General features: G+C 46.1%; 2 protein-coding genes across 2 annotated transcripts; both read left to right on the plus strand.

Annotated features, from left to right (window-relative positions):
• The first annotated feature begins 327 nt into the window (after nucleotides 1-327).
• LOC146172211 (uncharacterized) lies at nucleotides 328-23,047 on the plus strand. The gene is made up of 3 exons (XM_084586049.1): nucleotides 328-454; nucleotides 3,271-3,420; nucleotides 22,452-23,047. Exons 1-3 carry the CDS (start codon nucleotides 341-343, stop codon nucleotides 22,839-22,841), a joined length of 654 nt encoding a protein of 217 aa, XP_084442175.1. The 5' UTR covers nucleotides 328-340; the 3' UTR covers nucleotides 22,842-23,047.
• Nucleotides 23,048-38,357: 15,310 nt separating this feature from the next.
• Nucleotides 38,358-66,189, plus strand: LOC146172212 (uncharacterized). The gene is made up of 3 exons (XM_084586001.1): nucleotides 38,358-38,553; nucleotides 55,725-55,902; nucleotides 66,120-66,189. The coding sequence occupies exons 1-3, from the start codon at nucleotides 38,406-38,408 to the stop codon at nucleotides 66,187-66,189; spliced, it is 396 nt and encodes a 131-aa protein (XP_084442127.1). The 5' UTR covers nucleotides 38,358-38,405.
• Nucleotides 66,190-144,179: the final 77,990 nt, after the last annotated feature.

The following is a 144,179-nucleotide window of genomic DNA, read 5'->3' on the forward strand; positions in this document are numbered from 1 at the left end:
AGCGCGCGCCCAGCCCAGGCGGCTGCGCCGGCCGCGCGTCTCCCTATCAAACTGTTCCGGCGCTCACTCGTGGCACTGCCTGTTCACCGCGAGTGCTGCCCTCTGGGTTTTTGCACGGTGCCTATAGATGCAAACATATGTTTGCGTTGTAAGAATAAGAAAAATATTTTCCCAACGTGAGCCTGACACCTTTGTATCCATCACACTGCATGCAAATCGACAACACACAACACATCCTGAGCACAACACATGTATTCTGGGTTGACATAACACCCTTTCATCGTGTTCAGTTTAATATTTGATGCTTCTGAATTCCATATTGTTGCCTAATGCTTTCTCCATGTCTTGCAGTGGTACCATGCCCGACTACTGTTCCCGGGTTCGATCACGGTGGAGGCGAAATAAAGTGGAGTCCGTTTGCTGTTATATGTCAGCGCACGTTAAAGATCCCCAGGTGGTCGAAATTACTCTGTAGCCCTCCACTACTGGCTCCCCTTTCTCCCTTCCCTTACGGCATGGTTCAGGTGTCCACAGAGCAAGTGTGACAGATACTGCACATTTCCCTTCCTTTGAACCAATAATTATTATTCAATTATATTTCTCCACGTCTGCATGCAGTAGACGGATAAACGAGTGTTCTCCTGGCTCGCTGCTCTTTGCTTAATTTCTTGCATGTAGTGTTGTGTGCGCTGTTGAAGAGGAAATTTTCTTCACTGAAAAACAATGTGAATTTCCTTTAAGAACCTCTGTACATAAAAGGGGACACAAATAAGTCTTCTGCATGAAAGCACTTAGAAGCCCAATGCTTCTTTTTTAAGTGCAGAAATGCAGGTTAGAGCATGGTTGGAGAATTAAAATGTTTTGTAACATTAGTGCAATAGCAACTGTGTTAAGGCAACCTGATGCAAATAATGCACAGGAGCAATAGTTCTGAAAGCATAAACTTGGAATTCTTAAAATTTTTTCACATTTGTGCCTTCTTGAATCAAGGAGGTGAATCGAAGAGTGGCTACAAAAACAGGTATCAAAAATCAGCAGAGGTGCCTTTAAGAAGGCATAGATACTCGAGTTCTGTTGTCAAGCCTTCCTTTGCAAGGATGCAACAAGAATGGTAGCTGTGCTTCATTTCTTCAGGAAGCAAGACCTGCAACTGATGCAGGCCGACAAGGAGGGAAAATTTGTCGTGCTTGCACTCATCCTGTACCTTGTCTTGTGTGTGTTTTTTTGCACAAATACCATGTCTGAAGTCAACCTCGCTGTATATACGAATGCCACATACGGGCATCTTAAGAAAAGTATTGAAGTTGCAAGGACTGCAGCTAAACACCTTATCCTTTTCTTCGTTTTCAAAATCGAAACAGTTGAGATGTGAATGCAGAGTTGCTTAAGACTGATCTTCTGCAGAACCATTCTGTTGAGGTGTGCTTAAAGTTAAAATGTAGCTGTTTTTCCAGGGCAGTGTAACGTGCGTAGAGCTGTTTTTCAGGTGAGGAGGAGATTTAAGGTTTTTTCCTCTGTATGTCTGAGGTTCTTATCCTTGAAAATTGCCTGTAGCTTCTGTTCATATAAAAACACCCTTGCAAGGCTCTACAAAAGAAGCAGTTTTGCCTTTGGAACAAGCAGACATTGTTCTTTCCATTGTTTTTCTGCACACCAGTAAAATCAAATACTGTAAGATGTGTCTGTAAGCCTTGGCTCGTAATTCTTGATGTGACGTGCTCCGTTGCCTCATTTTCATTTTAGGTGCAATCCTACTTCTTGAAATGTGGGAGGAATAATTACCTCAGTTGCTGTAATAGATGCGAAAGAGCACATGAGAGATTTTTAGTTTTTCTACATTTTGTTTGCTGGTTACCTTAACGAGGACTTTATCATAGGTTGTGTAAGAGAGTTATTACAAGGTCCCATTCCCACTAGATAACCTTCTATGTGACAATCACAGTAACACATAACGTTCCATGTCAGCTGCTGCGGATATGCATGGCACAAATTGAATTCCAAGGGATGGAATGCGTAGCAAGGGGCGGCAGAAAGATAGGTGGGTGGATGGGGCTGAGAAGTTTGGGGGGCGGTCAAGTGGACAGAGGCAGCACAGGACCGGGTCAATTGGAGGAATATGGGAGAGACCTTCGCCCTGCCTCAGTATATTCCGACTGAGGATGAGGACCTTATTCAAGGTATGCTTAGAGGAAATGAGAGAGGAGGAGAGTTTGGGCCTGACTTTGTGTGAGCTGTCATGTTTTTAGGGCTTTTCATATACAGTATATAGGCTTATGTGTAATCCGCTGTGTACAATACACGAGCAATTCAGTTGCATTCCATGTGGTGCTGTTAATGATGCATGCCTTATAGCAGCTCTTGTACCGGTGCTCATTTTCCAAACTGATCCAGCTTTCACTGTCATTGTTCTGCCAAGCACTGGCAAATATATTTAATGTCTGCGACCATGTCAAATGCATATCAGTTTATGCGATAATGGCACTTTTAAAAAATATTTGTGCTGCTCATGGTTGTGGTGGGCTTTCTGCACGATAGCTAGGCGGGTGAGTTGGTGATATATTTAAAAAAATAACAGCACGAACAACGGGGATGCTTGTCCTGTGTTTCTCTAGCCTTCATCCCCGTCGTTCGTGCTGTTATTTTTTTAAAGAGCTTTCTGCTTTTACACAGTGGACTAAGGGCATCAAGGCTCTTGTTATAGTATCAGTTAATAAATTGGCACTCCGGGCAATTTCACCAAATTTGTTTTGTGCTCATGGCAAAATAAAAAAAAGAAGAAATTGGTGATATAGAGTTTTGTGTAACCTAAATTAGCTCAACATTTGAACACTTCCTTTTTTCTTTTCTGCCATGCAATCCAAATTATGATCCCTGTCATGATTTGGAAATGATGCAGGAACCTTGTGTCACAGATCTGGAATGAAAAAACTGCAGTGATGTGATTGTAGTTTCCTTGCAAAAGGTGGTCGTGGCAGGTGATGCCTCTGTTTCTCTTTTTTCACATTACCTAGCTTAAGTAACCACCGCTTTCTATGGCAGCAGCCTGTTTGTCAGCTGCAGCTTCAGTCTTTCTTTGGTGTCCCTAGAAAGGCTGACAGTTTGGCTAACTGGTTTGACGTTGCTCCTCACTCAATTTTGTGCTATGTGATTTCTTGTTGCTTGTGCAAAATGCCGTCACAGCTGAAGCTCCAGCTGTCGTGGCTCGTCTCGGATAAAGAGGAGAGTCACGACTGGCGTCTTACGGCCTACCGGGTATTCTTTGTGCTGCAGGCACCCCTACGGGATGTTGGAACAACATTTGGGCTCAGCGATGTGTACAGGAAGGCGGTGAAGAACCTCTACGAAGAGCCCATATACCAGATGGACTGCATAATTCAGTGGTCAGCTATGATGTTCAACCAGTCTTACAAATACCAGCAGGTAGGGGTTTAGTTTTGAACTGGTCTGCATGGGGCTTAGTTCATTTTTACCTTAACTGCTAACCTGATGCACGTGAGATAGTTTGGGAGGGGTATTCAAAAGAAAAGTATGAAAGGTGAATGTGAAGAGAATACTACTCGTGCAAGAAGAGCGAAGAGGAGAAAAGTAGCTAATCAAACATTGCTTGGGTAGTACATACCAAGGTGTAAAATATGAAAAAGGAAGTGGATTACGAAGGTTCGAAGTTGAACATAGAAAAAAATTAATCTTTGAAAATTCAAAAATTAGTATCATGGAACTGAAAAAGTGATCAGAGGAGCACATAGAAGTATTGCGTGTGGTACTGTAAAATTCAAAGTAGGCTACATATTTATGATTGTGGGGATTTCAGTTTCACTGAGAGCTGATGCTTTTCGAAATGCTGTTTCAGTCGTCACATTTAGTAATAGCCCTTATAAGTTCGTAAGTTAAAGCGCACTTGTGGGGAGTGTCACTCACGAAAAGTGCACTCTGCCTCTTTTAAACGATGTAGCATAAGTGCACTCGAGTGAGAGTACGTTCACAGAATAAACTTTGAGGGCTGTCTGTAGCCTTGCAGGCAGCAATTTCTTCGTCACAGAATGTATGTGCATACAAGTTGACATACGTGTTTTGTATGTATTTTATTTTGTTTTATGATAGTAATTGTTTTATGATAACGACAAGCAAGACATCACATAACAAAAACGTGATATAAATATGTATGCAACTTCCAAATTAAGTTTTGTTCTGGCACTGTGGCGAAGCCATTTTCAGTTTATTTGTGATATTTACTGGCATGCAGTATCCGATTAATGGCACGATATCAAGTTTTAGTAATTTTTTGGCGTTGTGCTATATTAGAAAGCAGTATTCTGAACTTTAGACATGGAGGTGCATATATTTCTTTTGTAATATTTTATAGTTGCCAATTTCTCACCTGCAAGGGCACTATGCTTTCTTATTTAGCACTGTGTAGTTTGAAGTGTCTTTTGAGATGTAAAGTGCACTACACTGCCCGTAATAACTTGCGTGCTTCACGAGGGTATAACCCTGAGTATTTGTCGGAGTGGTGCCTCATGCACAAACATGCGTCCACGTGTCACAAGCATTCTGCTTCATTGCACACGTTCCCTCATTTGTCTATGTTAGGCGTCACTTTACTGTGTTGGGATGAATCAGTATGCACCTGCTTTCTCCCCTTCTCACTTACACCAACATCAATGTCACATAAACAAGCAATGTGGCCTTCCAGCCCTTGCTGTTAAAGAGGGTCCTGCCAATCTTATCTCCCTTTTGGACCAAAGAAGTGAAAGCAGTGTCAATAGCCCTGTTACAGGAGGGCCCACAGCCTTCATCACAGAAGGTTTTAATGTACCACAATATGTTGTCATCATCTGCCACCTCGCGTTCCACTGCAATGCCCAGATCCCCTTGACTCCTATAGATGGCGCACATGCTGGACGTCAGTATATAGACCTGCTGCATCGGGACGCACGGTAGTGGGCCATGGCAGAGTCCTTCAATACTCCAACGGTCATGAAACTGCCGCTGATGTCTGGTTCATGGACAAGAGTGGCCGCCAGGGGCGCGATCGTCGATTGAGGTGTTAGGAGACCGCGCGGCGGCGTACGGTACGGTTGCACCCGGGACACTTTCATTCACACCCATGCAGTTATTTCCTCTTCTCATTACATTAAGTGAAATTGATCACAATTTTTCAGTATCCGCTGCAGGCCCAAAATAGTAGTCCGCCTGACGCTTATAGGAAAAGCTCTGCCGGCAGAACCACAGCCCAATCTTCACCCTTGATCGTTTGGCTGTGGTGTGGGGACTTTTCATGCTTATAATGCGACACTGAAACTGTGCCGATAGGTGTGGTGTGTTCTTTAACCTGAGACATAAGTGTTACTCCTGCATAGTGCGCGGTAAGGCAGTGGCTGCATTAGCATATGGTGCTCGCTAGATTCGCTCCGTGCTTGGGTTGTTCGCACAGCTTGTGTACCTGCCTGTCCTAGCCATAGCTTTAACGATGTTTTAAACTTCGGAGTGCTCGGCTGTAACCGTCGTGTGATTTCAATGGAAGGTTGAATGTATAACTAAGTTTTGAGGCAGTGCACTGTGAATGCGCAAATTTTATATTGGTTATTGTCCAAACCAAGAAAGAGCACTGTTTGCACATACTGCACAGCTTTTGCAGACTTTGTACTAGCCTTCATCAAGCATTGGTCGAATATTATTTTTTCACACTGCAAATGCTTTTGAAAACTGTCAACTAGATTTCTCAGCTTTTTTCGCACGTGCTGTTGCTTAGCAAGCTTTAGCTGGCACTCTTCTTGCGGAGCACCAATTTAAGTTTGCGCATCTTGGTTTGTGCAACATCTTGATGGTTTGGGAGGCTTTATTACCACCCTTACCTGTATGGACTCTGGCTGCAGTACCAGAATCGTTGTTTGTCAGACTACTCGTGCATGAGGTATTGGGAGCATAAACTGCAATGCTGGCATCTGATGCAATATGGCGGCGCTTTGGAGATGCTCGATAACATGGTTTAGTGTTGGTCAAATACCACGGAAGCTCTTGAGATATTCTTAAAACAGCATCAGGCTTCAGCTTCGGCTGGTCTCGTTGCAGAGACCCAACCTCCCTGTTCACTGCAGACTCGTCATACCGGATGATGTCTATGGTGTTGAAATGCTTCTCGCGAACACATACATTTGGGGGATCAGATAAGATGCCAGCAACTTATTTTCTGGAAATGGCGTGCCGCCACTTCTGTTGCAGCTAGGCATCCGATGGGAAACGAAAAAAAGACATCTTTTTGTCGTTGCTCCTGTAGCTGGAGTGGCAGCCTCTCGCAAGATGACGGCATCGTTCTCACAACATACGCATTCACATATTTCAGCACTATGCCTTTTAATACACCACATTAAGAAAATACTTGCTCATGCCACAAAGCAACGGCTGCCTTCTCCACCGGCAGTAAAGCATGCGCCTCAATCGATGCCACCATCACTGTGCGGCCGCTTTTGGCAGCGTACCAAGCTCTCCCATAGAGTGAATGAGAAGTTTCATGACCATAAATGGTATTGAAGGACTTTGATCACGGTGACGAATCACGGATCACACTATACTATAAACCTGTTTGCTGGTGGAGGGTGACCGTTGTGGCCTACAAAATTTCACTGGCACGCATCTTGCAGTGATATGCCCTCCACAATGTCCCCCTTGCATGCCTGTTCCTGTGTAATCATAGCAATAAACTTGGTCAGCAAAGCTTTGAGCCCTTTTCCTTATGTGTGCTTGTTTGTCGCCATTTTTCGCGACTGTCATCGCATCAGGGTGACTTCCATTATATCATGAAAATGAAAAGCTATCTTGAACAGCTGTCTTGATCAAAGAGAGCATGCTGGAGAGTGCATTGTCAAAAAAAAGGAAAAGCCTGACAGTGAGCAGTTTTGCATGGGAGGAGTGCGCACTCTGAAGTTACATAAATAAGTTTAGGAAGGAAAGCTGGGAGGAGTTAACACATTCACAGATTGAAATTTATAATTGTCCCAAGGTTTCCACAGAAATAATTGTGAGCACCCAACCTGTACAGAGGATGCTCATGTGATTGGTGTGTTCATGACATGACCATGAGATTCGTGGGAGTAAAAGTTTCTTGTGATTTCGAGACTTGCAGATGGTCCAGGGCTTTGCCAACATCACACTGTGGAGTTGTCACCCAGCTGAGCCAACTGGAGCTAGAAGTTAAATACCTCTACTAAGCAGCTTTTCTGATTTTGCAGTGCTCCTTGGATGCTGTCCCTTTGTGAAGAGTAGTCGTGAACATCCTGGAACTAAGTTGTGAAAGGACAAAATATAATTTCAAACTCGACTATATTTAAAACCCCGCGAGGTCGAGCCCACTTATAACGACCCCACTTAAGACGAACGCTCGCTTATAACAAACAAGTCCAGTGCGACCGTCAAAATATACATTAGGGCTATGGCACTCTGTCTCGGCTACAACAAACATATGTGCGACTAGCCGATCGGCTACAGCGAACGCCTTGGCACCGTGGACCACTTTCCGCATGCTGAGATCCATCGATCCTGTACTTGCTCTGCAAGCCACGACAATCGCATTTCCGATTCCCCCGCGGCATTTCGCCCGAAGCATGAGGGGTGGTGCAGATGCAGCAAGCTGCTTCCCGGTTTATCTCTCGCGGCATCTCGCCGGAGGAATGAGGAGCGGCCCAAACGCGGCAAGCGACTTCTCGGGTTTTCTTTCGCGGCATCGGCGGAGGCGCGGAAGAGCGGCGACACGGCAACTAAAGTGCCAAGACGGAGAAAAAAAACAAAAAAACTTGCCAAGCCTGCATTGAACGCGTGTCGCATCTTGAGGCATCGTGAGTGACCACGCAATGTTTACACGTTGCTCGAAACCATTCAGAGGAATAGAACGCACGATTCACGAAGTACAAAGACAGCTGAGCCAACGACAGCAAAGAGCCGGAGACGACACGGGGAGGTAGCCGGCGGAGACCGACGCGTCAGCGGGCGCAGCAGCCGATAGCGATCGTTCGATCCCCCGCATTCTAGCGGAGCGCACGCTTTGCCTAATCGCAGCCTTGAATTCGAGCGCGGGAAACTTTAAAGCCTCTGCGAGGCTTCCAATCTGAAGCAAGCCACGCCTCGACCGCGGCGCCATCGCCGTCGCCAAGGTTGGCAGAAGTACAGTGTAATAGAAGGCTTTGTAGTGGCAAAAGCGGCGCCCTCCGGGTGAGGCTTTTTAGGCGGTTGCCGTGACGTGGCTCTGGTGTCGACTTCTGGAGCTGATGTCGTCCCGCCGCCGGTACGCGCGGCTACGAGGGCCGATCAGACAATCGCAGCGTTCGTTGTGGCGTTATATCATAAACATCCAGCTTTTTACACAATAAAGTAAGGGCCCCGTGTCACAGAAAATCCGGTGTTAGCATTGCCCTGGGTTTAACGCTCAAAATCAGTGGGAAGCAAAAAATAAAAGCAAAATAGCCTTGCAGACCCATTTAATCGAACTCGGTTACATAGCTGTGATGATTTAACATATAAGAACTGTGCCGCAATCTTTTTTTTTTTTTTTTTTTTGCACAATGTTCAGGGTGGTGTCATACCATTTTGTTTCCCACTTAGTATCCATTTGCTAGACAAGTTGAAGGCTAGTCTGCGATATGGATTATAATCCTGACGACATATACGTACGTACCTCCGACTGCATGCTGGTGATTGTAAGTGTAGGCGTCCACCGAGAACTGTGACAGATACTGCACCCTTCCTTTCCCCAAAACCCAACATTAACAAAAAGTAAAAACTTGCGGATGGAAGGTTGTTTAGAAGGCGCTACCATGCCAAAAAAAAAAAAAAAAAAGTCAAAAATAACACTTGAGCAAGCGTCTCCTAAGCTTTCTCTCTTGCTTTTTTCTCGCCTGGCTGGCATAGGAGACATGGTAGAAGAACAAATGGTAGCGTAACTCCCATAGAAGCCTGCGTGTCGACTCTGAGCGAGGCTTTAGTTTCCCAGTGCCCCCTGCGAACTGTGAGGCACAACAAACACGTGACGTTGCTTGTGACGTCACAGTAACATACTTTTGGCGGGGAATTTGATTGTCTTTTTACTTATGAACGAAAAACAAGGCCAACAACGACGGAGGCAGAACGATGCTCGGATAAGGCAGAAAAATGGACACCGTAACTGTTCAGCCAACTTTACTTGACATGTATTTCTACTGTCAAGTTTTACGTTAACTGAAATGTTACGGCATCTTTAACCACCTTATCATAGCATCGTTCTGCCTCCGTCGTCGTTAGCCTAGTCTTTCGTCCCGCGTCATGTAAACGCATTCTGGGGCTTATTTCTTCGGGCACGTTTGTGAACAAAGGCCTTCAAGTGAATTCGGCAAGCACATGGATAGAACCACATGGCTTGAGGCATTTCACTAAGGGCATAAATGAGTGAAGCTGTGCTGCATAGAAAGCCAGGCTTTATTAATTCACGATTACTTACATAGACGCTTCACGACAATGAAATCTAAGTGTAGGAGAGCGACCACCGCTCATTCGTCACGGTCTTCATGAAATCCTAGTGATAACAAAATTTCCTGAGCGTAGGTCTCCAAACGAGACGCGGTGAGATTATAAAAGGGTGAAAGATCTTGCTAACAAAGTACACATATCAGCGTCAAAGAACAACAAAAACAAACGAACGGAATAACTAACGCTAGCGCTAGAACGCCAACCTGTAAGAGCTTAGGTAAGCAATTCAAATTGGGATTGCTAGTATTTAGAAGTTAATGCGTCTGAGAAGTGAAAATATCTACGATATAGCTTCGCTCCAATTAATCTCGCCCTGTTCATGATTCCCATATTTTGCTCGCGCTTTATTTGCCACTGAAAGGACTCAATGTGAGGTTACAAATTTACATCTTAAGCATTTAACATGTTCATGAGAAAGATCCCATTGACAATAGGAACATCACTGTAATAACAGCTAAAGCACATTCAGCGAACGTTGGTGCGGTAATACGACGCAGTAAGCAAAACACGCAGCAAAGGGAGCGGAACGGAAGGCTCTGAGCAATGCGACACGCGTCTTGGGGGCAATAAAATCTCACCTTCACCACTCAATTAAAACTGCAGCGATACGCCGCTCATGCAGACGTGTATCCGTAAAACAAGCCACCACTTTTGCGACGTGCCTGGGAGGCCGAGCCGAGTTGCCGAGCTGTGACGCAGCATTGTCCAATCGTCCGGAAATGCGCACATGCAGCGGCAATCAGTTTCTCATCGAGCACAGACAGTCTTCGCCTTGCTGTAAAGCTCTACCACAACCAGCAGAATGAAATACTGACTGTTTGTTACAGATAACCCACTCTGTACGCAGCAAGCAACGATGAACGTTGAACCGGGGCCGACGACGCACCCATCTCGCGGATGAAAAAAGCTTTGGTCTGAGCCATATCTGAGCTTTGGGCAACTACGCAGCGGATAATAAGTGGCCGAGAGAGGCCGTTAGAAACAAGTTGAAATATTATTAAAAATGTGACACGTTTTTTCTTGCGCAAGAAACAAAAACTGCATTCATTCCTGAGCGCGAATATTATGTTTACTTTCTAGTTCTTTGGAGTTCTGGCAGATCTTATTTTCTGTGCGCTAGTAATTTGCCTCACAGTTCGCAGGAGTCCTCATCATCGAGTTGATGCCGCTGGCAGTAGGCAGCTACACGCGTTTTCTTCAAAGTTGCGCGACCAGTTGTACATTGACCTTGTAGGAGATGCATAAAGCAGAATGGGTCCTTGCTTCCTACACTTCTTTAAGTAAATCAGTTGGCTGCAGTAGGTATAGTTTTATTTTATTTAATTTCTTTCCAGATCGGTGGCGATGTGAAATATATACAACTTCCCGACACTCGTTACAATAAACAATACAGGCCATCACAATTATTACTGCCCATATTTAATTGGTATAATTATTTTGTGCGCAACATAAATCTACAAGCGTACCGAAACTCTGACTGCGGCGTAATAAGTAGAACAAATCAATATATAAGGTTACATATTGCAACTACACAAACAGCTATCGCTGCTTTGAGACACGGCAATGAAGTAAAACTGCAGAACAAAGGACAGAGAGAGAGAGAGAGGAATAAACTTTATTTCTCAAACAGAAAGACCAGTTTTGTCCATACCGAAGCTTGATCTGGGTGTGTTTGGTCAGCTTAGGTGCAAGCCTGAAGCTCGTTCTGTAATACGATCAACGATGTTTCTGATCTATTCATTGGTTGAAGGGCCGATTTCCGTGCAATGGAAAGAAGTGCAAACGCACAGCTACGAATCAATTCTGACCTAATGGCACTTTTCTCAATTTTCAGGGCTTACACGGGGAAATATGAAAATTGAGAAACCACTGAAAATATATTTTTGCGGACATTTATTGCTGCAACAATGATTATATAACCAAAATCTTGTTCCTTATACGCCATAAAAATGCACGCATGTAAAATAGAAAGACACAGGTAAATTTTTATCTTGACAGTGCGCACGAGTGAGAACATACCTGACAACCTTAAGTAAACATCGCACATTTTGAAAACAGTTAGCACTGGTGCAGCTCCTTCGGAGGGAGTCACTAGTAATTCAAGCTTAGATGGGGAGGGAATAAAGAGGGCAATTGAGAGAGAAAGTGGGTGGCGTATAAATTGTTTTAAGGGGGAAAAATTTAAATGTGGCTTTTTGCTCAGTTCATGACACATACTCGATTAAAGGAAGTGATACATACGCTCTGCCAGTGATACATACGCTCTTCTTGAGCTGTATCCGACCGTAGCAACGAACCAATTAAAGCAAAATAAGAAATGAAAGCGGGCATAAAAAAACAAAAACAAACACACTGTTGCGCAATTTCATTGCTCCAGGTGTTTTTCACTCTCTATACGTGTCAGCGACGCACCCTAACCTTCGGCGATAGCAATGCTTCCGCGCAGTGTCCAGTTCAGGCTGCTTGTTCGCGGCTCCCTTTTTGTTTAGTGGTGCCACATGTGAGGGAATCCCCCTGTGTTCTCGCCCCCATGAATATTCCTGACAATTTTTTTTTCGTTTTGCACCTCAACACAACCACCAGCCGAATTCGTCGCTTTTCTCCAACGGCAGCGCTTGAACTCACTGCGATGCGCCTCCTCGCTCCTTTGCCCAGCGCGAAGCAGACGGCCAACTTTTCTCCTCCAGTGTTCGACGGCAACACCGCGCGCGGCCAACCGCTTTTTTTGCCTCAGCACCTCCCAGCGAAACGTGCCCTGCTCTTGCCACTACAAAGCCTTCTAGAACACTGTAGCAGAAGGCAGCGCAAGAATTAACAAACAAAACAAAACCAAGATGGTGGCGCTCAGTTCGGCGGGAGAGGAATGGCGCGCGCGAAGTTTGGGAATTTTCGGCGCTTGCTTGCTGCTCCGCAGCTGCCACTGCTTGTTGTATAATTAATTTCGAGTATTTCTACGGGGAGTTGGGCATTGATAATTACAGAAAGGGTAGTTTATAGACCATTTTACAACCCTTGGAGAAACTGGTTTGACTGGGCTGTTAAGGGGAGAAGTCATCAAAACTTTCCTGTGCTACGATAGCAGCGCAGCTCCCCAATATGGCAGCACCCTTCACCCCTTTGTAAACTCGTGTATAAGACATACTACCGGAATATATTTTCCAAAAATCGACTGTTTCGCAATTTTTGGTTTTCAAAGGTCCCGTCCCCCCTTACGAGGCAGGCAAAGATCACAGACTTTTTTTTTGAATAAATTTTTTTTTCATTGATGTCGACTATTTTTGTGAGTGGCCCACATATCACGAACTTCTGGATACAACGAACGAATTCCCCGTAACGCTCAGGTTCGTTGTAAGTGGGCTCGACTGGGAGTTTACTGCATGTTTTTAATATTATCGTAAAATTTACTGATACATTTTTTTTGCTTTGCATGGCATCGATGGAGGCACTATTGGTCATTAACATTTGGCGAGTGCATTGAAGAAGATTGCGAAACAGCTTGCTATGTTTCGAAGGTAGTCTATATTTAAAACACCTGGATAAATATGTGCTCTAAGGCTAGATGTACCGCTAAAGGGCTCACTGTCTGCTCTGCACTCCTCCAAATCGTGCAAACTGCTCGTGTAGTCTGCATGCATGACGCATTTTCAGTAATACAAATGTTCACACCATAGCAATGAAAACTGTCTTGAGAAGGCACGATAAGCAGGAACCAGCCATTTATAGTAGCAGATAACCGTTTCCAGAAACTGGTTGCACTTTTTTACGCTGAAGGCAGCCGTGATTGTCTATTCCATCAACTGCTAGTGTGCAATCCTCTTTCATTCCATTGTCATAGCGTTTGAGCACTGTTTTTGGTTGCTGTGCGGTCTGGGCTTTATAGCTGAACAATATTAGTAAGCAAATTTAGTGCATGGGGGGGCAGCATGTTAAACTATACGAGAAGCTCACGCAATTCGGAGGCACCCAGTGCAATGCGTGAACCTTACAGGAGTATGTCCAGCTTCACTATTCGCATTTATGGAGGTATATAAAATGTAAATGATGTAGCATACTTTGTCAAACTCTTCTTTAAAGCACTCGGCAACTTTTAGCGACTGCCATCTTCATTTATGCTTTGTGAAACGAGAAAAACATTGTCAAGTTTTGCATCATGTATTTCTGTGGGTCGCACTCCCAACTTACACATCCATATGTTGCGGTGTTTTTAAAAATGCTCTTCTTTTGACTCCGGTTACTCACTGGTTGCTCTTCTTCGAAGGACAGCATCGAAGGCACACCGAAGTTGCACCACTTGTTGAAATCTTTCTTTTCCATTCGTTCCAATAAGCTGTAAGCCTACAGTCATCCCCTTATTTTCTGCAGTACCTGCAAGCACCCCTTTTGTTTGTAAACATGGTGTTGGTCTATACGAGATTACTCATTTAGTCTTGGCAAGTTGCCAGGCTATGCTGTGTAATGCCCCTACCTCGCTGTAGTGGTGCAGTGGCAGCTCGACTGCTGTGCCCAAGGATGCGGTATCGAATCCAGACCGTGCCAGCTGTTTTTGGAGGTTGATGAAACGGAGAAGAGTCTGTATGCTGTGTGATGTCGGTGGACCTTAAAGAACAAGTGGCTAAAATTGCTGCAGTCCTCCACCACAGTATCTCTTATAGCCTGAGTTGCACTGGGACGTTAAACTCTTTAAGTGTGACCAAACCAAGCCTCGACATCACTGGAGATCATTCCCTTAGTGTGGTAGTATATAGACATTATGCAACTTGCTGCTTCTTACCATAGAGTAGGCCGGTAATAGCCACACATTGCATTACTGCAAGTTAATCAAAATTGTAACCAATAATTAGCACTACCATTTATCTCTATGGCTTCGTACTACATATGGTTGTTCATTCTTCTACTTTCTAATCAATTATCTCCCTGATTATATTATTTCATTCATCAGTACAAAAAGATCTAATAAGCTTAGTGGACAACTGGCTATTGGCTCTGTATACTTGTATGCATCTCAGAACGAGCAGCCATTTTCCCTACATTTGTTTGCTGATTAGCGCAAGTAAACAGCGTTAGCACGTGTTACAGTTAAACCTCGATATAACGAAGTAATAATGTTTTCACAAATTTGTGTCCATAGAACACCATGTATTTTTATCCTTGGTATAACTAAGTAAATTTCATTGCAGATTCAATGTAGCAAAGTTTCGTTGCTGCGTCAAAACAAACCAGCTGAGAAATTGTGCCGCAAGCGCGAATGGTTGAGTGGAGCACGAGGCCAAACACACATCAGAGCACGTGAGTGAAGATTTTCTGCCCAGAAAACAGAGGAAGAGTGCGTGATGGCAGAGCGCATCACCTGCTCTGCCATCTAGGGCAGTACTGGTTAGGCAAACGTAGTGTTGGGGGGAACAACTAAGCGGCATGAACACCTGCGCAACGCGTAGCCAGTAGAACCGAATGCAGCTCTGGCATAATGTCTCAATCTGACATAATCCTGCCCAACCTGGGCACTGAATCCACTGCTGCAGGGCCAGTACTCAAAAGGAGCTATGCTGCAATTATCGCATTTATTCATAGCACTCACAAAAAACTAGAAGGGTAGGCACACCCATCTGCCTGACAACCTCACTTTCCACTCATGCTGTGTGCGCACATGAACAAAGATGTGCATGTTCTCGCTTGCGGTGTAAAGCGACGATCACCCTGGAATGGGTTTCAAGCTCCCATCGACAGCCCACTATCGATGGTTTCACAATTCGAATTTTTTACGCTTTCGAAGCGCTCCTTGACAAATGGCACCATCCAATGGGAATTAGAGGAACCCCTCTTTCAAGTTTGCTTTTGAATAAATTTTTCCGCCATGCCGCGTATGTCCAGATCGTCTTTGGAGTCAGGTGATCGACGCTCCTGGTTTACATCACGACATCGACATCATGCACTCCTGTTGCGCAGAAATGGTCATTTCTGCGGAAGTTGACACATCAGAGAGCTTGGTTTTGGATGCGAAAAGCAGCAGTGATGACTCGGAAGACGAATTCAGCTCTTCAGACTTTAGCACTGACAGCGAAACTACGTCAGACTGACCCGGAACATCGACAGCCATGCCCCGATAAGTATCGCCCGCTATTGATGGTTGATTTTTCCGGGTCGGTTTGATGTATCGCTGTCAGTGCTAAAGTTTCAAAAGCTGAATACGTCTTCCGAGTCATCACTGCCTCTATTCGCATCCAAAAACGAGCTCTCCAATGCGTCAACTACTGCGGAGACTCCCGTTTCCGCGCAGCAGGAGTGCGCGACGTCGACGCCATGATGTAAGCAAGAGCGCCGATCACGTGACTCTGGAGACCACCTGGATGGGCGTGGCACAGCAGAAAAAATAACACCAACCCCAGGTGGTCGAAATTTCCGGAGGCCTCCACTACGGCGTCTCTCATAGCCTGAGTTGCTTTGGGACGTTAAACCCCACAAACCAAACCAAACCAAAAAATAAAACCAAAAGCAAAACTGAAAGAAGGGTTCTTCTATTTCCCTTTGAATGACATCACTCGTTAAGGAGCACTTAGAAAGCAGGAAAATTCGAATCGTGAAACTATTGATAGCGGGCTATCGATGGGAATAGGCATGGACAGGAAAGTGTTAATTATGCAACAGCATAGTTCTAGCGCATATCACAGAAGCGAAAAATGCATATCCTCCCTATATGAGCTGACGTGTTATCTCTGTAAACGCCGATTTAAAAGAGCATGAGATACTTGAAACCTTCCATATACACGTGGAGAGGCAGTTGTGCGTGAGCAAGCCAAATGTTGTTTTGACAAAAAAGGAAGGGAAGTTTTTAGAGAGGAGTGCCATCACGCATGCGGTTTAACTGTTGACACTTTGAAGCACGAGTGTGTTTGCATACATATGTGATTATTGGTCAATAAATTCAGTCAATATCTAGTGTTTGTGGTGTCTGTGTTCTCCCTTCGTCCCTGTGATACACGCTAGAACTATGTCTGTTTAATCTAAACACCAACTCGGTGAACTTTCGGCGTTAAATTATATATGCAAAACAGCGAAGCAGTAGCTCTCAATTTAGGTGTGACAAAACTGAAGCCATAGCTGTTAAAAATGCGGCACTAATCTTTGCTATGGTTTGGTTTGGTTCATGTCGTCCCAAAGCGACTCTGGCTATGCTAGACGGCGTAGTGGAGGACTCTGGAAATTTTGGCCACCTTGGCTTCTTTAACGTGCACTGATATTGCACAGCACACGGGCGCTTCACTTTTCAGCTCCACCAAAAATAGGAAAAGTGGTTTTCTGTGTTGGTAGGTCTAGGCTTAGGGCGCTAATGCATATCAGGTGTAAGCATCGCTTTGTGGTGCCACGGCTCAGAGGTGCCATCGTTTCATTGGTTTGTGGTGAAATTGGGGTCGGGCATTCCAGCAAAGCACCGAAAACTTTTGAATTTTCAGGGCGAGTGCAGGCCACTGTTTGAATGGCGTGGTTAAATTTGCATAAAAATTATGGGACCTCAGAAATTATTCGAATTATCCAGTAATTTGGATTTCAGCGAGTTAGAGTTAAGGTTTTACTGTACTTCAGTGGGCTTTATTTAGAACCTTTGTGATTGCTTGAGGTTGGATACTTTATGGATATTTTTGAGGATAAGAAGTGGCTGGTGGGGATTGTAGTAGACTCATGGCCGCACTTCGTTGTGCAAAAGCGATGCGAGTTCATCCAGAAGATTCTATCGTTCTCGTGTGCCTATGCCTTGAAGGCACTCCTCCAAATCACCTTTGACGTCCTGGACCAGATGGTGCTCATGTCGGAGATGGCGTTTGGCATACTCGTGCGGAAGATCGAGCTGCAGTCGAGGAAAGAGCCATCGACAGTGGAGCGAGCACTCAGCCACATTATGTCCAGCATTGAAGCAGGAAGTGTCGTGCTGTTCAAGTGAGCATTTGAAGCATGCTGTACCCTCTTCCGTGACGAGAAGCCCCAACAGCTTGCCCGTGGCACCCGAAGCTCTTTCTAGCTTCTGCGAGCGCACAGCAGCGATCCCCCAGGCTATCCAAGACGAGCCACTGCAAGTGGCTATAGTAGCTACTGTCTACTACATCTCCTCTGACAGAGAAGCAGTCTCTTGGGCGGAATGACGCAACGTCCACACTTTGTGTGCTGGGGGGAGGCGTCCGCGCAAGCTGTGTGTGAATCTCTTGGGGAAACAAATCTCCGGCAGCCTTACATCCGTGCCGTCACCTTCATGTGTGTCCATGTAGAGAAGCCTCATAGATGCCTTGGTTCTCTCGTTTCTCTTCCGCAGGCTTGAGAAAAGGGACAAGATGGGTTCAATTTTGCCGCACAGTACCGTCTCCAGTGTCAACCATAAACGATCTAGGCTCGCCCGAGGGTGCCACCATGGTTTCTTTTCGCTTAAAGTCCATCACTCATACTTCATCCCCTTCCAGAAGGTTGGGAAGTTGCCGCACGCCATGTCGTTAGTTTCTTCGCTGCTGCTCGTGGTATTGGGTTTCAAAATTCCAGAGTTTAGTGACCTCTGGCAAATGGCAAACAAGCATTCTGGGAATAAGAGGAAGCTTTGCCCTTAACCGCCTCCCTATCAATAGTTCAGAGGGGCTGTAGCCATTTTTCAATGGAGTCTCCCTGTAGGATAAGAGGGTCAGGTAAGGGTCTTGAGTCTTCTTCATTGAAGTTTTAATGATTTTCACAGCAGCCCCGGCGAGTCCGTTGCTCTGAGGGTAGTGTGGACTTGATGTGATGTGTTTGAATCTGTATTCTTGAGCAAACTTGAAGTCAGAGGACTAGAACTGCGGACTATTGTCGGAGACCACCACCTCTGGAATGCCATGTCGGGCAAAAATTGATTTACAGTGATTGATCACTGCACTCGATGATAGCTTCTCTAGACGAGTCAGTTCCGGGTATCTGGAGTAGTAATCAGTCACAATCAACCACCAGTGGCTATTGAACAAGAAAAGGTCCATTACAACTCTCTGCCATGATCTTGACTGAAATTACTCCGAAGCGGCATTTTGCAGTTGCTGGACGTCTTGACACATTCTTGACAATGTTTTACGATGGTTTCGATATCTTTGGCCACTGTAGGCCACCAAACGGAGTCCTTTGCGTGGGCCTGTGTCTTCGTGATGCTGAAGTGACCTTCGGGCAAAAGGCACAAGATTTCTTTTATGCATGTGAGTGGCACCACCACACGAGTTGCGTAGAGTAGCAAATCGTCTTCTACGGTGAGCTGTTGACGATGCTCGTAGAAAGCTCTTACGTCCAGGGGCAAACCTTGTCAGGAAGGCCAGTCTTTTGTGCAGTGTTCTCGGAGATATATGCACACGCGATTGGATTTCTGGGCTTCTTTTAGCCACTCAAGGCAGTGCTGCTTGATGGGGAGAGTTGTCCTCATGCAGCGGACGAAAGCTTTGACATTGCTCTCTAGCTCTATGTCGCCAGTCTCCTGCACAGGTGCTCTAGAAAGTCTGTCGGCTGCGAGGCCTTTCCCGGGTACGTATGTCACTTCATCCTGATACCTCATCATTCGCACCTTAAGCATGGTACGCATGGTGGTCTGCCTTGCCAATGCACTGCTTGCTGCCATTGTGCAATGCATGCAGTTGTCGTGGGTCTGGTTGTGGTGGTGGTGCCTGTGGACTGCTGGCTAGTGTAGCACTTCGAGGCATTTCCAAGAAAGTGTCTGCACCTTTCGGTGAAGACGAGACGAGGGTATTCCTGGCCTACAGCTATACAAGTATATGATGTCAGACACTTGTTACAGTAGAATCTCGGTGATACGAAATTCAAAGGGAGACTAAAATTTTCGTATCACCCGAAATTTCGTATCACCAAAAAACGAGCAAAATCCGTTTTCAAGCCTTCCAACAGGTACGAAATATTTATTTTCTTTGAAAGAAATCGCGTATATCCTTCTGCACCTTCTTTTCCGCGAGATCTGATAACAGAGTTTTGAAAACTGAAAAATTGGGCCGCTGTCTTCTCCCGCACAGACTCGGAGGTCACGGCGCGCCGTAGAACATCGATGGCGTGCATAGTTTCTGCTGCCGTTGGCGGTGGGTGATCAACGCTTTGGTCATCGTCATCTTCGTCACTGCATGGAATGCCAGGCTGTGATGACGCTTCCTCCACAATATCTTCAACCGTGCGGAGACCACAGGTGGCGAGGTCGTCGTTCGCGGTGACGAAATCGTCAACGGAACAGTCGACGTCAAGTTGATTCCAGACATCGATGGGAATCGGGTCTGGCACTTGCGAGGCAGTAGCCACAGCGGATTTGAAAACCCCACACTTCGCGAAACAATTAACGATGGTCACAAGAGTGATACAATCCCAGGCAATTGCAAGAAAATGCACAGCGTCCAGAAGAGTGATCTGGAGATTCGCGTCCTTCCTTTCTTTCTTCGCGAGGAGGCGGCGCACCAACAAAGCTTTGAAATGGTACTTAACATTCCTTATAATCCCAGCATCCAGTGGTTGCAAATGACTTGTTGCGTTCGGGGGCAGGAACACCACTTAACACTCTGTAGTGTCATTTGTTTTGGATGGGCGGTGCACTGGTCCAGCAGCAAAACTATTTTTCTGTTGTGGCTAGACATCTTGCGGTCGAGGTACGTGACGAATTCCATAAACAAAGAAGACGTCATCCATGCTTTTTTGTTCGCCTTGTAGACGCAGGGCAATCGACCGGCTGCCTTAAAGCATCGGGGCTTTTGATATTTGCCAATGACTGTCAGCGGCATCTTTTCCGATCCATCGGCGTTGCAACAAAACAAAACTGTGATACGTTGTTTGCTCTTTTGTCCGCCCCGGCAGGCATTGCCTTTAAAGCACAAACTTTTTTCGGGCTGGAGATAGTAAAACAGCCCTGCTTCATCTACATTGAAAACATCACGTGCCTCATATCCCGCTATGTAAGACGGCAGTGTGGTTGTCATCCAGTCTTCCACGGCGCAGGCGTCGACTTTTTTTCCTTCGCCACAAACGGTCTTGTAGGGAAGATTATGACGCACCTTGAACCGGTGAATCCATCTACCGGAGGCCTGAAAGTCACCAATTCCAAGTGTGAGTGCGATGTCCGCTGCCTTCTCACGAAGCACTTTTCCGTCGATGTTGACGCCGGCCGCCGTGACCTCTCTGAACCACGTTAGAAGAACATCTTCCAACTTCACATGGTGGGCGGTTTTGGCTTCTTTAGAATTCATCGCGAAGTACTGCACATTCTGCATAATTTGGTCGTGCTGACCAACGATCGTTGACAACATTGACAGCTGCAGGCCTAGCTCCTTGGCCATGTCAGTGCGCCTTTTCTTGGGCTCTTTGTCCACCTTATTTAAAATTTCCAATTTGTCTTTAAAGGTCAACGCCTTTCTCTTCCGTGACATTGCAGCATGATGTACCTTTTCGCGTTGCCGAGATGATCACAAAACGACGCGCTATCAATGCGGTGTCAGCCTCAACAAACGAGAAAACAAAGCAACGTGTAGCAACGTGTTGCCGCTGCAGCGGAGACTCCGGAAAGCGGAAGGGCCTGGCCTGCGGGGTGGCGGAGAAATGTGGAGAGGGCCGCAAGGCTGTGCGCACAACTAAAAAAAAAAAATGCGGGGGGGAGGGGAGAGAGAGAGAGAGCGGGGGGGGGGGGGGGGCAAGATATCGCCACCTTCCTTCGCCAACTTCGCTGCTGCCGCGGGTTGCCAAGCCGGTTTTTTCCCGCTGTAATTTTTTTTCTTCTTTCGCGCGCGTGTGCGTGATCCGTGCTATCAGTGCTGTGCCGCTGCGCACGCTTTTCTCGCTGTGCGTGTGTGCGTGGGCCTCGACCGGTCGTGATACCGAAGTTCGTATCACCCGTAGCGAAAAGAAAAAGTGTTCGGAACATCTGATTTTTCGCCCACTGAATGCAATGCAATTCGGCCGGGGAATTTTATGAATTCGTATCACACCAAATTTCGTATCAGCAGAGTTCGTATCACCGAGATTCTACTGTAATTCGTGCGTGGGCCGGCTTGCATCAGTTAATTCAGAGGGCGATCACGTCGAAGTACAACCCGCTAGGCTATCGCTTGTTCAAATTGACCTCCCCATACCTGAATTTCATAGAGCCGCGGTTCCCGTGCACCTCAGGCGTGCATGCTAAGGCAGGTTTAAGGAAGGTCGGGGAGTCACCTCTATCCTGTAGTTGCCATCGGGGCACTCTCATCACCTGGTCACACCGTTTCAGATATCTCAACTTGTGCCACTGGTTTATTAGTTCGGTGTTGGGACGGTGCCATGCAGTTATTTTCATATTTTTCATATTTAATGCAAAGGGGCCATTAGTGAAAACGCTTCACAGCATGGATCACCGTCCATATGGTGAAGCATCCTCAAAAATGCAAGGGGAAAAAGCTGACAGTGTACTAAACAAAGCAGTTGATGAAGCCAAGAGAAATTGTTGTCATTTAGCTTTCATTTTAAATGTATATACGGCTATATTCCAAGTGTTCATTAAATAAAATTGCTTTGATGCAAATGGTTTTTGGCAGTTTTTTCTGCCCATTCGATAATTCAAACTTTGGGATAATTAAATCGAACAATTTTCCGGTCCCTCCTTGAAGGGTGAATTAGCGAGATTTTAGTTGTGAGGATACATTAGGAACTTGCATCAGTTTCCGGTCACTTGGCTTTTTTCTGAAAATTAACTGTTATAAAGGCCAAGTGCTACTTCATCTTCATTTTTCCGGATCTGCTTGAGCCCAGCCATCTCACATTTTGGTCGGTGCAAGAAACGTTCTGTGCAGTATCAACACTGAAGACCAGAGAGAAAGCTTTTATTTAGTTCAGTTCCTAAGGATGAAAGGCAGAATTGTGCTGCTGCAGTGGTGTCCATGAAAACTGTCTTGTCCACTACTACTCCGCTGTCACCAGTATGTTGAGTCTGCTGTGTGGCTTGCATCCTGCAGGTGTACAAGGCGATAAAACTGAAGGACTGCATATCAGCAATGCAGATTCGCTATGCGGGCGCCAAGGGCATGCTCTGTGTCAACCCCAAGCTGCCCAATAAGCGGCTGTGCTTGCAGTCAAGCATGCGGAAGGTTCCCTGCACCAGCTGGGAGTATCTGGAAGTGATCAAGGTTTCTGTACCACGTAAGTACTGTTGGCTTCTCTGGCTGCCATTTTGCAAAGGGACTTCAGGAATTGGTAAATGCGATAAGCACAGCATTCGAGTGCAGGCTGTGCATGGTCATCATCAGCCGGACTATACCCATTGCAGGGCGAGGGCCTCTCCCATATTCCTCCAAGTACCCCAATCTTGTGCTAGCTGCACCCACTTAACTCTTGCAAACTTCTAACTTCATCTGTCCACCTTTCTGCCACCCCCTGCGACACTTTCCATTCCTTGGTACAGTAGAATCTCGGTGATATGAAACTCAATGGGAAGTGAAAATTTGTGTATGACCCGAAATTTCGTATCATCAAAAAATGAGCAAAATCAGTTTCCAAACCTTTCAACATGTATGAACCATTCATTTTCATTGAAAGAAGTCGCATATATCCTGCGCCTTCTTTTCCGTGAAATCTGACAGCAGAGAGCTATGAAAGCTGAAAAATTGGACCGCTGGGTTCTGCCACACAGACTCAAAGGTCACGGCGCGCCGCAGAATATCGAGGGCGTGCATCGTTTCTGCTGCCGTCGGCTGTGAGTCATGACTGCTTTGGCCATCATCTTCGTCACTGCATGGAATGCCAGGCTGTTGTGACGCTTCCTCTGCAATATCTTCATCAGTGCGGAGACTACGGGTAGCAAGGTCGTTGTCCGCAGTGACGAAATCGTCGCCGCAACAGTCGACGCCAAGTTTGTTCCAGACATCGATCAGAATCGGGTCTGGGATTTGAAAATCCCATACTTCGTGAAACAATTAACGATGGTCGCAAGAGTGATACAATCCCAGGTCATTGCGAGAAAATGCATAGCGTCCAGAAGACTGATCTGAAAATTCATGTCCTTTCGTTCACCTTCGTGAGGAGGCAGCGCACCAGCAAAGCTTTGAAATAGTGCTTAACATTTCTTATAAATCCAGCATCCAGTGGTTGCAAATGACGCTGTGTTCGGGGGCAGGAATAGCCCCTTAGCACTCTGTAGTGTCATTTGTTTCGGGTGGGTGGTACGCTTGTTCAACAGCTAAACAATTTTTATATTTTGGCAAGAAATTTTGCGATCAAGGTACCTGACAAATTTTACGCCTTTTTATTTGCCATGTAGATGCACGGCAATCCACCGGCTGCCATAAAGCATCAAGGCGTTTGATACTTGCCAATGACAGTCAGTGGCATCTTTTCTGTCCTGGCAGGTATCGCCTTTGAAGCAAAAACTTTTTTCGGGCTGGAGATTGTAGAACAGCCCTACAGCCCTGTTTAGTCTACAATAAAGACATCACCTGCCTCATATCCTACTACAGTCGAACCTCGATATATCGAACAGCGCGGTGATTGCAAAATAGTTCGATATTGCCGGAATTCGATATACAAAATCACGTAGAAAACGCGTCAAAAACTAGTACAAATCATGGCACAGTGGCGCAATAAATACTCACTTGAAGTTTCAAACAAAGTATTTATTCCTTTGGCTTAAAGTACTGTAGCAGCGTAGCTTGCTTCAAATTGGCAACCGCGTGCTTAACCACGGCGTCCTCAACGTAGTCTAAACGGTCCACAAGCGATAGTCCAGCGCCTTCTATTGCGCCGCAGTAGCGGCGTACAAGGCCCAAAGCAGCTACAGCCTCAGTTGCAGTCGGGAGCGGGGCAGCGCTTACGGGATCAATCTCGGCAGCGTCTTCGTTTGGCCGCTCAGCAGTAACTTCCGCCGCAATCTCTACATCTGTCAACTCCGCTACTGTTCCGGGTTCCGGTGCTGTCATCACCGCCAACGAAGTCATCAATGCACATGCTGTGTGGCTCAGCACCGACAAAGCGCTCCAACTGGCTCCAGGTTTCTTTGAGCTGGCATTCTTCCTCTGTGCTGTCGTCCAACGCTGATTCTTCAGTTGCTTGCTCGGAAGCTTCTTCAATGCGGCTTACAAATCCCGCATGCCGAAAGCAGTGAACTACTGTCGACTGCTTGACGCTGTCCCACGAGGCTTTCAGCATTTGAATGGCACCCAAAAGGTCTATCTTTAGCTCTTGGCCCATCCGCAGCTTGAGAAGCAAAATGTCAATCAGCCGACGTTTATAAATGGATTTGAAAGCGCGAATAATGCCCTGGTCCAATCGTTGCAGCTTCGACGTCGTGTTCGGCGGCAAAAACTTAATTTCAATGTTGCTCAGCTGGACATCAGTGTGGTGTGCTGTGCAATTGTCAACGATGAGGCAAACTGTCCGGCCTTGACGCGCCAGCTCCGAGTCCCATGCCTTCAACCATTTTTGGAATATCTCCCGAGTCATCCACGATTTCTTGTTCCATGCGTATGTCACCGGAACACTGGGGCAGTTGCGCATGCATCTCGGGGTTTGGAACTTGCCTATGACAAGTGGCCGCAGCTTCGTGCTGCCGTCCATATTCCAGCCAACAGAACTGTAATACGAGCCTTGCCTTGCTTGCCGCCGTGGCACTTGTCTCCGCACGTGTCGAGCGTTTGTCGCGGAAGCATTTGCCAGAACAGGCCCGTCTCGTCAGCATTGAATATCTGATTGGGCTCATACTTGACGAGAATCTTAGGCCACTCTTCTTCAAGCCACTTCTTGATCTCGCCTTCATTGGCGTCCTCACTTTCCCCCGAGACTGTCTTCCCGACAATGTTAAAGCGGGCCTTAAAACGTTGCAGCCAACCGCTGCTGGCATTGAAGTTCTCGGCACCGAGAATGAACGCAAAGTTCTTGGCCTTCTGTTGTATCATCGGTCCCGATACAGGAATATTCCGGGCCCTTGCGTCGATGAACCATTTGTGCAGCGCCTTCTCAACGTCTTCAAAGGCAGCTTTGCGTACCTGCCGCGCCTGAGTGCTGGTTTTGTTCCGCCTTGGCCTTTATGTCACTCTTGTTTTTCAGCAGAGTGCTCAAAGGGCTCCTCGGTATGCTGAAAGCTTCGGCAATGCTTGACTTTTTTTCACCATTTTCAACGCGGCGGATCACTTCCAATTTCGCAGCAAATGTCAGGGTCGTCCGCTTCTTCGCGTTTGCAGCCATCACAACACTGACCACGCCGTGACAGGCCTAGGCCACCTAGGCTGCCTAGGCCACACACGATAACGACTGGCGCAGCACAAGTGGCGGCGCCGAGACGCGGTTAGTCGTTGACAAACTAAATCAGGCTAGCTACCCTAGCCCGGCCAAGCCGCCGCGTGCATACGCCGCTACGTTCAAATGACGCCCTCGGCGCGACCGATGTATGCAGCGATCGTGCGCAGCAGTCGGGAACGCCCATCGCACCGCCGCTATCTTCGAGGGCGTTGAGGGAAAGCTCGCCTCCTGTCAACAGAGTGCACATGGTTTGGGGTGGCGGAGTTCGATTTATCCATTTGGCAACCGACGCCGTTCAAAATAAAAAATTAAAAATGCATGCGATTTTCCGCGTGATATAGAAAGTGTTCGATATAATCAATAATTCGATATATCTGTGTTCGATATATCGAGGTTCGACTGTATATAGGAGGGCAGCGCTGTTGCCATCCGGTCTTCCACGGCGTAGGCGTCAACTTTTTTTCTTTCGCCACGCAATGGCCTTGTACGAAAGGTTATGCTGTACCTTGAACCGGTGAATCCACCTACTAGAGGCCTGAAGGTTAATTCCCAATGTGAGTGCAATGTCTGCTGCCTTCTTGCGAAGCACTTTTCTGTCGATGTTGATACGGGCTGCCGGGACCTCTCTGAGCCACATTAGGAGAGCCTCTTACAACTTCAGATGGTGGGCAGTTTTCGCTTCTTTTGAATTTATCATGAAGCATTGTACATTTTGTATAATTTGGTCACGCTGACCAACGATTGTTGACAACGTTGACAGCGGCAGGCCTAGGCCATGTCAGTGCACTTTTTCTTGGGCTCTCTGTCCACCTTATTTGAAATTTCCAATTTGTTCTTAAAGGTCATTGCCTTCCGCTTTCGTGACATTGCAGTATTCTGCAGGGGAGACTGAGGGGTGGTGGAGAAATGTGGAGGGGGCAGCAAGGCACAACTCCGCCGGGCTGGTTGGTTCGTTTGCAGTGAGCAACAACGAAATAAAAGAGATCTCTGCCGTCAACTGAGGGAGAAACGCTTCTTCACCAACTTCGCTGTTGCCGCAGGTTCCCAAGATGGTTTTTCCGGCTTTCTTTTTTGGCATGTGTGCGTGATTCGTGCTGTGCTGCTTTTCTTGCTGTACATATGCGCGAGCCTCAAAGGTCGTAATACCGAAGTCCATATCGCCCGTCGTGAAGAGAACAAGGGTTCGTAACAACCAAATTTTTTGCCCATTGAATGCAATGCAATTTGTCCGGGGAATTTTATGAATTCGTATTACAGTTGAACCCGGATATTCCGAATTTTGGTTATACCATACTCGTACGCATGGAATATCCCCTTGAAAATCTCATGTAAAAGTATAGGAAAGCTGCGTCATATATCGAACTCAATTTCACCGGTCATTCGATATATCAAACTCCACAGCACGCATTGGACGGTGCAACTTCCCCAAAGACGATCGCATCATTGGCCGTTTGCTGCATGACGTTTTCAAGCTACACGCGGACGGAATGAGAGGGCGCAGATTGGCGACGGCGGGTCTAGGGCAGCGCCGCGCCCTTTCCCCAAAGGCACCCGCATCTGTGGTGATCGCTGCTGCACGCCATAATGTGACATTTGCAAGCTATGTGCGGGAAGGAACGAAAGAGCCAATGCAGCAGTGGTGTTCAGGAGAGAAGAAAAACACGATAGAGCGAAGCGCAAGGATGTGCCCACTCATCTCTCCGCTTTCTCTCTCTTACCCGGTCTCCGTTCGCAGCAGCACGCACTATGCATGCGCAGACAAGCCAGCACAGCCTGTGGCAGACACTTTCTCCAGTGTGTGTTGGGAACGGTCTGCGTGCGGCGGCTGACGCGCGATGCGCGTCCATGAAGGCGTCTCATGTCGTCGTGCTGCACATGCGTGGTTTCGGACACAGAAGCGGCAGTTTCTTTTTCCCTTTTTTTGGGGGGGGATTGGGGTCGTTTATCCTTGCCGTAGACAGGCCGAAGATGGGCAGAAACACGCAAACAAACAAGCTCTTGTTTGTTTGCATTTTTTTTCATCCTCGTTTTTCGCCCTGTACATAATGTTACTTGTCGTGCTGAACGTGCCGCGCAGCGTAAGCCATGGCTGCTGCGAACGTCTTTTTTTTTGCAAGTCGTTCATTCTTTCATCTATGATTTAACGAAAGCACGCAGTCAGCTGCGATTACGACACCGACTTTTAGCATTGTTTTTTTCAAATGGCATCTGCAGCTATCGCACTTCCAATGATTTTGTGGCAGTGGACTACGCCCGCCCCAAGCGGGACGTGATAAATCAAACCAGGCTTGTGCAATCAAGCCGTCACGGGCACTCTGCCATGTTCGCTCCCTGCCACCACTGGATCTATCAAACACATAGTCAAAAGATAAACATGTCCTGATGTTATCGCTGCGTAGCATCTTGATGCGCTGCCTATAAATGAACGGTGGATGCGACGGTTGAAACGAAGAGACTCTCCTCCGAACATTTTTTTTTTTTTTTTCAGATTCTCGGGGGCAAAAGTTGGGGGTGGGTTAATTATGCTACTGGGTTGACTACGCGACAAATACCCTATCATTTTTCACGATCCCAGGTGGCGTCTCAAGACAATTTTTGTATCAATATATCGAACTATTTTGCTATCCCCGTCGAGCTCCATATACAGTCGAACCTCGTTATAACGAACACGGATACAGCAAATTATTGGATATAACGAAGTAAAAGCAAAGTTTGGTTGGCTGTGCTTTATTTGTATGGGAGTTCTATCTGTATAATAAAATGAAAAACTGAAAATTTGACACTAATTCGGTTATAACGAAGCATATTTTGTATTCCCCCGCAGGGGGCATCTGTTAAAGCAGATGTTTGCGTGTACTGTGCGACACCACGGACCCCGAGCACCCACGCTTAGCCGTGCGTGGCATCGCCGTGTCTGGGGAAAAGGGGATCCTGGTGGTTGAGCCGATGCCGAGTGTTTGGACCTTTAAGGCCCCTCGGCGGAGGCAACACACCACTTTGGCCCACGCTTCCCACAGACGGCACCTCCGGGCTGACCCACCCGGGGGAAATCGGCAGTCGCCTTTTCCTGTCCTCCCCTCCATCTTTCACTTTCCTATCCTCTCTCTTACAACTGTCCTGTCTTCCCTTACCTTCTTCGTTTCTTCCTACTTCCAGGCGGCGAGGGTTAACCTTGTGTGGCTAACCACCCTGCGTTATGCCATATTTGGTTATAGTCGGGGTGTACGGCTGGCGCGGGCAGGTCTGCTTTGCGAGTTCCTGTCCCGTCCCCTCGTTGGGCTCCATGGTGGGTGGCCGCCACCCCGGCTGAACAAAAACTTACTGCATGGCTTCTTCTTTGCTCTCCAATGATCGTTCCCGAAAAAGGGGACGGACCGATGAAACTGCAAACTTCTTTCTAAAGAATGCAAACAGATTCCCACGCTTCCACGTGGTGCACAGTGAAGACCCTCAAAAAACAGCTAGGCAAATATCTCCTTTTGTCGCGACCAAGACATTGACTGAAGCAATAGGCCAAGGATACAATGTCAAAAAACTTCCAAATGGCGACCTACTCTTGGAAATTATGTACCATCATCAAAATGAAAAACTTCCTACAGTAACCAGCTTTGGGGAATGCCCAGTTAATGTCACCAAACACCGCTCTCTAAACATGGTGAGGGGAGTCATTTCAGATGACGACCTAAAGTACCTAAGTGAAGAAGAACTCCTTGAAGGACTAAGAGAACAAAATGTCATCAATGTGTTCAGAATTAAAATCAGACGGGATAACAAAGAGATACCGACCAGGCACTTAGTCCTTACCTTCGAATCGAGCACACTGCCCGAGGCTGTGGAGGTAGGGTACACGAAGATAAAACTGAAACCGTACATACCTAACCCGCGTCGCTGTTTCAAATGCCAAAGGTATGGCCACGGCTCACAGACTTGCCGAGGCCAACTTACATGTGCGAAGTGTGCCTCCCACGAGCATCCCACTGAGAACTGTGAATCCGAAACGCATCTTTGCATCAACTGTGAGGGCAGCCACGCTGCTTACTCACGAACCTGTCCAACATGGAAACAAGAGAAAGATATCATCACACTAAAAGTCAAAGAAAACCTCACTTACAGGGAAGCACGTAAGAAACTCACGTCCACTCACACCCCAACTTATTCTGTTGTGACGCAAAAGGGGGCGGCGTCACAACAGTCTTTGGAACCTGCCCAGGTGACACACGGTGCACCTAAGGCAGGGACCTCTACGTCCCCGGTGGAAGTAGCTGGGGCTGCTCCACCACCCCCAAAGCAGGCTGCGCGGGCCTCTAGGTCAGCTGGCCCCAAGGTCTCTCCAGTAACGGCGAGATCTACCACAAATGTGTCTGTGCAGTCTGCACAATCGTCCAGCACGTCCGAGGACGCAATGGACACAACAAACGACGACCGTCCGGGGCCGTCAACATCTGACAGGCGACGGAGCTCCTTGGAGCGAACTAGAAAAGAAAAGGCCCGAATCACCGGGCCAGAAAAAACTTAGTCTCTCTACCTTCCTCATATAAAATGGCGTTCTTAGTTCATTGGAACTGTAGAGGACTTTTAAGAAACTACAGCGATATAAAAGACATTCTTGCTTCATTCTTACCCGCAGCGCTGTGCGTTCAGGAAACCAATCTCGGTGCGCAGCATAAAAACATACTAAAAAAATATAAAGTTTTTCGCCGCGACCGAGAGCACGTTAGCAGGCTCTCGGGTGGTGTTGCTATCATTGTAAGGAATGATATTGCAGCTAGTGAATACAAACTTGACACTCAGCTTGAAGCAGTGGCAGCCACCTTGCTTACATTTAAAAGAATCACGGTGTGCTGCGTGTATGTTGAGCCACATCGAAAAATAGCTCTCAATGACTTAGAAAACCTTATAAATCAACTACCGGAACCTTATGTGGTAGTTGGTGATTTTAATGCACATTCTCCTTTCTGGGGAAGCGAAAAAATTGATGCGCGAGGCCTAATTATTGAAGATTTTATTCTATCTAACAACATTTGCTTACTAAACGCGGGTAAACCGACCTACTGCTCTCCGAGCACGGGAAAGATGAGTGTTTTAGACCTGTCATTTTGTTCACCTTCTCTCTTTAATGATTTTAAATGGGAAGTTTTAGAGAATCCATATGGGAGTGATCACTTACCAGTACTAATCCGCATGTCATCATCACCAAAAGTCACCCCAAGCAAACCGCGACGATGGAAGCTCCATTTAGCCGACTGGCCACTTTTCGAGTCCAAAGCCAATCTGGAAGAAGTTTTCTCAGAGGAGCTCACTGTAGATGAATTGAATGAAAGGTTTACTAATTGCATAATACGTGCAGCAAAACTAGCTATTCCACAGTCTTCGGGAGTTGTGCATAGCAGTAACAAAGCCTGGTACACGCAAGAATGCCGGGAGGCAAAAAAGAAACAAAATAAGGCCTGGGGAACTTTCCGCAGGTACCCAACCCAAGGAAACCTTATAGCATTTAAAAAGGCAAGAGCAGAAGCACGATTTATTCGTCGAAAGGCTGAAAAAGAATCGTGGCAGAGGTATGTAACGTCAATAAATAGCTCAATGACGTCTAAGAAAATGTGGGAACAAGTTCGTAAACTCTGTGGAAACTTTTCCCCGTTTACAATTCCCATCCTCACAGCCCCTGGTGTTCAGACTAGCATAGAAGAACAGGCCAATATACTAGGCGAACATTTCGCACACGTTTCAAGTTCGTCACACTACACAGAAACATTCCTAAAATACAAAAACATAGCTGAGAAACAAAAACTCACAACAAGTGGTGGCAGAAATGAATCATATAATAGTTTTATTACACTCCAAGAAGTAAAGAACGTCCTTGCTGCTGGAAAACAGACTGCGCCTGGTCCTGACGAAATTCATTACGAAATGCTGGCTCATTTATCCGAATCCTCTGTAGAGGCACTTGTGAAATTCTTTAACAAAATTTGGACTCTGGGTAAACTCCCGGAGGCTTGGAAACAAGCCGTTATTGTTCCGTTTCTGAAACCAGGAAAGCCGCCGACCTCAGCGGGCAGTTACAGACCCATAGCTCTGACCAGCTGTTTAGCAAAATGTTTTGAAAGTGTTTTAAACATCCGACTAACTTTCATCTTAGAATCTCATAAACTTCTTAATGTTCATCAGTGTGGTTTTAAAAAAGGGTGTGCAACGACCGACCACTTAGTGCGTCTTGAAAATACTGTCAGGGAAGCGTTCATACATAAACAAAATTGCCTTGCCGTTTTCTTTGACATGGAAAAGGCATACGATACGACTTGGAGGTTCGGGATCCTACGCGATATAGCAGATTTGGGCATCCGAGGCCGGATGCTAAATGTTCTGAAGGACTTTCTATCAGGTCGTTCATTTCAAGTACGTCTCGGTACCACCTTCTCGCGGAACTTTATTCAAGAGAATGGGGTACCTCAGGGGTGCATTTTAAGTACAACTTTGTTTATTGTAAAAATGAATTCTATTAGCAAGGTAATCCCAAAATCCATTATGTTCTCGCTGTATGTCGACGACCTTCAAATAGCCTGCACATCCTCAAACATATCAATTTGTGAAAGACAAGTACAATTAACACTAAATAAACTAGACTCATGGGCTTTTAAAAATGGGTTCAAATTTTCCCCACAGAAAACCGTGGCAGTAATGTTCTCGCTGAAACGAGGTATACAGATCAATCCCAAGTTACACTTAAATGGGATTGAGTTGCCAGTAAAGAGCGAACATAAATTTTTGGGTGTAACGTTCGACAGAAAACTAACATTCCTGCCTCACATAAACATCCTAAAGAGGAAAGCCATAAAATCTCTAAACATACTGAAGGTTCTCTCTCGGAAACACTGGGGGTCTGATAGGGCGTGTCTTCTACATATATATCGATCTGTTGTGCGGTCTAGCTTGGACTACGGGTCCATAGTCTACGGGTCAGCTAGACCATCATACCTAAGGAAATTGGACCCGGTACATAACTTAGGTTTACGCCTTTCTTGTGGCGCTTACAGAACATCCCCTGTTGATAGTCTGTATGCAGAGACGAATGAGCCTCCGCTGAAAGATAGAAGGGCTTCACTTACATGTGCTTATGTCCTTAGAATAAGGTCACAGAAAAAACACCTCTGCTATCCAATAGTCTCAACATGCCGCTCACGAGTAATTTTCACAAATAAACCACAAGCGACGAGGCCACTGATAATGCGTTTCGAAAACATTTGCAGTGAGTTAGAAATTCTGGACACCTTGCCCGACACTGCACCAAAAAACAGCCCCCTACCCCCATGGTACAAACTTCCAAATGTCTGTGATCTCACTCTAACACACTTCAACAAAAGCCAAACTCCTAAAGAGCATATAATACAAGAATTTCGCACAATAAAAGAAAAGTACAGTAATTATACAGAGTTTTATACAGATGGATCAAAAACTTCTACTTATGTTGGCTGTGCCGTAGTTGAAGAGAACTGGGAACAAATAATTAGGCTTCCTCAGTGCGCATCAATCTTTACAGCTGAATCCTATGCTATCCTGACAGCTGTAGAAAAAATAGTGAATGAAGGCATTGGGAACAGTGTCATCTACACCGATTCGTTGAGTGTACTGATGGCTTTAAATCACAGAAATGCTGCCATGCCTCTAATCGGTAACATAATACATAATGTAAAAATGATCACGACACAAGGACATAACATAGTGTTCTGTTGGGTCCCTAGTCACGTAGGCATTGACGGCAATGAAAGAGCAGACAAATGTGCTGCACTTGCCCACAACAAATTGATTCAGAAAGTAAACATACCACATAGTGATTGCTTGAAATTAATAAAACATAAACAGATGAATAAATGGCAGTCCAGATGGAACAACCAAGAAAATAATAAGTTGCGTCTCATAAAGCCTGTACTAGGAGAATGGCAATCGAGCACACATCAACAACGTTTTATGGAAGTGATAGTATGCCGTCTTCGTATTGGACATACACATCTAACACATAACTTTCTGCTAATGAAACATAACAAACCGACCTGTGAAGAATGCGATGAGATACTCACTGTAAACCACATTCTAATTACATGCTCAAAACTTGAGGCACTACGGAGAAAACATTTTACTATATTTTACAATCATACCATCCCATTCCATCCCACCTTGCTTTTAGGAGAAAGAGCACTTGTAAACCTAGCATCTGTTCTCAGTTTCCTAGAAGAAGGAAGCTTTTTAAATAAACTATAGATTAAACATATCCATTTCCTCTTTTGCAACCAGAACATACATTAACCTCGCTCTTGGCGCATGATAGCCTTAGTTGCTTATGCGCCATAAAACACAACACAACACAACACAACGCATATTTTGTATTCACATGACACAAAATCCGCAAAGAAGCAAAAAAAAACATTTTCAAAACGCTAAATTTCGGTTTTATCAATCGCCTCCACCTAAAATGTGTTTAAATCACCCGCGCTTTCGCACGCCACGCCATCTAGGGACCGCGAGTGAATCTAGCATCGTCTGCCTGGCATGTGACCTGCACGTGATCGAACCACCGCCCGCGTGCCCCTGCCCCTACTTTTTGCCGACCCGCGCGTGTGCTCACTTTCCTCGAGGTCGTGCCGTCGTTTTGCAGCATGGCGGCGCCGAAACACAAAGCAGTTTTTCTTGAAACAAAGATAAAAATATTCAGGGCGGTTGACAGCGGGCGCAAAAAAAAAGAGATTGCCGCACACTTCGGCATTGCGCCTAGCACTCTGTCAACCATATTGAGCGCAAGGCAGAAGATAGAAAACGTGCACTCTGCAGGCGCCGTGAAGAACCCATCCACCAGCGAGACTGAGCCCAACGACGCCCACGATTCTGAAGGTGAAGCGGACAATTTCGACGAGACGACTTGGCGTCAACTGGTGGTTCCGAATGTTACGTTCGAGGACTTTATTGCTGCCGATGACAACTTGGCTGTGGCGCCCGAATTGGCCGACCAAGAAATAGTCGATCAGGTGCTTCCTACAGATGATGCTGCGAGCAGCGATGAGAGTGAAGAAGAAGGCGAAGAGCGAGCTCTCAGCAGCACCGAGGCTGCCGATATGGCGAGGAAATTGAGAAGGTACCTTGAGAACCTACCTGTGGCCAAATCAGTTGACATTGGGAAAGCGCTGCACATTGTCGATTTCGTTGAGAAATTTATTCTATTGAATAGTGTTAAGTGCCGCCAAATGAAGATTACGTCGTTTTTTAAATAAATCAGTTCTGCGTGGCCTAAATCCCGATTTGTGTGCTCATTTTTGCTTGGCAGTGCAAAATGAAAGGTAATGTTTCGCGTGCTTATACCACGCTTTAAAGAAAAAAAAATGCTTTTTTTTTTCAGCTCTGTGCTTTCCATTTTAGGGTAGCCTTTACTTGGGTTTATGAACAGAATTTTTTTTTGTAGGAATTTGTGTGTACTTTTACAGCGAATATCTGATATAACGAACGAATTTCCGCACAAAATGAGACTTCGTTATAACGAGGTTTGACTGTATCCGGGTTCGACTGTATACTGAAATTTGTATGAGCCGAGTTCGTATCATCAGAATTCTACTGTATTCAATTTGGTACCTTTTCAACCATCGGTTCTCTCTTCGCACTACATTTCCCACCTATGCCCTGTTCTTGGTTTCCACTGTAAAGCAATTCGAGGTATTTCTCTGATCTACTGTGCATGCTTCCTATCTCTTGACAATACACCTGCCTTTTTCTATTTCATAGCTCTCTGCATTGTCCTCAACTTAAGTGGAATCCTTTTTGTTAGCCTCCATTTTTCAGCCCCATAGGTGAGTACAGGTAAGATGCAACAGTTGTATACTTTCCTCTTGTGTACCGGTAAGCTGCTAGGCATAATCTGCGGAATACTTGCCAAATGTGCTCCATCCCAATCTTATTCTCCTAGTTATTTCCCTTTCATGGTCTGGATCTGTGGTCACTACCTGTTCTAAGTAGATATATTCTCGTACCACTTCCAGTGCTTCGCTCATCATCATCATCATAGGCCTGATTATACCCGCTGCAGGGCGAATGCCTCTCCCATATTTCTCCAATTAACACGGTCCTGTGCTAGCTGCATCCACTTGACCCCTGTGAAATTATTAACCTCATCCGCCCACCTAACTTTCTGCCACCCCCTGCTACGCTTTCCTTCCCTTGGAATCAAGTTCGTTACCCCTAAGCGACCATCGGTTATCCTTTCTTTCCACTACATGTCTGCCCACGCCCATTTCTTCTTGATTTCCACTAGAATGTCAGCAACTTGAATTATTTCTCTGACCCACTCTGCACGTTTCCTACCTCTTAATTTTACCCCTATCATTTTTTGCTCCATTGCCCTCTGCATTGCCCCGCTTATACCTATTGCTTCGCTGCCTATTGTAAACAGTTGTTTCTTCCGAGTCTGTTGAACATTACCTTAGTCTTCTGCATACAGTATTGATTTCTAGGCCTACCTTTCTGCTTTTCCTATGTGGTCATCAATCATTCTTTGCATTTCATCCCCCGAGTTTACAGTCGAAGACTGATTTTTCGGACTCTCAACGGACCGCGAAAATGTCCAAAAAATCGGGCAGTCCGAAAAAACAAATGTGCACCAAAAAAGCTCAATTTATTGACCTTGAGGCCGGAAAAAGTCATGAATGCTTTTCTGCACCACGCTCCGCTTCTGTAATAACAGGCCCGCCTGAATTTCGGCGAGACTCTTAGTGTTGCTGTAAACCGAAGAAAGGGTTGCGACCGCTCAGCTTGCGTAGGCTGCGCTGCTGTTGGTGAGTCGTCGTCGTCATCTTCCTCCGACTCTGTGAGCACTTGACGAATTATTTTGCCATCTGTGAGCCCAGCGCACAGTTCCAACTCGTGGTCCATGTCTGTGAACTTTGAAAACGAGGCGGTCGATGGAATTCCGACAGTGCGAAGGTCGTCAATGAGCTGCTCACTGTGCGACAGCTGCTCGACGACGCTCTCCTCGTCCAAGGCAGCCAACTCTTCTTTCAGCACAAATCCCGCGTGGCGGAAGCAATTGCGCAATGTTGAGGGTGCCACCGACTTCCATGCATCGGCGAGCATACGAAGTGCTAGAGTAGGTTTTCCCACTGTCGAGGCATGTTGCTTTTCATGTTGCTTTTCATGTTGCTAGGTTGGCAGGTATGCATTGCCGTCACACGTTTTTCTAGCATCAGATCCTGTCCTGGTGAGAAGTGCGTTTCCAGAAGTGCTCACAAGCATCGTGTCTCACCCCAAATCTGTTATGCGATTCGATTTGTACATGGATTTAAAAAAAAAAATTTGTAATCCGGTGGAGAATTGCGCAGCACCAGTACAGTAAAAGCTCGTTAATTCGACTCTCGTTAATTTGGAAAATCTGATAATTCAACCTTTGCGCCTGGTCCCCAGAATTATGTATAGGAGTCTATGGGACGAAACTCTTGTTAATTCGGATGGATTTGACGGCACGACGGATAATTCGGACAACTTCGGGCAGCTACCGAGGCTCGAAAACGAAAATAAGACGAACGCGGCACAATAGCGATACCCAAAAGCAGCATCGCCATGGACATCAATGAATCAACTTGGCTCGACTTGTGGCTGGATGGGCGCATTTTCTTGTTTTTTCACGAGTCACGTTACTGGCGGTGCCATTTTGTCGTTTTGCTGCTGTCGGTGCGCTACGCTGTTGTATTGAAGACTGCTCGCTTTAGTCCAGCTCATTGCTTCTTTGTTGTGCGCTGGTATCACCGCACTCGCCCCCGATGGCAACACCGGCGAAACGGCCGAAGAGCTACGAGGCCAAGGACTTGGCTACCAAAGTGGAAATTTTGCGGGCCCTTAAGAACGGGCTCTCCCGACAAGGAGCAATGAAAAAATATGATGTTAAAAGGAGTACTTTAAGCACATATGTAAAAAATGAAGAACAGATTCTTCAGGCGTTCGAAAGCGAGAAGTTCCAAGCGTCAAGAAAGCGTCTGCGAGCAGCAGCTCATCCGGAGTTGGAAGAAGCCTTGCTTCGGTGGGTGGTCAACTCGCGTGATGCAAACCTCCCATTGAGTGGACCCCTCATCATGGCGCAGGCCGAGAGGTTTGCACTGATGATGCATATCGATGGATTCAAAGCGTCGGAAGGGTGGTGTGCGTGCTTTAGAGACAGACATGGTCTCGTTTTCAAGACTGTGTGCGGCGAAAGAGGTGCCGTCAACGAAGATGTTGCCAACAACTGGAAGAACGCTCGGCTGCTGGAACATATCGCAGCATATGATCCAAATGACATTTTTAATGCTGATGAAACCACTTTTCTTTAAGGCATTGCCTAACAAGAATGTGACAATGAAAGGAGATCCCTGCATCGGCGGAAAAAGGAGTAAAAGAACGGAGAAAAGTGCGGCTAAAAGAACGAGTCACCGTTCTTTTAGCCGCAAACATGACAGGGACAGAGCGCTTGCCGCTTGTCGTCATTGGAAACTGGACAAGTGTGTGCAGGTTCATTAAAATTGATCTGTAAATAAAAACAATGTCTCTAAGATCCATATCCCCCCTTAAGTATACTGGGAATTTGTCAAGGTTGGAGAATGTTTCATTTCTTTTACTTTCCAAGGGCAGTGACCTTAAACAGACCTCTGATCACCATCCTGGAGCAGCTTGGCATGCCTATAGACACATTCCTCCGGCTGCAGCAGGATATGATACTCGAATTCACTCGTGCACTAGCCCAGGAGTCCAGTGCGGGGTTCCAGTTGATGCTGGACCCCTTCTTCCGGTCACTTTTCCTCGCTGTCTACCGAAATGCCGTGGGTGAGTTCACTGGCTTTGTCACAGCAGTGCGTCAATGTGACAGTCGAGTGACAGTGCAAACATTGGTACTGGTTCGTGGTATAAGAACCACACTGCTTCAGATCACAAGACTGTGCACTCATGAATGGGGGGGGGGGGGGGCAACTGCAATGCTTTGCAAATAAGCCCTAGTGAACATGAAAGTTTGAAACTTGCATATGCAGAAGGTTTGGACACTTGAAACAATAAAAGTGTGACGTGAATTGAGTGTTATAGCAACTGTGGTCTACAAATTACTCGAGATTTTACATATTACATGTCCCTACCTTGAAACCATGGGCACTGTTGAAAATGACAGGCCAAAGGAGTTAGACAAAAAAAAAGAAATGTTATGTGGGGTTTTGATGTCCCAGATGCAGCAGAAAAAAAAGAGGCCTTGCTACTACCAAGTTTTACTAGTTAGAGCACAATCTTTGTCATGATACATGGCTGATCTTGAGTATTGTGCACATAAGTGAAATTCCATGGTCAAACTGCACTGTATACTATGTGCTACGGAGGATGTATGAATATTAAATTTTTGGTTGCAAAGTGAATATGAGTAATTAACATTGGTTGCAAATTAAATTGATAAGCCAAGTACCAGGCCATGGGAAGCTTGTACTCATTGAATCGGAGCACTGGGGATCGAACCCAGCACCTTCAGCATGCCTATAGTACAACTAGGCCACCGCTGCAACCTCACATTTCCACAAGAGACTCTCTGAAGAGTACAAGATATTGTAAATTTTCTTTTCACCCATTGTTAGTGTACGTAGTATGCCAGATTTGTAATGTTTACTAGAAATCATATGCGAGGGGGGGGAATCATAGTATTTAGAGTAATATAAATTGTTTTGTAGATGATATAGCCTTCTTGCAATGTAATTACTTTTATTTACTGTCCTTTGGATTGCAACTGCGCTCAGTGGAAGCAAAATCCACATCACTGTTTAACTTCGTTCTCTCGGGACAAAGAAATCTAGTGCTTTTGTGATGCATTGCAAAGGCAGCCAGGCACCTTTTACTGGAAACATTGTCAGCAGTTATTTAGGTGCCACACACAGCTGCCAAAACACAAGATGACATGCAAGGCAGATTCAAGACAACCTGAGCTGCGGCAATACGGTGCCAGTTGTGGAATGCCACCTCGAATGCACCTTTCTAAACAATACGTAGCCTGGGGCCGTATCCAAGGGAGGTTCCTTTTGGGAACCGTTTTCTTTCATGATGACGTCAGTTTGATGTCACCGAGACCGCGGGTTCCACTTTGGGAGGAGGCTGGGAAAGGCGACGACCAATCAGCGTGAGCACCAAATCTCGGGCGTGTATGCGACGAGTATGTGGCTTTTTCTTACACCGAATATGCCTATCGGGTTGGTGTCAAACAAGAAATAAATCTCATAATTACGTAGTAAATCAAATTAGATAATAGAGAGATTTAGCACACCGTGATCCGCGATCCGCTACCGTGGACCGCCACCGCGCGTTCCATTGCGCATGCCCAGATCACTTTGATGCCGATAGATGGCGCCACATACTTGATGTCGGCAAATTGACCTGGCGCATCGCAACCAATAAGCTTGTACGCCCCGCCCACGAGCGGTAGGGTGTCACGGTGGCGGATCGCGGATCACGGTATGCTAAATCTCTCTAATAGTAGACTGAAATATTGGTGCAAAACTTCCTGTTAACAACTGCCACAGCGTTTTCTTGGTGCACAAGTACCTTTTTTCGCAGCTAGATGGTGTTGCACGCACATTTGTCTTCTTTCTCGTGCACAGTGAAAATTTTGCTTGCGTACCTTTTTTCGCAGCTAGATGGTGTTGCACGCACATTTGTCTTCTTTCTCGTGCACAGTGAAAATTTTGCTTGAATTGAATAAGTTCTCTGTTTTCACAAAGTGGAAGCTATTCGAACAGCACGGTCTACAACACCCATAGTGATGCGTAGCCTCCAAATCACGCTAGCTCTATGACTGAGGAGATGCTGTCACCATTGCGGCGCACAAGTGACGTCATACGGGGGGCACCACGCCAGCACAACCGCCTACCTGTCTTGGGGGGCTGCGTCCTCAGCTTTGCCAGCCACTCAAGCATTGTCAGTGCATGTGAAAATTTCGTGAATGGCTGTTAGTATGATGAGAATGCAGTCGATGACACTGGGAATTTGGCCACATTCCAGACATTGGTCAGTCTTCTCTGTGGTGGCTACAAGGGGGAGGGGACGCCAACAACGGATGGAAGCTGCTCCTCCATTTCAAGCCGGGCGTGTGTGGCGCTGTTGGCCGTGGTGCAATGCATGGTACACGCCACTCGTCTTGAACCACGGTACTTGAGCATACGCATGCCTGCCGCTCATGCAGCACGCGGCCTTTCAGTGATGTCGCAGGTAATGGTTTAGCTCATTAAACGCTAGTCGAATTTGAATTCGACTGTTGTGCCCAAGGATGAGGGATCGCAACCCGACCGCGGCGGCCGCTTTTCGATGGAGGCGAAATGCAAGGCGCCCATGTGCTGTGCGATGTTAGTACAAGTTAAAGAACTCCAGGTGGTCGAAATTCCGATGTCCTGCACTGCGGTGTCTCTCATAGCCCGAGTAATTTTGGCACGTGAAACCCGACAAGCAAAACCATTAAAATCGATTTATTGGTACTCCAATACTTCTGGTGCCGCGAGCATCAGCGTATCTATATAAAGCTTTATTCGCGAATCTTTTCACTTTCAGGAATTGAAGGGTCTGAATGATTCTCGTCTGGTCAAGATAGTGCATGTCGAAAGCAGGAGACAGACCAAACGAATAAGGATGGAAAGAAGTTTCTGCTCCGTGCGGTCGCATTTTCTTTTTCAACGATGTTGTTTATTGCCCCAGGGCATAAAAGAGTATGTAAGAAGAAAATTAAAAAGGAGTATTAAACGAAAGAAAAAAGGTTGGCTGTTCTTTGGTCGATGTTTTCCACCTCCTTCAGTTTCAAAAATAGGAAGCATCAGCATTACTCCTAAAATTTGTGATTGGGGTTCCAAACAAGAAAACAAAGCATATCAAAAATTTATTGTACATCGTAGTAATAGCAATGTACTGCACATCATACCATTCAGGGTAATTCAGAATTAAAGATACATTTACACAGGCTTCTGTGTAATTAGAAAGAAAAAAAGGCGCAAAAGCTACGGTGCTTTAAGAACGTGCCTGCTCTTCCGGTTGAGTACCGGGCTAATAAAAAGGCCTGGATGACATTGGAAATTTTTCGCGGCTGGATACAAAAACTAGACCGACAGTTTTCTGCGAAGAACCGCAAGGTGTTAATTGTCCTTGACAACTGTAGTGCACATAACAGTGCCACCGGACTGAACAACATTGAAGTTATTTTTTTGCCGCCCAACACTACATCGGCCCTCCAACCGATGGACCAAGGTATAATTCAGTATGGGAAGAATAAATACCGCAGGCGCGTGCTGGAATGCATGCTACTGTGCAATGAAGTCTGTAAGCAGTACGACGTGGATCTTGTGAGCGCGGTCAACATTCTTGCCTACGTTTGGAAGAACACGCCTGCGCACGTCATCGCTAACTGTTTTCAACACAGTGGCTCGTTTTGCCTGAGCCGTGCAATGACACAGTGGCAGAAGTGTCGCCAGACGACAATGCAGATGACTGCCCGGACTTCGGAGGTGTGCTGCCGGATGCGGTGACACTCGCCGATTACATCAGCATTGATGATGGCGTTGCTACAGCCGGCTCGTTGAGGAAGAAATTGTCCGGGACGTACTGCACGGCGAAGATTCGGAGGAGGAAGAGGGGCTACGAGAGGAGCAGCCTCGGCCCCCTCGCACTGTGAAGGAAGCAGCAGAGGCCCTCGTTGTGTTAGAGGAATTTTGTTGGGGCACTGCAGATGGCATGCGTGCTGCTGAGCACCTGGAAGGACTGAGGAAAATAGTATCCGCGCGGGTTTCTGCGGGAAAGCAGACAAGCATCCGTGATTACTTTAAGTAATAAAGGTATGTTTAGATAAAATCGTGCATGTTTTTTTTTTTTTGTTCTCGATAATTCTGACATTCGGTTAATTCGGACATATCTTACGGTCCCTAGACGTCCGATTTAACGAGCTTTTACTGTATTTTAACCACTGCCCTCTTGTACGCAAGGCAGATGATGTTCTACCTCTACGCCGTTGCTGCTTCTCCACGGTATTCAGCCCCAATTTCGGGCCAAGTAGTGAGCCACGGGCTGACCTTGCTGGATAGGCAGACACTCGTGTCAGCATTGCCCATGCTAGACAAAGATAGCCCAGCTGTCATTATGCATGTAATTTAACAAGGTTGTTTGCTGAGCTAGTTGGAATGGCATCATAACCTTTGTAAGTGCAGAGGCAGATATACACTAGAGGAGTGGGCGGGACAAATGCTACTTGCAACTGTGCTTATTTGAACCTTCCTGTTCGGAGACCAGTCTTCCTGCGCAGATGCAATAGCATCGACCAGCGCTACGTAATCATCAAAGATAAGACAATCATCATCTAATCAAAGGGTAGATGCCACGTGTGCGTGCCGCTAAATAGACAATGGGGAGCGTGTCCGAACCGCTAACTTCCTTTGCACTTAAGGGGGAACCCTGGTCTTAAGACAATATTTTTTATTTACTGGTAGATTTTGATGAAAGTTGTACCATTTATGCAGCTTTTTGTGCTGATTTCAAATATGCACATTAATTTTATGTAAGCAATTTAATTCTGAAGATATTGAGCACTTTATTTTCTTTGTTTGGAGGTGAGCCGTCAATAAAACTACAGGAGTTATAATAAAAACTGACATATCAAATCAATTTAGAACACATAGAGAATGCAAAAATCAAGATTCAATGTCCTGTTTCCATTTTAACCAAAGTTACAGCTTGTCAAAGTTCGTTCAGAGACCAAAAAGCCACCTTGACACTCCAGAAAACATGAAATTTTTAAAAACTTTCCTCATTAAATACCACAAATTCATTTATATTTTTGCACTGTACATGAGTCTACCTTTCTGGTGCAAAAGCAATTACAGCAATATCATAAGTAGAACCAGAGTTATCGCACCCCCAAACATGTACTGTCCTCAATATTTTGATTTTGAGAAATTGAGGAAAAACGTGTTGATAAATTTCCGAAGCACTAAAGCTAACAGTAACTTATTAAAGTGGGTTCTGACCAGCTTCTGATGCCAATGCATCATTTACCATCGATATAATTCGCCCTCAAAGAATGAAATTTCCGGCGAACGGAACGCATGGTGCGGAGGCCGCCACCAAGACGAGTGCGTTTGCATCGTGACCTCCGTAAAAGTTGGTGCCAAGTTCTGGCGCGCGATCGCCATTCTCACGTTCATGCAGTAAACGCAGTCGGCCTGCAACTAGTGATAAGCGACCGTTGCTCGTCTTGCACTGCGTAGCATTCAGAAGAAAGTTTATTTCGACAAGATTTGGGACTCCGCACAATCTTCTCTATGTTCCGCGTGTCGCGGGACGCTGCTTCGCGACTGCTGCTGCGGCTGGTCGCGGCACTGCCTCACAGGGCGATCTATCCCGGCGTTGAAAGCTGCACTTGCTCATCTGCACCCTCACGGTTCCGTACGCGGCAGATCGTGCCGCTCCTGGCTGTCGCACTGAGCACGATCGGCTATGCTACGCCGTTACCAGGCCATCGCAGATAACCAGATGCGGCGATGCAGCGCCCCCGGCGCGTTTATCTCCTCTCGCGACTTTTTTTTTAGGCTAATAACGAAGCGTGAATCTCAATATTGTGCGCTAGGCAGACTAGGCCTAAAGGAGAGACCTTTTGAAAATGGCGGCGGACCGCTAGCAGTTGACGCCGCCAGCCAACCAAAGCTCGCCTTTTGCTCACGTGCGGTGGGCGGTGGACTCGCCTATGGTCACTAACCGAGATATAGGAATGGCCTGAATCGCGATCTTTCGAACGACACCAAGATTATGCCCGCGGATAGCGTATTTCTTGAACTGCGGGAGATCGAAATTCGGCGCAGTTTGACCTCAGTGGCTACCCTCAGAATCTGAGGGTGGCCACACCCTCAGATTCTCATCTTTGGAACGCTGTAACACGCAAATTAGGCGATATTTTTCAACAAAACTTCGGAGATAGCTGCGAAAAGATTCCAGAATCGCGAAAATGATAAGATTGAAAATCCGATTTTCTGACCGATTTTCGGCTGCAAAGACCCAGGTCCCCCCTTAAACAGCAACTTTTTCTGCAGCACTGTCAGTGACGTATCACTGATGCACTTTTCGCCCAAGCCTTGAACAAGCGAGGCTTCCAATATTCCTCATTCAAGCTCTTTTTTTTTGCCTCGTCCCACGATAGTAGTTTTGTGCAGTGCAGGGGAGCAGCCTGAGCACTTTTCACAGTGGAGCTTCCAGTCCTCGCTTTATCACTGTGGAGTTTTGCGAATGGAACGGCAAGTGACTCTGGACCTCGGCATGTATCCCCGGCATACATGATCGCACGAGCGCAAGCTGTGTCCAGTTCCTGCAACAGCAGATCGTCAAAATGAGTTAAGAATATCTCTCATAAAACTGGGGCGACACACAAGCCAATGCAGACACCCTTGCGTTATCTGCATTTGCTCGTGTGTCGCCTCAGTTTCATGTGAGATATACTTGGGTCATTTTTACCGTCTGCTGTTGCAGGAGATTGACGCAGCTCATTCGAGTGTAGTTAGTCTGCTGCTACGTTGACGACTTTAAGGTAGACTTTCATTTATCATACACTTCTCAGCTAAGAGCTACAGCAGACAAGATCTTACAGTCCTTTAGCAATTGTTCTGAGCAGTTGTGCTTTACTGTGGAAATTCCAAAAGGCAAAGCCCTTTCAATTTTAGACCTACAGATTACTTTTAGGCGCGACAGTCATGGGAATACAGTTAAACCTCTATGTAATGAACCTCCATGTAGCGAATTCCTCGATATTACGAAGTTTTTCAATTCCCCAACGCTGCCCCCATTGAAGTGCATGTATTTGAAAACTCCATGTAACGAACACGTCGGCGCGGTTCCCCTTGATATAACAAACTCGCGGCGCCGGCGGCCTCTTAGCTAGTGTTGAGTCACTGGAAATTTGGCACAACTCCGCAAAATTCAGGACTATAAAACACGAACTGGAGTGAGAGGAATGCCTACTATAGCAACGAGCGACCGCAGTTGATCCAGAGCTTCGCGTTCCAGCACCAACACTGCATCTGCTTGGCAGATGCAGCAGTCTCCGCTGCTTTTGCTGTCGGAACATGACAGTTCATACTTGAAAGGGGCAAAAATAACAGAAAAAAGATGCGGGACGAGCAGCGCGCATCCATCGCTGCCACGCTGTTGCTCGTGGGCAGGAACGGCAGAGCGCATTGGCGACGCGAGATAGAGTTGGTTTCCTGGGGCAACGATGGTAGGCAAGCGCGCGCGCGATGGCAGCGGCGCCAACGCGTGCTCTCTCCCCTAGACTGATTCCTTCTCCACCTCCTTTTCCCACTCCTTCGTAGATTGTGTCGCGCGAGCCGCAGAGGAGATGGAGGCTAGCGCGATTGTGGAACATTTCACCGCTTCCGTGACTTCGAATAATTCTGATTTACTGTAAACACTTTCAGGGTGGTTTCCCTTACATCAGTTCATAATCTGGTTTTCGTTCTACATTCTCCTTTTCGGTATTCACACAAAAACTGCATGTAGAGAAAACCTGGATGTAACGAAAAGTTGCGGACATTTTAATTTTGTTATAACCCGGTTTAGCTGTACATGCCGAGGGGACATTCTGGACCTCGGCATGTGCAGTTAAACCCGTACATGCCGAGGTCCAGAAAGTAACTTTTTCCATTCCATTCGCTACTCTCCAAGGTGATAAAAAGCGAGGCCTGGTGGCTTCTTGCTTGAAGTCAGCATTGTCAAAGCCTTGTGAACACATGATAGCTGTTTTGTTTGTCACACAGTTTGAGAAACTGAGCAGATCTGACCACGCGAAGGCCCTGGTGCAGGTGGTAGCAGAATCGCTTTTAAAGAAAACCAATTGCCTTTATTCTGATCCTGGCACGTCGGAACATCAGCTAGGGAAAAATAATAAGTATGAGGTTATGCCCTACCAGCACAATATCGCATAATCTTAAGAGGATTGCCTCGAAGTATGACGTGTAGTTTTCTGTGCCATGCAAGCTCTCACAGCTGTACAGGCTTGTAGAAGGGCCACGCCACCGAGATGATTGCGAAAAACGGCATCAAAGAGTATATGTTGCCTACCGCACAGGTGTCTTCTACCCGATACCACTGAGCTATCGGCCAGTCTGGCCGATGTATTAATGAACGCCTCAGGAGCATGAACGTTCCTTGCTAGCAGGCAGTGGCTCAAACTTGTCACTGCACTGTGAAATGTGCTTAGGTTGCTCCCCTGCACTGCACAAAATTGCTATAGTAGGACGAGGCAAAAAGAGAAATATTGGAAGCCTAGCTTATAGGGAACCTGTGCTGCCCAGGGGGCGCTTCTAAAATCTGACACCCAGCGCCTCCTGGTTTCAAAATGAGCAAGCGTATAGTAGGACGGAGCACGCCACTCCTCGTGCCGTGGCAGCGCCCATCGGCGGATTGTGAGCTTTCTACTTCCTGCATAATGCTTTTATCACAGATTTAATGTTCTGAAGAACTTGGAGTTTCCTTTTTGGTTGGCTTAAAGGCACAATCTGACCATTTTAGCGGCCTCCTGCCAAGAGTCACACTGCTGCTGCATTATCGAAGCTGTATCGTCACTATGCGCAGGTTTGAAACGGTTCTCGTGAGTTCAGTTCTTCCTTTTTTTTTTGCTGTGGGGCGCTTGCAAAGTAGAGTATGTGTGCACCGTGAATTACGTGCACACTTTCTAGCAGTTAATATTCACCTGCGATGAGGCATCGCTAGTAGAGGGTAAATATATCAAAGCAAAATGGAATGACCTCCCTACCATATTAACATTCGGTAGAATTTGAGAATACTGTGTGCGTTAAGCGCATTGAACACGTGCAGTACTTACCTACTATCTTTTCGAAGAAGAGTGATGATTCAACTAGCTTCATGATGAAAAACTTGTAGACTAAAATGATGCCTCCTGTGTCGCGAAATATAATGCGCCGCTTTTAGGGCGACATTATTGAACTCATCTGCAGGAACAAAAATCGGGAGTCTCGTTTCGACACTTACTTGTTCACAATAACGAACGGTAGCAGTTGCAAGCGAATGACACCGAGGTCCACTGTGAAGCATGCATCTAAAATTCTCACACTGCTAGCACTGTAAATAGTTAAGTGGCCGCAATTGTCCTGTTGATAAATGTTGGGCGGAAATCGGTGCTCTACAATGTGAGACCGTGGTGGAAAGATGCCATACCTTAAATCCCTTTAGTCTAAACCCGCGCGCTCTATCTTAAAAGTCAAGAATGAAGAGCATCGAAGGTGATTATCGCTGATTATAATACAAAAAAAAAATACCAGTCCGTTCTTGAAGTAACAAAGTTGCTATGCTTTGTTCCTAGCACAAAATGAAAATTGCAGCAGGCACCATTTAAAGGTGTGATGTGTGTGATTATACGTTGATGTATACTCCCCTTCTGCCCTTCTCACCCTTCCCCCCAACCACCCTGTGCGCCGACTGCGACTAGAGATCGGCGTATCTATACTATTTTGTGCCTAAATAAAAGATTCGAGCAATCATGGTCAGTTAGCAGCATAGGTGCCTTACATAAATAATTCATTGTGAAGCAGCATGATTGTACAGCGTGATATTTACAATAGGCAAGTATTTCTGGATTAAGAATGAAGAATGTCTACCTATTGATTTGTACGTGTGCTAAAACAAATATTGCACGATTTTTTTTTTCGGTGATACGTCAGCCAGCAGTCTAAAATATCCAACTTAAAAAGAAAAAGCGCTTTCTGTGAAGCAGTACTCTTTTATTCAAAGCAAACAACGAACAAATTAATTCTGTAATTGTGGAATTGTTTCCATTTGCAGTTAATTTACTGAACCATTGAAAAATTGAAGGGTCACTAGGTGAGTCGCGCTGGTTTAATGCAGGAAGAAGTCTGAAAGCATGCCGGTTAAGGCATTACCCAACTTTTTGTAATTCCGAAAAATTACTGCGTATTCGGATAGGTTAACTCTCCCAGCTTGTCAGCTATATGACCACAATATGGATATCAGGATTCCACTACATTCGCCCGTTGTTTAAGTTGCAGTTCATCTTGCAATGGCCCCAATCACGCCCAGTTCTAAAGATGCCCTTCACAACACGTTCTCATCAGGTTGCGCAAATGATAAAAGCGAATAAACAGAACTTTATACAGTAAAAGCTCGTTAATTCGACATCGACGGGACTGTGAAAAATTGTCTAATCCGACTATCGAATTATCGAATGAAAAGAAAAAAAGAAAAACGAAATGAGCCCCTGAATGACATACCTTTATTTGGTAAACAAGTTAGTTATCACCATCTGTTTTTTCGGGCGAATTTGACCAGCGACATTAACGCTAACCGCTGCCAGATGCTCCGAGGCATGCGCACCATTGGTAATCTGTTCGCAGAATTCTTCCCGAACGGACAGCGCTTCTGCAGCTTCTTTAACAGTGCGCTTCGACGGCGGGGGCAGCTGTTCACAATCATCTTCTGATGAATCGTCGTTGTTGGTACTTTTAACTTCCTGAATTATGTCGTCCTCAGTCAGCTGTCCGGCGACTGCGACGCCATCATCGATGGTGATGTAATCAGCAAGCCGCTGTCCGCAGTCTTTTCCTTTTAGCATTGAAGCTTTCACTGTTGAACGCCTCCAAGATGCTCTTTTCATTTTTTATATACGTGGCCAAGGTTGCCCTCTTCACTCCATACTTGTTCATCACGTCTTGGCGTGAAACACCCTCCTTGATTGCCTTCAATATTTGCACTTTTGTGGACAGGTCCTTCGCTTTATACTTTGGCTGCTTTGCTGGTGTCGCTATCGCAGCAGCACTCAGCGTCAAGATGCGCAGGCACAGCACTCTATACACACACGCAGCACAGTAAACACGTAGGCGAAGCGTGACCGTAGATGCAAAAAGCACATGGCGACGACACATGCTGAGGCGAAGCTCGACGACTCCACTGCACGAAGGTAGGGCTAGAAATGAACCAACTTCCGGCTGACCTCGCTCCCCTCGCTTCATTCTGCTGATGGCGATGACAGTGCGGATGGCGAACACTGCCTTTTTTTTTTCAGCTTCACACTAGCGCCGCTCTTGGCCATGTTTTTTTTTTTTTTTACCCCATCCGCAGTGAAATGCAAAATGGCGCTCTACGGGGCTATGGAGCTATTTCCTACCTAGATAGTGGCGTGACGGCCACTAGGCGGCGCTGGCTGTACGCAGAAAACTCCAGTGCAGGTTTCCTATTCACGGCTTGGATGAAAAGTGTGTCAGCAATACGTGAGTGACATTGCTGCAAAAAGAGGTGCTGCTTATGTGCACAGGAAGTTAGCGGTTTGGTCACTCTTCCCATTGTCTATTTAGTGGCACGCACATGTGGCATCTACCTCTTGAATAGATAGTCGTCTTATCTTTAAGTGTGTTGCACTGCTCGATGCTGTTGTATCTGCACAGGCAGACTGGTCTCCAGACAGGAAGGTTCCTCTAAACACAATTGCAAGTAGCGTTTATCCCATCCACTTCTCTCGTGTATGTCTGCCTCTACGCTTCCAAAAGGTACGACACCGTGCATATACTGCTGCGATTGTCGTCACATTTCCCTGTTCCCATGCACTCTACATCGGCCAGCAGTCGGGCAGTGGGGGTGTAGTCTATAGTGCGCATTTCAATATATGCTCTGTGCAGTAAAACGAGCCTGTACAAGCCAGCATCGAAGTTTCATTCCGTTGAAGGCACAGCAATATTTACTTCATTGTATTGAAGCTAAACACATACATGTTGTTCTTGTGGACATAGGTTTTGGAGACTAAGATGCTTTGTTAGATGTTTATGGCATTTGAGTTTGTTAAAGGTCTACAGAAATGGGTCACCAAGAAGGGTAATCAATGCCATAACACGGATAGACATTGAGCCACTCATCATTCTGCCACAAACATTTTCGATCTAGCTTCTGCAACACCAGAGATATCGGCGATTAAAAATGACCCTTACAATTTTCCCCCTCAACTGGTATGCCTAAGGGAGTCATAAAAAAATTAAAAATACAAGCAAGTTCAAAGCTCTGCCCAGAAATACGTCACTTCGACGAACTTACGGTTGCCACGCACTCGCTGGCGTACTCTCGTCAACCTGTCCTTGCTCGCACACACCTGGGAAGTTTGCCAGTTCACGCAGTGACGGTTAGTGTAACCGCAGTTACGCGAATCCACGGTTAGCCCATGTACATGGCAGACCAAACCATGGTTACACCACTGACCGCATTTATCGCAAACTGAGCTTGGCGACCTCGGTTTGCGTCATTAACCGAGGTTATGGCAGCGTCTGTTCACGGAGGCTACTTCTCAGCACCCAAGTGCACGAAATGTACGAGCAAATCTGTTTCACAAAGTTATTTATTTGCCCACTGTACCACGTTTAGAGATCGATGTATAGAATATGGTGCCACCTGACATCTTCGATTACGGCCGACAGCGCAGGGACTGTGTACTGAAGCCTTGTCTTGCCTGCAGTATCGTTTGAGCGGCTTGTTGCTGAGCAGAACGTCACAAAATGCGCGGCCTTAGTTATGAAAGTACACGAGTTTGCAACACAGCACGGGATGCCGCGAGCAGGCTTAGGTACGTTACACAATTACCACGGGGGTGGGGCGCATGAGCACGGTGAACGGCGGCGCCGTGCGTGACTGTCCCTAGTCGTCGCTAGGTCTACATTGTTTCGCTTTGAAGCCGTGGCGGTCAGCGCTTTGGAACTGATCAACGCTGTCGTAAATCGTCTACTTATAAAACTGCCTTATTGTGAATCCTATCCTGCCATAGTAAAATAATCATAGGATTAACTCTGGCGACGCATTAATCGCAGAGCTAGTACGAGCAGATCCGATGAGCTGAAATGCACCAGCGGCAGCTGGCTTAAGCAGAAACTTGCTTATATCACGGCTATCGCTCTTACCAGCAATTTGCTGCTGTGTAAAAACAGCCTGCACAGAGTTCGAGCAGCGCACGAGCTGACGACTTTCGCAGTTACCGGAAGTGTGTCAATGACGTCATGGCTACAGTGGCCGTAGCGAATGGCAGCTTCTAGCAAGCCTTACCAGTCAACTCACCCGTGCTGTCACAGTTTAAGGAAATAGTTCCATGCGACACCGCCAAGCGACAACCTCTCTGCCCGCAAATTTCAAAAAACGCTGTTTTTAAAAATTTATAATAACTTGCTGGCTTTGCTCCAAAGAGTTATACTTTGGGTTAATGCTCAAAAGGATTCGTTCTATACACTGAACACATTTATCAGTGGCTTCTTGGTGACTGTTTCTGTGGACCTTTAAATGGAGCTGTAACTATATCTTGGAGTGCCATAGTATAGCTCCTGAATGATACCGGTTGTGGGAAACTTGGAGGTTGGGGGTTTAAGGAAAGACATGGGTCTTAGAGCTCGAAAAATTGACGGAAAATCTTTTTTTTTATGTTATTTTTGAAATCTGCAGCTAATTATTCACCAGTCTACAAACTTTCACACTGCTACGTTCAATATTTTTCACGTAAGGCTAATTAACGCCATCGGTATCGACAGAATATGAGCCGAAATTGACACCAAAACGGCACTTTTGACTCTGCGCTACCAGGGCCATCTTAGTCTCGTCCGGAAGAGGAGTTTTTCCACTTCAGTTTCCCGCCACCGACGTCTTCGTCCAACCATTGGTTACAGAAAAAAAATGCGCCAAAAAAAAGGTCAGACACGCAATCCCGATTGTTGCTCGGAGCACGTGACACGATGGCACTACGCTATTGGCTGAATCTTTCTCTGTTGTCTGCAAGATGCGCTTGGCCGCGGCAGCAACTGCAGCCCTAGTGCCATTTTGTTTTTGAGTTGGGGCCAGAGGTTTAACGATGAATTGACGAAGTTTCGTGCCAGACACCAGTTTGGAAAGAAGCTGAAGCGTTTGTTAAGTGAGAACTTCCAAAAACGCACCGTAGCATCCCAGGATGCCCTGATGGACCAGCCTCACACATCCTGTGACGGAACAGCGACGCTACCACGCCAGGCCTAGGCCTAGCATCGGCGGAACCTGACAGCGGCCATGAACACCACAACACTGCATTTCTGCAGCCTTGGAAGGCTGCAGAATACCAGCAAAAAATTGCAGACAAGCTTAAGAAGCTGTCATCGATGGCAGCAACAGACAGAAAGAAAGAACTTCTTGCCGACAGCGACGACGCTGCGGTCCGACCACACAGCGGGACTTCGTTCACCACCTTGTGCCTGAATTCTCTGAAAGCTTTGCTCCAGTCTGTGAAGTGCAAATCGTGCTCCGGGGGTGTGCAAATACGCAATGATGAACGTGAATATGGACTTGCTGTGAAGTTGCACATTGTGTGTGACAATTGCAGCGAGACTGCGCCAGCGTGGAGTTCGCCGTGCGTCGAAGGGACTCAAAAGGTGAATCCCTTCACTGTGAACGTTCTCTCTGCGCGTGCCATGCTTGCAACTGGTAATCTCCAAACGGCCTTCAACGATGTGGTTTCGGTGACGAATATCAGCCACCAGAGTCTGCACACGAAAAAGTTAATGCCTGCTGCTGATCGAGCGGCCTGGAAACACACCAATGAGTGCGCGCAGTCGGTTCGCGATCTCTACTCCGAACTAAACGTTGATAATCCCGGCAACATCGCCATTTCTTACTATGGTTCCTGGATGACACGCGGACATTCATCCCACATCGGCGTCGGTGTAGTAATTGAACTGTTCAGTGGCTTGATACTTGATTATGTTGTGTTGAGTAATTTCTGTGCCGGGTGCAAGTTGGGTCTAAAGGAAGATGACCCTTCGTATGAAACATGGGCAGCCAGCCATGTATGCCAAAAAAAACAACGAAAAAGGCAGGAGAAATGGCAGTGGAGGCCACCTTCATATACTGTTTAGCAGGTCCCTCAAGCGCCACCAACTGCGGTACACTACAGTGCTGTGTGATGGTGACAGCAAGACATACCTCGTCTTGGAGCAAGAAAAAGGTGTATGGATATACAGTCGAACTCGGATATATCGAACTCGAAAGGGGATCGTGAAATAGTTCGATATATCGATAATTCTAATACAGAAATCTGCTTGTAACGGCACTTACGCAAGAAAACGATACTGTATTTGTCGCATAATGAACTCACCCTCCACTTTTGCGCCCAGAATTTTGAAAAAAAAAAAAACGTTAAGGCCAGCTCGCTCACATGCAAGCGATTAGCGATCTCAGCGGCGAGTGGCAGCGACAGAGCGAAAAATTTCCAACTTGTTGGAACTGCATCCCTCTCGCTGCTCGAGCCACCGCGGCAGCTTAAAACAAGGTTTTTGTGTTGCGGCAGCAGAAATCGCGAGCGTTTTCGTTTGCATGTCGATGGCGCGCGCCACTTCGTTTTGGTCGTCTCATCCACAGCTCATTTCTTGGCAGCGTGCCAAGATGCTGCGCAGCAATAACGTCACGGCGCATTTATCTTTTGATAGCTCCTGCGGTGGTGGGGAGTGAACTTGGCAGAGTGCCCATGATGGCTTGATTGCACAAGCCTGGTTCGATTATCACGCCGCACTTGGGGCAAATCATGATCGCAGCTGACCACATGCTTTTGTTGATTCATACATGCAAGGATAAATGACTCCCGCAAAAAAAAAGAAAAACTTTCTTCTTAACGTCTGCAGCCACCATATTTTACGCTAGCTGCGCGTACAGCACATCGGCAAACTGACAGGAGACCTCATCAGTAGGCTGACCTCCTATTATGGATGGGCCCTAATGACACACAAGAGACATTGATGCCATGCACAGGGCAGTAATGGCCACATATCATATCACATCCATTGATGCAAAGTCTCAACACAGTTTTTGCCCATCAGGGCCTAGCTCCTAGCGCAAGCAAAGTTCAGCAAAGTCTAGGGCTGAGCCAGTGCCTAAGCATCCCAGAAACCTGCCTCCCCAAGTTTTCGAGGCCCTGCTTCCCATCTATCAGCGGTTATCAGACAAGAAGCTGCTTGAGAGATGCCTGCACGGCAAAACTCAGAACAACAATGAAAGCTTCTATTCAATGATATGGGCTCTGGCACCTAAGGCGTCCAATGCCTCGCTGTTTGCTGTAGAACCTGCTGTAGCCAAAGCCGTAATAAAATTCAACGCAGGTAGCTCAAATTCATCAGCAGCCATACTCAGTGAGATGAGTCTAAAACCAAGCATGCAAAGCGAAAAGTGCATGTTAGAGAAGGACTTGCGCAGAAGCAGGGAATCTGCACGCAGGCGGGCAAAATCTGAGAATGTGCAAAAAGCCCTACGAAAGCACCATATTCATGGCAAAACCCAGTCAGAATATATGCCAGGAGCTTATTAGTCATTTTGAAATGAAATTTGCACATATTTTTCACATTCCCTCATTAAATTTGTTTTGTTTGTTTTTTGTCATTTTCTCAAAATTGTGTTTATCGTTGATGTTCAAAGCTTGCTCAAGTCATTCTCGGCACCTAGGACAGCTAGAGCTACAATTCTTTTTGCAGTGTGCAGCTGAAAGCACGGGGCAAGCAATGCTGGGAATAGTTTTTATTTTCACCTTCAAATTTTTTTTTCCTCTTAATTTTTCACCTCCAGCTGCCATTATGGGAGCACTAAGTTCAGTGAACTGTTAAATCTATATTATTAGATCAGTTTGAAAACTGCTTCCAGTGTTGCATTTATCAGACACTGCAGTATCTACTCTTATATTAAAAATAAATTTCTGATGAGTAATTTTTTTTTCATTGTTTGAGCAAACAATGACATGAAATTTCTTAATATCTCTGGAATCCATTGTCCGACAAGAAAAATAATTGCATATTTGAAATAAGCAAGAAAAACTGGACAAGTATGTGCAGTTTCATTAAAATTGATCTGTAAATAAAAACAATGTCTCTAAGATCCATATCCCCCCTTAAGTATACTGGGAATTTGTCAAGGTTGGAGAATGTTTCATTTCTTTTACTTTCCAGGGGCAGTGACCTTAAACAGACCTCTGATCACCATCCTGGAGCAGCTTGGCGTGCCTACAGACACATTCCTCCGGCTGCAGCAGGATATGATACTCGAATTCACTCATGCACTAGCCCACGAGTCCAGTGCGGGGTTCCTTCCGGTCACTTTTTCTCGCTGTCTACCGAAATGCAGTGGGTGAGTTCACTGGCTTTGTCACAGCAGTGCGTCAATGTGACAGTCGAGTGACAGTGCAAACATTGGTACTGGTTCGTGGTATAAGAACCACACTGCTTCAGATCACAAGACTGTGCACTCATGAATGGGGGGGGGGGCAACTGCAATGCTTTGCAAATAAGCCCTAGTGAATATGAAAGTTTGAAACTTGCATATGCAGAAGGTTTGGACACTTGAAACAATAAAAGTGTGACGTGAATTGAGTCTTATAGCAACTGTGGTTTACAAATTACTCGAGATTTTACATATTACATGTCCCTACCCTGAAACCATGGGCACTGTTGAAAATGACAGGCCAAAGGAGTTAGACAAAAAAAAAAAGAAATGTTATGTGGGGTTTTTATGTCCCGATGCAGCAGAAAAAAAAGAGGCCATGCTACTACCAAGTTTTACCAGTTAGAGTACAATCTTTGTCATGATACATGGCTGATCTTTAGTATTGTGCAAATCAGTGAAATTCCATGGTCAAACTGCACTGTATACTATGTGCTACGGAGGATGTATGAATATTAAATTTTTGGTTGCAAAGTGAATATGAGTAATTAACATTGGTTGCAAATTAAATTGATAAGCCAAGTACCAGGCCATGGGAAGCTTGTACTCATTGAATCGGAGCACAGGGGATCGAACCCAGCACCTTCAGCATGCCTGTAGTACAACTAGGCCACCGCTGCAACCTCACATTTCCACAAGAGACTCTGAAGAGTACAAGATATTGTAAATTTTCTTTTCACCCATTGTTAGTGTACGTAGTATGCTACATTTGTAATGTTTACTAGAAATCATATGCGAGGGGGGGGAATCATAGTATTTAGAGTAATATAAATTGTTTTGTAGATGATATAGCCTTCTTGCAATGTAATTACTTTTTTGTTACTGTCCTTTGGATTGCAACTGCGTTCAATGGAAGCAAAATCCACATCACTGTTTAACTTCGTTCTCTCGGGACAAAGAAATTTAGTGCTTTTTTGATGCATTGCAAAGGCAGCCAGGCACCTTTTACTGGAAACATTGTCAGCAGTTATTTAGGTGCCACACACAGCTGCCAAAACACAAGATGACATGCAAGGCAGATTCAAGAGCAACCTGAGCTGCGGCAATACAGTGCCAGTTGTGGAATGCCACCTCGAATGCACCTTTCTAAACAATACATAGCCTGGGGCCGTATCCAAGGGAGGTTCCTTTTGGGAACCGTTTTCTTTCATGATGACGTCAGTTTGATGTCACCGAGACCGCAGGTTCCACTTTGGGAGGAGGGTGGGAAAGGCGACGACCAATCAGCGTGAGCACCAAATCTCGGGCGTGTATGCGACAAGCATGTGGCTTTTTCTTACACCGAATATGCCTATCGGGTTGGTGTCAAACAAGAAATAAATCTCATAATTACGTAGTAAATCAAATTAGATAATAGTAGACTGAAATATTGGTGCAAAACTTCCTGTTAACAACTGCCACAGCGTTTTCTTGGTGCACAAGTACCTTTTTTCGCAGCTAGATGGTGTTGCACGCACATTTGTCTTCTTTCTCGTGCACAGTGAAAATTTTGCTTGAATTGAATAAGTTCTCTGTTTTCACAAAGTGGAAACTATTCGAACAGCACGGTCTACAACACCCATAGTGATGCGTAGCCTCCAAATCACGCTAGCTCTATGACTGAGGAGATACTGTCACCATCGCGGCGCACAAGTGACGTCATATGGGGGCACCACGCCAGCACAACCGCCTACCTGTCTTGGGGGGCTGCGTCCTCAGCTTTGCCAGCCACTCAAGCATTTTCAGTGCATGTGAAAATTTCGTGAATGGCTGTTAGTATGATGAGAATGCAGCCGATGACACCGGGAATTTGGCCACATTCCAGACATTGGTCAGTCTTCTCTGTGGTGGCTAGAAGGGGGAGGGGACGCCAACGGAGCATGGAAGCTGCTCCTCCATTTCAAGCCGAGCGTAGGTGGCGCTGTTGGCCGTAGTGCAATGCATGGTACACGCCACTAGTCTTGAACCACGGTACTTGAGCATACGCATGCCTGCCGCTCATGCAGCACGCGGCCTTTCAGTGATGTCGCAGGTAATGGTTTAGCTCATTAAACGCTAGTCGAATTTGAATTCGACTGTTGTGCCCATGGATGAGGGATCGCATCCCGACCGCGGTGGCCGCTTTTCGATGGAGGCAAAATGCAAGGCGCCCGTGTGCTGTTTGATGTTAGTACAAGTTAAAGAACTCCAGGTGGTCGAAATTCCGATGTCCTGCACTGCGGTGTCTCTCATAGCCCGAGTAATTTTGGCACGTGAAACCCGACAAGCAAAACCATTAAAATCGATTTATTGGTACTCCAATACTTCTGGTGCCGCGAGCATCAGCGTATCTATATAAGCTTTATTCGCGAATCCTTTCAGTTTCAGGAATTAAGGGTCTGAATGATTCTCGTCCGGTCAAGATAGTGTATGTCGAAAGCAGGAGATAGACCAAAAGAATAAGGATGGAAAGAAGTTTCTGCTCCGTGCGGTCGCATTTTCTTTTTCAACGATGTTGTTTATTGCCCCAGGGCATAAAAGAGTATGTAAGAAGAAAATTAAAAAGGAGTATTAAACGAAAGAAAAAAGGTTGGCTGTTCTTTGGTCGATGTTTTCCACCTCCTTCAGTTTCAAAAATAGGAAGCATCAGCATTACTCCTAAAATTTGTGATTGGGGTTCCAAACAAGAAAACAAAGCATATCAAAAATTTATTGTACATCATAGTAATACCAATGTACTGCACATCATACCATTCAGGGTAATTCAGAATAAAAGATACATTTACACACGCTTCTGTGTAATTAGAAAGAAAAAACATTAAACATTGAATACCAACACTGCATCACTTGACACTAAGAAATGGGGAGGAAAGGATATCACTTTCCACTAAAACAAGAATTAATACATTCGACCTTGAATAAATATGCAACTTACAGCACCCTCCTAAGTTCCAGCATATTTTTTCTTTCCTGCGTAGCGTTGCACTGACAGTTCTTGGCTTTAAAATATTGAAGTGGAGCCTAGTAAGAACATAAACTTAATTTTGTTTGTGAGGGACATACTGCGATTTTTTTTTGCGCTGGAGTTCATCTGTATGGCAAAGTTAGGCACTCACATTAACATGCCAGCAGCGAAACACATCTTGCCATAAACAAGAAATCACGCTGACAGCTGCGAACAAACAGGAACGCTGCCATGCCGTCCAGACACCGCGAGAACCTGCACATGAGTGCGATCGTGTGACTGCATCGCCAAGCTGACCGCAGCGCCACCGCGGCCTTTGCGGGAGCGCATGAACCAGAGGATCGCGCCTTCTTGGCGTATACGCCGGCGCTGGCGTCTCCTCCCCTTCTAGCCACCACAGTCTTCTCCCTATCTGCTGATGTAGAAAGCGAAAAAAAAAAACCCAGCCAGCACACTTACCGACGTGAATTATTTGCCTCGGGCACTGCGGGAGCCTAATGGCTGCCTTTCTACTAACAGAGAGCTCCCGATCGCAAAGTAGTAATCGGAGTGCATAGATCACCTTCGCTTTTGGCAGCAGTGCCTGTCGTGCCTTCGCCAAATATACTGCTCGCGCTACCCCTTCGTACCCACTTCTCATCACGATCGGCACAGGCCTACTGCTTTAATTCGTCAGCCTGACGTTTGGCTGCAAACCCGCCTTAAGCATGCAGAAGGCATCATCTTGTTCCTTTTGCCGCCTTTTTTGACTGCGGCTGCAAAGTGCAGCGAAAAGGAAAGGATGCATACGCGGCGTCATGTTTACAAACTGCATGCGCAGACCGGTTCCCTATTGAAGCGAACCAACTCTCCGAGGCTCCTGCACCGCACGACAGAATGGTTCCTTTCAAAGCAGTGGCCACGCTTCGTGACGTCATCGAAAAGCGCGAAGCCACCACCGGAAATTTGACGTCATGCCAGACATGACAGCAGTCAGCCAGTTAGGAGCGGCAAAAGGAATCAGTTCACAAACAGGACCATCGCTGGATCTGGCCTCTGTTAAGCCCTCGAGCATTGTTGTTGCCGGACTAAAAGCCATGTGATGGGCCAAATGCTGTGGCAAACCAGAGGCATCAACACGAAACCATACCATTAGATGCCATTGCTTGAGGGCCGCACTGCACCAATGTTTCTGTTGTACACTTTTGTTCTTTATGTGAACTGAGATAAGTAGTTTATGGGTTATAACTGACAGAGTGAGAGCAATCAAAGCAGTCACTGCGAAGCAGCTTCAGCTGTGCACGTGGGCCACAACTTCATTCCTTCTGTTACCTTCCACAAGCTGAGTCGCTTCTGCATGAACCACATATCTTATTACAGTGGTTGAAGCAAGATAATCGCCGCTTGTCAGCCTCAAATCTGTCAACTGCAGGATGGTGCAGCCCAGTAACATGCCGCATGCAGCTGCAGTTGGTTTTGGACCCACATGCTTGCTGTCAACGTAGCGGTTTTATGCAATGCGTGACATTACCATGCGTGGGCTTTTGTTGCGTGCTAGTTGTCGATACTCTGAGTAAAAAGCAAGTTAAACCATGTGACAAGAGTGAAATACTAATGTCGTAGTGTTTTGTCTTGAGTTTAGATGAACAGTAAATTCAGTTTCTGGATGTTAAGGAGGTTCAAATATTTCCATGCCTCTAGATGGGTTGCAGGAGCTAGGACCACAGGCAGTCACTATAGCGGTTGGGCCACAACAAGCTTGGCATTTAAGCGGTAGCAGCGATGGAAGTACTGATGATTTTAGCAACTGGTTATTTTGCTATCGCCAAATGAGTGGTGCAGTCAAACCCATTTATAATAATGCCGATTTTGATGGCATATCAGATATAACAATGGGCAGCCACTGCACCATCAGATTTTCCATGTGTTCTATGATAAAATAAACCACTTACTACAATGGCGTCACATTACATTGTTGGATATAACAATCAGATATGGTCACCAAAAGTCAACAAAAACTTAAATGCGACAGCCACAAAATCACCCACTGACACAGAGACGCCTACAACGCTGATGCAGCAGACAAAAACGAAAATCAGGACAGAGCGCGTCGAGCCATTGTGTTGGCCGGGTGCGCCGGGGAAGCTTGCATGCTGCAGACATGAGGGAGCACTCCTCATGCTGAGGAGGAGGGAAGGCCTAAGGCACTACTAGCCACTGCATTCTGAGGGAGAGGGAAAGCAGAACATTGTACAAGAGTACAAGGATGGCGCAAGTGTGCAACTTGGTGCGCAAATACGGCCTGATGCAACTGACAGTATCTGCAATCATCTGCAACACGCTCAAGATTGAGAATGAAAGTGATTCCAGTGCTGCCCATGCAATGGACAACGCCGAAAAAGGGTTCGACACGGGGCGTGCAAAGGCTTAGAACAGGCCCTCTACCAGTGGTTCTTGAACGCCTATGCAGCGAACCTGCTGATTGGTGCCTTCATTTTAGTGGACAGAGGAACTTCGCATACCTCCTGTGCAACACCGATTTCCAGCCTGGGGGTGTGTGGATTCAACGGTTCAATTTGAGACATGGAATCGTCTACAAGGCAACCGTGGGAGATGCAGGATCGCTTGGCGTAGACGCTAGGCAGAAACGGCTTGAGGAAATGCTTCCTTGCATCCAAGAAGCTTACGCTGTCTGGGAATTGTACATTGAGGACGAGACAGCCATTTTTCCAGATGCTACCATCGAAGAGGCATGCTGCCAAAGGCGATTCCTGTAAGGACGATCCCTTGTAAGGGTGGCAAGCAAAGCAGGTTGCACGTGACCATTTTCATATGTGATAACATGGACGGCAGCGACAAGTGCCCCACCTTCGTCATAGTCAGGGAAATCCAAAAATCCCCGCTGTTTTCGTGGTGCCGTGAGGGTCCCAGTTCACTACCATCACAATGGAAAAGCATGGATGACAAGTGCATTTTTCCACGAGTAGCATGTCGAGTTTGATCAGCGTGATGGCAAGAAGGGGGCATTAGTGCTCGATAATTGCCCTGCGCACCAAACAGCTCAGAAGCTGTCGCATGTGGAAGTTTTTTTCTTCCCATCTAACACCACTGCAGGCTTGCAGCCTCATGGATGCCTGCCTGCTTCAACGCGCTATATCGCCGACGTGTTTTGCACAGGCTCGTGCTGAACCTCGACATTTCTGTCCGAGAACGGCGACCGGCGACAGACTTGAAGATCTCGCTGCTGATAGCAGTGCAGTTTATTTTTGGGGCATGGGTAGAAGTAAGCTCCTCCACCATCATGAACTGCTTCAGGAAAGTGGGCTTTACTGGAGATGCCGGCAACGCGGAAGGTCGAGTAATTTCTGCTGACACAGTGATGACGGAACTTTGGTCTACAGTGAGCGGTAGTGACAGCGACGCGTTGGGACAAAGAATTTTTACGTGCCGACGATACAGTCGCAACAGATGAAGAGCTGACAGACAAGGCTATTGTCACAGCAGTCACCGCCAAAAACCTTCCACTGCACTATGTTCAGCAGTTGGATTCCCTGCTGAAAGATGTCGGCCAGATTGCCGTGAAACGGCAATGCTTACAGATTACGAATTTCTTCCCACTATGAAATAAGTGTAAGCTACCGATCGTCATTAAATGCGTAGTTTATAACGTTTTCTTTGTTTTTTCGGCCTAAATTGGTTATAATAATCATTTTCGTGGCACTTCAATGTCGTTATAAGTGGGTTTAAATATACCAGCTAACTGTGCCACCACTAATCTTTGTATGCTACCAAGGCCAATGGTTGTAACTATGGCTTGGAACTGAAGTTAGTGATAACCGAGCGTGTTTATACAAGTTTACCTATTATATGCGATACGGTGGTGCAGTGATTACAATGCCAGACTACTGTACAGGAGTACCCGGGTTCAAACCCGACCGCTGATGGCTGCGTTTCGATAGAGGCAAAACGGAGTGGCATTTGTATGCTGGCATGGGCGGGACACAGTGTGAAGAGAGGATAACCGATGGTCGCTTAGTGTAACAAACTGAATTCCATGGGAAGGAAAGCATAGCAGGGTGCGGCAGAAAGTTAGGTGGGCAGATGAATTTAAGAAGTTCGCAGGGGTCAAGTGGATGCAGCTAGCACAGACCTGGGTTAATTGGAGAAATATAGGAGAGGCCTTCGCCCTGCAGTGGGTATAATCAGGCTGATGATGATAATGATGATGATTTATGTGCTGTGCAATGTCAATGCACGTTAAAAATCTCCAGGTTGTCAAAATTACTCTGAAACCCTCTACTGCAGTGTCTCTCATAGCGTGGGTCACTTTAGGACATTAATCCCTAATAACCATCTAACCCATTACTATGTGCACGCTATTCTGATCATTAACGTGACAGCAGTGTCAGCTTGGTTGGGGTGACCCTGCTGCTTTTGTGTTATGAACTGTTCAGCGGGCCTCCTGTACAAGACCTGCATCGCGCTGCCCGTGGATCGTGCCAGCAAAATGCTTGGTATAGTTGACACTACCGGGAGGCTTCAGTATGGCGGGTGGGTGTCATGGGTATTCCTGCTCGAGTGCTGACAAGATCTTAGCGGTGCCGAGCCCAAAGTTATTATCTTGACGGGAAATGGTGCGTCCACACCAGAAACCAGTTATAACTCACTTAATAAGTTGCTGTTAGCCGCGGGGCTTAAAAAATCTTCCTAAAACGTTTTTTTTTCTTTGTGGATTTCAAACAACTGCATTTTTGAAACGTCAGCATTTTGAGCAGTATATCTGGTTCTGGGTCACCTGTCGCCATAATTTCTTTATCGCTGAAAAGATGAATGCACATGCAGTATTGCTTACTTTAACCCTTTGACTGTTTTTGCTGTGTGGGTACTGCGGCCGCATATCGTTCAAAATTTTAGGAATATTCGACGCTCAAAGGGTTAAAGGAGTGTTTTTTTCAAAATTATCAGAATTATCAAAAGTATTTGTCTTAATCACCGAAATGTCATTTTTCCTTGGCAAGTTTGACGAGCCATAACTTTCATCCAAATTTTTCTGGAGTGCTCATTTATGCCTTATGCAGTCGTCCGTGACTCTATGCTATTGGAAGATAGTAAACAATATATCCTGTGGAGAACTTTTCTAACAATGCTTTCTCTAAACAAGAGACAAACTTTTCTTCAGTAATGAAAAAGCTTCTCCAAGGAAAGCCGCAGAGGAGAGCTATTAACACTGTCCCGTTCAAGCCTTAAAGGCCCACTGTCCACCCTCCGGTCGAAAATATTTTCTTCCCCGTTGACTGTGAGACTTCACCCCTAGAACACAAGGCCGCAAAATGCTTTTGAAAAGAGTAACTAATAATGCAGTTACAGCCACCGCAATCGCCCGATTCTGTCATGCTTCTCTCCTTCCGTTCCCTCGCAAAGGTCTTTCACTCTCCTGCCCGAAGTCTAGCCTCCGCAAGACAAATTCCGCTTCCTCCGCGTTTGGCGGGAGGTGGGGCGTGGCACTCCGCGAGCACAAAAAAAGAAAAAAAAACGGCCGAGGGAGCGCACGCCGCTGGATTCAGTCTGGCCGTGGCGAGGGAAAAGCGCGCAGCGAGCAGTAGACACCCATCCTTCTCCCGTCGGTCAGCGAGACGGACCAATGGACGTCGTTTGCGGTACGTACGTCATAACTGTGGCGCGTTGGGCCAGCGCAAGAAACGGGGAAGCTGGCTTCCCGAAGGAGAGCATGAGAGAGCTTTGAATTGTATTTTCGATGCTTTGCGGCGCGCGTGTCACTAGCATTTTGCACAGACTATCTCCGGTACCTGATCGAAACACTGGGCTCCTTTGCTTAAAAGGGCCTACCCTGGACAGTGGCCCTTTAAATCCAGAGCTTGAACGTCCTTCCAATTTTTTCAAAAAACCACCCGACTTAGCACAATTTCAAGCAAACATGTGCAAGCAGTCTATGCCGTCAAGAAGGCAACGTGCCGGTCTTCATCCTTCACCTTCAGGGGCACTTTTCGGTTCACGCAATTCATGTGATAAAACACAACATTACACACAACGTTAAGGACACTCCTCCAGAAGACGTGATATATTGACAGGGAAGGAAGTATCCCGAGGACCACCACATCTCTTAATGCTTCTCTGTAAACAGAAACTACTACTTTGATATGCACCCTTACCTAGAGACTTGTGCACCTGGTTAATTCAAAAATGAAAGCTTCTTAGTCTTTGAAGGTGAATCCTTAAAATGATTTTTAAACTTTGAAGATGTACTTGCCTCTAGACTTCAAAATGAATTTTTATGCCTGGTCATTCAATTCCCACAATGATTTTGCCGGAACGAACAGAGCAACCCTTCTTATGTAAGATGCGATATTTTGACAACAAAACCTATTGTCAGATAGCACTTGTGAGTGTGTGCCATTTCTCATAATGTGTCATTTCTTTTAACAGTCAAAATTTGTCGAATGGTTTTTGACAATTCCTGTCATGCTGCTGGTGGTGCTTGTCTCGAAGTTTACGATACGCTTCGTCTTCTGCAAACTACTGCACCTCCGATGAGTAAAATTGTGCAGGTGGTTATGTCAGAAAGTGGAACTGTCACCCACTGATAAACATCTGGGCATAACAGAGCTCAGGAACACTGCATTTGAAGTCTGAATTTTGAAGTTTCTTTCATATTTGCTGTTTGAACTACGTTGGTGGCATTGGTATTGCTTTTTCGTTAGAAGTTGAAGAAGATAAATCGTGCGTGTACGCATACTACTGCATCACTAGCTGGTTGTGCTCCCATATTTCACCCCTGACAGTATCTCTGATCCTTCCGATAACTCCTTGTTTGGACTTGTTTTTAGTGGTAAATGGAAAATGGAAGGAATAAACTGCCCGGAAAAGCCAACCATTCATGATGTACTCAAAGAAATGTTTGGAAAATTTTCATGATTTCATCGTCATCGAACCACATTGGCAGCAGCGGCAAGAACTGTGGCACAAACACACATACTTCCTGAGGGTGATCAATGAATGTTTCCCTATGAGTGAAAGAGTGCTTCTAGTGAAGATATGAATGATCAACTAGAATAGAAAGACAATCCTGTTGCACAAGAAGCTACAAACGTGAAACATGCTAAAAAATATAAAATGCGCTTTCCTGGAAGCAGATATTGCAACCGTTGTTACCTTTTGCATTCCATTGTGCATTTCTTTTACTATAGTCCTTTTTTCTTCGCAGGTCAGACCAGGCTCTGCACTCCTCCTGTACAAGTCGGATGGTGAAGAGTATCCTGGAGCTTTCTGTTTAGAAAGCAAATATTATGCGTGATAATATTGCAATTTTTTTGAATGAATACTTTAATAAAATATACGTATGATGTTGACAAGTGTCCCCTGACTTCATCGGTAATGCAAATGTATGGTAAGCAAATTTTGGGCACCTGCTTGAATTAGGATGCATTCATTCGTTTCCTTGTTTCCTCTCTGTCAGCACAGTTCCCTGTAACAAAAACAAAATATTTTCGAGGGCTAAAAAATAAAAAAAGAAATTGGCAAGATTTTCTTACCGAAATTGTTACAAAATATTCTTGATGGTACCCATATCCACAGCTTTTGCACTAAATAGCTACTATTCTGCAGTCTTTGAGACCAATGTTAGGTGCTGTTTTAAAAAAGGAAACCAAATCAACCGCATAAGAAAATCTACAGTGAGCAGGCTAACTTAGAATTATTCAGTTAGTAACATCTCTATATTAACATGGGCTGCCGGCTTAGATAGCTGTACATTCAAAATGTGCTGGGAAAATGCAAGCTGTATGCTCTAATGTCGCCTTTACTTTGGGTAGATGGCTCCTGCTGAAAGACTCGCTTCGACGCACAAAGTGGTGTGATATTGTCAAGCTTAAAAACTTGAGCCTGTGGCAAAAAGGCAGCTTGCAACATGCGCATGTAACGAGCTCCGTTGGCTTTCTCTCGTTGAGATACAGCCCAAAAAGCACATTGTTAACTAGCCCACTCGCAAGTACTAGTGAGCAGCTTCTAACACTGCCAACGTTTAGCTTGCATAAAGGAACACCTTGCCTTACCTACCTAAAGTAATGGTACTTTAGATTGGTGAGCAAAACCTGTACGGCAATACCTTTGGGCAGTGTGGCTTTGAGTCGTAGGCTGCACACTTTTTGTAGTCTTCCCCACTTCTTTCCCATAGGTATTTTGCTCATTGAACTGCATGCTTCATTGGTTTTTGATTTTAGTGATGTTAACTCATTATTAAACTAAGTTTAGAGGTTAACTCTGCAGTGTGCTGTTTTCTGTCACTGCTCTTTGCATATGGCAGCTTTGATGCCTTCTCCATTGTTATTACGCTATGAAGAAAATTCTCTATTTCAGTATAGTTAGCATGCCAGCGGCACAGCTAGAACTCCGGTTTCTACAAGCAGGTGACATCTTTTCAGATATTCTGGAAAAGTACTTTCATTCCTCGTCATGATGATGAATACCTTTATTTACACCTATCAAGATGTCTTCTTTTTCAGCAGGCGAGAATTCCATGAGATTCAGCGGTGTCCAGAGCCAGATGGATGATTTTCTTTTGGACGTCTTTGTTCTCGCCGATCATTAAAGCCTTCCAGGACTCCAAATTCATGTCTGGTTCATTGTATCATTGTACCATGTGTATCATGCCTGCAATTTCTTCACAGTGTTTGCACCATGGGTCCTGTATCATCGGATGCCATCTGCTTAGTGCGGGTGGGTTGGGAAAAACCTCTGCCTGCAACTTTCTCCGTATAACCTCTTCTTTCCTGCTTAGAATTTTGTCTGCTCAAGGCAATGACTGTCTTTCTGATCTGTAATGATTGAGAATATTATGATTTTTTCAGCTCCCAGCACTGAAGGGGCTCGATGAGACCGCACTGGTATCCTGGTATGTAAGTTCATGGGCCAATGCGTGCACTGTCTCGTTTCCTTGCAGGCCCTCGCGGGCCGGAGTCAACACGAGGTTAATTAGCTCCACCGGTAGCAGTCCGGCAGCCAGAATTTTAACTGCTTTGGCGGATACCCTGCCTGCATTGTAGTTTCGGACAGCCGATTGGGAATCGCTTACAATCACCCTTGCATTCTGTTGAATGAGAGCCGGCGCAATGGCCACCTCCTCAGTCGATGTTGTGTCCTTCTGTCAAAGGCTGTAGCACAAGACCTGGTCCCCGTCCTCCCTGGTTGCGAGGGCTACGAAGTCGATTCTGTGTTCATATTCCATGTCCATGTAGGCCACGTCCTGTTTGCTAGTTCTTTTTTTTTCTAGAGCTTTCTCTGTCTACCCTCATGGTATACCGGGTGCGTGTTCCTTGGGAGTGGTGGGATCCTTATTTAGTTCCTTATGTTTGTTACGATATCCTCAGTCAGCTTGAGCCTTGCTCGAGGTTCGAAACCTAGCTTTTCTAGCATTTTTAGTCCCGATCGGCTGCATAGGAGTCGCTGCTGTGCTACTCTGGTAGCCTCAATGAGCTCACCTAGTGTTTGAAATCCCCATGTTGAGAATTTTTTGGGTGGATGTGTACGGAGGGAGGTCCAGGGTGGTTTTGACGCATTTTTTAATTAGGATTTCAACCTTGTTCTTTTCTGCTTTTGCTAGCCATAGGCATGGTGCCACGTATGTGATCCTACTGATTTCGAATGAATGAATTGGTCTCAATAGGTTCGTCTTTTTCATTCCCGCATTTGCTATTCTCTTGATTAGTGGACACATCTGGTCACCGACACCCATGAACAGTGCAACCTTCGATATAGTGTGGTCGTACAGGGAAGTATGTATGATGCTGAGCTATAAACCTCTCCAGACTACACCACCCAAGTAAGTCCCCTCTGCTTCTGATGCAGGCAACTATTAACAGAAATCAGTCAGCACAGCCTGCCAGCAAATTCTGTGCTAGCAGAGCTACGTGCACCGAGAATTTCAGCGAGCACGTTCAAAAAGGAGTTGACATCAGAATTAAGATATTCTCAGGAACAAACATTGCTACAGCAGATATCATTTACCATGAAGAGCTTTTCTATTTACTAAGTAAGTTAACTAATTCTGGGGTGGAAGTGCTGCTTCATTTGCTCCATTCTGCTCCAAACTGCTTTACCTACTCTAAAATACAATATTGCTCCAAAACAGCTCCAAACATCTGGCTGCCTCAACGTCTTGCCATACAATATTGCAAATCATAGGTTTTCTTTAACTGGAGAAGCACGGAGCAAAATATTTGGAAGTAAATTTAAAACGATCCGCATCCATTGGAGGGAATTGTGAAAAAAATAGTGCAATAGCAACTTCTCCCATCCTTTTGACTCATTGATGGTGAGAGTAGTGAATGCAGAAGAGACCAAACACTGCGTTAGAAAACTTTTTCAGCTACAAAGAGCCACACGAATTGCTTTAATGCTTTTGCTTTCGAAAGAATTCAGCGAGGTACCTCACCATAGTCTTCATCAATAATGAGCATGTCAAGCCTACAAAGGCATACTTGTGTGATGGGGGGACATCACGAAGGTGCCATTTACTAGAAATGTTCTCAAGAGTGTTAGTAAGCCACATGATCCACAAAGACTATTGCCAGAGTTGAATCTAAGGATGCCCCAACGTCGCTGAAGTGAAAACGTGAAGAGGCACTGGCAGCAGACAATGAAGTAAAGAAGCTGTTTTCCTCGGCTATCCCTTCAGTGCCACCTGTCCTCCCTGAAGGCACTGTAAATTTATCAATACAAGCGTAGGACAAAAAAGTATGCACAAGGTAGCAGAAATGTGCTGCTCATTGCTGTGAACTCCAAGCCAGTGGTGGTGCTTGAACACATCAAAGTGGTAAGCTCCTTTGAATCTACCATGCCAAAATAGTAAAAAGCTTTTAGTTGAACTTGACGGCCAGGTGTGTAACATAGAAGCAAGTATTCCATTTCCTGCTAGTCTTTTCGAAATTCTTACTCCTGTCAGCTACGATGTTATTTCAAACATCTGTACATTTGATTTTGGGAACCGAGCATTGGGCCGAATATCCGTTGTGATCCATCGCTTCAATACGGGTCAGGCCAGCCTCATCCACAGAAGGCCTTATTGTGCCTCCCTTGCTGGGGGGCATGTCGTACAGAAGGAAGTCGACAAGATGCTGGCAAACAACGTTATTGAGCCTTCCTGCAGTTCCTGGGAGTCCCCTGTTGTATTAGTCAAAAAGACCGCAGTTGGAGAGTTTGTGTTAACTATCGCCACCTTATCGGATAACAAAGAAAGATGTTTATCCTCTTCAGAGAAATGACATGCACCTAACTGCTTGCATGGTGCTAGCTATTCTTCCATCGACATGCGTTCCGGCTACTGGCAAATTGCTGTGTCGACGAACAGGATCGTGAGAAAACTGCATTTGTCACCGCCGATGAACTCCTCTGTAATGCTCTTGTGACATTCAAGCACGACGGACTCGCTCCACCATGGATTCAAATGGACAACATGTTTATGCTACTTCGATGACATCGTTTTCTCCCATGTTCGTAACCCACCTTGATTGACTTTCTACCATCCTGGCCATTTTTACCGTGCCCGTCTTAAGTGAACACCAAAAAATGCAGCTTCGGCCAGCACCAAATTAAAATCCTGGGTCATTAGGTTGATGCGGCTGGTGCACAGCCCAGCCCTGACCAAGTTCAAGCTGTGAGCGAGTTACCTAACCCTCATAGCTCAAGTGATGTGCGAAGTTTTTTCGGGCTTTGTGCCTGTTTCTAAGAACTTTGCAGACTGCGCTTGTTCTTTTACCTCTTCTGCAGAAAAACGTCCCTTTCACTGGCGCAGTGATCAAGATCATGCCTGCATAATGCTTATTTCCGGCCTCACCTCTCTACCTGTCCTGGCACACTTTGAACCTTCTGCACCTATAGAACTGTGCACCGATGCTAGAGGTCATGGTATTGGTGCTATCCTTGCCCAGTACCAGCATGGTTACTCCCGCATAATTTCTTATGTCAGCCACGTGCTATCTCCCTCTGAGCGCAAACATTTAATTATGGAGCGGGAATGTCTTGCACTTGTTTGGGAATCGACTGAATTCCACCCTTATTTGTTTGAGAGGTCCTGCGTAGTGACAGACCATCATGTTTTGTGTTAGCTGTCTTCACTTAAGGAGCCCACCGGCCGCTTAGGTTGCTGGGCCTTGCGCGTGCAAGAGTACATATTTACTGTGGTTTACAAGTCAGGCCAATTGCACCAAGACATTGATTGCTTGTGCTGCAATCACGTAAATCCACCCGATTTGTCTGACCATACAACAGACGACTACATTTGCCCATCTTGGACTTTATCAACATCGGTGCCAATCAGCACCGTGATCCCGCACTGCAACACATTATTGACCAGCTGCACAACACAACTCTGATCGTTCCACCAGCATGTTTGTGCTCCATCACGAGACATTATATCGATGCAATATGCGTCCAGACAGCGCGGGCATTTTACTGGTCGTTCCGGCTCATCTGCACTCTACTCCTCCCGCTCAACTTCATGACTCCTCTACAGCATTACATCTGGGAGCGTCGGCATGTACGACAGTGTGCAACAATTTTTCTCACCTGGTCTCTACCAATCTGTCCGTTGCTGTGTCGCCGCTTGTGAGCTGTGTCAGCACGGTAAGACACCCTCACTTCAACCTAGTGGGCCCTGCAATCAATCACAGTTCTGACTTTGCCATTTTGTGGTGTGGGCCTCGATCTTCGTCCTTTTCTGACGTCGACTTCGAGAAACAAATGTATTGCTGTGGGAACTGATTATACCACCCGGTATACTACAACCAGAGCTATCCCCACCTGCTGCGCCTCTGACATTGCAAACTTTGTTCTGCATAATGTCATCTTGTTTCATGGTGCTCCCCATCAACTGCTCACAGATCGTGGCCGCTGCTTTCTCTTTCAAGCAGTTCATGACCTCCGCTTCGTCACCAATTCACAATGGCCTACCATCCACAAATGAATGGTCTTACTAGGCACCTTAATTGCACACTGGCCGACATACTGTCAATATATTTGTCCGACAACCATCGTGATCATTACCTTTTGTAACATTCCACCTATAACTCCTCACGGCATGATACCGCCGGATACTCCCTTTTATTTACTTTTCGGCTGAGACCCTTTACTCCCGTTTGACAACTTGCTGACTTGATGACTCTTCCTGCGGTTACACTTTAGATGCCATTGCCACGCTGATGCTACCTGCCACATTGCTCAAAACCAGCTTGGCACGTCTCACCACTCTAAAAAGCATCACTACAACATTAATCACTGTGACATCACTATGCTTCTGGCTCCCGGCCTGCTGTATGGGCGTGCATGAGAAACTTCAGCCTCGCTGCGTTGGTCGTTATCGCGTCTTGCGCAACTCAATGTGACCTCAGATCACCCCTCTGCAGCCCAAGTATCCTTCCACAACCCTTCACCCAGAACCCATGCATGTCACCTGCCTGAAACTGTATTATGTGAGTTTTCCTGTGTAGTACGCACTGGCACTGTACTTCTCCCATGCGGGTGGTACTGCTATGCTGTGCAGTATGTGCTGGTGTGAAGAAGGCACTGAAGCTAGGCTGGATTAGTTCTAGTGGTGTGTCCTTGACAGTGAACCGTTGCAGCTACCTGCATGTACTTTCCCCTAACAATATTTTGCCCATTTGCCCTGTCTTGTTAGAGGTGTGTATGCAGTCAGTAAACCATTGAATGTCAAATAAAAAGAATCAAATGATTTTTTTACTTAAGAGATAGAAAATTGCAATTATTTAAAGCAGCTGATCCTAAAAACATGCTCCAAAACAACTCGAATGCTGCAAGACATTTTATGGCTCTAAGGCTGCTCCAAAATGGTGTTATTACTGTTCATTTAGCTGCTCCAAAATGCTCGAGCCTGCTTCCACCCCTGATAACTTTTAATTATTACAGTTGGGCAGATAGCGTAGAAGGGAGTTTGAAGTTGTGGGCGAGGCATATCAGTTTTTGAAAACGTCTTTTCCTAAAGCACTGCAGCATGACAAAATGGGGCTTTTTTTACACAAAAAGTGAAGCTGAGCATGTTAGATGCACTCGTAGCCAATATTTTTGCAGTGGTTTTATTATTACTCCTCACTAGGAATAATCGTAAAGCTAACTGCTTGAAGCTTTTTTATAGCTCTATTATGATGTCTCATGACAGCATATATATGGACAATAACCAGCGTATTTTGCTCAGTCACAGTTCCTCGTGCCACCTTCTAGCTTTCTTCATTCGTTTTCTTTCCAGTGCATGGGAATAAGACATGAAATAGATTTTCATAAGTGTCTCGAAGGGTGCATTTTGGACTTAAAGAAAAAAACTTAGTTTTTAAATTTTCCTGCCTGCTCAACAAGGCAGCGCACTTGCCAAACCAAAAACCACTTTCTTGCCAGGTTTCTTGCCTTGTGGTCGATGCCGAGTGAGGTAGCATGAAAGCTGCAAGTACCCTACTGAAAGCAACGGTTATTGCATCCAAGAATGTTATAAACCTATGGTAATGATTACATGTATATGGAGCACCTGATGTGGAATATTGAAAAACACATCTGGTCTTGGCATCATAAAAAAGACATGCACATTACGCACACAATAAGCACATAGGCAGGAAAAAATCTGCAACCTTAGTTGCAGATTTTGTGGGGCACTCTACAGGATGTTTATTCCTCGAAAAACCTATTTACCTAGTGTATATAACTGCTCCGGGATGCAAATCATACCCATAAGCATCCTTTCATACCCTCAAAGAAAGGTGAAGATAGGGTGCACTAAAGTTTTTTTTGCCATTGTAAAATGGGCTCTTTTTTGTGAGAGAGCAGAGATGAATCATGCAACAATGAATCTTGAAGCATGCAGTGACAACACCTGCCTGGATGCCAATGAGACTGCAGTGTTGTGTAAATTAAATTTATATCAAGCAGAATGACTGCAGAGAGAGAGGCAACTTTATTAATGCAGGAAACAATTTCCAAAAACCATGCCATTACGAGTGCGCCTTAGTTCACAAGCCTAGTTACAGCTGCAATTTCTTGTGCCTGATAGACCGGGAAAAGCTGATGGGCGGGCAAGAGGTTCAGCCAGCGTTTCTATGAGGCAGTTGAGCTGGTACAGATAATTGGTTGGGGGTTGCTCGCACATCTCCACTTTGTGGTAGTGCGTTGATGGCCAGCTACAATAGCTCTACGTTAGAGAGGGGTGACCAATATGTTGTTCTTGGGAGAAGGGAAGCTGCTTGTCTGTATCTCCTGACATACACCTTCCTCTCTTGAAAATGCACAGTGAAGGTAGGGAAACATGTGGCGGTGCTCACGATACCTGCATAAATACTCAGAGTATATACTCAAAGCTGGATGCAAGGGTCAAGGAGGGGTCAAGTGGATGCAGCTAGCACAGAACAGGGTTAAGTGGAGAAATATGGGAGAGGCCTTTACCCTGCAGTTGGTATAGTCAGGCTGATGATGATGATTATATACTCAAAAAGCACTCCGTATTCCTGGGAGAACCCCTAATTGTCCCAGAGACAACTTCGCTCTTTGTTTCTCAGATGAGCGAGTGAGTGCACTCACTCCCAGAGATAGCCAGGGGTCCCACACCCAGACTATGCAGTTGCACAAAGTGGAAGAGGCAATGCCCAAGACATTTGACTGGTGCTGCGATGGGGATGGGCCTGCATTTCTGAGTCTGTAAAGGTTATTGCCCACTGTTTGTAATATCTGACCATGCATTCATGGTCTAGGTCTTGCAAGCTCCTCATGGTCTGGGGTGCTGATAGCCTGAAGTTCATCAGGACAAATGCCAGAGAGCAGTCTCAGCTACTGTGTTCTGGCCTCATATATTGGCTCGGGGATACATTGGTGCATAGCATCGTACTATGACCCATCTGATCCTCCGCTATAAAGCATTTGAATCCAGCATTCACAGATTTACTGTCTGGCCATATTGTATTGCATATGGTACATATTGCATGGCATAAGTGATACGCGAATATGTGCGCCTCTCAAGAGCAAGTTTTATTGGCTAAAAACAAACTTGGCCCGCTGCGTAGCCGAGGTGTGTAACAACATCGGAACCCTGTTTGGTTTCGCGCAGATACCGTACTTGTGCATGCCTCTCGAGCATATTGTACAACACGACAAGAAAGAAGTGTAGTTGTTTGCTTAGGGGCATTCGCTGTTTTGAACACAGGTGCCTTCATCTTGTGTCCTTAATAAGACTAAGGTGCGGATGCAGGTGGGGAGGTACAAATAAACTGATTGCTTATTGTATCAACAGAAAGATGGCAGTGTCTCTCAACCTGAGTTGTCTGTTGAACACAATGACGTATGCATGTTCAAGAATGAACGAATTTGATGCAGAAGCAACAGTATCACGCCGTCTGCTTTGCCGTCACCTTAGATCTAGAGCCTGAGGAATCAGATTCTGTCCTTGTGTGGGATGGGGTATCCGCTGAAGTGTACCATGACACGTGGTAGGTCACGCAGGCGTGAGTGAACTAGCAGTAGTTCATAGTTTTATTTCTGGTCCAGTGGCAGCACTTTTGTACAGCCAATGAATTTTATTTCAGGGACTGTTATTTTGCAATGCCATTATCGCATTAATACTTCTTACTACTACTACAGATAAGACAGCTAAAGCAGCAGAGAAATTTAACGTTCGCCAAATTAAGTATGACGTCAGTTACGAGGCCAGTGTGGTGGATGATTGGACATCCCACCAGTAACAAATAGGCAGCTACGAAACCCTTGAAAGCCCTTCTACACAGATTGATTAGATTGCTATTCGCTGCATCAAGGTATTAACTAAAGTCATTATTAATATAACCATAGCAACCACACACTTCTGAAAACAAGAAGACAATGCTAGTTTTGGGAAAAGCTATTTGGCTGTGGACCACACTTGCACCATCTATCAGGAGCTCGAGAGCTGCTTCAGTCAGCCACTTAGGCCAGATATTGGCGATTAAAAATGGCGCTCCTCTCCCCCTTCAACTCAACACTTAAAGACGCCAAAAATAATGAAGAAAACAGCTCGTGAACTCCACCCCGCCCACGACGCTTCATCAGGTCAGGTAACGCTTGGTTCTCAGACTTCCGGTCGTCGCGCCTGTTTTCAGAGTTGTCAGATTGGGCTATAAATAGCCAAATTGGGCTACTTTATGTTGTGATTGGCAGAAAATATTGTTGGTTGGCTATTTGGCTATATTTGGGCTATTCTGTATTTTTGCTTGAAACGTCCAGAAATGAACTCTATCACCACTGGAGTGTAGCATAATTGTGACTTGCACAGCTGTGGGACAATAAAAGACTGGCCTTTGTACAGCCTGTAAGTCATTGATTGTTCGGGATAGGGGATTAAGGTGCGGCTGGGTGAATGGGGACTTCGAACATGACGGGGTCAGTCAACATTCTCTAGAGGGTCTAGAGGGTGTTGGGTCGGTACACTGAGGTGTGCCCGGGCAAAAGCTTGTTTCCTTTCTTTTCCTGCTTCCCGCGGCGTTGCTGATCGCATTAAAGTGATCTATAGCAATTTAATGGACAACTTTTGGGCCTCAGATTATCTACAAGGCTTGTTTTCCAACAGAAATATCTGGTTCCAAGATGACACTCGCATTGTTCGAAGAAACAAGCAGGCGGAAGATCTCCTTTCTTAGTAGAATTTATCTATTCAACTTCAAGATGACTCGGGGAGAGGGGTCGGAAGAGTACAGTGTTTGAATACTAGCTCTTTATATGTGAAATAGAGGATGAGTGGTGTGGGGATTCTCCAGTCCCTTGGTCCTCGAGGATGACGGTACAGCCCATTCGTTGCACTACCGCCCTGCGACACGTCTGCGTCTCGCAATTGTGAATGTGCCCTAAAGAGGTGACTGCTTTTCACTTCAACACACTATCAATAAATGTCTGAAATAAATTGCGTACCCTATTGTGATGTTTTGTGGTTTGGCTATTTTGGGCTATCTTTAGCGGTCGAGGTTTGGCTATTTTTGGGCAACATTGCACAGAACGTTTGGCGGGTCATGCTGTGAACCTGCCGGTCGCCACCGCGCGATCTTAGTAAGCTGCGCATGCGCGAGAAGAAAGAAGGTAGGCGAGGAGGAATCGTTTGTAATTTGGCGGATGTGACGTAATAAACTGTTCATTTTTGTGTTTTGCTTGCGCTTACTCTCGGACCCAGGAGCTTTTCTTTCGCCGACTCCAAAGCCGCAGGTGGTTTTTTTTCTTTTTTCCCAACTTTGGCGCGCAGCGGCGATGGCGGGAGGTTCATTTGCATCGCATTGTTTCAGATCGGCCGGACTAAAATGGATTCTGCAAAATAGATTGGGCGGCACGCATCCCTGCAGCTTTCTCCAAACATTCGTGAGTACTGCGAAATACAGCGCAAAGCACGTGTTGCATTCCGTACTTGCCTCGCCTACTCATTGCGACATGTGTAGACTGTGCGCGAAGGAGAGAGCCACCGCGGCTCACATTCTTAGGGACTGTAGCGTAAATCCGCGCGAAGCCAGCGAGAAGACGACGATCCCGCCGCAGCTAGAGGCTGCAACGAGGAGCTGTGATCAAGAGACACAACTCAAGGCCGTCCAGCAAGTCTCGGCAGCTCTAGAGAGGTAGCGACCGAGCGAAACCGAGGAGAGGGGGGGCAGCACCCCCAAGAAGGGGGCGGCGGCCCTCTCGAACCCGCGGAAGTAGCGAGGGACGTAACAAGACCTCAAGGAGCACAACGCACGAGACTGACGTAGTGGCCGCGTCGCGGTAAAAGCTTGTCCTCCCTGCTTGGAGGGAGCCTAACCGATTCTGCAGGCATTTTAAATAAAAGTTGTTCTCTCTCTCTCTCTCGACGCGCTATTGTTCAGCGATCTCAATTATTTTTTCGTAATCTTGCTGTGAGTCTGCAGTGACTGCAAGTGAAGTGTAGAGGAACTAGGGAGCCCTTTTTCGCGCGCTTAAAAGCAGTCCCGGCGGCTCGCACGAAAGGGCTTTCCTTTTGTAGTTCATTTTCGAATACGCCTCCGTTTGGCCCCGGCTAGCCCTGTCCCAGCAAGAGCAACCATTTCTGTTTCCTTTCAGTGTGTACCGAAATAATCTTGATGCACGGCGATTGTGAGATCTTGGCTTCGTCGCAGCTTCTGCTCATGGCCTCTCCCGATGGTATGCCTTGTGCCTCATGAAAAGGTGAGTAGCACTTACTTGAGTGCACCCGTTTGTAAAAATATGTGCCGGCAAAAACCGGTTGCTCCACAAGGGTGCTGATATATGGAATCAACAGACTTTATTTATGAAGATAGTCCACAGCATGACTTTGATGTGGCCAGGGCATGAATTTCGATCAGCACCGCCACAGCCAAAGCAATTAAAAGCGGGGGAGAATCGAAATTAATGGTGGCCCAACAGCGCAGAACAAACACAGACCAAGAAAGAAACGAAACGAGACACACGAACAGCGGTGAACTTACAGCTGATTTTTTATTGGGAAGAATCACATCATATATATGCACACGAAGAAACAGCGCACATGCGCAATGTCAACGACCTCAAGTTTTGGTAAAAAGGAAAAAAAAGCATTTAAAAGCACGAGTGTATCGGCAGAACTGCTGCCCACTGTGCAGCATATTCATTTCCCTTTACTTTTTCTGATGTGAAAAGCTTCTCTAGTGCACTGGTAAGAATGAACGAACAAAACATCACTGTCATCAAAAAATGATGTGCATTCGTACGTGGATCAATGCTTCGCTAGGTTAGTTTCTTTCTCTTTCAGCGAATTAGCGTGCTCCATGAGCCGCACTTTAATGCATTGCACAGTCTGGCCTATGTAGGTAAGGCCACAGGACAGAGAAATTTGATATACTATGCCAGTCTTACAAGGAACATATCTATTTTCATGATTTATGTTGCACATATTTCTTCTGCGCCCCTCGTGCATTCTTTTAACCGCGGCTCCCACTCTTTCTAGTTTGTTAGGAGAAGGAAACAGAACTTTTACCCTATGCTTGCTTCCTACTCTTTTAATTTGGTGCAACAGCGCGTGTACATATGGCATGACTACTACCTTTCTTCTTCCTTCCTCCGAACCCCTTTCCCGCCCTCACATGCTTGAAGACGATTTTAGCGCGCGGAGGACTTTGTCTGCACTCGAGACGAGAACTGAGTTCAGGAAACCAGCTTCCCTGCATTTGTCCGCCTGAGTTAAGAGACTGGACATCATTTTATGATGACAAGATTTCTTCACTGCCATGCCTAAGCATCCCGTAACAAAACTACTTTTTACAAGCTTTGAATGAAAGGACATGTGATTCAGAAGGTGCTTTACACTCCTAGGTGAATACTGCCAACAGACATGATGGGGTTGGAAAGACAACTTAATCAAGAAATTGTAAGGCTGTTTCTTGGGGGACTTCATGCGTGAGCCTTAGTTCCAACCCATTCCGTGCAAAAACATCAAGAACATTTGACACAAATTCAGGATTCACAGAGCTAGCTAGCACCAGAAAATCTTCCACGGAACGGAAAATGTGCATGCAACAACTGGCTAAATCATTCTCAACTTTCATATCAACCCTGCTTAGATAAATGTCGCTGAGGATGGGAGCTACCTTGGCACCTATGCACACACCAGATTTTTGCGTATAAAGGCGACCACCTCACAAACGTGTTACTCAGGTAGTAAGATAACATTTCCAAAAAGGATCCGGTTAAGGTTCCACACTCATTTTGGAACCAGCATTCATCATAGTCCTCCGTAATACATTGCTGAATATACTGGATGAGTTGAGAGTGTGGAAGAGATTATACAAATCAACCACATCTACGCTAAAACCAGCACTGTATACCAAGCTCTCATTTTGGAGCAAATCTGCAACTGCCTCAGAATTAGAAATGAGAAATGGATCCTTTACGCGAAGTGACGACAAATGTTTGCAAAGATAGTACACAAAACCAACTGCCATGAATTGCGGAATTCATACTTTCTTTCATTCATTATACTTTCTGTGTTGTAACAAAATCCTTCACGTCTTACCTTTCCTAGGAGTGGGCATTTATTGCATTGTTCTGGTTTCCAGGTCCTTCCCTGTCTTTGGTGCGTGTGCTGAAACAGGGATCCTTTGGAGGCAACCTGCAGCTTTCTTCTGTGCTTTTGATTCTGCCTTAGTTTCCATCAGATAGCTGTGGCTGGTACGTGTGGGCAAAGGCGTTTCATATTTGCAGACCAGCATATATATGGTCCAGTGCTTGTCAAGCCAACAATTTTTTTCGGTACAAAGTATGATGCTGCTGCAGTTCCACAAAAAAAAAAATGTTTTTACAATTTTTAGACAGCTTACCTTCAAGTTCTTTGATTTTGTGATGGTGTATATATGTTATGCTACCACTGTTTGTTTTTTTTTTCTTGTCATGCTGATGCATCAAGGATAATGCTAGGCTGTTATGGCTAGCATGATCTGCTAAGGTAAAGGTGCCGGTTTCATTCTACACCAACTGATACAGGTTGTGGGCTCGACCATCCTCAATTTCTTTTTAAAAAATCATAGCAAATTGTATTGCTATGAATAATATTATCCCAGCTTGTTTTTGGTGTAAACGTATTTTCTGCCCGTGACCACCATCTTAAAGGAGTATAGACACCAAATTTTGGTGGCATTTTTGTAAGACATTCCTGTATACGGATCGCCACGTGGTTTTCGCCTACGACCGCTAAATAATTCTCAGTTCAATTTTCTTTTCTCGCCAGTTTCGGTTTCAGCAGCTGAGAGATGGCTGTGACATCACGATCAAGTCCAAGCCATGCACGGCATAAAAAAGCCGCAGTATAATCACCAACTCTTCACTTGTGATTCCGGTTCTCGAGGCAGGCTGGCTTCAGCGTTGTAGTGAATTCACAGGATATCACAATTTTTTTTTTCACCCGTCACGTGACCTAGACTTAACTTTGGCGTCACAGCCATCACACGGCTTTTAAAACTGAAACGAGTGAGGAAAGAAATTCAATGATAAATTGTTTAGCGGTCATAGGTGGATATCACCTGGTGCTTTCTGTACAGTAATACCTTGCGCATCATTACAGCTAATAAAACGCGAACCTAAAAATTAGGTGTCTATAGGTCTCCGCCATGTTTAAAACAAACAGCAATCAAGGTGGCGCGGCAGTCGTCTATGGCCCCAGAGCAGGCGGAAAGCACGGGATCCACCCCACTGCTGTGGCCATGCTTGCCAAGAGCGTGTTATTGTGATATGCACGCACCTTTTTGGCAGATAAAATACCCACGCGCTGTGTGAGTACTCCGTGAACCTCAGTAGTGAGTACAAAAGCAATACTTGGAAAAACTTCACGTACACAGCATGTATCGCCTTGTCCTGCACACCGTACCAGACCAAGAGCGGGTTCAAAGCGCACGAGCGAAGTTGTTGCTGCCTTGAAAATGAGCAGGGTTGATTGATATCTATTTTCTATTTGCCCAGCACATTAGCCGCGGAATGCGTCGAGGATTGCAAAGCTTTGGGTGCGTACAACAACTTTCAGTCGGGTAAGTGGAATGTGATTTTTCTCACTCGTAAACAGCGCACGCAAACCAGGCAGGAAGTACTCCACTCAAAGCATCGTTGCATTCTCGGACGATTCCTCATACCGAGCGCCAAATAAGCGTTGTTGGTAAGCATGGCAACAGTAGCAAGGGCATTGTGCCGTGGCACCGTACAGGTTTGCTTATCCTTGCATTATTTCTTTAAATCACCACGCTGCACGCCTATCTGTTGTGTTCGTGGGAGGTTATTGGTGTCAGCATTTATAATGCTGGTTCCGTAGTTAGGGCTACCCAGTTCAGTCCTGGCCGCCGTGACCACGTTTCTATGTAGGATAAACTCTGAATGCGACAGTGTGCCATGCAGTACGTAGTTGATGTAAAGATCCTCAAAATCTGAAACGGGGGCCCATATATGTCGCTCGGGACGCTCAACCCCACAACTCGCATTCAAAATTAGCTGCAGTGAATACCACTCAAACCCCTCGGTATAATAAAATTCAGCTCCAATCGAGCAAATCAGTGGCTGTCAGCGCACGCACATTTCATCACAAAATTTAAAATAATATTAGGTGAACAAAGCTAATGTTAGCCATACAATTTAACCACGGAGGAGTGCAACGCAGATCGCTTGTGCATCAGCTCACTATGCGCATAATACGTACAATTAGAAAGTGAAAAACAAAAATTTGCTTGAGGAATTGTTTACATTATAAACAGGTCTACGCATTAATATACTGGCTGCCTCGTCAACATTTTACGTGCACTCACAAAATACTATTACACGTCATAAAGAAGGCCAAACTCGAGTTATTCATGACCTTTGAGCTCGTAACCGCTGTGGCGTAAAGGTGTCGGTATCCAGCCTTCGCGCCTCACTGCGATGGCCCACTGTTTACGGCGACCTTCGTCCGTAAGAAACCTGTGCAAGCTTACTAAACTTTGCGTTCTTTACCTTCCAGTACATGCCACGGTGATGCAACTAGTCAGCATGGTGCTTTGTTTTTTATTTTTTCGGCTGCAGCAAACCATCGCACAATCACAGTAGGCGAAAGCAACTGAAGCATTGTTTTTCCTACCACGCGAAAGTCTGTAATTACGAGACAGCGCCACCACATCTTCATGACATAGCCAGAGTGAAGGTGGTCTATACTCTTTTAAGTTTGCAAGTGATAGCAAAACCTAGTCACACAGATAAATTTGTAAAAAAAATTAACTTCTTGATGCATCACTATAAACAAAAATTTTCATATTAATAAAATGCATTGTTCTTTTGATGTGCAGGAAATAAGCAAACTCTGCCTTATTTTTGTTCAAATAAAAATCATAAAATATTGTCACGGACAATAGGGCTAGACGTGCCTAAAAGACAGGGAGAAGCTGTACCAGCAGCCAGCGTTCCGCACAGAGCGCGTGAGCAGACTTCAGCGTCTTTTTCTCCCAGGCACCACCTAAGAATCTCGGGAACACCAGGTGGCATTACCCCCCCTCCTAAAAAAAAAAGGAAAGCAGAGGCTGATCGCGAGCGATCGGCATTATATTTGTTCAAATATAAATCGTAAAATATGGTACAAAAAGTTGAAATTTTGAAATGTTTATCAAATTTTATATTCTTATGGTACTAGGTGCTAGACTAGAGTTCCAGAGTGCCTGGGTTCAAATCTGGCTGCCGGCAGCTGCGTTTCGATGGATGCAAAGCGGAGAGGCATCTGTGTGCTGTGCGATGCCAATGCATGTTAAATATCCCCAGGTGGTCAAAATTACTCCGTAGCCCTCCACTATGGGGCCTCTCTCCTCCGCTTTCGCTCCCATCTTCCTTCCCTTGCAGCGTGATTCAGGTGTCCACGGAAAAACTGTTCCTTTCCTGTAAGCCAATTATTACTATTATAGTACTCAATCTATTTCTCCAACTTTTTTAGAAGACAAAAGGCCTATAAAAGAGATCAAACAACTTAAGGTACACCTGCAAAAACATTATAAAAGAGATCAAACAATGTAAGGTCCACCTGCAAAAATATTCTAAATCCGAGAAAATTACCTTATTGATTTATTCCTCCGTCAGTTATGTAATGAAGTGGCCCTATTAAAAATATGAAAAATACTAGTTTGCACAGAGCCATTCATTGCCATTTATTTCTGAAAGTTTAATTAGGGTGCTTTTAAGTGAGAAAATGATTTCTCAAGTTGAGCCTTTGCAGGCAACCACGGTGTTGCTCTGTGCCTGCTCATCGCAGCAGCCCAATCGCAGCAGCCCACTTTCTCCTGGCTGCGAACTAGCAGTCCAGTGCTTGAGTGCAATGGTGCTTTAGGCCTGGGCACTGTCAGCTTTAAATGTGCAAATTTTTTGCTGTTATATATATATATATTACATGACTCAGTACCATTCAATGGCATTTATTTTTTAGAGCTTAATCTAATTTGTGCTTTAGAGCGATCGCTTTGAACCCTGGCATTGTTCTTGGCTTGCAATGGATGCCGGAGACATGTACCAACACCTTGTGGGGGTTCTCACAGGCTCTGTGCCGCTAGCTCTAACCACATCCGTGGCAGGGAAGAACGAAACACTGAGGCAGAGCCACCGTACTGGGCTGTTTATTGGGAGTGCCCAATTTTTATCCTTGGTCATAGCAGCATCCGCGCGCTCTGGCGGCTTGGTGTCGTCTCCCCCGGATGAGATGCTGTGCATCGATATGAGAGGGTAGGGGAAAGGAGGGGCCGCCCGGCACGCTACGCCAGTTCTCTCGCCCTCTCCACCACTGCTTCAAGGGAAGGAGAGAGCTGAGGTATCCCCGTGAGGCAGACAGGGGGTGTTTGCCGTGTCGTGCAAGTGCGGGGAATTTTAAATTCCCACACCCTCCTCCCTCAACCGTCACCTCCACCTGGGTGCCGTTTTCCCCTTTGGAGTTGCACGGCTGGTCCTTCAGCAGGCCCATGTAATACAGGAATCGGCAGGGGTCGGGACTTGGGTTGTTGGACTCTGCTCCTGGTGCCGCTGCCAAAGCGAGGAAGGCCACCTCCTATGCCAAGCGGGCCCCGCATGCAGGCCGCACATCCGACTCGTTCTGCTAAAATCCCTGTCGTCGCAGTCGCGAGGAAACACAAGGGGGCGAATTATGGCTCGCCTACCGGTCATGGGCTGCCAGTATGCCCGTGGTACGCTGCTCGCCCACGGCTGCGCCGACTTCCCGCAGGTCGTAAATCAGCATCAGACTCTATCCCGATAGGAGCTCCATACTGTTTTTGTTGAATGCCAGTCTCTGTGCTCGACCTCAAACCGAATACGGCACCTGCATTTGATAGCCCTCATTGCAGCTGCGGGCAAGGAACAGTCTTCTCTGCAGCTTTTTAATCTGCATCTCAAATTACTTTGCGGGGAATTCTGATCCTTGTGCCATGCTACAGCTTCATTTAAATTTTTCTTTGTGTCCGTGGCCTTCAGCAGATTCCTTTATTGTCGGAGCTGGCAGTGCTCAAGCCTAAAGCAGCATTTTATTGAAGCAGTGGAGTGCTGGTTCTGTGTATATTTGCAGCCAGCAGAAAGTGTCCTGCAGTGAAGAGCATGTAAGGAATTTACGGCGTTGTAGCGGAGCACCAGAACAAGAGGGCCAGCGTGGCAGGCTTCTCGAACCGAACAGCCCATGTCGTGCTTGCTCACTGAGCACGTGTCGTTCAACCTTATTTTCTTCTTTTGCTGGCTGTGAACGCCGATCTTAGCGCCTCCGCTGTACAGCGGCGCTGTGCGCTACAGGGCCCCCCGACCAAACGGAGCGGCGAAATGTACACGCCAACGGGGCAGGGATGGCCTCAGCGGCAGGCACGTCGACAGATAAGACAGCAACATCCGAGGGGAGCTCCTAGGGAGGTGTCTCCATGTATTTGGGTTTAAGGCGATTCAGGGAGACTACCTCTTCACGACCATCCAGCAGGATAGTCGCCGACTTTGTGGTCTTGTTGAGGACGCAGTACGGGCCATCATAGGGGGGGCTAAGAAGCGCCTTTACAGTGTCTAGCCTTAGAAAAACGTGTCTAGGACGCAAGGTCTGGGTGCACAAAGCTCTGACGGTCAGATGATCGAGGTGGGACTGGGTTTAGGTGTTGAATGCAGTCCCAAAGGCGTTAAAGATACTGCAGGGGCTGGGACGAGGAAGCCGAAGGAGCTAACAAGTCTCCGAGATGACTTCGGCCACCGAACAGCCAAGGTCGCGACGAAAAACGGTTCGTAGGCTGAGAAACAGCATAAAAAGGTGACCAGCCCAGTGCTCGCGATCTAGGCGAGCAATGAGGGCAGTCCTGAGCTGACGATGGAGCCGCTCAACCATGCCGTTGGCACAAGGATGGTATGCTGTGGTGCGGCAGTGTTTAGTGCCGAGCAGACGGGTAAGGGAAGTGAAGAGGATGCATTCAAACTGGCGGCCACGATCCGTGGTAACAGCCAGAGTGGGAAATCCATGCTGAAATGAAGGCTTTGGCAACTGTTTCCGCAGTAATGTCCAGAATGGGCACTGCTTCGAGCCAACGAGTGAAGCGGTCAATCATCATCAAAATGTGCCGGCAGCCATTAGATGGAGGTGGTGGTCCAACCAAATCAAGGTGAACGTGGTCAAAGCAACAACCAGGTGGCAGGAAAGACTGGGGCGGAGTCCTTGTATAGTGAGTCATTTTGACGGACTGGCAAGCAAGACACGAGCGGGCCTACTGGCGAATGTCTAATGTTTGGCCAGACGTACCGCTGGGTAATGAGGCACTATGTGGCTCTGATGCTGGGATGGCAGATGTCGTGAAGGAAATGGAAAATGGCAGGATGAAAGACCCCCGGGAGAGATGGACACGGTAGAGCCGATGACAAGTCGCACCAGAGCAATCCGGTCACAAGCGGATGAGGCACGAGCTGCAGACGGAGGGCAGGGGGGTGGTCACGCAGGGCCTGAAGCTCAGGGTCTTTGTTATGTTGTTAAAAATTTAGAAATTTCATCTTTTTGCACCTTTCTTCTGTGGCTTATACCTAAAAAAACGCTAAGTTGGTTTACTTTGCTGCATTCAAAAGTGCAAGTCGTGCACTGCGATAACCTTTGCACATGCGCAGTTCAGCTGCCCCTCCGCGCGCAGAGAGAAAAGAGCATGTGCAGTTTAATTAAAAGGCTTTGGAGCCTAAATGTTTTATGAATTTGTGAAGCCTCTTCGTAGACAATACGACATGTCAGCAATATTTTTTTTTTACACGAGCAGTATCTAGAGTGGCAGGGAGTACTCAGGAGGAGAGATGAAATGCTGGTGTCACCGTTGGCAACCGATTTCTCAAGTGAAATGTACATGTCAGTATTGATTTTGTTAGTGCAGATCCCAAAAGTTATGCTGCACAGCCATTAATTTCAGAGTGGTGGCAAATTGGCCATTTTAATGAGTTTGGTTCAACTGAAGGGAAGATTTTTTTTTAATCCAGTTTTTTCTTTGCTAAAGGAGCCCTTTGTTGCCATACGGTTTTTCTTTGTCCATAGCTCATCATCATTATCATCATTAGCTGGACTATACCCACTGCAGAACGAAGGCTTCTCTCATAATCCTTCAGTTAACCCGGTCTTGTACTAGCTGCACCCACTTGACCCCTGAAAACTTACTAACCTCGTCCACCCACCTGACTTTCTGCCGCCCCCTGCCACGCTTGCCTTCACTTGGAATTCAATTTGTTACTCTTAGCGAATCGGTTATCCTCTCTTTGCAATATATGTCCTGCATGTGGCCATTTGTTCTTGATTTCAACTAGAATGTCATTATTTAGAGTTGATTTCTTGGACCCACTCTGCATGCTTCCTATCTTTAGACTACACTTACCATTTTCCATTCCGTAGCTCTATGCATCTACTTCAACTTAAGTATAACCCCTTTAATTAGCCTTCACATTTGAGCCCCATAGATGGGTACTCGTAAGATGCAACTGTTATTTACTTTTCTCCTGAGTTATACCGGTAAGCTGCTAGTCATGACCTGCAAGAACTTGCCAAATGCGCTCCATCCTAGACTTGTTCTGCAGGTTTTCCTTCTGAATTTAATCCTAGTGCCAGCGGAAATAATCTGAGCGCCAACTGATACAATCTGCGCACCGTGTAATTTAATTTGAGTGCCAAGCACTTAATAAAAGCGGCAGTGTATTTAATCCAAACGCCAACTCGAATAATGACAGCGCCAAACAATTTAATCAGAGTGCCAATGCAATTAATACAAGCGCCAGCGGATTTAATTCATATGTGGAAAATGAATGCGGTAGAGGGCTCTAAAGCACAAAGCATGAATTCCAGAAATAAATCGAAATTGAGATCACTTCGCAGACCATGCGACGTTTAGGCGTCACATCTGCATGCACTATTTCGCTTTGTTCTTGTATCTTGCAAAAAACCAAAAACCACACGCAGCTGAAAAACTGCAGTTTATGACACGCCTCTCGCAGCTTTTAGTTTAGATGTATGACAAGTGAATAGATATGACTGTCATCTTCTAATCGGCTGGTTAAGCACTGCTTATTATGGGTTGTCATATGCACTGAATCTGCATGCCAATTTCATTTCGGCCTTCACACAACAGCCTGCTGTTTTTACAAAATGGCAACCGGTGCAGAAATGTATTTGTGGTTCTCATAATGATTCAATGCCACTAACAGAAAAGAAGGATTAGTGTAAAGCAGAGTTGGTTCAGGCGAGAAGATATGGAGCCAGAGAAACATATCTCATTTTACCGCTTTCTCAATTTTACACGGCCACTACCACGGAAAGAGAGAGCGCGCGCCTTTGCATTCAGTCTGGCTGTGACATGGCAAAGTGGCTGAAACTATGTACAGCAGAGCTTACAACCCAAACAGCAGTGCTTAATTTGCCTGGGTGGCAATCGTAGCGGCGTAGGTGGATAACAAACTACAGGCTTGTAAAAGCACAGAAGCGGCCGTCTTTACAATGCAATTTTATTTTCTGGGAGACATTAGGTTTAAAACACTTGCATCAAGGCAATATTTGTCATAATACTGATGAAGGCTATCCTATAAGTTGACGCTTCGCTGATTCGGCGCATTGTTTGAAAGATGATCTCAATTTCGATTTATTTCTGGAATTCATGTTTCGTGCTTTGGAGCCCTCTATTGCATTCATTTTCCACATATGGATTAAGTTGGTTGGCACACGGATTAAATATGCCGACGCTTGTATTAATTGCTTTGGCACTCAGATTAAATTAGTTGGAGCTGGCATTATTTGAGCTCGCACTCAAAATAGATATGCTGGCGCTTTAATTAAATGCTTGGCAATCAAATTAAATTACATGGCACGCAGATTATATCAGTCAGCGCTCAGATTATTTGCACTAGCACTAGGATTAAATTCGGGGGGAAACCTGTAGTTATCGCCCTTTCATGGTCCGGATCTGCGGTTGTTACCTGTCCTAAGCAGACACATTCGCCAACAGCATCTAGTGCTCTGTTACCTGCAGGGTGGAAGTACTGCTCCATTCACTCTGTTTGCTTTATCCTGCCCCAAAACGCAATATTGTTCCAAAACCCCAAAACTTGATGTTTTGCCATGATGTTTTGATGCCTTGTTATTTTGCCATAAAATTTAGCGAAACATGATTTTTGCTTAACATTAATTGTATTGGGCCATTAATTGCGCCAGGTACAAGGAATGCGGTTCGATGCAATTTGATTAGGTGACTGTGAGAAGTGCAGCAGGGCAGTGGCATGTTGTGCTATAGACCTTTTCACGAGCCTCGGCGAAACTGGTTTGACTGGGCTGTGGGGCGGGTTTGGAAGAGATAATTCTCAACTTTTCCTGTGCGAGCAGCACAGCCCAGTATTCAATATGGCAGCTCCCACGACCACTTTTCGAAAAGGTGTATAGACCAGAGCAAGGAGGGTAAATTGAACACTGCCATTTTGAGAGCGTTCTAGCACCATCTATAGTTGCCGCAGTGAAACTATGGCTCTGGATTGTCAAACGAGGCAGCCGTGGGTGTCTAGCTCTTGCGCTTCTATGTTACTTTGAAGTTTTCAGAACTGGCTGCTGATAAAATTGTCAAAAGTTAATTTCTGCCTCACAGCAATGCTATTCTTTACATCTTGCGAGGGCAGAGGCAAGTACAGTGTCCACAAGTGAAGCGAGTGGTTCCTATAAGCGCATGGTACCGTTGCATGCAGGCTTGCTATGCCTGTGACTTTTCTTATTTGATTTGCACCCCCAAGTAATGTCCCATGTAGAAGCAAAACCTTTGCAGTCCGCAATATGTTTTACCCTTGCGTGATGCCTGCAAAAAAAATCTGCCGCAGCCCAAACCTCACAAAACAGACCGCATGCCGCTACTGCGAGTGAATACTTCTCATTGGCGATAATTGCCCGGTGTCTCTCTTCTTCTTCTTCTTTTTTTTTCCTTTCCAACAGGGTTGAAGAAAGAATCAGCAGCACATCATCCAAGCAGGAGATATCAAGAAGTCTTATTTTTGTGACTGGTTGGCGTTGCTTATCATGGCTGTTAAAAAACAAAAAAAGGCACTTCCTTGCTGAGATGACAATGGAGACATCAGGGAATCAGAGCAAATGAGACATGTTTACTCACACTTGCGGCATGCAAGTGTGAGTAAACATGTCTCATTTGCTCTGATTGTGCGGTGTTTGTGCGGTGCGGACTGCAACAAATATTTGCAGACACCACGCGAGGGTAAGATATATTGTGTACTGCAAGGGTCTTGGTAATATGTGGCATATCATTGGGCGTGCGTAGTATTTTTCGCATAGAAAGGTACTATGCACTTAACCGAACCACTCACTCCACTTGTGGACGCTGTGCTTGCCTCTGCCATTGCGAGATGTGCAGAACAGCCTTGCCATGAGGCAGAAATGCACTTTTGACGATTTTGTGGGCAGCAAGTTGTGAAAACTTCAAAGAAACGTAAAAGCGTAAGCACTATGAATACCCATGGCACCTCGTTTGGTAGTGCAGAGCCGTCATTTCGCTGCAGCACCTCTAGATAGCCTTACAGCGCCCTCAATATGGTGGCGATCAATTTACCCTCCGTATTCTGGTCTATAGGGGCCATCATAGTCTAAATGAAGGCAGCACACTGGTGGTGGAGGTACAATGCACCTTGGCTGGGCCTAGCTAACATATATAAAATTTTAATAAACTAGAAAAGCGAGCATAAGAAATCTTTTGATCTCAAGTTATTCTAAAACGAGTCACAAACGACTGGGAGGAATTAATTGCAAGAAAAATGTTTTGTGCACATGACGGCAACTTCTCCCAGCCTTTTGAATCGCCGGTGGTGAGAGAAGTGAGGGCAAGGAGCGAAGCAATCGCCACAGGCTACCATGAGCTGTTGAGGAAACTTTTCTGGTTACAAAGAACTACACGAGTTGTTCCAACAGTTCTGCTGTGAAAACGAGTGTGTACTTCACTATAGAACCATTGTTAACAACAAACCTGTCAAGTCTACATCAGACAAAAGCATACTTGAAGCATTAGGGGGGTGATGCCATGACAGTGTCAATTGCAAGAAATGCTTTCAAGAGTGTTGGGCATAGAAAGCCTGTTACCGACGTGTAGCCCCAGTATTACTTAAAAGAAAACATGAGTCACTAGGAGACAACCATGAAGTAAAGAAGCTTAAGGAAGAAAAGGCTACCCTTCAGTGCCATTTATCCTTCCCGAAGGTACTACTGAGCAGTGCCCAGGAATTTATCAGCACAGCTGCGGGATCAAAAAGGATGTGAAGAGGACAGCGAGTGGCGATGTGCAGCTCGTTTATTTCAATTCCAAGGTAGTGGTGGTACTTGAGCGTGGACATGTCTAAAGCTGTCAAGCCAGAATAGGCAAAAGCTTTTAGTCAGCTGTGTTACTTTAAACATCTTTACATGTTGAGATATGCGTGCATAGGTAGTACAGCATTGAATATTGAGTAAAAAGTAATCAAATTGGATTTTTTTGTATATCAGGAAACAAATTGCAATTATTAAAAGTGCTTGACCCTAGAAACATGTTCTAAAGCATAATTTGAGTGCTCCAAAGTGGCATTACCACTGCTCTCTGAGCTGTTCCAAAATGCTCGAGCCTGCTTCCACCCCTGCACCTATTAAGGCGAAAGCCTTCAATGGCTGTTGCTGTTTGTTCGTTCGGTCACACATAGCTGTCAATCCAATGACGTCATCACCAAAACCGAAAGTAACGTCATCAGGAAAATGAACTTCAGTAGAGTAATTTGGGATAGTTGGTATTCTAGATTTAAGGACATAGTTTTCAGCGCAAAGGCATAGTACCTATAGTCTTTCTTCTTCTTCTTTCCTTTGGCCGCGTGCCTTTGCGTTGAAAACTTTGTCCTTAAATCTAGAAAAATTAAAATCCGATCTCCACCGCGAATCGAACCTCCATCCCTCGGATCCCCTGCCGAGCGATTTAACCTACTGCGCCATGCCCGGAATCGTGAAACACATCATAATTCTTCTTGTCTACAGTCAGGATGATAGTAGCGATAACAATAATGCTGCAATTAGTGATAATGACAATGATGGAATTAGCAATGACAATGCAATTAGTTGGTAATGATAATGAGAGCAAATGTGATTCACCTTGTGCACCAACAACACTCAGGCTGGCGCATTTCTGCAGTGTAGATTCTACAGTGCCCTCGGAATTTTTGTAAAGTGCTGTTCTTATCCGAGGCTATTGACCATTACCTTAGGGTTCCACATATCAATTTTTAGGCCTATGTTTTTGCTTTGCTTGCCTAGGCCATTAAGCATTCTTTGTAATTTGTCCGCTAAGTTAATTAACAAGGCAATGTATTAAATCAGCCCTTATCCATAATTGTTCCCACTCCAGGTCTCTGAATACTTCCTCTAAGCAAGTGGCAAATAGTACTGGGGAGATCATGTCTGCTTGCCTAGTGCCTTTCCTTATGGGAATTTTATTACTTTCTTTATGGAGGACTATGGTTGCAATGCAGCCGCTATTGATATCTTCCAATACTTTCACATACGGCTCATATACACCCTGATTAGGCAATGACTGCTGACGTTTTGACTGAGTCAAATGCTTATTCTAATCAACGAATGCTATTTATAGAGGCTGGTTATACCCCGAACATCCTTCTATCACCTCGTTGATAGCACGAATGTGATCGATGGTAGAGTACTCTCTCCGAAAACCTGCCTGATCATTTGGTTGATTAAAGTCTAAGGTTGCCCTGATTCTATATTTGATCCCGAATATATCAAATGCACATATATCATATTCCTATATCGAACTCTCAAAATATCCCCCTGAAAATCCTACATTAAAGTTTAGCAGCGTTCTTCATGTCCATCGAATTGCGCGTCGTGCCCTGCAAAGGATTGTTTTAACAGCTCACCGGCAATCATTTTTCATGCATGGAGCCGGGTTGTACAGTCTTGGCAGCTGCTGCCTGCCAAGATTTCCGGTGCCTGCGAAGCGGCATTTGGAAGTGTGCCCAATGTACTCTCCTTTTCGGCACTAGGTGGGAGGTGACATTCAATGCGTGTGTACGCCTTGCGGGTCATCGCCGCGCCCTTGGTGAGCAGTGTGTTGCCGGCAGGCAACGCACCGCTGCCATACATGTACCGTCTTTGCCAAAAGTAACCAGGCTGCTCCGAAGGCAGCCGGAGCAAGCGCGCGGCCGTGTGGCGGCGTTGCGCTCTCTCAGGCTTATCGGTGCTCATCAGCTCCGAGGGTACAACAGCTGACATAAGTTCGCACCCTTACTTTCGCCCGTTGGATGATAAAAACTAGGCGTGTATGATGTGCGGGCTGGGGTTTCACGCGTGGGAAGCCTGGTTGTGCCCAGCGAGGGCGCTCAGTACAGCCACGGGGCTATTTGCCCTTCTCGGCAACTGCACTGAAGCAGATACAAGTCGCGTTTCTCGCTATATAGTTATACGTGCTAGTTTTCTGTAATCCGCAGTTGAAACGCACCAGCACTATTGCGCTTTCCTGCATGTTTGATGCGCCTGTACATTAAAGAATGATAACGCACTTCGAAATTGTGCTTTCTCCGAGGTGCCTTGCGTACTGCCACTTTACGGGCCGTGACTCCAGTACAAGGATATGGGAAAGCTTGTGAAACCTTTCAAGCCATCTTATATCTCCTTTAGAAATGAAAAATTGTGTTAGCCCCTTGAGGAGACTGTGTATAAGTAAGTTCAATGATTGATTCTAACAAATTCTTGCATTTGCTTGTGGGTAATGGAAAAATACAGCGCAGAGAAGGACGAGGACAAAATGAAGACACATAGGACACACGAGCGCTGTATTTTTCCATCATGAATAACCAACACGCCCAGACTGCTACGGTATTGAGCTTGTGGGTAAGTTTTCGTTTAGGTACCGAATTATAATGAAACCTTCCTCACCCTTAGCACATGATTACTTTCTCGTTCGGGGAACCCTTATTTCAGGGCAAACCAAGCACGTATTCGTCTTAGAAACGAACATCTATAGCTCCTCGTGTCTACTATCACCTGCTTTTCTGTTTTCCGCAGTTGCCGAGAAGAGCGATAGCCCCGTCGCAATACTGAGCGCCCTCACTGGGCGCAACCAGGCTTCCCACTGAAACCGCAGCACGCACATCATACACGCCTAGTTTTTATCATCCAACGGGCGAGAGTGAGGGTGCCAAGTTACGTCAGCTGTTGTATCCTCGGAGCTGACGAGCACCGATAAGCCACAGCGAGCGCAACGCCGCCACACGGCCGCGTGCTTGCTCCGGCAGCCTTCGGAGCAGCCTGGTTACTTTTGGCAAAGACGGTACCATATTCATGCTTCTGGGTTATAGAGAGGCTCATCTGTTGGTTTGCCTTATATATGAAATTGCCTATGTATCTAACTATTTCGGGATCCCCTTTCGAGTTCAATATATATAACTGTAGTAGCAATGACCTTAGTAAATTCCATATACGCAGCAGGTAGTATGTTGATTGGTCTGTAATTTTTCAAGTCCTTAGTCAAGTCCCTTTCTTACAGATTAAAATAATGTCAGCATTCTTCCAAAACTCCGGTGACAATGTCCAGACATTGCATGTGCAGGGTGGCCATTTTCCCCACCGTCCTTCAACAAATCTGCAGTTACCTGAGCCTCCCCAGCTGCTTTCTTAACCTCTTCCTTTGTCACTGACGGAACGTCTGATTGCTCTATTGCTAATCTCATTATCAGCCTGGTTACTAGGCTACTGCACAGATCAGTGTAGAACTCCTCGGCTACCTTGGCATGCATACATTGGATTTTCACTTAATTTCCCCTTCACCTCTTTCAGGCTAGCACTGTTTTTTTAGAGCATGCTCGATTCTCTCCATAATATACTTCCTTGCGTCGAACAAATGGCATTCACTGAGTACCTTTAACATCTCTGCCAGTTCTATCCTGACCGCTGTAACGGAGGTTTTCGGGCCTTGCCATTTCATAATCAGATATTTCGTCTGCTTAGGTAGTTTACTGGTAGCCTGTCTAATTATCCTATTGCCTACCTCTGCCATGCACTCATTATCAATGGCTTTGAAATTATCGCTCATTGCTTCTAGACTAAGATCGCCTTCGTCGCTTAAAACTGAATTATCTATTCTGTTCAGAGATCCTGAATTCGTACACCGTCCCTCGTGTGGCAAACCTTATCCATTCCCTCCCAAGTGTAGCGTGCTGCCGGGCTAGTTTATGATTCATGGAATCGAGAATTTAGCGCAAAAATAAAGAACGGATGAAGAAGGACATATAAAATGACTGACTAGCACTAGTCAATCGCCTTATGTGTTCTTCTTCTTCCATTGTTCTTTAATTTTGTGCTACATTCTTGACTTCGTTTAGCAAGGGGCAGCAGAAAATGAAGTGTGCGAATGAGATGGAGTTTTCAAGGATTAAGTCGCCACAGCTGGCTAAACATTAAGATAGGCATGTAGGGACCTTGATGTCGATATTGGGACCTTGCCATTTTCAGTGGGTTCAATGACCAAGATACATAGGATTGGCTTCCCTCTTACAAGCGGTTAAGCGTCCACAACCAGGGAGGCGACACTGGGAAGCTGAACAACATGGTGTTTTACGTGACAGGCGTTGCCAGTTTGTAGAGCAGAAACCACAAAGCAAACTTCATCACCTAGTCTGCTTTTAAACGCGCCTTTTCTTAGATCTTTGGCCGCCCTTGCATACAAAAGCTGTGTTCCAAACAGTACTTTTGAGCCTAAACCCAGCTGCAAGGATCCTTCACCAGTTATACTGAAGACATTGTGAACCTGTGTACACATCTAGAAGTCTCCAGCCAGAGATGGATCGGATAAAGCGCATTCTCAAAAACATCGAGGCTGACGCAGTCCAGATGTTGTTGTCCGAAACCCTATCACTCTTGCCAATATATTCATGCTTTGCCAGGAGCAAAGCAGCGCATTCTGGTTCAGCCACCTTCTGTGCACTTTGAATCACTTTCCAGCTTGGTTCCGTCAGCAGCTTGCTGCTGGACCAGTTTAAAGACTGCGATTGGGGAGGTGACATAACAGCTACTCCTAATTAAGGACATTTGAGGATCTCCATCTAGCCTGGCCATGACCCTTCAGGCTGATTTGCGAGCAAGTGTCTGAAGTGCTGCCATTCATTCATCTGCAGGTTCCTGCTGCTGTTACGCTCATGTATGGCAACGTCAGATCTGGTCAGACATGTTTATCCCGTTCCGCCTTCCACTCTAGCCTACCGCCTTCATTCCTACGTAGCCGTCCCCTTTTTGTGTGGACTCCTGGCGCACATATGACAACCTTCTTATTTGTTATGCGTGCAGAGTTTCTGGTCAAATTGTGCGTCATTGTCGCCACCTGCAGATGTGCCTGACTTTATGCGCCTCCTGAGCCCCGGCCACGTCTGTCCTGCAGACAACTTTGACACCTTCACTCACCACCTGCCTACTCGCCTCCATCCTCATAATGCCACTCAGTTTCTTTGCTGCATCTTCGCCCCAGGAAAACTAGTTACTGCCTGAGGCAAGAACTGCGATTATGTCAACAAATGTAGGGCCTACGTATGGTTCCTACTAATGTACTTGAAGCGGTAAAGGGCCGTTCCTTGTTGATACTGGTGCTACTGTATCTGTGATGTGTAGGAAACTGCACAAGCTAATAAAAGTGAGGACATCATTATCTGATCTTTCGCTTCTCACACCATAATGCGCAGTGTCTTTTGCCTTTGACCGCCTGCACGGCCAGGGTCGCCATTCACAGCCCATTATGTACCATAAAATTTGTTCTCTCGTTGTGCTCCTGTGACACCATTTCAGGTTTTGACTTTCTCTCTGACCATGGCACCATCATCATCGTCATCTACGTTAATGCCTAATTAGAACTTCTCCCATGCAGTTTGATGATTTGTCTCTCACTTTGAGCAAACTGGCTGTGGCTGCCGACATTGAGCTTCCTGCATGCTCATCTTCCTCCTTACAAGAGAATTAAAGGAGACTTTTATCCTGCAGTGGGTGTAGTCAGGCTGGTTAGGATGATGATGAGGAACCTGTTCGGCTATGCTCTTGCCATTTTTTTTTCTTTGCTGTTGCACACTATTGCATCCTCTTCACCTAAAAAAAAAGTGCAAGACACCCTTACATAAAAACGCACACAATATCCATGGAAACCTACTTGTTGTGAGATGCTAGTCATTGTTGCATGGCTAGTGTTTTCTACTTTCCTATGTGCAGAAAGTGCCGAGCATTAATTTCATCGAGTCACACTAGCTTCATTTTTTATTTATCGATTTAATTATACATACTATCGATCCAACCTGGACGAAGATAGAAGTGGACACAATGTCAAACTTGGAATAGCGCAGCCATTTCGTATCTAAAAAAAAAAAACAACTTTACAAAAAAAGGAAAAATAAAACTGGACACTGCTCAGTTCTATGGCGCAGCTAGGAAGTGTTGTATGGTGCTTCATTTCTTTCTTTTCTGACATGATGGGAAGTTTTACTGAAGAGCCAAGGTTTTGTTGGGGAAGCAGTTTCAGATAACAGAAATAAGCAGTTGGTCTTATATGTGCTTGGTAGAAGAACATAGCTGCTATTCTGCGAGCATGAAACTGTGCGGCTTGTGTGAGTTCCTAACATTTTTTAGTTGCCCCAGTTTTTGTGAAATAGGGGCGTTTCTAACTAGACACGCAAGTATTTAGACATTTCTTGACAGATGAACATAACGCATGCCTGCAAGACCTGAAAGGCACTGTGTTTTGTTGTGCCCGAGTGCATATGTAGCAAATATGGTAAGTGCAGCACATGCCCTCTCATTTTGGAGATGTAAATTCAGGGGCTAACCGGATGGTTAGTAAGGACCTTGTAAACATGGTGAGTACACTGAATTCTCATTTGAGGTGGAAAAAGATTGCTAGATCAAAGCAGTGCATCTTACTGTTGCATTTCATATTGCTTCCCCACAGTGGCGGCAAGTTTTAGATGCATAGCCGCAGATGTCCTGCTGATGACAGGAAAGTTGCTTGCATTGCAGACCATATTTTGTGAACATATTTAATAAGCATTGTGTTCATCCAGAAGAAAAGAAGGATTGTAGTATAAGATTATTTCAATTTGAGGGTTTCTATAGGCTCTCCAAGAGCATTATGTGCCTTTATTTGGACAAATGCTGCATCATTTGTCATTCCTCGTTCATATCCATACAGGTGCATAACCTGCAGGATTTTCATCCTCCTAGTGTGTGGGCGCTCATGCATGAAGGAAAAAATAAGAGTGCGAGACAAAACAAACTATCGCTTGTTTGTATGCTTTGGCCGCTTTGTTTAGTGCATTTATAAAAGATCTGTATAGTATGAGTCACTGTAAAAAGTAAAAAAAAAAAATCAAGGGTGAGTTGTGCTCTAGTTAGGCTGCTTGCTGTCAGTTGAACACATCAACAAAACTGCCATGATCAAATCTGCCGCTTGTTTTCCAACATGTCAATCCAGTTGGATTCGTAATGTAACTGTTCAGCGTCAGTGTATTCTTCCTTTTGGGCTCTGCGAAGTATTTTCATGGTCACTTCTATTTGTGCTTGGAATATTGCTTGGGAGAAGAAAAAGGAGCAAGGGAATATTTTCACGTTTCCACTGGTTCCTCACAGGTCTGCGCGGATGTGCCTTGCGATCCCTGCTACATGTCGTGCGTCAAATGTCTCGATAGAGCAAAGCAGCCCTTGCGAGGTCTATCTTTGCAAACATGCGCTCGTTTAAAATAAGTATTTCAAATAGTGCGCCGAAACTGCATTTGCGAGTGGTGCAGATGGTGGCACTTACCAAATTTTAACGAATCATTTTTTCTCTCTTTAGGATGCAACAAACTAAGCTTTCTTATCAAGAGTACAGTTCTAAATGTTGAAGTCATGTTGTTAGATGTCATTCAGAAGGGAATTTTTTTTTGTAACTGATATTTTCCATAAAGTTGTAAATGTTTAATTTCCAGTAGTGGCGCTGCATTCGCTTTTGCATTTTTCTTCATGGCGCCGTGCTTGAAGCATTTAACAACGTTCGGCAAGTGGTTCGACGTTAGAGGCAGAAATATGTGCTGTTATTATGCTTTTACATTTCCTCTTTACCGCTGTGGTTGTCATATGCTTTCTCAGTTTTTATAAGTCGGTAACCAGACCCTTAAACGCTGCGCTAAAACATTGTTGTCGTACACTTGCAACCTCGACGAACCGAGACCACCGATACGCGCAATTCACCTCATCTTGGTAAGTTCGATCCTATTTAAAATGTCCGTGCATCGGAAACGAGCTTAGGAGAGTACAATGATTTTAGCGGCTTCTGCGAGGTTAAAATGGTTCAATGCCATTTATAATGTCAATGCGTGGGGGCAAGTACAGAACTTGGGCGAGCGTACTAAAAGCATGTTCGGAATGTATCGGCAGGAAGAAAGTAATTTATTGTTTCCGATGTAAAAAGTGCCGGTTATTCTCTGAAAAACGACAGGACTGTACATAAACGTGCACGCAAGATTTGAAGTAATCGATGGTGCGATCAGCTTTAACAGCGCTTAGTTTTCTTTAGTTTGCGTTCTTTGACGAGTCGCTCTTTGCATCTGTGCCTAACCTGAAGCACGGATTTTTTTGTGGGTTGCATGTTTTTAATTCGTATTTTTAACTCTAGATTTTCGCCTATGTACTTCGAAATACTGCAAAAAAAAAAAAAATCTTGGTAGTCATGGTGTCCATGCCACACACTTACCAACAATTTTTCTTTGCACTGTTCAGCTGACTTGAAGGGGAACTGCGCACCAGGTTGCTTGAGGCGAATTTTTATTTCGGTTTTGCGGGTTCAAAAAGTTTGTTCCATAAAAAACCAAACTGCTGCAAACTGCAGTACTGTACGCATGCCCGTTCTGAGACCCACACATATTACTGCCGCTAAAGCCGGTTGCAATTGCTTTCTCATATAACTACATTGCCGGAGTGAAATAGATTGTTTACCAGGTGGAGGGTTTTTGCTGTGGCAGAAGCCTATTTCATTTACTTCACATACTTTACCACAAGAATCAATCTATTTTGCAGCCCTTATCTTTCCTGTACTGCTTCAGCCTTGAAAAGAATGAAGTACACACACAAAAAAAAAGAAGTTCCATTGGCAGATAAAGATATGTATTCTGTGGCACGTTCATGAACGAAAACAAAATAGTAATACACCCCAAGAAACTGAAGCTCCTTCTTGGCTAGAAGCAGCTGTGTCTGCAAAACCTTTCAATGAACTGCCTATCAACATTACTAGAATAAACTCTTTTGTTCTAGAAATGCCTTGATACAAGACTTCGTGTGGAGATTGTGGCCCATGCAGCTTTCACTTCCGGAGCCTTGCTCTTTGCAGATCACAAGAACACTGGTGGAAGGATGGCTGCCATTCACTTGTAGCTGTTGTCAGTTCGAACCGTTTCAACTCATCTTGTGAGTATACAGTTCAAAATCTACAAAATGTTTCATGCATGGTAACCAAATGATAGTAACTTACTGATTGAAATAATAAAGATAATTTTGTTTCAAAGTGCGTTGTTGACTTAATTTTTTTTATTGCTGAAATTCTCAGACCAGAAAACGGTTGGTTTGCTCAACTGAGAAAATTCTGGCTGAGCTACATGCGTTACAGCAATATGATAGCAGCAGGTGCACTGCTAATCTCGGGCAGAGTGCTGAATTATGCGACGTGTATCAAAAAAAGCAGTACCACGCATTAGCTGCTGGATCAGTCAAATGTATACTTAGTGGAAACACTTAAGATGAAGTAGACTTCAAATAGAGGCTAATTACTCATTAGCACCCACATAAGTGCAGCCATACAGGTAAAAAGAAAAGCTATACAAGTTTTCCAGAAGCTTCAGTAGTGAAAAATTTGACGTGGTCCAAGGAGTGAACCCTGGACTATTACTCATGTGGGGCAGTTTGTCTACCAACTCATCTAACCAGGACAACCAGTGGATGGTGGGGCTAAGCTGAATTTATCAACAATGCACAGGACTATAACTTATGCTTTGATCCCATGGACACCAAAAAGGCCTTCAAGAACTGGCCCTTTATGTCTGATAGTTCACAGTGCACAGCTACACAGCACTAGTGCTGCACTATTGTTACTAAGAACCTTGTACTTTAATGTGCCTGTCGGACCTGTAAAGGGACAAGACATGGACCAAAATGTAACAATATGTACTAAATTAGATTATGGTGTAAATGAAAAAAATGTCTTTAGTATAGATCGAGCACTATAATATCCAAGAATCAAGGATTTATTTTAATTTGGCACTGAAATTGCATAAAAACAACTGAAGGGATCTCTTGCGATGAAACACTGTCATCATCCCTGTAACCACGTCTCGGGAAAATGTCAATGATTTTTTTAATTGCATGTGCTCTCTGTTCTTTGACAAGCGCTCACCTTGTTTTATTGTATTGTTACATCCATGATCTCATTAGCGACATAGCAATATTTTGACTGCTGTCGAGTGTGCCTGTCAATAAACTGAATCCAGCTTCAGCAGAGAGTGGCCTGGACTAAATTTGGAAGTCACCATCATGCTTGACATAGCTGAATCAGCCTGAATGTCTGTTTTGGTCCAAATTAGTGAAGAATGGGATGATTAACACATGCTTATTAAATGCGTTGAAGAAATATTGTTACCACGGCATGGACAAGAATTTTTAAAGACAAGTGACAAGAATTGCAAAGGCCGGTTATCGGGAGTCGGTTATTATTGAGGCCAGTTGCCGGGTACTGAAGAGCCTTAAAAGAACGCACAGACTGAAATCCCTGCCCAGCATGGGTGAGAGGAAGAGGGAGGTTGCAGTGGTACCGTATGTGCACAGAATTTCGCATGGCCTCAAAAATGTAGGCAAGAGGTACGGTGTTGACGTAGCAATGACCGCCCCGCTCAAGATGAAGAGGATCTGCCCGGCTATTCAAAGGGAAAGAGAAGCGAAGAAGCAAGAATGTGGGGTGAAACATAGAAACCCATATGTTGGATGCAAGACAGGTGTTGTGTACAGGCTTCCACTCTCTTGTGGAACCAGTTATATAGGACAAACAGGACGATGTATTAAGAGACTACAGGAACACCGGAACAACTTGAAAAGTGGAAAGGACAAAACGTTTCTGGTATCACATTGCCATTCATGTGAAATAATGAAGAAGGAGAAGTGCACTCCTAAGTTTGACAAGGTTAGGATTTTGTATCGCCACAAAGAGAAGATGACAAGGGAGATAGTGGAATCATATTTTATTTCAACGGACAATAAGTGTGTCAGCAAGACTTCTCTTGCTTTTTCAAGCAAAGAGGTGTCTTATTTAAGTGATTTTTTGTGCAGCAGGTGAACCCAGGGGTTGTTTCACGTGACTGTTTCGTTTTCTTCATGTTTGTTTTTTCTGGGCCTTGGAGTAAAGGGCTTAGGCATAGTTGTGAGTCAGCGCTTGTACTGTGGCTTTTTTATCTTGTCCTTTGTCTTCGTGTGTGCGCTGTTTATATTAATAATGTCTCATCGGCTCACCATAATTTACTATGCAAAAGCCATCTTCGGGGCAATAAAACAGCACGTGTGAGGTCATGTAAATACCCCTCTGTAAGCTTGTGTCCCCCCCCCCCCATGAATAGCGAACAAAATAATAAACAGACAAATTAAGAATAACCAAATTTATTGCTATGCACAACAGCCCTTGCAGTCTTAAAATTTGAAGGACGAGAGAGATGGACAGGACAAACGCTTTTGTCTCGTCCACTTCTCTTGTCCTTGTCTTTCCAAGCACTTTCAAATTTTAGGATGCTATACTAGTTTTAATCGCGTTGCGCCCTGGGGCACGAACGCATCTTCATATTATATGATCTAATGTTGCCACGTGGCCGCAAAATTTACAAATTTCGATTTCTGCACCGTCCCTCTTCCGCCCTCTGGCACCCGTCCAACTCCTCCACAGGGGCGAAAAGAAATTTCGAGCTTGGAGTCTTCTCCAGTCGTACGATTCCTTTTTACTCAGGGATCTAACCGGTGGCGGATATATCCTCCGGTCTTTCTTCAGGTTGTCGGTTACATCTCTAAAGGTACCAATACATTCTTTGGTTTTAGATGTTGTGGATGCGTCCGCAGCACCCCGAATGGGAGACCACACTAAGAAGCTCCGACGAAAAAACGCAGCGATTCGCCGTCCGCCTGGCGGCCGAGGCTGAAGACCTCTTCTAGACAAGGCCGGGTGTTCTCTGGCCGCGGTGCGACAGACTGCCTCCCCGGACGCCTGCGTGCGGACCCGTAGGTGGCTGCTGCACCATATTCTGCGGAAATAAATGTTCTTCCTCCTCCTATACTGTTAACCCAGCAAACAACTTTGTTGAGCACATGCAATGTAGCTCTACTATAGACCTTTTTCCAGTCGCGCCTATTCTTGCAGACGTCAGGCAAGATATGTTTGGCAGGGCGGGTTACCGAGGCTCCCTCACATAATTTCTGCAGAAATTCTTTCACAATAGTAGGGTGGGTTTATTTTCCAAGCGGCACTTGATCTCTTAGAAGGCAAACCTGGCAGCGTCTTTTCAGGGGACAATGTATGTGGTCCTGAGGGCCGAGTACATGCTAGCAATGCATGTAATTATTGCGCAACAGTTTGTCGCGTCAATGACCCAGAAGACGTCTTTCATGGTTTTCGCACATGCAGTGAACTTCTGCCCCACTATGTAGAAATAGAGAAGGAGGCTTCACACACTGAATATAAGCCCATTGGACCTTTTTCCATTTTATCCTGTCTCCAGCAGCCACCACTTCTGCAGCAATGTACTAATACTGGTTTTCATTGGACGAACAGGAGCACTTCTAGCTGCACTAAAAGTGCTCTCGCGAGTTTTGGCGCCTACCAGTGGTTGAACAGGAGCAGTAGCGTTGTGTTCTGTTGGCAGAAGAGGCGCGCTTTTGGGGTCCCGAGAGCAGCCAGGAGCAGTCCTCGGTGCTCAGTCGCCAGCGGCGGAGTGCAGGGAGAACGGAGGAAGTCATGTGACCTTTTTGTAGTCACTTCTGGTTATTCGCCGGAGCCCAGGCACATCCCAGGCAGGACGGACGAGAAAAATGGCGGACGATGGCAGCGGTGGCGTTCGGCCGGCGGATATGGGCAACGCGAACGCGGGAAAAGTTTCATCACATGACGCCTGATGTCACGCTCCCCCTCGCTACGCCGCCGCGTCCCCAGTGCTCTTGTGCGCTGCTCTGGCTGCTCGTTGCTCTTACTCCTGTTCGCCCAATGGAAACCGGTAGAAGGTCACTCGGGATTGGAGTGCCTACTGAAGAGATCAGAAGTGAATGGCCCACATACTAGGGGCAATGCCGGACAACCTTGAGTGCTGGGAACAGTTCATGAAGAGCTTTTCATAGGAAGTTTTGGTGTAGGAAAAACAAATTTAAGGATTTAAGGACGGTTAGTTCGAGTGACTGCAGAAGAAATTCACTCACCAATGTATTACTATTCTCATTGTGCACTGTGGTGGCTTGGTCATTGGGTGCTTGACTACAGAGCCTGGAAACCCGGATTCGATCCTTGCCATGTTACAATGGAGACAAAATGCAAGGTGCCCACGTGCTGTGCGATTTCAGAGTGCATACATTCAAGAACATCACTTAGTCATAATTATCTGCATCCCTCCACTACAGCGTCCCTCATAGCCAGAGTCACTTTGGAACATTTCAACCAATCCAATTTTAATTCCATCGTTTTTTTTTTTACTCTCCAATTATTCCAATCCTGATTATATTCTATTTCTATTCATCGTGGCTTTTGGTTCAACTTTGCTGCATCTTTCTTGTCCAAATATCTCCCTCCTCTCCCATAAATGGAAGGTGGGAAATACTTCTTAACACCACCTGCCACAGTTACAAAGCGAAGGCTTCGCATGGACACTGACGCTGAATGCCTGACATTCTTCACGGTCAGCAAATGCTGTTGCATCAGTACTCGTATAGTTCATTGCATTAGGCGGATGGGAGCAGAGATGCCATGTAGTGAGGAGCAGTGCAGTGGCATGCCAAGAGAGGGTGTGCATGTTCTGCCCCTTGAACGATCACCACCGCTAGCCAGACCGCAGTATTGTGTGACTGGCATGATTGTAAATGAAATGCTAACCTCCATTTCCTCGGCTTATCACAGCTAAGACATTGAAGTTGAGCCCATGTCCTCTGTGGCAACAGAGGCACCATGTGTCAAATAGGTATGACTGCACAGGGCAGTAATGCTTTTAATGCATCAGCATTATGTAGGTATGTCGGCAGTTTCATGTCACCACAGTTGTCATCACAATTACATGTGAACAAAATAAGTTATAAGAAAAAGAATGGTTGCATTAGATAGAGCAAGAAATCTTGCTGGGGAAATAATTTGATGCATGTGGGTTAACTAGGTAATTAATTAGAGGGGTAATGGCGACATCCAAACGGGTCACGTGGTACTGACTTCCAGTGACGGTAAATTTGAAATGTTTGAAACGTGAACGAGCGGGAAAGGGCGTGATTTGCGTGCACAAATGGTAGGAATGGTTAGAAAGTGTGTAAATAGAGGTAATCAGCCAACTTCAATCTGAAAAATTCCGAGTTCTGCAGAATCTGCAGTGGAGAAATCCGAACGCCTGAGCATTGCTGCTGCACATGGTACATCGCACGCCCCTTATTGAACACAACCAGTGTTCCATTGAACACATCACAGTTCACCACCCTTCTATAATTGGTTTACAGGAAAGGAAAGGAGCAATGTCTGTTACTCGTGGAATCCCGCTGACACATCTTGCGGACAACACAGTAATGAGCATGCTTACGCATTTCTCCAGTGCAGATTCTGCAGTGTTCTCGAAAATGTTCTGCTAAAAGGAGTGCAACAGTAATTATGCAGTGTTTTTGATGTCAGGCGGCGTCCTTCAAACTTGTGTTTGAAGTGCAGCCTGGACTACTCTTGACTGTTCTTGGTACTAAAAAACTGCACTAGTTCTATCGCTGGATGAAAGTGTTCCAACCCTAATTCTCCCATTGGAAGCAGCATCTCTTGTGAGAGAACTTTTGGGAGTGCTCCTGCTCATCCACTGGAATACATCATTAATCTGTCCTCTCCCTCTTCTCCTATACAAGTGGAGAGGGGGGATGCCCAGTGAAGGCACCTGATTGCTCAAATGTAGCAACAGGATATTAAACTCTTAAACAGCTTATTTTAATTCAGCACCATTAAAGTCTTCGTCCCCCAGAAAAGCCATTGTCCGCATTGTGAGCAAAAATTCATGGGCATGGCTCTGGCAAGTGGTAGCTGGCAGACGACATGGTCATGCATGACTAGTCATTGAGTTGTGTGATGGCATGAGACGTGGCATGGCCGAATTGGTAGGCGCTGCCAACACAGGCTTCGCCTGTGACATGGAAGGGTGAAATCTGAATCCAGAATTGACAAGACCTGTCATACTCCGCTCCTTGTCAACAATGGTGCAGAGGTCAGCGTGATCCCTCAAAAAAAAAAGCCATCATGACTAGCTGGTGGGGCAATCGCAACGGGCTGCCATCTCTTCGACCATAGTGACATATAGACTTCGCTCCCTCACCCTCAACTTGGTACCCTGCCACACATTTTGATGAGTGTTCGTCATCGCTGATGTTGACCCAATCATCAGCGCATATTTCTTATCGTACTTTCACTTGGGCTTAATTCAGCATGCAGCCCGACAGACAGCTTCACTCGGCTATCTATATCTGGCGTCGAGTCTAACCTTGTCCCCACTGGCATCGGCATGCTGATACCATCACCTCCTTTGAGAACATCCCGGTGTGATTTCAGTAACTGGCAAAGCGTTTCAATCTCACCCAGCCACCAAAGCATATGGTGTGACCACCACCAGCAGCACGATCACACCTCTTGTTTGGTGATCACCTGCTAAATGGGAGTTCAATCATGATGCAGCTCGACATTATACACCCATCATCCAGCGCATGGGCTTTATTCCATCTCATATCTAAAAAAAGATCCAAGTGACTGGCGTCCGTGCAGTGACTATGAAGTGTTGAATGCCAAGACTGTCCACGACAGCTATCCACTGCTTCACATCACATCTGATTGGCTGCACCATTTTTAACAAAGTGGACCTAGTTAGGCACATCACCAGATACCCACTGTGTTTGCCAGCATACCTAAAGCAGCCATCACAACTGCGTTTGGGCTGTTAGAGTATGTGTGGATGCCCTTTGGACTTCAGAACCCAGCTCAAACCTTTCAGCAGTTCATTGCTAAGGTCACAAGAGGCCTCCCAGCTGTGTTCGCATACATCGATCATTGATGTATGCAAACACAGTCAGCAATATGTCTATAGATAACGAGAACTACCTGCGTGCAGTTTACAGCGCCTCCAACAGCACGGCCTGGTTGTGAATTCCGACAAGTGCGCAATCACCGTTTCCATGCTCACTTTTTGAGCCATCACAACTTATAGCTTAATTGCCAATTGCTAATATTTACTTATTTGTCAACTTTTGCAAGAGTGAAATTCTCGCGGGAACAAAAAAAAATTGCGGGGTTCGACTGCATGTGCTCTACATTTTGACGGTTGAAAATGAAACTTGCAGTGCTCCGCAACCATTATGATCTGCTGAAGTGGACTAAAGCATAAGTCAGTGCAATGGGTGCCAGAGGTTTATATGTGAAATACCCCATTTTTACTTTCAAATGAGGAAGTGCTTACTGAGGAGTTCGAGGAAGAGAGAGATGCGTGCAGACTGTTCTGGGCTTTGGGCCGTTTGCAAGCAGCCTTCATTATTCAAACGTTGACCTGTATTAAACCCATTTCATCCACTACATTTGGTGGAGGTGCTGGGTAAAAACATCCTGGGAATCCAGCCAGTACCTAGTCGCAGCCGCCATGTGGCAGGTGTTTGCCACCTTTATCTTCTCAAGAGTACCTTCCAATAGCTACCATCCAAGTGACGCAGACTCAGGAACAGTGAACTGAAGAGACGACGACCTAGAGATCAGCAAAGCGGCTCAGAACGGCTCAGCTTACTGAAGTGAGCCGGCTCATTTGAACGGTTCACCGGCTTACTTAAGCCTGGGTCGCTCAGGAGCGAACAGTAGTCTATTGGAGAGAGAGAAAGGCAACTCTGCCTCTCTCTCGTTCACTGATACGCACCCGTTCGACCTCCCGAAACTAAACGAAAGCGTGGAAATATTTGTGTGTCCATCCTATCTCCCCTCATGGTGACTACAAAATCCCAGTAAACAGCAACATCCATATTTTTTTAGACTCGATTCTTACTCTTTATGTCCACTATATTTATTGGAGGTGCACCCATTCTCCAAGAGAGGATTTCGTTCTTTTGGTACCCTATCGTTTCAAAATTATCTGAATAACATTGGCCATCATTCAACACACTGAGAATTATCCTTAATAAATACTTCGGGCCATCAATCTCTAGCCCAAAATCTTGTGTGGACTGACTGTTAATAAATATTGATAGTGACAATGTTGACAAATATAGATAGTGAATTATAAATATAGAGAAAACAGATTGCCTGATTCGAGGTCCCTCTTATATTCCCGGAGACAGTGAATTCAGGAGGAGCCTAAGGTATAATGTAAATGCATCATTATTTTTTAATGCAGTGTGCGCTTTGTAGCTCGAGTCCGCGTTAGTCCTTTTTCACTTTCTAACCCCCCCCCCCCCCCCCCCCCAACACACATGCTTTCTCTAGCTGATTCGTTTTTCATATATTCTTATAACCCTGTTGTTCAACTTTGCGACAATCTTTCTCAATGCCCACAGCTCTCAGCACCCCGGCTTCTCCCATTGCTTCCTTTATTCCTGGCAACAGGTTTCTGGCCCGGTCCCCTAACCCAAACTTGTTCAACCTTTCCGTTTTTGCCACCACATACATACGCAGACCGTATTTAATTAATTCGTTCATTTTGTGTCTACTTCCAGCCGAATCGCTCCCATTCATGCTGTGAAGTGTGGTTTTAATTTTCTTAAAGCATCTGTTCCCGTTTAGAGCACACGACGTGCTGCAGTCGGTACTGTTCGTGACTGAACCAGACATTTTTTTCTGCTGGGCTGGCTGCGGAAGGGGCTATGCATTCCACATTCGCCCTGTTGTAATGCAGCTTGAGAAAACTATGCATAGCAATTATTGAAAGCAAAACAAAAGACGCACAAAAACAGCGGCGACCACCCGAAGCATACAAACATTGCGGCTGCCAGGTCGCCAGCGTGGAGCCTCGACACTGCACCGAAACAGCCGACCGATGACGTGCGAAGGATTATGCAGACAGCACACTTTTTTCTTTTCTTTATATGCCGGCCCAATCCACCTGTGCCTGCCCACTGGAGTTGCTTTCTCGTACTGCTAATAGATGGCGCTGAAGTTGCAGCAAACAGAAGACCTAATTCTGGCAGAACGGTTCCTAACAGCACTCCAAAAGAAACGCTGCTCACGGTTCCCAATGGCTCACTGAAGCAGCGGCTCTCCAAAAGAGTGGCTGCTCAGTGAGTCGCCACTCATTCTCACGCTTTTGAAAAAGCGGCTCAAAAGACAGTCAAAGCCGAGGAGATGTTTGCAAGGAAGGGCGGGAAACATGGCCTCAGAAATCACCCCCGCAAGCGTGGCGATGATCTCGGAGGCGATGTGGGACAGCAGACTCTTTCTCGCAACGCTAATAGATGGCACCGAATTCACAGAGGATAGAGAACCTACATGTTGCGCCGCGGCGCCCAGCTTAGGGTGGTGACATCTCATGCCAGGGTTGCCTATTTTGGCTAAAAATGGCAGTCAGGCTTGGTGGGCCGCCATGTTGGTCCCCAGTTAGTGCGGAAGCACTTAAGCAGGTATGACAGCGATACCACTTCTATAAAGGATGATCATGCACAATGAAGAAAAAATACAGAACTTCGTCGCGCCGCGAAGGAGTCCTTTGTTCCCCTTACTTTTTCTTTGGTGTGAGTGACGTGACTTCCCACACATAGTGCAAGTCTTAGTGCAACAATCTCAGTATTTGGTTTTTAGGGAGCTTCGCAGGACGAAGGCTATCGATCGAACAGAGCTTCAAAGCAGTGGAGAGAATGCTAAAGGTTTTGGAGGATATGCAGGAAGTGCACCTGCCAAAGACACACCCTAAATCTGTGTACCAGGCTATTAATGAAAGGCTGAAAAGAGTTGGCATACTGAATAGGGTTAATAAAATTTGTCGTGCTCCAAGCAGTTAAAAAGGCAAAAACAACCTCTCCCAGGCCTCACAGAGCAGAAGCGGCTTGGTGCCTGAAAATCCAAGAATGATGAGCGGACAGCACACAGGGGTGCAACAGCTGCGCCAAGCTGTGCATTAAGCGTGAAATTTGCGCCACACTGTGCCAAAATTGCCCGACTATCCGCAAAAGTTTGCCATACTCAGGGACAACTTTCTGCGGCCGTGATATAACCAGTCACGATGCTACAGACACTGTAGCATGCGTCACTGGCCTTTTAGTTTTATTTTGAGATGACGTCATGGCATTCTAATGCCTACTCATATTTTTCTCTGCATCCATGTGCTTTCTCCGCTTTCCAGTTCGGTCACTGTCTGTGCGCTGAAGGAACCCTATAACGCAAATGGGCTGTTTGTGACAAGGCACCACTGCTATTGCTTCCGTGGTGGGCCGTCGTGGTACTTGTGATTTTGGAGCAATACTTCAACACTGTATTTTAAGTGCTGCATGTTTTTATTGGATGTATCTTAGTTTTTTATGCGGCTCATGGAAGTTTTCGATGTCCTGTTGGGCCATTCATGTACAGCAAGATTATTTTTATGCTGTCTTGTCGATAGACTCACTTTCCCATCGTCAGATAGTGTAGGAGGTGCGTCAGTTATGGCTTCTGTGTTTGTGCTAATACAACTGGAGGTGGAACATGTGAAATTTATTTCGAACATCAGAAGGTCGAGAAACTTACAGCAGCCTAGCTATTGAATTCCATAATGCCGCAGTGGAGCCCAAGACTGCCAAAATTAACATTTATGCGTGCTGAAACATGGAAATACTATAAAGTATGCTTTGTGCATGAAATACATAACCTAATAATTGTCCACCTCTCCTTAATCAAAATATTGTGTCAAAACCACCGGCAGTCCACAAGAAGCATAATTCACGAGCCGAAGATGCGCTCGTTCGTCAGTTTTCTTTGCTTAAAACTTGCTTTCGGCATTTGCCATTTCGACTTTTGGTCGGCGTTTCTTTTTGTCTGTTTCTGTATTTTCTTTTCAATCAACATTTTGTCTTTGCACTGCGCTCGCTTCTGGACAGAGATTGATCGCAGTCACTGCTTCAAATTAAGCTCTTTTGGAGCTGCCCTCGCACGACACAAGCTGTGGATTTCGCAGAGTAAAACATTGTTTTTTGGGCCTTGCAAGCAACATAAGATCCCATGATTAAAGTTGTCAATCGCGCTAAATGAAAAAAAAAAGCATATTCTCTAGCTTTTTTTATTTAGCCTCTTCTATTTTATGACTCATTTGTGTGTGTGTGTGTGTGTGATAGCATGCCTAGCAGTACAAAAAGCTTATTTACAAAAATAAATACACGCAGCATCGGTGATAGGTGGCCCTTGCTAGATTTCCTTTGGATCACATTCATACAGTCCGATATTCACACCTCTTCATTCTTTCGTGCCGAAAGTAAGATTTCTTCCCTGTTTAACAGCTCCAAAATTTGAATTTTTTTTTTCTTGTGAGCTGATCCAAATATGAATTTTACTGTTCTAAAACGAAGATTTTGCTGCTCCAAAAATCGCTACAAATCTTATTTGAGCTCTTGCACCCCCGAGTGCACCCCTTTAATGAACCACAGTGTGAGTAATCAGTAGTCTTTCTTGAATGGTTAGTAATTGGGCTGGCTCACTATTTCCTTATCTCAGCATCATTCCACATTACAGCAATGTGGTGGGTTCGACTTCCACTCCCAATTTTCTCAAATGTGTACCAGCTATGGCCCATTCTGGTACTTGGCTTGCCAGGGCTCATGGCTTAGGAAAGGAGGAAAAAGGAACTGCATATGGGCTTCTGCTGCACGAAGCCGACTTAGGGTTGTCTAATGGCGGAACGAATTGTCAATTTTGGTTCATGACCCTTTTCCTGGAGTGAACTAGAATACCTTTCCCAAGCATCTTATCCCAGAAGAGCCGAGAATCAGGCCAGGAGCAATCTTGTACCCACCGGCACCAGGATCGAAACTGGTACCTCCTGAATGCGAGGCAGATTTTGTCACAAGGCCATCATGGCTTGGTGGGGTAGTAGCCTTTGCTCGGGTTCTCGCTCTAATGGTGTTCAACGTGGCCTTGGAAGATCTAAAAAAAGCTTAATGATTGTTCATGATTCGGAAAGGCCGTGGTCAAAGGTGCGCTGGTGTATGCAGTACATTTTCGTCTTTCTTTTTTTTACAGACCGCTTAGGGTCGATTCACACACCAGATCCGTGATGATTATGGTTAAATGATAATAAGTTTTGTCTTGAAACAACTGACCAAGCTAGAAAAAATTTCATTGCAAGAAGACATCAGTGCTCAGCGTACTCGCAATGTTCTTAAAAAAAATTATATACACTGGGACGAGCTGTCTGAAAATTTTCAGGAACCTTATAGCTGTGCTTTTTATTTCTGAAACTTAGCCTTGTCAAATATGCATGTAGAACAATGTTTCTTTAACACTAATAGTCTTTACTGAACACACACACACACAAAAAACTAGATCGGTGATATTGTGATATTGTACACAAATTTAGTTAAGCGGCAACAAATTTCATGGATATATATTTTATAGACAAACAATGATATGAAAACTAAAAGAACAGTGGGCAATTAGATTATGTACTGACCAAAAATATTTTGTCATTTTTGTTTTCTTGGGGTATTGTACTAAACTTAAATCTAACATATTGGACCAGCCAAAGACACGGGAACACAAGAAAAAGAAATATAAGGAACAATATCTGCTGTGCATTCAGAAGGTACCAGGTTCGATTCCAGGTTCCGCCAGGTACCAAACAGTTTTCCAACTGGTACAGGATTTCCCCTGACCTGATGCTTGGCTCTTTTGGGGTGAAATGCTTTGGAAATGGGTCTCAGACCAAACAGTGTTGTCCCATGTACTTCTTTGTATTGAGTTCCCATGCCCTTGGCTTCCCATGTCCATGTCCAGCAAGTTAGGTTTGCGCCAACTGGTCTGCATGGCCACTATGTAAAAAAATATATATCAGGAAGCACTACAGATATGTCGCAATAATACTAGCTGTGCCCCCCCCCCCCCCCCAACAGAGTAGGCACCTGGATACACCTCTGTTACCGTGGTAAATATGCTCTCAATGACCTCATTGGATTTTCTCCCTGTCCATTGCCCGGACAGACTGTTTCCATATTAATGGGACATAAATACATGCTTTAGTGAAGGCCTCTAGAAAGTTCTACAACCTTGTCTTTAAATGTGTGCCAACATCGCACAGTTCACGGCATTGCTTTTTGCCTCCATTGTAAAGGGACTGCCGCAACCAGGATTTCATTCTGTGTCCTTGGGTTTAACTATTGAGCACCCCAATCCTGAGCCACCGCAGTGGCTATTACCTATGTGGAGACGGAATCAAGATGATGGACAAAAGATGCAAATCACCTCCAAGGGATTCCTGTTTCAGCACACGCATCAGACAGGGAAGGGCTTGGAAATCAGAACAATGCAATAAATGCCGGCTCCTGGGAAAGGTAAGACATGAATGATCCCGCTGCAACACAGAAGGAAAGTATAATGCTAGTAACTGTCACATGGCACTCACATGGAAACATTTAATGTTCTATCAGTGCATTTGCTGCCTGCAAGATAACATATAGGAAAGCGTGAATATGATTTGGCAGTGTAAACCGAAGAAGCACGGAGATGAAGAAACGATAAAACAAACTTGGCATTTCCATGCGCGTTCCTTTCCTCCTTGGCCTGTTCGCACAGACAAACCACACTGCAGTGGTGTGCCAGCTAGCCCATCAAAACATTGCTACTGGAAAGCTCTTCGAGCAATTATACAATTCTATTTCCTACCATGACAGGCCTACGTGGGCACTCCATATGGAACAGATCTGGCTCAGCCTAGTCCTATCTTGCCCTCTCACTGTATTTGACAGCTACTGGAAAATATGCACCAGCATTTATTTTGGTAACGTGCTACAGCTGAAAGAAGCAATTTCACCCGCTCTAGTCAGGAATACAAAAACGATCTATATAATGGCCACAGAAATAGCCCTGTCACTGAGTAGATTTGCTGGTGAATATTGAAAAACTTATTTTTTTACCGTGCCCATGAACAGCAATTACCTTGTATGGTACACAAGACAATATACAGTCATAACTAGAAACAGAATTTGAATTCACCTTGAGTTGATGAAAAATGTCAACATTAACATCATCACGGTTAGCTAAAATGTTATACAAATGTAGTCGTATGGCCGGGTTAGTCCTTTCTAGTGGTTAGAACCATCCGGCAGATATATAATATTGCCCCCCCCCTCCCCCCTTTCTACTGATTTGGCTGCGATGGTGCTGACCGAAATGCACGCCCAGTGCCCCAGCTTCATAAATAAGGTAACTTCTATTTCATATAGTAGCGCTCTTGTGGAGCAACCTGTTTTTGCCAGCACACATTTTGTACCCACCTTATGAGGCACAAGGCATTCATGGTGCAGGAGAGCCCATGAGCAGAAGCTGCGACGTAGCCAAGATCCCAAAATCGCTGTGCAGCAAGATTATTCCGGCACACACTGAAACAAAAAAAATAGAAATGGTTGCTTTCGCTAAGACAGGGCTATTCGGGAGCAAAACGGAGGCGGACACGAAAATGAGCCGCCGGCGACCGATCGAAGCATGGGTATTGAAGGGACTGCTTCCTGGCGCACGGAAAAGAGCTGCGTAGATCCTCTACGAAGCCACCGACTCGCAGCAAGATCACTTAGCAAAAGCGCATCGATGCAGAAAAACTGCAGACAAGCTGTAACGTGAGGAGAGCGGCGCCATGAGCTCTCCTAAATTGGCGAGGAAAGTTTTCGCTGTACTTACGAAAGTCTGGAGAAACTTGCAAGGATGGGTGCCACCCAGTCTATTTTGCAGAATACATTCCAGTCCGGTCAATCTGAAACAACGCGGCGCGAACAAGCCTACCGCTTGCTTGTGCCACTGCGCGCCAAAATTGAAAAGGAAAAAAAAAAGCACCTGGAGGCGGCGATAAAAAAAAAGCGTCTGTGTCCGAGAGTACAAGCAAACAAAAAACAAAAATAGGCAATTTATTACGTCACATCCGCCAGAATATAAACTTCCTCCTCGCCTACCTTCTTTCTTCTCGCGCATGCGCAGCTTACCAAGATCGCGCGGTGGCAACCGGCAGGTTATTGGAACGGCCGGAGAGAAACGTGGGCGCGGAGGTGATCTCGGAGGCCATGGTCAGCAGATTCTAGTTCTGCGTGCCTTCGCAGAGGGCCGCCACCGCTGCCTTCAATGTAGCAGCGCGCGTTGGAGAGAGAGGCACCGCGCGCTGCGTTTGCCTTTGCCTGTCTTCCCATTCGCTGCCGTATTCTCGCCACTGCGGAGGCTTTGTTTTGCAGTGGGCGATGCGACCCAATGAATTGTGACTTCTGATACGAAGATGCCATCCGATGACAACCATTGTGTCAGCTAGGCTGCCGGACACGCTTGCGAGAAAGGCGTCACTAATCGAAAGACATGTGGCTCTCGGAAAATAATGGGAGCGGATATAAATCTTCCCTAATGGATATAAATACACGATATCCTGGTCACATCAATGACACGTACACCCCAAGCATCCTTGGCCGACCACTTGCGTGTGGCCGACGTTCGGAAAAGGGTCGGCAGCCGACTTAGTCGGCTAGTGGAATCACGGCAAGTGGCCGGCCCGGAGGTGGCCGCCAGCCATTTCGGCAAGTTCGCAGCGGGCGTTTGCCCAACTTCGCGGGCGGACTTAATGCCGGGCACGGCGCCAGCGGTAATGGCACGAGTGCGGCAGTGCTTCGGCCCGACTGTTGAGGCGGTACATTGAAAAAAGTTATGAAGAGCACGACTGCTACTTAATTTTTTTAATTTGCCTGTTACTTGGCTTTGGTTTTTCGCGATGTAATGTAATATGCGCTTAATGTGGAACAAAATGATGCATGCTATTTAGTGTAAAACTTGTCAATCACATTTTCAGTAAACCCTATACCTGTTAGTAAAAAAAGGGTGCAGCGTTGGCGTAGCGGTAGAACATCCACCTCGCATGCAAGAGGACCGGGGTTCAAATCCCGGTGCCGCGCAAATCTCCACCGGATGAAAAAAAAATCCGCGTGTCAATGGAATTGCATAAACAGGTTTGGGGTGCGACCTGATGCCGGTGAACACCTCCGGTAATGCACTCCCTCACCAGAGCAGGAGTTGGCCACCCTGGTGCAGTAATTGGCCGCAGCCTCTCATGATAAGTTCCACAAAACCCCGGCCCTCAGTCACCAGCGGCTGCGGAACAACTGACCACAGCGGCGGTCAGACCTGTGACGCAGCAGGGGGTGCTAAGAATACCTGGCTCCGCTGGACAGGCCGTCATTGGAAACTGACCCTGGCAACGTTTAATGCTAGAACCCTAGCTAGTGAAGCTAGTTTAGCAGTGCTTTTAGAGGAACTAGAGGGCATGAAATGGGATGTCATAGGGCTTAGTGAGGTTAGAAGGCCGAATGAGGCATATACTGTACTGAAGGATGGGCATGTACTGTGTTATCGAGGTTTACCAGAGAGGCGACAACTAGGAGTAGGTTTCCTTGTGAATAAGTATATAGCGGGTAATATAGATGAATTCTATAGTATTATTGAGAGGGTTGCAGGCATCATAATTAGGCTTAATAAGCGGTATAAACTGAAGGTTGTACAGGCCTATGCACCTACATGTAGTTATGATCACCAGGCAGTTGAAAGCTTCCATGAAGATGTAGAATCGGCAATGAGAAAAGTAAGGACGTAGTATACTGTACTAATGGGCGACTTCAATGCCAAGGTAGGGAAAAACCAGGCAGGAGACAAGGCAGTAGGTGACTATGGCATTAGTTCTAGGAATCGCAGGGGGGAGTTACTAGTTGAGCTTGCAGAGCGCAATAACTTACGAATCATGAATACCTTCTTCAGCAAACCGAAGGACCGGAAATGCACATGGAAAAGTCCTAACGGAGAGAATAAAAATGGAATCGACTTCATAATGTGTTCAACCCCCGCCATTATGCAAGATGTAGAGGTAATCGAGAAAGTGCGATGCAGTGACCACAGCATGGTGAGGTCCCGAATTAGCCTGAATCTGAAGAAGGAATGCAACAGATTAGTAGGAAAGAAACCCATCAACGAATTAGCAGCGAGGGGGAGGGCAGAAGAGTTCAGGATCTCGCTACAGAATAGGTATTCAACTCTAACTGAGGATGGCGACATTACCCTAGAGGCAAGGAACAATAATTTCAGAGATATCATTACTGAGTGCGCGGTAGAAGAAGGCGGTAGGATAGTTAGAGAGGATACCGGTAAGCTGTCTAAGGAGACGAAAGGTTTGATTAAGAAACGAGAGAGTATGAAAGCTTCCAATCCAACAGGCCAGATCGAATTGGCCGAGATATCAAAGCCAATCAATAAGTGCAAGGCGGCCGATACAAGGAAGTATACAATGGAGAAAATTGAGCATGCTGTAAAGAACGGGGGAAGCCTTAAAGCGGTAGAGAAGAAATTGGGCATAGACAAAAACCAGATGTATGCGATAAGGGACAAGGCGGGCAACGTCATCACGAATATGGACAAGATAGTCAAAGTAGCCGAAGAGTTCTATACAGATCTCTACAGTAGCCAAAGTAGTCAGCACCGTAATGAGAATGGCGGTAGGGAAAAGCAGTCAGACGTTCCACCAGTGACGAAGGACGAGGTCAAGAAAGCTCTAGAAACTATGAAAAGGGGAAAATCAGCTGGAGAGGATCAGATAACTATAGATTTGCTGAAGGACAGGGGGTATATATCGTGCTAGAAAAACTGGCCACCCTGTATACGCAGTGCCTGGTGTCATCGACGGTACCGGAACCATGGAAGAATGCAAACATTACCCTCATTCACAAGAAAGGGGACTCTAAGGACCTTAAAAATTACAGACCAATCAGCTTACTGTCTGTTACGTATAAGGTATTTACTACCGTAATCGCTAATAGAATCAGGACAACCTTAGACTGCAATCAAGCAAAGGATCAAGCAGGGTTTCGGAAACGGTACTCTACTATCGATCATATCCATACCATAAATCAGGTGATAGAAAATGCTCGGAATATAACCAGCCCTTATACATAGCATTCATTGATTACGAAAAAGCATTTGACTCAGTTGAAACCTCGGCGGTGATGCAGGCATTGCGAAATCAGGGGGTAGACGAGCCGTACGTGAAAGTGCTGGAACATATATATAGTGGCTGCACAGCAACCATTGTTCTGCATAAAGAAAGTAACCAAATTCCCATAAAGAAAGGTGTTAGGCAAGGAGACACAATCTCGCCAGTACTATTCACAGCTTGTTTAGAGGAAGTATTCAGAGACTTGGAATGGGAGCAGTTAGGGATAAGGGTAGATGGAGAATACCTCAGTAATCTGCGATTTGCTGATGACATTGCCTTGCTAAGCAACTCTGGGGATGAACTGCTAAATAATGATTGATGACCTAGACAGGAAAAGTAGAAATGTAGGCTTGAAAATCAATATGCAGAAGACTAAGGTAATGTTCAACAGCCTCGGGAAGGAACAGCAGTTTACATTAGGTAGCGATCGAATACTGGAAGTAGTAGGCGAATATGTCTACTTAGGACAGGTAGTAACCGCAGATCCGGACCATGAAAAGGAAATAACAAGAAGGATAAGATTGGGATGGAGCGCATTTGCAAGCACTCGCAGATTATGACTAGCAGCTTACCGGTATCGCTCAAGAGGAAAGTATACAACAGTTGCATCTTGCCTGTACTCACCTATGGGGCTGAAACGTGGAGGCTAACCAAGAGAGTTCTACTTAAGTTGAGGACAACCCAGAAAGCTATGGAACGAAAAATGGTAGGGGTAACATTAAGAGATAGAAAGCGTGCAGAGTGGTTCAGAGAAATAACTCAAGTTACCGACATTCTAGTGGAAATTAAGAAGAAGAAATGGACATGGGCAGGACATATAGTGCGAAGAGAGGATAATCGATGGTCGCTGAGGGTAACAAACTAGATTCCAAGGGAGGAAAGCATAGCAGTGGGCGGCAGAAAGTTAGGTGGGTGGATGAGATTAAGAAGTTCGCAGGGGTCAAGTGGATGCAGCTAGCACAGAACCGGGTTAAGTGGAGAAATATGGGAGAGGCCTTCGCCCTGTACGGTGGGTATAATCAGGCTGATCATGATGATGATGATGATGTTAGTAAAAGTTTTACCCAGTTTTCCTGATAAACAGCAAGACACGAGGTGACCGCGATTTCGTATGTGTAGATCATGTCGTTATACTGTTTGCTTGTTACGAAGCGCAGCAGTAGGTAATGTAACGCCAGTTATATTCTGGCGTACACGCGCCCGTACATCCCATTTAGCCCGTATCACTCACTGAAATTCGTCCGCTATATGGCAGGGCACTTGAGTAGACGCAACTTCGCATTGTAAGGGGGAAAAAGGCCATTGTGTAAAATAAAAGACGCGGACAGAAGAGAAAAAGAAAGCAGACATGCGTAGGGCACTGGCAAGCCTTGGCCGCGGCGAACGCTCCGGCAGGCAAGCAAAGAGACAAACTAAAGACACGACATCGCAGCTGGAGAAGAGAAATGCGTGCATGGAGGGAGACCCGCACGAAACAAGCCGACCGCGCGCTCGGACGTTTTGAACGAGGGGCGGAAAAGAGGGGGAAATGGTGGGAAGTGGTGGCAACTCTGTCACCCTCGCAGCTCGAAAGTTGGTGGCGAGCGTTCCTGACTGGGCGAGAGAAGAGAGTGTACATACCGACTTTGAAGAGAGCATGCAGTTTTGTGGTATGTGTATGCTCTTTTTGGAGAGTTATTTTGTAACAAAGTTGCCTTAGCATCAAATACAAAAAATATAAATAAACGAAGGAAAATTTTTATTGACCAGGTTATTAATCGCATACTTGTGTCTCAAAACAGTCTGGTAAAGCTAAGAGCCGCGAGAAAACGGGCCAGCGTCCTTGTCATTTGGTTTTGTTTTTTTGCGTGTCGCCCATTCATCCTCTTTTATGACCTGCCGGGGTGGGACGGGCAGGACTTTTCATTTTTTTTGGAAGTCGGAGGGGCGCATTTTCGCAGGGAGCGGTTTGATTCTGCAATGAACCGGGAACTACCCCATCTCCTCCCTCGCTTCTTGTCAACAGTTCTAGGAAGACTAGGCAGCTTGTGCTCGTGGGTGTGAGCTTTCAAGTTCGTTGCAGAAGTGTAGAGCGCAACCAAGAGACGATCTCGAGCGCGCGAGATCGACGCTGTACGTGCGAAAGAAATGTTGGAAATGTAAGCGCGTTTTCCAAAGTTGCGCGTTAATAGTGAAAATTACGAGATAGTCAGCTTTGTTACCATCGATAACTAGGCGCTGGACAACCAGACCTCTTTTTCATTAGCATTTATATAATTATATATCGTCAGGACAAGTGACTGCGGTAGTTTTCAATTGCTGTATCCTTTCAGTAACTCCGCCAAGCCATCCTGAAGTAACGCGGTTCTCCGGCGAGTTTAAAAAATCGAAGATATTCCGCTTTTTCTGTTTCGTTTTTGCTCAAATAATGGGAGTGTGGTTTCATAGGAACGAAACAGTTGATTTTTATTTATTTATTAGCACTTTGTTTTTGTTTTACAGATTGCTTTGATATATGGGGCTTCTATTTCTTTTGCTTGTTATTGTCCACTCCTGCTCCGCGAGAGACATTTTCTCAACGCATCCTGCATATCAATATTAGTTTGAGACTCCTATGTTGTACAGACCGACGGAAAACTAATAATATTTATTGACAGCTACGCGAGGTACGCGCAAAAAAAAGCTAATTGGAAAGAGTTCTTTCCTGAAGCTGCTGCCGCAATTTTGGGTTTTTGTTGTGGCTTGCAAACCAATAATATTGCCTCGAAACCTTCAAATCTGTATTTGCTGTTTTTTAACAGCCGCCGGCATACGGCCTTATCACTCTGATTCTGGATCGCGTATCATTTCTGTGTTCTTTGTTAATTAATGCTCGATGTCCCGAGTCGCACCTTTATCAGTTCCGTCGTAGCGCAAGACGCACCGAGATCTGTCTCGAAGATTCCGGCCACTCGCGTGTCTTTCTACCATGTTCCGGCTTGTGCTGGTAGCAGTTTGCGACATTATCTAGATTGTTCTGAGCAGCCTTTAAATTGAGCGTTGACGAGTGTGACGAGCATTCTTTGTTCGACGATCGACGAGCACGTTTGTTGCTATCGCCGCCGCCGAGTTGCTTAGTTATTGTGCGGGCGCAAGTCAGTCCAATAAAGAGTTTCTTCAGTGCAATCATCGACTCTTCATTTGTGTCATCGACCTTGTCACCACCACGTGAAATCTGGTAGAGGTGCTGTCCTTGATCCTTCAAGCGAAGACCTCAGCCTTTTTCATTCGCCCTGGAAGGCCAGCCTACAGCTCACCGAACCAGCCGCCGACTCCAAAGCCTACAACCCGAACACAGTCTGCTGCCTGACCCCGTTCTACTTCAGAAGGCATCAACTTGGGAAATGGCCCAATCAACAGCACCAGTCGTCTTCGTGCAGCCCAGGGAGATCCCATCTTCCAAGGATTACCGAGTGAAGATGCGGAAGGCTGGATGGACCTTTTCAACCGTGTGGCAGAATTCAATGGCTGGAACGACGCCGCAAAACTCCGGCAAGTCTACTTTGTTCTTCAAGGACATGCCCGAGTTTGGTTCGAAAATCATGAGGAAGCTATCAAGGATCTGGAAATTTTCAAGGAAGCGTTTTTGACTGCCTTTTCAAGTTCTGTCCGAAAGGAAAGAGCTCAGGCCCTCCTCCAATCAAGAGTTCAACTCCCTAACTTGCCAGTCCTGGCGTACGTTGAAGAGATGAAGCGCCTCTTTCGCAGCGCCGACCTTAACATGACCGAAGGTGAGACGGTCAAATTTTTAATGCGAGGCGTTAAAGAATCGCTTTTTGCAGGTCTTCTCTGAAATCCGCAAAACCCGTGGCGGAATTTGAAACGGAAACGTCTACCATCGAGAAGACGTTGGAAGCCCGGATGCGCCACTACGAGCGACCACTTCAGCCGGACTACTTAAGCCACTACATCAGCGCATCTGCAAGCGAAGAGAACCTTCGGAACTTCATCCAGGAGATCGTGCTGATGCCAACATCGCAACAACCCCAGGTGGCGACGCTCGCGGACGTCGTCCGTGAAGAAGTCCAGCAGGCGCTGGGCGTTCCTCAAGCGACGCCTGCGAATGTTCCAGCACAAGAGGCAACAGCGATGAACTACGCTGTTGCATTACGTCGCCCTGCGCCCCGACGTGATGACTTTTCAAGCCCTCGCCGCAAACGCCCTGTTCCTAAATACCGCCCCTGGGCACTCGCCCGCCAAGCCTACCAACGACCCCCAAGCCCCAGGAAGTGTGACGCCTGAAGGACAGCAAACAGCCTGCCATTATGCTTCCACTGCGGTGAGGCCGGCCACATTCTACACCGCTGCCAGTACCGACGAATCGGTCTCCGCGGATTTGCAGTCGATGCTCCACGACCACGCCCATGTGAACGACCGCAAGAAATCGACAACCATCTGCGTAGCGGTGAGATTACGCCACCAAGCCGTCGGTTCAGGTCTCCATCGCCGTACAGAGCCCGCTTTGAGTCGCCAGGCGGTAATTAAGAGAGCGTGCGCGGAAGGTCTCCAAGCCCGTGCAGAGGAAACTAAATATGGCAACCTTTGGAGGTGAGGTTGCTCAACGGCGAAAAGACGAAGATCTTCCGTCGCCGACGACCACTAACGACGATACAGCCAATACACTGCCGCTCCATACGACGACATCGACGACACCACGACCAGAGTGCAAGCCGACACCGCCGCCCAGCGAAGTAATAACTGTATGCCCCGGCCATGACCTGAAGAAACGACGAAGCCGAGATCGAACACCAAGGCCCACGTACAATGCGAGTACCGGAGCTGACTATTCAGTCATCAGTGGGCTATTAGCCTCCCATCTCAGGAAAGTTAGAACCGCTTGGGATGGCCCGCTGATTCGCATCACAGGTGGCAACGTGATTACTCCATCGGGACAATACACTGCAAGAATAACCGTAAATGGGCGTACTTACTCCACCAGCTTCGTGGTCTTGCAGCAGTGCTCCCGCGACGTGATTTTAGGCATGGACTTCCTAAATGTACATAGGGATATCATCGACCTGAGATCCAAGCTCATTAAGCTCTCTGCAGAGAAAGCCATTACTGCTACGACGACTTCGACGCAACACATCGCTCTAAACGTCCTTGATGGAGAATTTACCGTGCCGCCCCGGTCAAGCGTCGCAGTCAGCGTAGGTATACGCAAACATCGAAACAGCTGAAGGCAACATAGAACGAAATATCCAATTGCTCTTAGAACAAGGTGTCGGCATCGCAAAAGGCATCGCGAAATTACGGAGAGGTCAAGCTCAGGTGCTAGTAACAAACTTCACTGAAGAATACCGGCATCTCAACAAGGGCACGACGATCGCTTTGCTCGACGAATTAGCGGACCTCAAATATGTATTCGCCCTCCACGACCAAACCCTAGAAGACGCACCGGACCAATTCCGTCAGCCCACATTTGACATCAATCCGGCCTTGACCCACAGCAGGAAAGACCAAATTAGTCTTCTTCGAAGCTACGCGGAGTGCTTCTCGTCATCATCTAAGGTACGACAAACACCACTGGCCAAGAACCGCATTATAACGAACGGACACGCCCGACCTCTGCGCCAAAGCCTCTATTGTGTATCGCCGCGAGAACGCCAGGCCATACGCGATCAAGTTGAGGAAATGCTGCGTGATGACGTAATCCAGCCATTGAAGAGCCCCTGGGCGGCACCAGTCGTTTTGGTGAAGAAGAAAGACGGCACACGTCGCTTCTGCGTTGATTACCGCCGCTTGAGTAGCATTACTAAGAAGGATGTCTACCCGCTTCCCCGCATCGACGACACTCTCGACCGGCTCTGCAATGCAAGGTACTTCTCATCGATGGACCTGAAGAGCGGATATTAGCAAATTGAGGTCGACGAAAGAGATCGCGAGAAGACCGTATTCATGACACCGGATGGTCTTTTTGAGTTCAAGGTGATGCCATTTGGCCTCTGCTCCGCACCAGCCACATTTCAACGAGTAATTGACACAGTCCTGGCAGGCTGGAAGTGGCAAATTTGTTTGGTTTATTTGGACGACGTTGTTGTCTTCTCGTCAAACTTTGAAGACCACCTAAACCGACTGCAGACAGTGCTGGAAGCCATCAAGTCATCGGGACTAACGCTTAAAGCAGAGAAATGTCACTTCACCTACGAAGAACAGCGGTTCCTAGCTCACATCGTTAGCAAGGATGGTATTCGCAGAGACCCGGAGAAAACAGCTGCAATCGCACAATTCCCACCGCCTGCCGACAAGAAAGCTGTGCGCCGATTCCTTGGGCTGTGCGCTTATTATCGACACTTTGTCACAAACTTTTCACGCATCGCCGAATCGTTGACGCAGCTTACAGAGACTGACGTACCTTTTAAATGGGAAGCGCCGCAATGAGAAGCCTTTGACGAACTCTAGCGCCGCCTGCAGTGCCCTCCTGTACTTGTCCACTTTGATGAAAACGCCAAGACTGAAATTCAAACTGACGCGAGCAGTCTGGGCCTAGCAGCCGTTCACGTCCAGAAGAGTGCCGGACAGGAGAAAGTAATCGCCTACGCTAGCAGGTCCCACACAAAAGCCAAAGTCAATTACACGACGACCGAGAAGGAGTGCCTCGCGATCATCTGGGGCACTTCTAAGTTTCGTCCATACCTATACGGCTGACCATTCAAGGTGGTAAGCGACCATCAGGCGCTCTGCTGGATGGATAATTTGAAAGATCCCTCCGGCCGCCTTGCCAGATGGAGCCTACGACTTCAAGAATTCGACTTGACTGTAGTCTTTAAGTTAGGCAGGAAGCATTCCAACGCAGACTGCTTATCACGCTTAAAAGGCCCCGCCGGGGTGGTGCAGTGGTAAGACACCTGACTACTGTGCCGGAGTTCCCGGGTTCGAACCCGACCGCGGCGGCTGCGTTTCGATGGAGGCAAAACGAAGTGGCGTCCGTGTGTTGTGCGATGTCAGCGCACGTTAAAGATCCCCAGGTGGTCGAAATTACTCCGTAGCCCTCCACTGCAGCTCCTCTTTCTCTCTTTCCACTTTCATTCCCACCTTCCTCGCTTTCCCTACGGCGCGGTCGGGTGTCCACAGAGCAAGTGTGTCAGTTACTGCGCCTTTTCCTTCCTGTGAACCAATTTAACTTTAACTTAACGACACCTTTTTGGGACCGGTAAGCGCCAGCAGTTCGCAGAACAGCGATCAGACCCTGAGCTGAAAGCGCTAGCCGATTACTTAGAAGGAAAGACCGCTTCCCCTCCTGGTGTGTTCAGGCGACATTTATCATTTTTCGCGTTAAGCAATGGCCTTCTTGTGAAGAACTTCGCAACCAACAAGACCGCGCAGCTTCTTGTAGTGCCTAAAAAACCCCGGCAGGAAATTCTACAGGCGTTGCACGATGGAGCCCACAGCAGGCCATCTTGGATTTGCGCGCACGTTGCGTCGAATCCAGGAGAAGTACTACTGGCCGCGATTGCCTGCCGAAGTTGCCCACTACGTGAAGACATGTCGTGAGTTCCAACTACGCAAGACGCCGCCTATCAGACCAGCAGGACTACTAAACCCGATTCCGCCCCCAGACCTGCCCTTTCAACAAATTGGGATGGATCTCCTCGGCCCCTTTCCAGCTTCGCCTATGGGTAACAAGTGGATCATCGTGGCCACTGATTACCTTACCCGTTACGCCGAAGCAAAAGCACTACCAAATGGTACCGCGGCCGAAGTCGCCACATTTTTTGTCGAACAAATTCTTTTGCGACACGGCGCCCCAGAAGTGCTTATCACTAACAGGGGAACGCCGTTTACGGCAGAGTTGACGCAAGCCACCCTGGAATACAGTCATACAAACCATCGACGAACAACTGCGTACCATCCCCAGACCAATGGCCTTACGAAGCGCCTGAACAAAACGATCGCGGACATGATTGCCATGTACGTCGACGCTGAACACAAGACCTGGGACGCCATCTTGCCGTACGTGATCTTCGCGTATAACACGGCAGTCCAGGAGAAGACCAGAGCGTCCCCGTCCAAGCTTTTGTACGGCAGGGAGCCCACGACGGCGCTCGACGCAATGCTGCCGCACGTAACCAACGAGGACAACCTTGACGTCGCCGCCTACATGCAGCGTGCAGAGGAAGCCCGACGACTCGCACGGCTGCGTATCACAGACCAACAGAGCACCGACAGCCGACGATACAACTTACGACGACGCCACGCAGAACACGAACCAGGAGACCAAGTGTGGGTTTGAACACCAATTCGCCGTCGCGGACTAAGTGAATAGTTGTTGCGTCGACACTTTGGGGCGTACAAAATGATTCGCCGCGTCGGAACGCTGGACTATGAAGTCATTGCCGACGGAACGTCAGCATCACAGCGGGGACGCGAACGCCCAGAAATTGTACATGTACGACTGAAGCCATATTACGTGCGTTAAGAAATCTGTGGTGTTTAAACTTTGCATTGTTTATGTCTAAGTTGCTTTGTTTTCTAACATCGTGACAATGTTTTTTAAGGGGGGAGTAATGCCACGAAACCTTCAAAACTGTATTTGTTGTCTTTTAACAGCCGTCGGCATACGGCCTTATCACTCTGATTCTGGATCGCGTATCAGTTCTGTATTCTTTGTTTGTTAATTCTCGATGTTGCGAGCCGCACCTTTATCAGTTCCGTTGTAGCGCAAGACGCACCGAGATCTGTCTCGAAGCTTCCGGTCACTCGTGTGTCTTTCTATTATGTTCTGGCTTGTGCTCGTAGCAGTTTGCGACGTTATCTAGATTGTTCTGAGCAGCCTTTAAATTGACCGTTGACGAGTGACGAACATTCTTTGTTCGACGATCGACGAGCACGTTTGTAGCTATCGCCGCCGCCGAGTTGCTTAGTTGTTCGGGCGCAAGTCAGCCCAATAAAGAGTCTCTTCAGTGCAATCATCGACTCTTCCTTTATGTCATCGACCTTGTCACCACCACGTGACAATATGGAGAACTTTGTTTTAAGAAGTGAACATGTATCGGAAGTGATTAAAGCGAATTATCTGCCGTACGTACTAAGCCGGGAGATTGCTTGTAGGATAGCCCTGCATATGGAAGGAATGCTGCATAAGTCCGGGAAGTTAAGACTTCTGCTTGAAAAGTACCGGGATAAGAGAGTAGAAAGATCATGACGTCATAGGCGCAAACTTGCAACCGTTTACATAGAAGGGAATCGAATAAATTTTATTGATAAACATGGAAATAGCAAAGCACACTGGGCAATAAATAATGCTTCAGTAAAACAGCAAAGAGTACCAAAAATATAAGGTAGCGGCAGCAAATATATGATGCAGTAGGTTTCTGGTCACACGTGGTATATTGTCACGTAGTGGTGACAAGACCGTTGACACCAAAAGAAGACACAGGCTTGATGGTACTGAAAGAACTCTTTATTGGTCTGACTTGCGCCCGCAAAAGAACTAAGCAACTCGGCGGCGGCGATAGCAACAAACGTGCTCGTCGATCGTAAAACAAAGAATGCCCGTCACACTCGTGAACGCTCAATTTAAAGGCTGCTCAGAACAATCTAGATAATGTCGTAAACAGCTACCATCTCAAGCTGGAACATAGTAGAAAGACACACGAGTGGCCGGAATCTTCGAGACAGATTTCCTTGCATATCTTACGCTACAACGAAACTGATAAAGGCGCCACTCGCGACATCGAGCATTAACAAAGATACAGAACTGATACGCGATCCAGAATCAGAGTGATAAGGCCGTACACCGGCGGCTGTTAAAAAACAACAAATACAGTTTTGAACGTTTCGCGGCATTACTCCCCCCTTAAAAAAACATCGCCTCGATGTTCCAAAACAAAGAAACTTAAACATAAACATTGCAAAGTTTAAACACCACAGATTCTCTAGCGCGCGTAATATGGCTTCAGTCGTACAACATGTACAATTTCTGGGCGTGCGCGTCGCCGTTGTGATGCTGACTTTCCGTCGGTCCAACGCGGCGAACGATTTTGTATGGTCCAAAGCATCGACGCAACAACTTTTCACTTAGTCCGCGACGGCGAATTGGCGTTCAAACCCACACTTGGTCTCCTGGTTTGTATTCTGCGTGGCGTCGTCGTAAGTTGTATCGTCGGCTGTCGGTGCTCTGTTGGTCTGTGATACGCAGCCGTGCGAGTCGTCGGGCTTCCTCTGCACGCTGCAGGCAGGCGGCGACGTCAAGGTTGTCCTCGTTGGTTACGTGCGGCAGCATTGCGTCGAGCGCCGTCGTGGGCTCCCTGCCGTACAAAAGCTTGAACGGGGTCGCTCTGGTCTTCTCCTGGACTGCCGAGTTATACGCGAAGATCACGTACGGCAAGATGGCGTCCCAGGTCTTGTGTTCAGCGTCGACGTACATGGCAATCATGTCCGCGATCGTTTTGTTCAGGCGCTTCGTGAGGCCATTGGTCTGGGGATGGTACGCAGTTGTTCGTCGATGGTTTGTATGACTGTATTCCAGGGTGGCTTGCGTCAACTTTGCCGTAAACGCCGTTCCCCTGTAAGTGATAAGCACTTCTGGGGCGCCGTGTCGCAAAAGAATTTGTTCGACAAAAAATTTGGCGAGTTATGCCGGGGTACCATTCGGTAGCGCTTTTGCTTCGGCGTAACGGGTAAGGTAGTCAGTGGCCACGATGATCCACTTGTTACCCATAGACGAAGCTGGAAAGGGGCCGAGGAGATCCATCCCATTTTGTTGAAAGGGCAGGTCTGGGGGAGGAATCCGGTTTAGTAGTCCTGCTCGACTGATCGGCGGCGTCTTGCGTCGTTGGAACTCATGTCATGTCTTCACGTAGTGGGCAACTTCGACAGGCAGTGGCTGCCAGTAGTACTTCTTCTGGATCCGACGCAACGTGCGTGCAAATCCGAGACGGCCTGCTGTGGGCTCACCGTGAAACGCCTGCAGAATTTCCGGCCGGAGGTTTTTAGGCACTACAAGAAGTTGCGCAGTCCTGTTGGGTGCGAAGTTCTTCACGAGGAGGCCATTGCTTAACGCGAACGAAGATAAATGCCGCCTGAACACACCAGGAGGGGAAGAAGTCTTTCCTTCTAAGTAATCGGCTAGCGTTTTCAGCTCAGGGTCTGATCGCTGTTGTTCTGCGAAACTGCTGGCGCTTACCGGCCCCTAAAAGGCGTCGTCGTCATCGTCTTTCGGGGGAGCGTCGACGGGAGCGCGTGATAAGCAGTCTGCGTCAGAATGCTTCTGGCCCGACTTATAGACTATAGTCAAGTCGAATTCTTGAAGTCGTAGGCTCCATCTGGCAAGGCGGCCGTAGGGATCTTTCAAATTAACCAGCCAGCAGAGCGCGTGATGGTCGCTTACCACCTTGAATGATCGGCCGTATAGGTATGGACGAAACATAGAAGTGGCCCAGATGATCGCGAGGCACTCCTGCTCGGTCGTTGAGTAATTGACTTCGGCATTTGTGAGGGACCTACTAGCGTAGGTGATTACTTTCTCCTGTCCGGCACTCTTCTGGACGAGCACGGATCCTAGGCCGACATTGCTCTCGTCGGTGTGAATTTCGGTCTCGGCGTTTTCATCAAAGTGGCCAAGTACAGGAGGGCAATGCAGGCGGCGCTTGAGTTCGTCAAAGGCTTCCCTTGCGACGCTTCCCATTTAAAAGGTACGTCAGCCTTTGTAAGCTGCGTCAACGGTTCGGCGATGCGCGAAAAGTGTCTGACAAATCGTCGATAATAAGCACACAGCCCAAGGAATCGGCGCACAGCTTTCTTGTCGGCAGGCGGTGGGAATTGTGCGATTGCAGCTGTTTTCTCCGGGTCTGGGCGAATGCCATCCTTTCTAACGATGTGACCTAGGAAACGCAGTTCTTCGTAGGCGAAGTGACACTTCTCTGCTTTTAGCGTTAGTCCCGATGACTTGATGGCTTTCAGCACTGTCTTCAGTCGTTTTAGGTGGTCTTCAAAGTTTGATGAGAAGACAACAACGTCGTCTAAATCTACCAAACAAATTTGCCACTTCCAGCCTGCCAGGACTGTGTCCATTACTCGTTGAAATGTGGCTGGTGCGGAGCAGAGGCCAAATGGTATCACCTTGAACTCAAAAAGACCGTCCGGTGTGATGAATGCGGTCTCCTCGCGATCTTTCGTCTACCTCAATTTGCCAATATCCGCTCTTCAGGTCCATCGATGCGAAGTACCTTGCATTGCAGAGCCGGTCGAGAGTGTCGTCGATGCGGGGAAGCGTTTAGACATCCTTCTTAGTAATGCTACTCAAGCGGCGGTAATCAACGCAGAAGCGAAGTGTGCTGTCTTTCTTCTTCACCAAAACGACTGGGGCAGCCCAGGGGCTCTTCGATGGCTGGATTACGTCATCACGCAGCATTTCCCCAACTTGATCGCGTATGGCGAGGTGTTCTCGCGGCGATACACGATTGGGGCTTTGGCGCAGAGGTCGGGCGTGTTCGTCCGTTATAATGCGGTGCTTGGCCAGTGGTGTTTGTCGTGTCTTCGATAATGGCGAGAAGCACTCCCCGTAGCTTCGAAGAAGACTGAGAATCTGGTCTTTCCTGCTGTGGGTCAATGCCGGGTTGATGTCAAATGTGGGCTGACGGAATTGGTGCGGTGCGTCTTCCAGCATTTGGTCGTGGAGGGTGAATACATCTTTAAGGTCCGCTAATTCGTCGAGAAAAGTGATCGTCGTGCCCTTGTTGAGATGCCGGTATTCTTCGGTGAAGTTTGTTTCCTGCACCTGAGCTTGACTTCTCCGGAATTTCGCGATGCCTCTTGAGATGCCGACACCTCGTTCTACGAGCAATTGGATATTTCCTTCGACGATGCCTTCAGCGGTTTCGATGTTTGCGCTACCTACGCAGACTGCGACGCTTGATCGGGGCGGAATGGTCAATTCTCCATCGAGGACGTTTAGAGCGATGTAGAAACATGGAGCAAGTACCTGCGTTCTAGTTACCTAGTGGTTGGTATTTGATGCAAGTAGTCACATGTCACTGTGCTATACATAACCAAAATGCATGATTAAAAATTTACACTACCCTTCCTGGAAGAACCGTCTTCTTCGACACGCACTTACGTCTCTCCACAGCATATGAAGGTAACAAGTTCAACAACACGAACCACAGCGGACATCGCCGACTGTAATGGCCAGCACAATCAGCAGACGAGATGGGTCCATGGAACTGGAGCTGCACGCAGACAAGTCTCTCGTCTCACGAAGGGGCGAAGAGCCAGCAGGAATGAGATGCACAGAGTATAAGAACCGCGACGAAAAAGCCAACACCCAGAGAATTCACAGCTCTAGGCTACCTACGCCTAGAGGCAAGGCTGCATACTGTCGCCCTGCCTATTTAACCTATATGCAGAGTGCATCATGAGGAAGGCCGGCCTGGACGAGTCTTCAGCTGGAGTGAAGATTGCTGGAAAATGTATCAACAACCTTAGATATGCGGATGATACCACTTTAATGGCAGAAAGTGAAGTGGAACTCAAGAGACTTCTAATGCGCGTACAAGAAGAGAGTGAGAAGTTTGGGCTTAAACTGAACATTAAAAAGACGAAGATCATGGCGTCTTGCCCTATCAAGTCCTGGAGCATCAATGGACAAGAAGTGGAAGCTGTGACAGATTTTCTGTTCTTGGGCGCCAAGATTACCTCGGAAGGAGACTGCAGCCATGAAATTAGGAGACGCCTGCTTCTGGGAAAGAGAACAATGGTTAGCCTTGACCGCCTAGTAAAGAGCAGAGACATTAGTCTGCCAACCAAGATCCGTATAACCCGTGCTATGGTCTTTCCAGTTGTGATGTATGGATGCGAGAGTTGGACTGTGAAGAAGGCTGACCGCCGAAGAATTGACGCGTTTGAATTGTGGTGCTGGCGAAGACTCTTAAGAGTTCCTTGGACTGCCAGAAGATCAAATCAGTCGATATTGTCGACCATAAACCCTGACTGCTCATTGGAGGGTCAAATTCTAAAGTTAAAGCTCAGCTACTTTGGTCATCTGATGAGAAGAGAGGAGTCGCTGGAGAAAGATTTGATGTTGGGAAAGGTTGAGGGTCGCCGGAGAAGGGGTAGGCAGCGAACGCGATGGTTAGATGGCATTCTCGAGGCATTGCAGATGAAGCTATGTGATGTTAAGAAGATAGTGAGAGACCGGAAAGCGTGGCGTGACATGGTCCATAGGGTCACGAAGAGTCGGACACGACTGAACGCCTGAACTGAACTGAGGCTACGCAGACGACCGACGCAGACGACGGTTCTAATTCAAAACGAGCGGAGTCGTAACGGTTGCAGCGGTTCACGGAGGACGAAGCAAGCCACGCAGCGGAGTCGGCGGCGCCGTCAGTGCGAGGGGGAAATTTAGGCGCGAGGGAGTAGTCCTCCTCTCAGCTTTTTCTTTCCTCCTTTCGCCCCCGCTTGGGAGAATTAGACGGGACGGAAGTGCCCTTGACTTTCCGCGGCCTGGTACTGTGGCGAAACAGTCACATATGATCACATACTATGGCAATGTAAAGAAGAACCTCCACCGGAAGATCTAGTACAAATTCCTTCTCTTGAGCAATGGGAGGCCATTCTGGTCAGCTCGGACCCGGGCATTCAAGCCTTGGCCGCCGAGTGGCCCACTAAGGTCGCCGCCAGCCATGGACTGGTGGCCACTTAGAGCGGACCGTCTGCATCTGCATTGACGAAATAAATGTTTTCCAATCCAATCACGTATGAGCGCCCTTGACTATATATTCTCATTCCGGTGTAGAAGAGTTCTAGTGGTATGACATCGTCTCTACGTCGAACTCCGGGGCATACTGCCGTCACACTCGCTGTTGTCTCTACCAAATACCGAGTTATCTGTCTTCTTGTTTTCCTCTTCGTCCTTCTCCTCCTCCTTCCCATCCTTCTGCTTTTTTCATTGTGCAAGCATGCACAATAAGCCCCTTATCTAAATATATTGATGCAGGCCTGTGGCCCAATAAATGCCAACAGCTCTCGGTGATGTGGCCCATGTGTCCATACTCTTGTGACAGGCGATCTGGTAGTAAGCGTGGCTTCTAAGTTGTACCTTGAGGGCCACGCGAAAATGAGGACAAATTGTAAGGAAATGGTCTAGTGTCGCCTCCGTAGAGGGAGCTGGGCTGAAAGGACAGTTCAGGAAACCACTCTGGGTGGTCCAGGAAGATTTGACATCAGGCGTTATTGCAACACCCACGAGGATTCTTCGCAGCGCCACCTCCTCACGGCGAGCTAAACCTCCGGGAATATTTGATCCACACGGTAATATTAAAGCACGCGTGCGGCGGCGAATAAATTATTTCACAGGTATAGGGCGTCTCCTGCGGATAACTTTAACATAGGCAGATGATATGTCACCCTCTGGGAACTCGACGTATTATCAGTTTCTGTCAGACGGTGCGTAGTGTGGGGAGCCCACACCACACGGACAGGGTAAGTAAACGTTTGCCCGATATAGCAGATACCGTTGATGATGTCAAATGTATTAACTACACTCCGTAAGGTTCGGGCAGTTTGGATGAATTCTGTATGTAAGATCAAAATGGTCGGCAGTGCCGTAATAGGCCTTTTGCTAATGTAGACAAACCGTCGTGAATGGCAACAAGCTTACTATTAGAAAAGGAAGGTGCGTTGCTTCTGTTCTATATGAACATCTATGGCGTACTTCAGGAAGCATTGGACAAGTGAGGGTAGTATGCGAAGTCTTATAGTCAATGTTTGCATTTACGTCAGCTTGAAGCACCCCTACAGTGTCTGTGCAATGATCCGGCTCTGCTTCTGCCACTAAATGTTAAACTCGGCGCTTTCCTCGTAGTGGACAGTTTTTTGCCATCTGTAGTCGCAAGCTTCCATGGAGGTTCCGAAGCTGTAGCTTCAGCAGCGTATACGACGAATCAAAATAATTCACTAATGAAGACTGCAGGGATAGCTTGACGCTTATGGTAGCGCGCTGCACGATGCTGCTCGATGAGCTCATCAATGGTGTTCAGCTGGGCCTCCGCTTGGAGAGTGGGAATGTATGTCAGGCTAGAGAAACAAGTAATGGTGCCCATTGCCTCTCTATTGAGTGCTTTCAAGCGGTCCCAATCTCTTAATGTGAGGCATTGAAATTGGACTTGATAGATAAGCCGAGACTGTAATGCCCAACGCACTAATGTTCGAGGCATGGCAATGCACCGAAATAGATTCAGGGTACTAGCGGCCTTCTATCGTGCAGATCGAACCCTTGGCGCTGCCGAACCAGAACTGTCCAGTTCAGCACCGAGGACTCGCGTCGGCGAAGTGGCAGTGAGTAGATGCCCGTTCAATGGCAGCTGTAATGGTGCTTGTAAAAGCCTTCGTCTGCCCCATCGATTTGTGATAGACATAAAGTTTGTATTTTCTACTAAGAGCGCTAGGCCAATCTTCCCGAACCATTCAGATGTCTTGTCTAGAGTAGTCTGAACGCCTAATTCTCGGCGGCGCAGGTCCGTGTGTAGTGACCATACTGTTCAGTCATCTGCATACATCAGATAAATTATGTCCGGAATGGTTGCTAGTTGCCAGGCCAAAGGTAGAAGCGCCATGTTAAATAGTATGGGTCCAGCAAGGATCCTTGAGGGACACCCCGCTTTCCTCTGAAGTCTCCAACACGTTCTTTACCAATCTGTATGGAGATGGAACGGTCTTCTAATCTGACAGGGTGACACACTCTGGGTGGGAAACGTAGCCACCGTAGAATGGCTAGGTTTGCTGAGTGGCTGACGTTGTCGTAGGCCTTGTAGACGTCCATTGTTAAAACGGTCCGAATTTTGCGGGGATCTTCCTCTTAGTAGTATCATTCTTGACAGGGGATCCAACCCATCTTCAGTGCCCAAATGAGGACGAACGCCAATCTGATCTGGACGGCACCAGTCGTATCGTTCAAGCCACCATGAGCGGCACATAGCTAACGTGCGTTCTGGTAGCTAGCAAAATGTAGACCTAAGCGCATTTGGGCAAAGGTTGCTTAACTTAGTGGGAGGCTTCCTATGCTTAGAGATCGCCACCACCTAATCATGCGTCCAAGGGGTCAGGACATCTCCAGAGGTCCAAATTGTATTCAGGGCCTCAAGTAGCCACTCTAAAGCTGGCTGTTCAATCTTTTACCACTTAATATGCATGTTCATCCGGCCCCGGAGCTTTACGCGGTTTCGTTTGCTCAATAGCTGCAATAAACTCGGCCATTGTGAAATGTTTTTCAGCACCTTCAAGGTCCTCTTAGCTAAGGCGGGAGCCTGCTTCTGACGGGAGAATATTCGCGCTGGGGAACGGAGGTGGAATGTGGTCGAAATGCTGAAATAAATTCTTGACCAACGCTGATGCAAACTGGCTTGGAGTCTGTCTAGATGCTAGAAAGGAGTTGCCGGGGTCCTTTGAACACCTGCCGATTTCTATGGACCGGAATGTAGGTCATATTGATTGCGCAGCAGACATCGCGTTTAGAGATGCGCACCAGTCCTGCCATCGCTGACGAGAAAGGCGCTTTTCTTGTCGGCGTGCCGCTGCTGTTACCCGTGTAGTGTGTCTCGGCGTTAAAAAGTGAGTTCCCTAATAAGTGCAAATTCTGCTATGCGACGAGCCGCCCATAACCGAAGGAGGTGCAGGTCCAGAGGCAGTCTCTTTTCCTCTACCCATCTGGAATGAGTTGCAGCTTGTAGTGCTGTGCGCAAAGCTTCCTGTGGATTCATAGGTGTAAGTAGGGTGTCGTTTAGTAGGGTTCTGAACAAATCCCACTCAGTTACTAAGCAGCAACGTCTACGGTGGCGCTGGCAATGTGGGTCCAAACCAAACAGTAATGTATAATGGTCACTACCCCAACAGTCTCGATCCGCACGTGCACCGCATCGCCATGTGAGGTCTGGAGAGGAAGGCGGTGAACGGAGACCATCCCAACGTCGTGCTGCGGTGCCTGTGGAGTTAAAGAGCAGAAAATCTGCATCCTAAAATACGTCCAGCCCTACACTTCCCCGCAAAGTAGAATAGGGATAGCCCTAAGTTTGATGCGGGGCATTGAAATCACTTCCAACCAAAACATCCCGGGTATGTGCAACGAAGGTGCACCATCCATCTCAGCTGTATTTTAGGAGCTCCACCACTGTACCGACGTATCTAGCACGAGATAAGAATTATATCGGTTCGGGGGAGGCAAACTAGCAGAGCCTCTACCTCTTGCATTTGTTGCACCATAACTCCAGTGAAACCTCAGTTTGGGTATAACAATCGGCTACATATATGGCCGCTTTGCCAGGTGTCTTTGACGTATCACTGTATCGACAGTCTGGGATGTTCGGGCAAGAGTAGGCAATGAAGCCAGAAAGCGGGAGTAGTGCACTTGGCTCTTGTAAAAGTAATGCCCATGCAGAAAAAACGCGTGAATAACAAACTGCGGGCTTGTTGGTTGATCATCACAAGGTAAAACAGCGCAAAACCACACTTAGGACACAGAAAGGTGAGAAGAACACAGGCGCTGTTCGTGTGTGTTTGTAATAGGTAAAAGCAGAGAAAGGGTAACGCGCGAAATCGTTAAAGTCGAAAAGATAAATAGTTCAGGATGCGCGTGTGTAAGCACACCTTTCATTCTCGTCTCAGATAAAGAGCTTGTTTTACTAAGGAACTGATCTGATGGCACATGTGATTCCTGTTTTCTGGCGTATAAATGTGATGCTTCAGGAGAACAAAATTTGTTGGAAGTTAGCGCTAGTGGTGTTCGTCTCTCGTCTCTTGTGTCCTCATCTTTTGCTACGCTATAGTGTATTGGAACTATGTACCAACAAGCCCCAAAAGCCCCGCTACTGATCATTATGACGCCGGGCATGCGGTCGCCGCAGGACAGCGCCAAGTGCCTTAAAACGCTGCCCAAGATAACATCCTCAAATAGCAGCCTAGCGCAGCATCCTCATCGCCTGCACAGTCGCAGCAGCAGCCACAGCCTTGATAAAGCTGTCATAGGTGACTTGACACATATATTATAGCGCGGCTGGAGGGCCATACACCTAGGCGAGGCTGAAGCTTCTGCTCTGATCGCAGCAAGTATGCGGGTAAAGAGCACTACAAATTTGAGGCAGATCGAACTTACGGGATACGTGCTCGAGGGGACTTGCTCGACAAGAGGCTCAAACCTGTGCCAACAGTTTTCTCGTAAAACACGAGCTATTTTTAAACCTGCCGTAAAAAAAGGAATCGAGCGCCATACATTCAAGTGGGCCAGCAGCGTTTAAATCAAATGCTGCAATTGTAAAAGCACAACGTCGACGAGCTAGCTCTTATACAATGCTTGCTACCAGAAGCGTAACTTCCAAATAGCGTCCTAAAGATTACTTCGAAAACCCAGTGCGACAACCAGAGCGTTGGTGGTACTCGAGGAAGACGTACGATAAGTGAGGCGTCACTCACGATACCGCGCCGCTTGTTATGCCTGTAGTGGTGTCGGCGTGAGGAGTTCATGAATCCGTGGTTTCATTTGCTTTGTTCTTACTAATGCAGCTGCCCGCCAAGCGGAATGTCCTTTCGAATCCGTTCTATATAAGGTACTTCCGGCACAACTCGAGCTTTCACGTTCGCCGCAGCATCTCTAACGGTAGTGAGAAATGCTGCAGGTGATCACAATCAAGACTAAGCTACACGCAACACTAGCACGCCAGAGGAATTGAAGATAAACGCACGGCACCTTATAGCTCAGTTAATAGAGTACTGCAGTAGACATACTTAGGTCATTGGTTGGGCTTACTCAGAGGCATATTTACTTTTCTGCTACTTTCTAAGACGCTGTGTTACTTTGAAAACAAATCCATAGAAGGTTCTCTGAGCGTGGACAAAACAATGTTTACATTCTTCCTAGCCTTCTTTTCTTCTTCCTTTGCTATGTTACCTTATTGTGAATTTACAACAACAGGAATATGAATTCCTACCAATTACGCCTAGTATTAAGAAAAACACAAAATACATTCATATTGAAGGCGACCGTGACTCAGTAATTGTCGAATGATGGTCTGCTTAAGAATTGAACGCATATTTTAGCTCATGTTTGGCTTATGTGGTTTTACGTTCCAAAGCGACTTAGACTATGAGTGACATCGTAGTAGGGGCCTCCAGAAGTTTTGATTACCTGGGTTTGTTTAACCTGCACGGACTTCACACAGCCCACGGGCGCTATAGCTTTTCGCGTTCATCGAAAAGTGGTCGCAGCGGCCGCGATTCGATTCCACATTCCACAGAGGTCAAGCGCCATAATCACTGCACCGCCATGGTGGGGCGTATCCTGTAGCATTTATTTTTTAAATGAAACCAAGCTATTGTGAAAGGACAAAATGGCAGATATATCCGAAGACCACAACATACTCGCAAACATGGCAAGATGGGATGGAATCGTCCAATGTAAAATAAAATCACATATATTAGCATTACCTGCGATTCTATGTCACTGCATATTGGGATATTTGAAAAAAGGAAACATATACTAAGAGGTCAGGCATTCAGTGTAGTTTTATTTTTCAGATGTAATTTTCGGCCGAAAAACGATATTGGCTTACACTGATTCTCAGTCTAGAATTGCGCATGCTGCTTGCCAGTCGCATGCCTAAAGCATAATATTAAAAGTGAAGATCTTTTTTATCATTCAACTTTGTCGCGAATTCAGCATTCCACATTACCGTCGTACAGCACAGACAGTTTGAACAGGTCCTGTTTTGGAAAGAGTTCAGTTCAGTTCATTCGTTCAGTTGTGTCCGACTCTTCGTGACCCAAAGGACCATATCACGCCACGCTTTCCGGTCTCTCACTATCTCCCTAACATCACATAACTTCATCTGCAGCGCCTCGAGGATGCCATCTAACCATCGTGTTCGCTGCCTACCCCTTCTCCGGGGACCCTCAACCTTTCCCAACATCAAATCTTTCTCCAGCGACTCCTCTCTTCTCATCAGATGACCAAAGTAGCTGAGCTTTAACTTTAGAATTTGACCCTCCAATGGGCAGTCAGGGTTTACGGTCGACAATATCGACTGATTTGATCTTCGGGCAGTCCAAAGAACTCTCAAGAGTCTCCGCCAGCACCACAATTCAAACGCGTCAATTCTTCGGCGGTCAGTCTCCTTCACAGTCCAACTCTCGCATCCATACATCACAACTGGAAAGACCATAGCACGAGTTATACGGATCTTGGTTAGCATACTAATGTCTCTGCTCTTTAATAGGCGGTCAAGGCTAGCCATGGCTCTCTTTCCTAGAAGCAGGCGTCTCCTAATTTTATGGCTGCAGTCTCCTTCCAAAGTAATCTTGGAGCCCAAGAGAAAATCTGTCACAGCTTTCACTACTTGTCCATTGATGCTTCAGGACTTGATATGGCAAGACACCATGATCTTTGTCTTTTGATTATTCAGTTTAAGCCCAAACTTCTCACTCTCTTCTTGTAGACGCATCAGAAGTCTCTTGAGTTCCACTTCACTTTCTGCCATGAAAGGTATCATCCGCATATCTAAGGTTGTTGATATGTTTTCCAGCAATCTTCACTCCAGCTGAAGACTCGTCCAGACCGGCCTTCCTCATGATGCACTCAGCATATAGGTTAAATAGGCAGGGCGACAGTATGCAGCTTTGTCTCACTCCTTTCTCAATCGGAAACCAATCAGTAGGCCTCTTGCCCTTCATACAGGTTCCTGAGGAGGCAGATGAGGTGAATTGGAACTCCCATCTCTTGGAGAGCTTGCCACAATCTACTGTGGTCTACGCAGTCAAACGCTTTTGCATAATCAATATAGCAGAAGTAGATTGGTTTCTGGAACTCTCGTGCTTTTTCCATGATCCAGCGAAGGTTAACAATCTGGTCTCTAGTTCCTCTGCCCTTGCGAAACCCAGCTTGCACGTTCGGAAGCTCCCAATCCACATACTGCTGCAGCCTACCTAGGAGGATTTTCAACATCACCTTGCTAGCATGCGAAATAAGCGCGATCGTGCGGTAGTTGGAACAATCTTTGGCACTGCCTTTCTTTGGAATGGGGATGTAAACTGACCTCCTCCAATCCTATGGCCACTGCAGGGTTGTCCAAATTTGCTGACATGATGTATAGGTACAGAACGTTAACAGCGTCATGATTGAGGTTTTGAAGCAACTCAGCTGGAATGGCATCAATTCCGCTAGCTTTGTTCTTAGCAAGGCTGGCTAAGGCCCATTCAACTTCACTCTTCAGGATGCTCGGCTCGAGATCAGTAATCACAGCCATCTTATGTTGGGTTTGCACATCCGGGTCCTTCTTGTACAGTTGTTCTGTGTATTCCTGCCACCTCTTCTTTATCTCTGAGGCTTCAGTGAGGTCCCTGCCTCGTTTGTCCTTTATCAAGTCCAGCTTAGCACAGAGGCTTCCTTTGGTATCTTTGATTGCCTTACACACAAGTGTTGTGATCCTCAATGGGCTGTTGTTCTCAACTGCTTGACACTGTATGTTCAGGAAGGCATTCTTATCTCTCCTTGCTATTTTCTGAAAATCTGCATTGAGAACCTTGTATCTTTCTCTTTCTAAAAACGAGACCGCATATACAATCGTTATATGTCATTCTGCGAGGGCATATAGCGGTTCCAGATAGATAAATCGTTTGGTCGAAATTAATGTTTTTGCTTATATTACTATACCATTACCCGATGGGAATGAGAAGCAAATGACAAAAAAATTTTCAAAAATTAATTTTGTAACTGGCTTTGAAGCGAATGAATAATGAAATAAAGTATGAAATGAATAATGAAATAAAGATCAGGCGGAGGAAAGTGAATTTTACGGGTTCTAGGACTAAGATCACTGCAGTGTAATAAAAAAGACACTTGCTTTTTGATAGCGCAATACTTGCTTACCCAGCTCATAGTGCTTGCTCACAATGTAAAAAGAAAAAAACTGTTTTCAACTCTAATACTCACTGACTTGTACATTGGGTGAGGACTATGCAACAAAAAAAAAAAATACTTCGCGCCAGAATTAGCCTCCGTTGACTGTACACCGGGCGCATGCTATAATCTGAAACTTACCATAGACTTAGCTATGCATAACATTTCACTAGAAAAAACAAATCTAAATTCAAATATATATCAGTCGAAATAAAGAACGTCCTCTGGAAATGAAGCCCGGAAACACAGCCAGAACTTTGCTCACTCGTACTACTCTTATTCGCAACTCTAATGAATGACAGGGGGCGCTGCGAAGTCTGGCCACAATGGGCAAGATGGCGGCAGTATCGAGGTCTGTGCGCAACTCGTCCCTTTAAAATGTGTTGCTGTTCCTTGCTTGTGACGAAATTTGTGGTGTTTTGTGAAGAGTGGGCGCGTTTGTGATGGTTCACGCTTCATTCTGACATGCCCCAAGTGCCCCAGGGACTATCAGACCGAAAGTTCAGGCGCCGGCGTCGCTGGAGATCCTCAAGAAATAGTGATCAGCTGACGAACGTGTTTATGAAATCTACCGTGGAGAAAAGTGACGTGTTATTGCATCGCCGATGCTTCTATTGAAGCACGTTGGCACTGCACTGTGTTTACATATTACTACAGGTAAAGACCCCAAATGATTTCGCAATTGTTCAGCGTGAATAAAAAGGCGCCACGCTCATCTTACGAGCCTCCGGTCGTCGAGCTTGTGGCCGCTGTTTCGTGATTGATGGTGCCGCTTGCATTGCTAGGTGTCAATTTAAGCACGCAGGTGTCATACGTTTGCGTCTTTCGTCGATACGCCTACTGTGTGTGATGTGCATGTGTGCATTTGCTTTCATCGAGAGTGCGAGCGTGATAAGTGATGCCTTCGAAAAGCTTTCGTGCTGCGTCGCCACTTTCGCGTGTTTATTTACATCTAGGCTACCGGATATTATAAACTCGTTCTCTAGCGAGGCCCTAGGGAATTTTCGCTCCCTCAGGCAGTCTGTGATCAAGAAGCTTGTTAGTATAAATTCCGTATTGTGTTGTATTCACACGCTGCTCGGCCCGCCTGGCTTGTGTCTGCCTATCGACAATGTATTTCCAACCCAGTTATAGAGTTTAAAAAAAAAAAGTTCCTATTAAAAGGGCAGACGGGAAAGTAAACCATAAAACTGTGCTTTCTGTTGACCTGCATGGTTCGTCACTTTCAATTTCGTCTTGCTCCTTTGATGCTTGAACAAGTAAAGTGATTCAACAACTGAAGTGAAAGTGAAATTATTATGGCACCTTTGGCTCCCCTACTGTGCACTCTACACAGTAGTTACCAGTTGTTGCAAGGCACACGCCCTGGATGTCTGTGCCTTTCTCATTCGGATGCGTTAATCGGTGTGCCTAAATCATTCGGACCATAACATGTGTTACATGGTATCTAGTTTCAGGTCAAGGGAGCATGGCACCGCTGGTGTAAGATGGGTGGCAAGAGTTTTTCTTTTCTTATTTGCACCAGCTTCTGAGTTTGGAACTTTTTTAGTTACATGATATATAACCCATTCTCTAAGGCTGCAAGTACCACTAGGAAGATATTTCAGGAGAAAAAAAAAGTTCTGTTTGAGGAAGAATATGCTTCTACGCATTTTTGGTACTAATAACTCGAGCATAGTATAAGAAGAGCGACTTGTCTTTCCTTTAATGTGGTAGACCTTTTTACTAGACTGTGGAACAGCATATAATTGTTATTTTAATCTGTTGTCAGAAACATGTTTCTTAAGGACTTACATATCTTTGGCAAAGGAATCGAGCAATTTTTTCTCCAATTTTAGTTGCAGACTCCTTTGTCAAGTTATTTTATTTGTACTCAGTTTGCAGAGGCTTTCTTCACCATATTTATATGCTTATACAATTTCTATGAGCCATAGTGCTCGTTTCATTTTCTGCTAGTATTTTTCATTGTTCTAATTGTGTTTTTTAACAATGCAGCTGAAAAGGCCTGCCGTCCACATCAACCTATTGCGCTGAAGAGGACCGGCAGATGCCTGTGTGTGGAACACACGCTACAGAGGGCGACAGAAAAACAGTCGAGCCAATGACACTGAATATTCTCTTGAGTGACTCAGATATCAAAAGGATTGCATCACTGCAATTATCACATATACCATCCTTACCAGGCAACAAGGCTTGCTTCTCAGCCACTTAGTATATGCCAAATAACACCCCTAAAGACTACAACACCTTATAATTCGAGGAAAATGGGGCTCTTTACCTTGCAGAAGTTTAGAGCTTGGAGGTAGCATGGTGCTGTATTGCATGACTAAGAAATAAAATTTGATGCTTTGTCAATTTTACAAACTATGCATCTGCAGTCTGTGGAAACAATTTCATGCAAAATTCTTATCAGACATTCATCCATTGCTTACTCGAAACTTAAAAGCAAACCTATCTGTAGTCTAGCCACGATTGCTTGAATGCCAAAAGAAAATTTTCTAATACACACCGTGATACACAAGATAGGCATCACGTCATTCCAGTTTCCTATCATCGGGGTGCTTTGTGCCCATGAAGCTGGTAAATAAATTCAATTATGGAGCACTTGAATGGTAGGTGGGCGACACAACTCGCCTGAATGCCGTCTAAAATAGTCGGCTTTGTCTTTTCCAATGATAATTATTGTATATTGTGAATCTATGCTGTGATGGTGCTGCATTTTAGGCACCTTAAGACTTGGTTGTAAAAGTGTACTAAGCAGAAATCATCACAGTTCCTTCACAAAGGCTGTCGAAAATTTCTAGTCGACGCTGGGAGGAGGCGAAAATATTTATTTGGGCACCGGATCTTCAGTAAGGAAGTTCACAAACTGTAAGACTGCCAGACTAGTCTCCCTGGATTTCAGTATTGTGCTTATCTATGATTGTAAAAACTTCA

Source organism: Amblyomma maculatum, unplaced genomic scaffold (genome assembly GCF_055883805.1).
Source record: "Amblyomma maculatum isolate TAMU_Amacu unplaced genomic scaffold, ASM5588380v1 scaffold_13, whole genome shotgun sequence".
In the NCBI taxonomy this organism is placed as follows: Eukaryota; Metazoa; Arthropoda; class Arachnida; order Ixodida; family Ixodidae; genus Amblyomma; species Amblyomma maculatum.

Coding starts and splice junctions, on each gene's coding strand:
- LOC146172211 (XM_084586049.1), top strand. CDS start 341: ATGTCTTGCAGTGGTACCATGCCCGACTACTGTTCCCGGGTTCGATCA. Junction 455..3,270: donor CGCACGTTAAAGATCCCCAG/GTGGTCGAAATT, acceptor TTTGTGCTGCAG/GCACCCCTACGGGATGTTGG. Junction 3,421..22,451: donor AGTCTTACAAATACCAGCAG/GTAGGGGTTTAG, acceptor TGCATCCTGCAG/GTGTACAAGGCGATAAAACT.
- LOC146172212 (XM_084586001.1), top strand. CDS start 38,406: ATGCCTATAGACACATTCCTCCGGCTGCAGCAGGATATGATACTCGAA. Junction 38,554..55,724: donor TGTCTACCGAAATGCCGTGG/GTGAGTTCACTG, acceptor TTTACTTTCCAG/GGGCAGTGACCTTAAACAGA. Junction 55,903..66,119: donor TGTCTACCGAAATGCAGTGG/GTGAGTTCACTG, acceptor TTTTCTTCGCAG/GTCAGACCAGGCTCTGCACT.